Source organism: Myxocyprinus asiaticus, chromosome 5 (genome assembly GCF_019703515.2).
Source record: "Myxocyprinus asiaticus isolate MX2 ecotype Aquarium Trade chromosome 5, UBuf_Myxa_2, whole genome shotgun sequence".
Lineage (NCBI taxonomy): Eukaryota > Metazoa > Chordata > Actinopteri > Cypriniformes > Catostomidae > Myxocyprinus > Myxocyprinus asiaticus.
In genome coordinates, this window is record NC_059348.1 from 6,821,164 (window position 1) to 6,943,059 (window position 121,896).

Below are 121,896 nucleotides of genomic sequence, written 5' to 3' on the forward strand. Positions count from 1 at the left end.
ATGAGGGAACGAGGCGTGGTCTGGAGGGATTCAGCCTCCTGGCACCTCTTAGGAACCTGATGATCAGGTCGTGCTTCCCTAAGGACTTACCGTGGACTGCGTCACGATGTGCTGCTATGGTGGCAACGTACACCTTCAAGGTGGAAGGGGACAGCCTCCCTTCCAACCTCTCCTGCAGGAAGGAAAGCACTGATCCGACTGCGCATCTCTGGGGGTCTTCGCGTCGGGAAGAACGCCACTTAGCGAACAGACGCCACTAAAAGGCATACAGGCGCCTCGTAGAGGGGGCCCTAGCCTGAGTGATCGTGTCTACCACCGCAGGTGGTAGACCGCTAGGGTCTTCCGCGTCCCATCCAGGGGCCAGACATGGAGATTCCAGTGGTCTGGTCGCGGGTGCCAGATGGTGCCCCGTCCCTGAGAAAGAAGGTCCTTCCTCAGGGGAATTCGCCAGGGGGAGCTGTCGCGAGGAGTGTGAGGTCCGAGCACCACATCTGGGTGGGCCAGTAGGGTGCTACCAGGATGACCTGCTCCTCGTCCTCCCTGACCTTGCACAGGGTCTGTGCAAGCAGGCTCACTGGGGGAAACGCATATTTGCGCAGGCCAGGGGGCCAGCTGTGTGCCAATGCGTCTATGCCGAGGGGGCCTCGGTCAGGGCGTACCAGAGCGGGCAGTGGGAGGATTCTTGGGAGGCGAACAGGTGCACCTGTGCCTGTCGAATCGACTCCAAATCAGCTGGACCACCTGAGGGTGGAGTCTCCACTCTCCCCTGAGGGTAACCTGTCGTGACAGCGTGTCCGCTGTAGTGTTGAGGTTGCCCGGGATGTGAGTGGCTTGTTGTGGCTTGAAGTGCTGCTGACTCCAGAGGAGGAGACGGCGGGCGAGTTGTGACCTACAATGAGAGCGCAGACCACCTTGGTGGTTGACATATGCTACCGTTGTCATGTTGTCTGTCTGAACTAACACGTGCCTGCCCTGGATCAATGGCAGAAACCTCCGCAGGGCGAGCAGAATTTCCAACAACTCAAGGCAGTTGGTGTGCCAATGCAGTCGCGGACCCGTCCAGAGGCCGGCGGCTGCGTGCCCATTGCAAACAGCGCCCCAGCCCGTTTTGGAGGCGTCTGTCATGACTACGACGCACCTGGAGACCAGTTCTAGAGGAACGCCTGCCTGTAGAAATGAGAGGTCAGTCCAAGGGCTGAAAAGACGGTGACAGACCGGCTTGATGACCACGCAATGTGTCCCGTGGCGCCATGCCCATCTCGGGACTCAAGTCTGGAGCCAGTGCTGAAGCGGCCTCATATGCATCAACCCGAGCGGAGTGGCCACCGCCGAGGATGCCATATGCCCCAGGAGCCTCTGAAAAAGTTTCAGTGGAACCGCTGTTTTCTGTTTGAACACCTTCAAACAGGCCAGCACCGACTGGGCGCGCTCGTTCGTAAGGCGCGCCGTCAAGGAGACTGAGTCCAACTCCAAACTGAGAAAAGAGATGCTCTGAACCGGGAGGAGCTTGCTCTTTTCCCAGTTGACCCGAGCCCTAGTCGGCTGAGGTGTGAGAGCACCAGGTCCCTGTGTGCACACAACATGTCTGTAGAATAAGCTAGGATTAGCCAGTCGTCGAGATAGTTGAGAATGCGAATGCCCACCTCACTTAACGGGGCAAGGGCAGCCTCTGCGACCTTCTTAAAGACGCGAGGAGACAGGGACAGGCCGAAAGGGAGGACTTTGTACTGATATGCCTGACTCTCGATCGCAAACCACAGGAAGGGTCTGTGTCGAGGAAGGATCGAGACGTGGAAGTACGCATCCTTCAGGTCTACCACCGCGAACCAATCTTGATGCCGGACGCTCGCCAGAATGTGTTTTTGCGTCAGCATCTTGAACGGGAGTCTGTGTAAAGCCTAGTTCACTACTCACAGGTCCAAGATTGGCCGCAACCCACCGCCTTTCTTCGGCACGATGAAGTAGGGGCTGTAAAACCCCTTCTTCATCTCGTCTGTAGGGACAGGTTCTATCGCGCCCTTCCGTAGGAGGGTAGCAATCTCTGCGCAAGGTAGCAGCATTTTCATCCTTCACCAAGGTGAAGTGGACACTGCTGAACCTGGACAACGTCATCGGACGTACCAGCAGGTGGGGCCTCGTGGCGGGGCGGAGCTCGAGTTGCCACTCCACGTCGTGGCCGTGCTGAGTCTAAGGACATTGAAGCACTTACCTGGCCCCTTGTGACCACCCCCAGAACAGCCTGGGACAGGGGAGGAAGAGGCCTGTCCTCGTGACCCGTGGAGACTGTCATATCGGGGGCGGATTTGTGCCACAGCTGGGCCCTCAGGGGCGGGAGACCACCACTGGAGCGCCAAACCTGCCAAATAGAGTGGTGGACGGTGGTCGTGATGACGGCCATGCACACCGGATACGTGACCCAGGGAATAAGGAAACCGCTCTTGCTGAACTCTTGAGTACTGCAGCCACTTGGGCATGCAGCGCAATTAAATGCAAAAGGTAACAAAAAGAAGGAGAGATCTGCTTACCAGCTCCAGAGCAGTGGGTTTTGTCGTCCCTGGGTCGCCCGTCTTATGAGCGCTTTGAAGCCTTTCACGGGTTCTGGGCGGCCGCGAGACAGGTGGCATCTGCTTCCTGCGGTGGGCTCCACACCGGGGCCGGGCCGAAGGGGCAGACTGCGGCGGAGCTGGTGCAGTCCCCGCAGAGGGACGCCCTTGGCGATGAGTAGACAGGGTGCGGGATCTTGAGCTGCGCCAGGGCAGGATATGCCGGCTAGCATCCATCTTCTGCTCCACCTTCGAGAACTGCTGGGCAAAGTCCTTGACGGTGTCGCCGAATAGGCCAGCCTGGGAGATGGGGTCAGCAAGGAATCGTGTCCTGTCGGCCTCACCCATCTCAACCAGGTTGAGCCAAAGGTGGCGCTCTTGGACCACTAATGTGGACATCATCCGCCCGAGAGACCGCGCCGTGACCTCCGTCGCTCGGAGAGCGAGGTCGGTCGCCGAGCGCAGTTCCTGCATCAATCCTGGGATGGAACTACCCTCGTGCAGCTCCTTTAGAGCCTTGGCAGACTTGCAGGAGAGCCATGGCGTGCAGGGTGGAGGCGGCTTGTCCAGCGGCACTGTAGGCCTTGGCCGTCAGAGATGACGTAAACCTAAAGGCCTTGGATGGGGGCTTTTGGCACCCGTGCCAGGTGGCGGCGCTCTATGGGCATTGGTGCACCGCAAGCGCCTTTATCCACTGGAGGATTGCCGAATAGCCCTTGGCCGCCCCACCATTGAGGGTAGTGAAGGCAGGGAAGCTGAAAAGATCGGGACCGGGCAGTAAAAAGTGCTTCCCACAACCTTGTCAGTTCTTCATGCACTTCCGAGACGAAAGGAACGGGGCGGGGCATGGCTTTGGAGAGTACATCACGCGAGATTTCTGGCCAGAGAGTATGGCCGCGAATGTGGGCGGAGAGAAGCCGGTTAATGGAGTCTGTCCGTTTACCGCGTGTCTCCGCTTGTACGATAACTTAGGGACAAAGCTGAGCTTTATCACAAAGTTATCTACTAGCCAAAAGTGTGTGCAAGAATGTTTGTGAGTGGTCGCGTGTGTGTGGTTAGTACGAGAGAGAGAGAGAGAGAGAATAAAGTGGTGGTATCGCAGCATCAGGACCCGCACCAGCCGACTTCATGATAGCTTCTTCCCCCAAGCAATCAGACTTTTGAACTCTTGATCTCCCATAATCAAAATACATCAGCACTGCACTTTATTACTCTTACTCTTATATCTCACACCGGACTGTCATAAATTATATTATTATTATATTAGATTCTCTCTTAACAACTTACTATCAACCGACAGCCTGAATTGTCAATACAGTACAATACAACCTACTGTACATTCTATATACACTATATTGCCAAAAGTATTCGCTCGTCTGCCTTTAGACACATATGAACTTAAGTGACATCCCATTCTTAATCCATAGGGTTTAATATGACATCGGCCCACCCTTTGCAGCTATAACAGCTTCAACTCTTCTGGGAAGGCTTTCCACAAGGTTTAGGAGTGTGTTTATGGGAATTTTTGACCATTCTTCCAGAAGCGCATTTGTGAGGTCAGACACTGATGTTGGACGAGAAGGCCTGGCTCGCAGTCTTCGCTCTAATTCATCCCAAAGGTGCTCTATCGGGTTGAGGGCAGGACTCTGTGCAGGCCAGTCAAGTTCTTCCACACCAAACTCGCTCATCCATGTCTTTATGGACCTTGCTTTGTGCACTGGTGCGCAGTCATGTTGGAACAGGAAGAGGCCATCCCCAAACTGTTCCCACAAAGTTGGGAGCATGGAATTTCTCTTGGTGTACTGAAGCATTCAGAGTTCCTTTCACTGGAACTAAGGGGCCAAGCCCAGCTCCTGAAAAACAACCCCACACCATAATCCCCCCTCCACCAAACTTCACAGTTAGCACAATGCAGTCAGACAAATACCGTTCTCCTGGCAACCGCCAAACCCAGACTCGTCCATCAGATTGCCAGATGGAGAAGCGTGATTCGTCACTCCAGAGAACGCGTCTCCACTGCTCTAGAGTCCAGTGGCGGCGTGCTTTACACCACTGCATCCGACGCTTTGCATTGCACTTGGTGATGTATGGCTTGGATGCAGCTGCTCGGCCATGGAAACCCATTCCATGAAGCTCTCTACACACTGTTCTTGAGCTAATCTGAAGGCCACATGAACTTTGGAGGTCTGTAGCGATTGACTCTGCAGAAAGTTGGTGACCTCTGTGCACTATGCACCTCAGCATCCGCTGACACCGCTCTGTCATTTTATGTGGCCTACCACTTCGTGGCTGAGTTGCTGTCATTCCCAATCACTTCCACTTTGTTATAATACCACTAACAGTTGACTGTGGAATATTTAGTAGCGAGGAAATTTCACGACTGGACTTGTTGCACAGGTGGCATCCTATCACAGTACCACGCTGGAATTCACTGAGCTCCTGAGAGCGGCCCATTCTTTCACAAATGTTTGTAGAAGCAGTCTGCATGCCTAGGTGCTTCATTTTATACACCTGTGGCCATGGAAGTGATTGGAACACCTGAATTCAATTATTTGGATGGGTGAGCGAATACTTTTGGCAATATAGTGTATACTATATATACTTTTTTATTATATTGTGTGTATTGTATACTGTACAGAGTATGTTATTATTTGTATATTGTGTTGTGTGTAATTATGTGTATATTAGACTTTAATTGTGTTGTGTTAATCTGATGTTTATTGTAAATTGGTATATGTCTCATCACTTTGTTGCTCGGAACTGCACCCAAGAATTTCACACACTATTGCACTTGTGTATATGGTTGTGTGACAATAAAAGTGATTTGATTTGATTTGATAACAGGGCCGTAGCTAATGGGGTGAAAGATGGTAACGATTCAAGGGGCCCACAGGTCCAGGGGGGCCCACAACTTTAAACTGTATATTTTCATATGAAAGGGGCCCAGAGCAATATACAGTCAGGGGTCCCAGAATTCCTTGCTATGGCACTGTTACCTAACATTGCTAGACTACCTTGACGTTAAAGCAAATATTAACCATTAATTACAAGGAGTACATCGGAAGTATAATTTACTTCACTTGCAAAAACGTCGCTACAAGATATTCTTACCATACAGAGATAACAGCACGATGGGGAAAATGCCGATTTTAGTGGTACTACATTTGCATGAGCCAGGGCGTTGACATCATTACTTCCTCGAGCCAATGAGAGTAGATTATGGGCGGGGCTACATGTGTAGACCCGCCCCACGTGTTGACCCTCCCCATTCTGCAGGCTGCAGCCAGATCTTTCTCGCTGCTGTTGGTGTGCGTGTAGGTGACTTTGCGCAATGGAGATAACTATGGCAACGGCCGCACCTGAAACCGAGACGCAAGCACCGCCTTGACCACAAAAAATGCTTACACTACGAGAGAAATTACGTGTGTAATTACCAAACCCTCCTGGATAATGGATAGCGGCCATGCTGTGCAGACATTGAAGCATTTTACATTTGGGTCCAGTCGGGCTCGAAAACAAATTGCCGTCGGGTCTGGTTGGACTCGGGTATAATTTTAGCGGGTCTGTCTCGGGTCGGGTTTTTCTTTTTCTTTTTTTTTTTTTTAATTAATGCATATTGGTTTTGGGTAAGAATTGATTCGAGTCTATTTAGGTCAGGTACAGATCTTAGGACCCGAGAATACCTCGGAGAATACCTTGAGTTTGAAAAAAGGTGCTATATAAAATAAACTTATTATTATTTTTATAGTGTATACTATCAGTTTATGATTATCTAATGTTCCCGAGATTGCAGAACCTGTGTATCAGATGTCTAGCAAATAATCTTCGAGTTATTTGTTTCAATAGTGTTGTGGCTTCCGCCGCTTTTCTGAAGAATCACTCTCAAAGTCTTAAGGTTTTGATGCCAGAAGATAGACTTTATTATCAGAGATAGCAAAGCCGAGTCAGTCTGCAGAGTAACTAACTTTCTTTATTCAAACATGCCAATATACACATTCACATAGGGCGTGACCAATACACCCCATACATTTTGTTCTATGTCTTCCAACTGTTAGAGAACATGAAACTATTTGAGAGGCCCCTTTCCATCTCTCTACAAGGCCTTATCCTATATTTCCTCTAGTGTCAAAACATGAGACTCAAGATTACCTTATATGAGTACCATATGTGATCACATTCCATTTTGAGGGGCCTCCCTTACACAAGCTTCTACACACACACACAGAAAAATCCATGCTTAACTTATTAGAAATAATTGTAGATAAAAATGGCTATATTTACATTGATTATACTTGATTAATTTATATTTAACTTGATAAAAAAAAATTCCACAATAGAAATAAAGTCTTTACCTTATTAAATTAATAGAGAAACAGCAATTTATCTTTCATAAGATTATATTCATACTTTGCCATTGCTACATCCAATTCCACCACTTGCATCTTCCCATCTTATGCACTTTTATTTACCAATTCATTAATATTATTCTTTAACATCTTAGTTCCATTTTGTAGTTTTTGTTCGTAATTCTTGTTTATCTTTTTGTAAATAAAATTACAACTGTGTGTTCCTTGTGTTGATGATACAGAAGAGCTCTAAAGGGTTAGGGAATCTCACAAATCCTTCAGATTAATCAGATGACAAACTCCCTTCAATTTACATAATTTTAATTTATTGAATGGTCCATTTGGATCATTCCTTTACTGTTAAGAGGAAACTCCTGAGCTGGTGCCCTGAGGATGGAGGGAGGGGCCGACTGATTCTAATAAACACAAACACATACACACCTTAAGTGACAGGTGATCAAAAGTCATCATGAACTTTGGTGTCTTGTGTGAGGCCCAGTTCATTATAATTGGTACCAGTGTGATTCTCACAACACCCCGTCCTACGGTCCAGCGCTCTGCTGCTTACCCCCACCCAGGATGGGACCTAAACTGGTGGAGATGGGGTTGGGCATGAAAATACGGAAGTATGCGAACTATGAGAGGCAGCTGGCAGGCTGATAAAGCAGAAGCTGTATTGTGATTAAATTAAATGTCTGATAGAATGAATCCTGAGGTCTTCCTGCTAGAACTACGTTTATGCTTACATTTTTATCAGAACAATTAAGATTATTGGTATTAATACAAACGAAAAGATAATTATATAATTTTGCATAAACCCAGACCATGCTTGCTTGAACTGTCAGATCCTGCCAGAGGCATTGACGGCAGGTGAGCGGAGATTACCCCAAAAGGAATTAGAACCTAAATTTAACCTATCCCCCCAAAAGAAAATGCAAAACCAAATAATAGACTCAGAACAACAACCAGATCTTCAGAAGGTGATGGACAAATCTGAAAGAAGAAAAAATATAAATTAATGATGCAAACATAAGCCTGTATGTGGCTGTACGACATGCTATTATTGTGCCATACACTGCAGAAGGGTAGGCTGCTAATGGGAATTGTCTTTGAATTTGTTAATTGTACATGAATTACATAATATCCCTGCCATGGTTTGTGCAGTACCTTTGCAACAGGATAAGCCATGTTTGCGTTTACTGATTTACCCTTACGATAAAAGGGGCATGGATCATGTGATACCCTTGCTGTAGGAAACCATGCTTGCATATGAATGTTAATTGAGCAATATATTTACAAGAGGATGAAAAACGTTGCGTTTGAGCACTACGATAAGGGTGACGTTGTTTTGGAATACCCTTTGCTGAAGATGAATAATGTTAGATATGAGCCCTCCGATGAGGGTGGCCAATGTTTGAGCAATATCTTTGCCAGAGGACGAACAAGGTCACATTTGGACCCTACGATATGGATGACGCTGTTGTGCAATACCATTTGCTGAAAGATAAACAATGTATGCATTTGAGCCCAATGATAAGGGTGAATATTATTTGTGCAATATCCTTGCCAAAGGATAATGTCATGTGTGAGCCCTACAATAAGGGTCACATTATTGTGTAATCACTTTTTCGAAAGATAAACAACATATGCATTTGAGCAATTCGATAAGAGTGAACGTTATTTGTGCAATATCCTTGCCAAAGGATAATAACATATCATGAGGGCCCTACAATAAGGGTGATGTTGTTGTGCAATACCCTTTGCCAAAAGTTCCAGCCTATTGATAGAACCTAGAATATAAAAATCCACAAAATGAGGTATATCCTTTTTGGCTCCTACACTATGGAATAACCTTCCTAGTATTGTTCGAGACTCTCAGTGTAAGTCTAGACTAAAGACTCATCTTTTTAACCAGGCATGCATCTAAGTTATCCTTCAACTTGTAGTGTGTTGTATTAGTCATGTCTATAACTTTAAAATCTACAACTCAACTTTAAAGTAAATGGCATCTTCGGTAATATTGTTCTATTTGTTTCCCTGACTCATCCTTGGGAAACATATCCTGAGATTACCAGAGACTGCCAGATCCAGCCACGGTCCAGCCAAATCTCCCACTCCCACCACTATGTGTCACTGAGTGATGACTCCTAACTGCAACTTGTGCCAACTAGACAGCTGGGGCGCTTCTATGATCAGTGTCTGCATTAAGTCCGTATGCTATGATGGACTTCACAGAGGATGAACTTCTATCAGCTCCAACCGTAAGACATGAGATACTTCACAGGCCACTGCCTGAACCTCAGTTAGGATGGCCTTCACCGAAATAAACTGCCACAAGCTTCCGACCAGACTGTGATGCACCTCACGGACCAAGCATCATCTTAATCATAGAATGGACTACACTCTCTTAAAATGAATACATAACCAATAAATCAATGTCAAAAAAAGCCTTCATCAGCCACATCATACATCCACATCTGCAGTCAATTCGAGACAGACTTCAAAGACACTAAATCATTAATATTTGTTTATAGAAAATCCTTTAATTTTAAACATTGCCCACCAAACTTCTACTTAGCTTACTCAAATTAAACATGACTTGTACTACACATTGATAAATATTGGCATTATATTCATGCTGCTAAGCCAGAAGGGAACTGGTTTCCCCAGCTGAGCCTGGTTTCTCCCAAGGTTTTTTTTTTCCCTCCATAAACAAACATCTTATGGACTTTTGGGTTCCTTGCCACAGTCGCCTTTGTGTAATTCTCACAGCAAAGACTTATGTTGACTTTACTTTAATAAAGTCAAACCTGTGATGATGATCTTGAAAGGTATTATTTGTATTTGAAATAACAGGAATGATGAAATAAAGAGGCTTTTCAGTGGGTGATGTTCACTGTTAATTGTGCTGTTGAAAAAGCCCCTTTATTTCACACTAACTGTTCCCAGCTTTCACCTAATTCATTATGGTGATGTCTTAAGCTCTCATGTGAACTGTGACATATATAAAGCAGAAAGAAAGAAAAAATATGTATTATCAGGGTTTTTTTTTCTGTCAAAATGGTCTATGGTACAGGCTAAATTGAATTTTACTGCCTTATTGTATATTTTTATAGAGATTTTATTGGTCTCAGCAAACTGAGAAAAACAACAGAGTCACTATTCAATAGAGCCATTTAAAATCTAAAATATGTTTTCTTTGTCTTCCAACAAACCCTTATTTTCCATTTATTCACTCAGAGTAAAGTCAGGTATCTCCTCATTGTACTGAAAGGATTCATTATTGTGTAGAGTCTTGAAATGTCAGATGGCATGGCGGACTTTGCAGCTAAAACATAATGAGAAAAGGCAGTAGTAACTACCTGAAAGGGGGATCTCAGGGTAGCATTAGGAGGGGCTTGCAGACACATTGCTAAAAATATATCCATACACATTTTCTAAACAGAGAAGTTGCTATATTCATCCAACTAATAAATTACTGCAAGGACAATAACAGCAAATGTCTATCATGTTTCAGATATAACAAAACATCATGAGCATTTAGGATAGATGGTGCTCTTCAACTCCTATTTTAAAACCACGTATGGTGTGGATTGTTCTTATAGTTTCGGTCATGGGTATTGTAACTATTGGAAACAATAGTGGTGAGCAGAAAACCTGTACCAACTGAAAATGTATTGGATGATAGTCCATAGTGTTGACCTCTGCCATAGGTTTGGAATAAAACAGTTCAATCACATCGTGAAAAGAGTTTCAGTCAGTCAGGAACCCTGAAAGCACATAAAAGAGTGCACACTGGAGAAAAACCTTACAAGTGTTCACAGTGTGAAAAAAGTTTTGCTCACTCAGGAACCCTGAAAGCACATGAAAAAGTGCATACTGCATAAGCCATACATACACTGCTCTTTATGTGAGATGATTTTCAGCGCATTAAGTTCTCTAAAGAAACAAATGATTCATCACAGTAAGAAATTGTGAGAAAATGTATCATCTGGTTCATTTAAACAAATAGTGAGAAATTCAGATAAACCCCAAAATTACAGTTCAGCTATGTCCTCAAATTCACTTCAAGATCAGCTGAATCTCTGTCATGCCATGAAGTTTAACTGTTCAAGAACTGTGCTTTCAAGAATATCATGATAGCATCAGTTGAATTATTTTTAACCAGTTTATGTCATATATTTATATAATATATCACAATTTTCATGAGTTTACAGGATACGCTCATTCATTTGGAGTGTATATGGCGCTGCATGATACTGTAGCAGACGCACTTTTCTGCCTCCTAGTGGTTGGTTAGGGCATTAGTCAAAAGAGCTTGAGCCCACTGTGACTAGAAATGCGTGAAAGCGTCTATGAACTATTTTCGTTACTTTAGTGTTTTCATATATTTGAGATTCAGTGACTTTCAGTGTTTATCTTCCTCCACCATCATTCGGACTCTTTTTATCTGCCTCATTGGTAATTTTCAAAACGTGCTGCTGTTATTGAAAGTATGTTGGCTTGTTTTATTTAAAGCAAATCTTATGCAATCAAATATCTTAAAATTAAATGAAGTTGCTTTTTAACCCTGTATTCTAATAAATATTCAAATAAATAGCTCGGATGAATGAAAAATATTTGTCTTTCATTCTTGATGGAACCTTGATGTAGAGTAGCGAGTTCTCTCCGGACCCTTTTTACTGGTGCACCGATGCGCAAAAATAAATAAATAAAAATAATAATAATCATCATCATTTTCAAATACAAATAATGTATGCCATTAGATGGTTAAAATCACCATATTGCTGATTTAAAGTCAGAAGTCTACATTTGTTTTACCCAATAGTTTTTTCTTCTTTTGTGGAGCTTGAAAGCGATGTCTTAGCTGATTGGCTGCTTGTTCACCAAACTGATCATAGATTTGGAATTTGCTGTGTGGATAACTGTAAATGCTTAAAATAATATATGAATTAATTGTGCTTTTGAAATTAAAATAAAGTACCTGCTGCGGTATAAGTAATATATGTAACCCGACCAATAAGCACAGGCTTTAAACGTTTACTGTTGGGTTATTGTGATGTGTTGTTTTTCTCATCGGTGAATAAGGGCACACACATTTTCGGGTAATTGATTTTAATGTTTTATTTCAAGGGAGAAATTGTGTTTCGCAATTAAAATATATATTTGTCATAGGTCTTTAGAGCTTAAGAAATTATGTAAATACAGTTTTTCTGGTGTTTGTTTTCCTCGTCGTTACTTAGTGTGTATCAAGAGGAAGCAAAAACCGATCACCGTCCGTGAGACTGAGAGTGTCAGAATAGACTCGCACTGGTTTTAAATTAAACAGGTAAGACTATACTTTCAGGGATCATTTCTATAGTTTTTAACTAGGAAGTGTGTTTTGAAATTGAACTGTCTTCCAAGCCACGATGAAGATTTGTGATGTTTTTCTCTGAGCGTGAGTCGAATACAGAGTAATGATTTTATCATACACCCTGTGTTATTGATGAACGTTTTTCAGCACTTTCAGTGGTGGAAAAGAGAAGAGCATGAACAGAGTGGTGTTATTGAGTGGAATAATGGAGAAAGATGTTCTGGGTTTGTTGTGTGAACTCTTAATATGTAGGGATTAATGCTTTTTTAAATGGAGTGTTGTGTTTATTTAGTTATGCATTTGCTGTATATTATTAGTCTTTTTTTTTCTTCTGTGAACTGTGCAGTGTTTTATCATGTCTCCTGATTTTCCTCATCAATAATGTCTGTAATCTATCTTTACTACTGATTTTGATCAATCCATCATAGTATCGTATTCTTAATCCTTGTGCGTCAATTTAAAAAAGTTACTCAGAAGTCCTTAAGAGGACAAAAATGTTAGTGTCAAAAAACTGCCATAATAATATTATATATTAATATTATTTTCTACTTTCATTGAGTTTATTTTTTAACTAACATCAGTCCTGATGATTACCAAATATTCATTAATTTTCAGGATTTTAACCCTTTAAATGCCAGTTTGTTTACATAATGCCACTGTTGTTTTTACACACACACACACACACACACACACATTTCTCAATACACACATACAAAACCCACTCTGACATCCAAACCAACACACCCACACAATTTTAGCTACATCATTTATTCAATTGGCCAGCAGTGCTCTATAATACAGAAAATAGGAAAAAAGCATGTATTTGCTCCATAGGCTAAACATGAGAAAAAGGGCGCCACTATGGTGGAAAAATATAAAACATTTACATTTTGAAGCCAGGGGCTCCGGAATGGAAAGCATTCATACTATTATGAATTCATGATTTATGCTTTAATGGCACTGGGATCAAATATTGCAGTTTTAATGGATTTCAATGGGGACATTTTTGTCCTTAAGGTCCTGAGTGTAACTATTGTGGACACAGTGTATTATAGATGTATTATAAGAACTGAGGTTGAAATTCCAAAATTCCCCCCAAAATACACACCTTAGACAAAAATTATGCCGTTGGCATTAACACTGCCAAAATGATCGAAATGACGAAAATGTCCCGAAGGTCGTACAACGGTTAAGTACACAAACTCAAGGCATTACATTAGAAATAACCCTTTTGCTTTTTTGGGATAATTATTAAAACATTGCACTGTAAATAATTGCACACGTTCCTTGTAATGCTATAGCAAATAATCATTTTATTTAGAGTGAGACAAAATAGAAAAAAGAAAAACAATACAAATGTAATACACTTCAATAAAAAAATTTTAAATAAAAAATGTCCCTCCAGTGTTCCTAATTCAGCAGTCCTTGCTCCTGTATTAAATGTTTTTAAATGGTTTACATTTTGTCCAATTTGTCCAATTCTAAAGGTAGACATAATTTTAATAAAACAAGATAAATATGTGTCTTTCAGAAGTTTACATTGTTTGGTTCAATGTTACTTTGGATAGAAAATGTAAATATTTATATTATGCATTATAATACTGCTGATAATATATGCTAATAATATAGTATTACTATTGTATTAATGCTAATAAAGTAATACAAATAAGTACAATTTATAAAAAATATAAAAAAATAAAAGGGCAAAAACTCTGTATCTTTGTGCCCCTGAGTTGGTTTGTTGCAGAGTGTACAAATGGGTAAGTTGTGTTCACGTGAAAGTTTGGCTCCCACATCAGTAAGATTAACATAAAATAGAAAATATTAACAGTATTGACAATAAATTACATTACAATCATTGCATGGCCACAAATAATTGAACTGCTAAAAGCAGTAATGATCACATTGATATGCAAAATATCATATCATGAGTGAGTGTCATCACAGGTTTAGCATTTATTTTAGCATTTGGAACAGCATGTTTGCATAATTTGTACCTGGAATTATATTAGGCAGAATTTTGTGGATTCACTCCAGGCTGTTGTTTCCACAGACACGCTTGTAAAAAGGAACGTCCACTCCATTGATGGTTGTGGTAAGAGCCACGCAATACATGTCCATGTCTGGAGGATCCTGGAGGCACTCTAGATGACGTTGTTGGCCTTCCCAGACCTCATCTATGGCTTTTGTTAATAAACCACTGTCAACATTAGAAGGACAGTTTATGTGTGCTAACATACTACATAATAAATAGCACATACATATATATAAAAACACTTATGTAAAATTAGTGTATAATATATACTAACAGTATTGTATATAGGGCTGGGCGATATGTAAAAAATATTTCAGGGATAATTGCCTTAAAAAATATTGCGATATCCGATTTAATCGTCAACCCCCCTGCCGAGGGTTGGTGAATTTGTTTGCTTTATTGATTTTGCTTTAAAAATGTCATTCATTTATTGAAACACAAAAAACTTAAACAAAAGACATTTCTAAATTCAAATTGCACTTTAAACTAACTGAAAAAACGTTAATAATGAAGTGATTAAAAAATCTTATTTAACCACCTCCCCAAATCCAAACATTTACCATCTCCAACGGCTCCATTTGCCATCACACAAGCATCCATCAACGACACCAGGTGGAAAATTACTAATAGCCTACAGATTAAGAACTAAAGACAATTATAAATGTAAAGACAATGATAATCAAAATAAATAAACCTAATAAATTACCTTGTGTTCCCTAAATAATGCTACTAAATGTGTGTTCTTATCGAATTTATTATTCATTTACAGCATTCTCATAGATGACAATAATCTTGCAGACAGTTTTCAGATGAATGAAACAGAGAAAAAAGAGTGAAAACTCTTTACATTCGCTTGTTCCATGTGCATTTTGGAGATTTTATTCGCATCTTGGTGTTTCCATCCAGCAGATTATATCCAATATCCTAAAATGTGCATAAAAAAGCATTGATGGAAACATAGCTCTTGACGGCTTTTCTTTTGTCTGTTCTTAAAAATATAATAAAGTGTGTTTCATTAAGCGCATGTCTTTGTGACTAACAGCATTTCTTGTCATGTGTCACTCCGAGATGTCTTGCAGCAGGTCACCTGCCTTTTTCGGGTAGATGAGAAAAACTACCCACACATGAAAGACATTCAGACGAGGAGCTCGCAAACTGGATTCAGCCTCGTCGTATTTGGTGGGTGGTAGGTGCTAGTTACACACCCTGGTCACTGTTTAATATATTTGGCGACTTTCCAGATCCATGGTTTTGCCATTTCCTGATATTGTCGATCATGTCTGTTCAGAATCGGCATCGGAATCTTTGTAAGACATAGCCCAGCCCTAATAGCATATCGACCATACAGTTATTGCCCTCCAGTATTGACGTACTGTCAACTTTTTACATGTCCACCAGGACCTTTGAGCTCACCAATGGCTTTCTGGACGAGCTTGAATGTCTCCTGAGCCCCAAGTGTTACTCTCCGAACATGGTACTTCAGTTGTTCCCTTGACACGCAGAGTTGCACCATGTCTTCACCTGTTAGCGTGTTCAAAGCTGTCGAGTCCTTTGCTCTGACAGCCTTGATGAGCAGCTCCAAGTCTGAGCGGTTGTAGGCTAGCACTGCTCCTGCTAGCGCAGACTTGAACACAGCATACTTGGAGTGGCTGTCAGTGCGAATGGCTGCATCAAATCGATGGATCCAGTGCAATACATCCAGACTCACCACCATACCATTGTCCACCCATATTTGGAACAAGGTCTCAACGGGTCTTGTGCATGACAACATCCATGGTCAATATACAATATCTTGGGCACAGACTGATTAGCCTGCTGAAATCGGTCCATTACTTCGCAGCACATGGGCTCCAGATACTCGATGGACTCTTCACAGGTAAGTACAAATGAGAGTCTGGGAATGCTCATTGCCTATGCTTGTAAACCAATCAGCTGTGCCTTTACCTCCTGACAGCTTCTTCACCACCTGCAAAGTAAAATGTTTAAGTTTTAGAAATGTGTGTGATCCAAATAATATTATAGCAAACATGTAATTGAAAGTAAGTAATCAGATTACACACAACACTGGTTGTACTCACCTTCTTAGTGGAGTCCATTTTTAGCACAGTGCCAAAAGTGGAGAGAATTTGGCTCCTATAGTCCTGCAAATTGTTGTCCTCTGCCAGCAGGAAGGTGTGGTGGAGCAGAGGGCAGCTCTCTAGGAGGAGATGGAGCCTCAGCAGTGTGTCCCAAGGCTGACACGATCCCCCCGGGTTTCACGAGAGTCATAAGGAGTGTGGTGTACAGATCCTTCCTCTGGAGATACTCCTCAAAATTATTCTCTTGAATCTGTCGCCACACCTTCACCATCCCACAGAAGCCGTACCACATTCTGGTCCACACCCTGCCTGTAAAATATGATCATCAATATGCCAACAGTGGGTGGTGCTACTACTTTAAGGCATGTACTGACTTGTCTGTGAGGATAGCAGGGAACATGGCTTGGTGAACTTCACTGAGTTGACCATGGTTAGCAGGATCCTAAGCCAACCACCGACCCATTTTGCTGCCTTCACCACTTCTGGCTGCTTTGGTGCATTGTCCACAGCACAGGACCTCGGTCAGCATAGTATACCAGCTGAATACGTCACAGATGTGATGAACCTGCAACGTAAAATAAAAACTAGTTAAATAGTAGTGATTTAATGAAGATGGCAGCATCGAACAGTTTTGTCTGGACGGATGATGAGGTTGCTTTATTACAAGTCTTGAGCAGCACAAACACAGTCCTGTAGTCCGCCACTGTAGTCTTTAATGTCTCACATGTTGTTTTGAAGTACTCGTGCACATGATGTCATCGTTTTCACTAATTTGCGTTTTTGAATGTTTGCGTGGAGACAATAACGACATAGTTTTCAAAAACGTGCACTTTGAAACCCGTTTTCCCTTATACAAATATGGAAACAAATTAAATCTCACTTCGGTATCAAGTCTATAATTCCTGCTTTACCCATAGCAAGAAACCCCACGTTTATTCCATCTATACTAGACAAAACTTTTGACACTTGGAGTGACATGGGACTTCATAATGTCAAAGACTTATACATTGAAGGCACGTTTGCCACTTTTGCACAATTTCAAGAGAAATTTGGCCTCCCAAACAACAATTTTTTCAGATACTTACAATTAAGAGACTACATTCGAAAACAGCTAGCCGATTTTGAAAATGAAAGACAATCAATGACAGATGACTGTCTTAATATATCCCCATATCAGGACAATTTTGTCTCTTATCTATATAACATGTTACTTTATGTATCCCCCCCCATCTTCTAGAAGCTTTAAAACCAGCTGGGAGAAGGAAATAGGTACCGATATTCCAGACAATATATGGGAAGACAGTCTGGAACAAGTACATCAATGCTCAAACAATGCCAGACATTGTCTCAAACAATTCAAAATCCTTCATAGACTTCACTATTCTAAGGTAAAAATACATAATATATACCCACACATATCACGCATATGTGATAAGTGTCAATCCGCAGAAGCAACCCTCTTTCACAGCTTTGTAGCGTGTCCTAATGTCGCTCCCTTTTGGTCTGATATCTTTGACAGTATCTCAGAAATTATTAACGTTCCACTGAGACCAGAACCATTATCAATTATCCTTGGTATATCTGAAACCTTATCAAAGCTCACCAAAGCCCAACAGCAATTCCTCTCTTACTGCATCATTACCACAAAAAAGTTATTACTCATATCATGGAAGGAAACAACAGTTCCTTCCTACAAGATATGGTTGTGAGATCTAGCCAGCACATTACACTTAGAAAGAATAAGATATGTCTTAACGGACAATACAACATGATCTGGCAACCCTTCATGTCATATCTTACTCTTAAAAGACTCTGAACTGTCCATATATCTCTGTCTATTCTATCCAAACATAACTGAGTGAAGGGGATAGGGATAAGGAACTAGGGAAGGGAGACGGGGAGAGACAGAGAGGCCGGATACCTATTCTATGTTCGATAATTTCTCTTTCCATAAAATAAATCTGCACAGTTAATGAATATATTTTTATGTTTTTCTTTTTTTTATTATTTTTATTATTGTTTTAGATTAAAACTGAGCACTGATGTAAGAATATAATCTGTATGTGATTATCTATGGCTCAATAAAAATATTTGATATGAAACCCGTTTTCAAAAGTTTGCATTTTCAGGCCCCAAAACGCCGTTGTCGTGTAAACGAACAGCTAGAACACATAAGGAGTTTTCCATTTTTAGTTGAAAACGTTGTCGTATAAATGACAAGACATTATAGATATTACAGTTTTATTTTCTTTTAATGCCTGATCTTCTGTAAAGCTGCTTTGAAACGATGTGTGTTGTGAAAGGTGCTATACAAATAAAAATGACTTGTCTTGATCTGTCTGTGAGTGTATTTACATAATAATAACATTGAATTGTTGCATTGGTACATCCAAAATATTATTACCCTGCTGTGGTAGCCTGGCTTGTAGAGGTAAATGTTTTTTCCTTTCCCCACACATTCATCGCCATGAGGACACTTCAGTGAATATCTCCATACCCCAACAGACCGCCACACATGCAACTCCAGAAGAAGAGATTTGGAGTTGGCACAGTACCCCTAATGTAGCCTGGAGGTTCTGGAGGGTAAAACCACATCCTGTCTGATTTCATTACCCGCCGTCTCTTCACTGCACTGGTGTTGTCATGGTACACCTGTGTCATCCTTCACCCAGGAGAGATCCGCTGATGGAATGCCATTGGGATTTTCCCACAGATGCACCCAACCCTCCAACTCAACCTGAAACATGTCAAAACAGTAAAATACATCATCTCACCCCAACAATAATTATTTAAATTTGCTAAGCTTGCATATAATGTGAAGATTACTCACTGGGGAGTCACTCAGAGATGATTCTTCAGAGGTGACATGACTCTTGTGCTTGAGTTTAGACAGATTTATTGGATGGAGACGTCTTCAACGTGAGTTTGGACGCGGATGTGATCGATGATGCGACTGTGGAGTGGGATGTCTAGAGTGCTCTATGGGATCTACAAGCAGGACATCGGAATAACTTGTGGGTGGATAGATATTGTCAAACACACTGAGGAAGACCTAGTAGCTGAAACATCTGTGTTTGCTCCCCCATGTGAATTAAAAAAGAAGCAACAAAAAGCTTGTGTGTGGATCATTATTTTAATGTTTTGAACTTCTGGAAAGAGATTCTTGCACCCGTTGAAGAGCTCACATGTCAATTGTGGAAGACGAGTGAGCGCAGTGCTGTAATTAAAAATTTTTATTGATTCAAAGAGAAAACACAACAGAGAAAAACACAACATATACACACCGAATCAACATTTAACTTTTAACACTCATTAACATCCCTCCCCAAACACAAACCCCAACCTACCTCAAAGAACACCCCTGTGGTCACATAAAATAATACACACACACAGACAATAATATAAAAAAAAAATAAATAAAACTAAATAAAAAAATAAATATATAATAAACATACATAGTTAAACTAAACATCTCCCTCCTCATCCCTTCCCCTAGAGTCCTCCAAAACTGCCAAATACCTACCCCACTTCCTGAAAAATAAGTCCTCCAGCCCCAGCCTTCCATCTATCATCTTCTCATAAGCCTCCACCCTCCCCATCTCTGCACACCACTCCGGAAATGGTGGCGCTCCGTCTGACTTCCATCCCCTTAAAATAATTTGTCTACTGATCATCACGCCAGTCAGAACCCAATTTTTTTATATATTTGTCGCCCGAATTTATAACTTCCCCATCGCCCAAAATGCAGAGTCTGGGGCAAAGTAAAATTTGAGTGCCCAGAATGTCATGCAAATAATTCTGAATCTTTAACCAAAAATCTTGGATCTTAATGCATCCCCAAAAAACATGGGCTGTGTCTCCAACTTCTGATTGGCATTGCCAGCAGGTGGGTGTGTCTTTAAGACCAAGCATATATAATCTAGAGGGGGTCCAATAAAATCTTTGTAAAATATTAAATTGCATGTGGTGAACCCTTGCATCTCTAGATGCAGACTTGACATTTTTCAGAATCTTAGTCCACACTCCATCCTCTAATACCAAATTCAAATCTTTCTCCCATAACTTCTTAATAGAAGTTAAAGCTCCATCCCCCATACTCTGAATTAACAGGGAGTAGTACACTGATGCCTCATGACCTTACGCAATCACCTCTCCCAAAGCATCTGTCTCCTTAGGGGGGTGTGTGCTACTCCCAAAAATAGTACAAAACAGGTGGCACAAATGTAAATACCTATAAAACTGAGGTCTGGGGATCCCAAAATGTTGGACCAAGTTTTCAAACAATCTCAACACTCCACTTTCATATAGGTCACCGAGTGTAGCAACCCCCCTCACAATCCACTCTGGCCAGCAGAAAGGAGACTTGCCAATACATAATCTTGGGTTCTGCCATATGCTCGAGGCAACAATTTAAATAAGTGTCCAATTTAAACTATCTGGACACTTTAGTCCATACTGAGTGTAAATGCGAAATAACGGGGTTTAACTTAACTTTTCCGATTAGTTTGATAGAGATGCTTTGTAATGGCAAAATAGGGGCAAGAACTGCCTGTTCAATAACAAACCAGGGAGGGGCTCTCTCAGGTGGAAGTGACCAATGAGCCAAATGTCTGAGACTGAACGCATAGTAATAAAACAAAATCTTGGGTAGGCCTAACCCACCTTTGTCAAATGCAATCTGGGACGTTTACCATTCCAAATGAAGGACTTCGCTATGCTATCGAATTGCTTGAAATAAGGGAGGGGGACATCTACAGGTAGGGACTGTAGCAGGTAGTTAAATTTTGGAATACAATTCATTTTAATAACATTAACCTTTCCAATCATCGATATATGTAATGAAGCCCACCTGCCCACATCGCTCGAAAATCTTTTTATTAAAGGGTCAAAATTGACTAACTAAATCAGACAAATTTGCTGGGAATAAAATCCCCAAATACTTAATACCCTGTTTGGGCCACTGGAAGGCACCCGGCTGAAAAGCCGTTACTGGACAGTATGCTGTCAGAGCCAAAGCTTCGGATTTAGACCAATTTACTTTGTATCCTGAGAACTTGTAAAAGGAATTAATAATTGTGTGGAGGCAAGGCATAGATCTAGTAGGTTCAGAGACAAATAATAAAATATCAACTGCGTAAAGCAGAAGCTTATACGCCACACCTCCCGCCACCACGCCTGGAAAATAATCTTCCTTTCTTATCGCGGCTGCTAATGGTTCCAGGGCAAGACAGAACAATAAAGGGGAAAGAGGGCAGCCCTGCCGAGTGCCCCTATCCAGAGTAAAATAATCTGAAATTAATCCATTTGTTTGTACCGCTGCTACAGGGTGTTTATAAAGTAACTTAATCCAAACAATAAATGTTCTCCCGAACCCATACATTTCCAAAATCTTAAAAAGATAATCCCATTCTACCATATAAAATGCCTTTTCGGCGTCAAGTGAGATGGCAGCGACCGGAGTCTGATCATTCGCCACTGACCACATAATATTGATGAGATGCCTGATGTTATCAGAAGAGCTGCAGCCCCGAATAAATCCCACCTGATCTATATGTATAAGAGATGTCATAACCTTACTTAATCGGTTAACCAAAATTTTTTACAATATTTTTACATCTAGTTGGATCAGGGAGATTGGATGGTACCTTTAAAATTTGCTTGGATCTTTGTCCTTTTTAAGAATCAGACTGATCTGGGCTTGTGTCATGGTTGGAGGAAGCTTTCCATTCTTTAATGATTCAGTATAAACTTCTAACAAAAGTGGAGCCAGTTCTGTAGCATAGGATCTAAAAAATTCAGTGGCAAAACCATCTGGCCCCAGAGCCTTGCCAGTAGGTAGGGACTTAATTACCTCGTCAAGCTCCTCCAAGGTTATCTCAGAATCAAGAGAGTTTTTTTGCTCAATCGTCAGTTTAGGAAGTTCTAATGGTTCCACAAAGTTTCTAATATCTTCATCAGTAGAAAAAGACGTGGAACTATAAAGATCAATATAGAACTCTTTAAAGGCATTATTAATATCAATGGCTGAGGTAAAAATTTCACCACCAGCAGATTTCACTGAAGGAATGATAGAAAGAGACTCTCTCTGCTTTATATATCTAGCCAAAAGCTTCCCTGCTTTGTCACCCGACTCAAAGTATGACTGTCTTGCCCTGAATAACCAAAACTCCACTTTCCGCGACAAAATAGTATTATATCTATATTTCAGTTGGGTCAATTCTCTGAGGCATCAGCTGACATATGGCGCTTCAGCTCTGCCTCTGCACTTTTAATATTTCCTTCCAACTCCACAAGTTCTCGTGCTTTGGATTTTTTGGTGAATGAGGCATACTGTATGATCCGACCCCTAAGAACCGCCTTAAGTGCCTCCCAAGCCACACCCACAGAGGATACTGAGGACCAGTTTGTCTCCATATAAACATTGATTTCAGTCTTTAACATTTGTTGGAAATCAGGATTTTTCAAAAGGGACACATTAAGGTGCAACTATATGATTTCTTTTTCTCTGTATATGGCAACACCTCTAAACTCACCAGGGCATGATCTGAGACTAAGATATTTCCAATTGAGCAATCAACAACAGATGAAATGACGGATTTGGATATAAAAAAAAATCTATTCTAGAATAAATCTTATGGACTGATGAAAAAAATGTATAGTCCCTACCAGATGGGTTCAAAAGTCTCCAAATATCCATAAGACCAAGATTTTTACACATCATGTGAAGCGTCAATGTTGCTCTAGGGGGTTTACACAGTTTTGCTTCACTGTGATCAAGGACTGAGTCCATCAAAAGATTAAAGTCTCCTCCCAATATTATATCATGAAGGGTGCCAGCAGTTTGTAAAATCCCTTCAAGATCTATAAAAAAGCCCTGATCATCAGTGTTAGGTGCGTAAATATTAGCCAAAATCAACCTTTGCCCTTGAATTTCAGCTAACACAATAATGACTCTTCCTAATTTATCTTTAGTCTGTTTGAGACATTTGAATTGTAGATGTTTATTAATCAATATAATGACTCCCTTGCTCTTACTTGAGCCAGCACTAAAAAAAACATGTCCACCCCATATCTTCCCAAATTTTTCAGCTTCCTGCGGGGAAAGATGCGTTTCTTGAAGAAACACTATATCATATTTCATACGTTTAAGAAAAGTAATAACCTTCCTTGTTTTTATGGGGTGCCCCAACCCATTTACATTCCATGTGGAGAGAGATAGTACACTCATATTAACATTTGACATTTTGATATAATAGAAAAAATAAATTGTGTGTCAAAAACAAAATTATACAGACCACGTTCCCATTAGTGAAACAATCAAACCCCGAACTTCCCCCCGAACAAAACAAACAGAAAAAAGAAAAATGCGCGCATTAACCCCGCGCACGAAAGCGCCAACCTGCGACAATCCCTCTAAACTCAAAAGGTCCGTGAACGCACATGAGCCCCCACAACAACTTTGCCATCGGATTGCTCAATTTTGCATATTACATAACAGAAAATACTTTGTAAAATAAACCCAACCAATAGGAAGAATGAACACAAAGAATGTGTAGATTCATTCACAGAACTGTCTCAATGGTGTGATCTTCCACAAAACAAATTCCAGCTGATATGAAACCGTTCAGATTCCTCGGACAGACAGACGAGTGTTCCGTGAGCCAGCTGTTATGAGTTCAGCGGATGACGTAATCATTCCAATGTCCCGTAAAAAAACTAAAAACAAACTACAGCCAGCAGGAGGAATAGGCACGAAGAACGAACAGATTAATCCACAGCTGTTCCAAAGGAGCGTTATTCAATAGAACAAGCTCCAGCCACTAGGCGGAACCAACACAAAACGAAACAAAACCGGCATCCCGGTTTCCCGGATGATCGAGTCAATTCACTCGGAGGCTGCATAAAAGTATATACCATGACTTACACAATCCGTCAACTTTATAAAAGACATCCTTTGTGTGCGCACGTAGATATTTTGCGGTCATCCGTAGTGTCCACTCTCAAACTGGATGGGAACTTCAATGCAAAAGTAATCTTTCATCAATGCAAAAGTTTCTTTAAGGAAAAGTGTTATTCACAAAACAAGCTCCTGCTGCAACACGGAGCCAACGCAAAAAACCGAAAATGTCGCCCAGCTTCCTCAAGAGTAAGTACAGCGAGTCATGCCCACTCACATGAGAAACATCCAATGGTTTACTCAGCCATTGTTTCAGTAAAAGACATTGCCTGATTGGGACATGTAAATACTTTGCGACCGACCTTCATTTCTATTCTCAGTTTGGCCGGAAACATCAGAGCAAACGAGATGTCTCGCCGATGTAAGAGTTTCATACATTCCTTGAACCGATCGTGTTTCTCTCTTTTCGCAAAGTCCAGGAACAAGAAAATATTATGGTTCTTCCAAGAAAGCTTCCGTTTGCTCCTCGCCTGGCACAATACAAGATCTTTATCGGATGATCTCAGAAATCTGGCCAGAATCAATCGGGGCCTGTCTCCCTCAGCAAATCTGTGAGCCGGGACTCTGTGAGCTCGCTCGATTTCCAGCTTGTAGCCTGTTATGTCGAGCAGACTCGGGAAAAACTCATCTAGGAATTTCACCATATCACTGCCCTCCTCATGCTCAGGAATTCCAACAATTTGAACATTATTCCTGCAGCTTCTATTCTCAAGATCTTCAAGCTTTTCAAGGAGATGTTCCAAATCAACTTTGGTCACGGGTGGATTAGCGGTTAATTCCCTCTCCAAAGATTCCAAAAAACTGATTCGTTTCTCAACATCAATCACTCTTGTAACTAGCTCAGAGAATTTTATTTCCATTGCCGTAATTGATCGACATATTACAGCGATATCCTCCAAGTCAGCAAGAATCTTCGTCAACATCACCGACATGCTGGACAACTGACGCTGGATCACCTCTCCTGCTGCACCATCCAAATCGAGTCCCCGGTCTGTAGGCCTGTCGGGGCTTTCATCCTGAACACGTAAGTGTCTTTTAATGTCTCCAGAGCCCGAGGATTTTGACTTCTTTGCCATGTTTTGCATCAAAGAGCAAATGTGTAACTGGGTGTATTAAAATTCACCAGATTATAACATGAGAATAATTAAAAATTTAGCAAAGTGCGTAGAAGTCGTCGCTCACATGTCTGCTCCTTGCATGACATCACGTGACCTCTCTGCCGAGTGAGCGCAGTGTTAAATTACCTACAATGATATGAATGTGTCACAATATGCTTGCACAAATCACAGCTGTCTTGTGCTGCCTCACCCCCGTACTCCAGAAGTACCCTATCAAACTTTGTGCTGAAGTCACCTATTATTTGCTATGCTATGCTTTCCATTAGGAGCATTATTACTTAACCTCAGCTTCAGTGACATCCCCTCAGATTGGGATTGTTTTAATTTTTAGAGGGGATTTTATACCTTTCCTCCTCCCAATTGGAATGGTTCACTGAGAAAAAGCAATCCGGGAGGAGCCTTCACCAGAGATTACCCTTGTTGAGCATAATGGCACAGTAGTGGGAGAGTACTGGCCCAAAGGATCAGGGTTACAGCTGAAGTTCCTTTTCATTATCTATAAATCTTTCACCTTTTATTAAATATTTCCATGAAGGGAAGCCTTTGTGAGTTTTGTGTAATGTTGGGGGCTCTGCTGAAAGTTAAAATCAGTATGAGTTTAAACATGGGCTTGCAAGGCAGAGTGCTCAATGGGATCTACATGCAGAACAATGGAATAGCATGTGGAATCACCGTCAGATTGATAATACAAATATCAAAGTCACACTTGGCAGTGCAGATGGAAGGTGTTTAATTCCAGAAACTTGTAATAACTAATAACAGACAGGGCAATATTTTCATGATAGGATACAAAGGAACATAAAACAAATTAAAAACACTCATTACATCAGTAGAGAGGAACAGATAATTTTCACACATCTAAGAATGGGGCATTCAAAACTTAATGCAACTCTTCATGTTATGGGGAAGCATAAAACAGGTTTATGTGAGGAATGTCAGGAAATGGATATGTATTAATGACAATCCCCAGATACAATTTAGATGTTATGAATTCACAATTCTCATACATCTTAAATATCAGTCCAGCAGCAGGTAAAATAATAAATTCATTAGGTTCAGTGGTCTTAAACATAGGAATATGACCTTAAATACTTAGACTTCATTCTCTTTACACTCCAGTACAGTAGGTGGCAGCATGCACCTATACAGTTGGTTTGCAACTTGCAAGTAAACCCACTAAAGAATAAGAAGAAGGGGCAATGGCCAATCAATCAAGGGTAAAGCAGCGCTACTGTACATGCTTGGTCATAACTACCTTGTAAAAGTGACTTATGTATTTATTCCCTTGAGGCTTTCAGTAGAACACATATGTCCATATGCAGCTTTCAGTGAGTACATTTCTATAAAAACAGACTGTTGTGACTCTGATATATGATGTCATTTTAGTGTAGGAAAAAAAGGCAGGAAAAACGCTCTCTATGGTTCATCGTTTGTGATAATATGCAGCTGAGTGCGATGAAAACATTCAGGTCAATTCTTCAGTAAAAGAAGAAGCTCATTGGCCACTTCAAAAGAACACAAGACCCCATCCCGGTGATGGAATTATTTTTTTCTAACCATTTTGATGTGGGATTTTTTTCTTTCGTTTTTGAAGCAATTAACTCATCAGGGAGTCCCGACGGTCAAGTGATTAACACCTGCTGCTATGAGATGCTAATGGACGCTTCGTCTACCTCTGCCTGGCCGGCAATAATCAAATCTGAAAGTACATTTACATTTATTCATTTGGCAGATGCTTTTATCCAAAGTGACTTACAAAAGAGGAATAATAGAACATAAGCAATTCATCTAAAGGAGACAGTAGTATGAAAAGTGCTGTATACAGATCAGAGTGCAATAAGATAATAAGATATATATTACATTCATAATATATATATATATATATATATAATGAATGTATGGTCAAGTGCTCATGGAAAAGGTGTGTCTTTAGCTGTTTTTTGAGGGAATCTGCTTCACAGATAGAGTTGGGACGGTCGTTCCACCACTGCGGTACAGTGAAGCCAAAAGTCTGGGGAAGTGATTTGATGCCTCTTTGTTGTTGATACAACAAGATGCCGTTCATTAGCCAACTGCAGGTGGGAATGTAGCTCTGCAGGAATGATTTTAGGTAAGCTGGAGCAGATCAAGGGACTGTTCGGTATGCCAGCATAAGAGCCTTGAACTTGATATGTGCAGCAAACAGCAGCCAGTGTAGAGACAAGGAGTGGTGTAACATGCGCTCTCTTTGGTTCGTTGAAGACCAGATGTACTGCTGCATTCTGGATCATTTGCAAAGGCCTAATTGTACATGCAGGAGCATTACAGTAATCCAGTTTTGATATGACAAGTGACTGAACAAGGAGTTGTGTGGTATATTCAGAAAGGAAGGTTCTTATTTTCCTGATGTTGTAGAATGTAAATCTACATGATTGTGCTTTTTTTGGGATGTGGTCTGTGAAATTTAGTTGGTTGTTGATGGTTACCCCTAGATTTCTGACTGTTTTGAAAGCAGTTATTGTGGATGAACCCAGCTGAACGGTGATGCTGTGCTCAACAGCAGGGTTGGTTGGAACGACGAGGAGCTCAGTTTCCATTAGGTTGATTTGCTGGTGGTGATCCTTCATCCAGGCTGAGATGTCTGCCAAACAGTCTGAGATTCGAGCCGATACTGAGGAGTCATCAGGATGGAAAGACAAGTAGAGCTGTGTGTCATTGGTGTAACAGTGGTAAGCAATTTTGCTTTTAGCACAACAGATTGTGTAGTTCGCCACAGGTCTGCCCGTAGTGGTAAGAGCATTCTTATAAAAGCTTCTCCAAATTAAAGAACAGACAAATTTCTGATTCCAAAAAACTTTACTTGTATGCAAAAATGTGTGTTTTGCTGTTAAGTGGGCCTTGATGGATAACAGTGAAAATGTAAGATAAATTAATGAGTGGAAAGTCCTACAGATACCGCTCTATTGCGTGGCGATAAGAGGTCTGCACGGGTAGGCAGGAGTAGAAAGTCCTATGGATACTGCTCTATTGCATGGTGATAAGAGGTCTGCAGGGGTAGGCAGGAAAAGAAAGTCCTACGGATACTGCTCTATTGTGTGGCGATAAGAGGTCTGCACGGGTAGGCAGGTAAAGAAAGTCCTGTGGATACCACTCTGCTATATTAGCAAGAGGTCTGCATGGGTAGGCAAAAATCCTACTAATACCGCTTTTCGTCATGTCGAGGAAGTGAATTGGTGAGAAGGGCTGCTTGGTAGGTCGCCTAAGAGAGGTGGTAGAATAGTTGTGTTTAGAATTTTATTGTAATTTTAAGAGCTCTGTTTTTATAAAGGCCTTGTGTTTGTAAAACATTTTGAAAAGTTTCTGTGTTTGTGAGAGTGTTTGTATCTGTGTCTGAAAGTCTGTGTGAAGTGAATGCGAAGTGCAGTTGTTTGTAAAAGTGTGAATGAGTTCATGAGCCCAGTAGATGGACTGGAATGTATGATGATTCTTTAAAAATAATAAGGAACACAGAGTGTATGTTTTATGAGCCCTATCAATAAAGGGACAGATGTGAATGGAATGTTTCATGAGCCCTATCAATAAAGGGACAGATGTGAATGGAATGTTTCATGAGTCCTAACATAAAGGGACACAATGAATGGAGTAAATGTTGTCTAATAAAGAAAGTTTGTCTTTTATATGTTGAATGAATGTTGGGAATGACAGCCTGTCTCTTGTGAAAATTTGGGAAGGTATTTTCTTTGTAAAAAGAGAAAACTAAAAATGTTCAGAGGTATGGCACTTAAAAGACATCCTGGTTGTATGATAGTGGAGTTAGTACCATTAATAAAGAATATGGAAGGGTAAATGTAATATAGTATAAATTGACAATAGGAAAAATAATACAAATGATAAGACAACACAGCTGTATCCCATAAAACTAAATGTGCAGGAAAGCAAAAAGATAACTCTTAGCTGGCTGGACATAATTTAGCCTTCGGCTGTTCTTTTCATGCCATGAAGGAAGCGTGATATAAGTAAAAGATTAACCAAACTGAGAAAGAGCAGCTGTTGTTATTGTTGGATGTGTGCCAGATCATAACTCCCAAACCAGACTGTAGCATAGAAATTTATGTGACTTCATACTGGGAATTTATATATTCAAGTGGTATAACTGTGCTTAGTGTTCAAATTCATATCACAGTGAGAAGTAAGAATATTGAAATTATAAAGAACTTTAAAGTGATTGAATTTTATTGGGGAAATCACAATATCTGGACAAACAATAAAGCTTGAGTCCAGTGTATTGCTTTAAACTAAAATCAACTAAGTAATTGGATTTTAAACAAAGGCTGTATTGAAGATAATTATTGTTATATTACGATAAGGTATAATTATGGCAAACACTCCAGTGGAAATACAAAAATCTAGAAATCCACTGTGTAGAGAATTGATTGATAAAATCTCAAAGAAATGGGAAAGAGAAATTAGTAAGTAAAAAGAAAAAGGTGAAATTGACTAATAAGAAAAATGTTTCCAAACCAAATTCTATTTTGTATCTTGAGTATGAAAAGCAAACCTTAAAACTTCACATTCATGTGTTTGTTTTATGTTCTGTCTGATCCAGTTTATGAGATCCAGAGTGTTAACATTATATGTTGCATTGATGTTTATGTTACACTCATTATGATAATTTTTCCCTTTATTATGGAAATGGTGTTTGGTAAAATTCCAGAATAATTTTTAAACTTCAAGTTTTTATGTTTTCATATTCCCATTTTTATGGGGTTTCAGATGAAGCTGGAGAAAATAAAGGAAATAAGAAAAGCTTCAGTTCAGGTACAAGGGTTAAGTCAAAAGAAGTGATTTTTAAGTACCAAAAAATTAGAGTAAAGTATTTTTGTTTTAAGAGGAAATTGATCTTTACTTTGGAAATTTTGAGAATAAAATTTTGAACAATCTTAAATTAAACTGTAAAGTCTTGATATCTAAATGAAAGAACCCATGATTAATTGTTTGGAGAATTATTTGTGTTGTTTTTGATTTTCCTATGTGTTTAAGTATGTCTGGAGAACAAATTTACATGTGAGTTGCAACTTTATTGGTGTAAACTTGATCAACCAACAAAAATAAGGAAGGTAGATTTTATTATTTTGTTATGGACTGTCTGATGGAGAGATTGAGTGAGACGCTGTTAGTACCCTGAATAAAAAGAGGCCTAAGACACCTCGCACTCTGTAAGGAGAGTGAGCGGGAGTGGTTACACCCCGTACTCTGTAAGCATGGCGCGCAAATGATAGTCTGCAGACTTATGGGAAAACTTGTCTCTCTAGGTGTCTCCAATCAGACAGGGGTGCCCCGAATTTAGGAAAGATAGATAGCAGATTCTTTTAGTTTAGATTAGATATTTTAGATTTTTATTGTTTTATATACACAGTGTAGGCATTGGTTGATCATGGGTACACTGAGATCTGCCTTTGAGACTAAAATTAAAGGAAAAGAAATTGAAGAATGATTTGGATCATTTCATGTTCTCTGCAGTTCCAATTTGCTGAAGTCGTGCCCCTAATACCTGGTTTTCTGATTTTTATGTGTGGCAGCCTTGCCAATATTGTGATGCTTTTTCCTTGGGTTTGATCTGTTACCAGTCATGCCAGATAAAATGGAAAATAAAGTCCCAACCTCCAATAAAGAGGAAGAACTAAGCAAACGTTGTAAACAGTTTTGTACAGATGCTCTGATATCTAATAAAATTGAAGTTTTCTTCTTTTAGAAGTGCATAAAATGGAAAATGTTATTTGTGCTAGAAGTTCTGATTTGAAGATTTAAGAAATATCTTGGACGTATTTGATTGTAAAAAATATTGATAATGCTAAGGAAAAATTGGTCATTGGTAGTAAGTGAAACCCATGGAGAAACGTTAAGATTAAATTGAACATCGTAACATACTCAATTATGAATGTTAATAACTTCATATTCATGCATCTATTCTGTGTGTCTTTGATACTATGTTTTATACTTTCTTTTGTCATCATTGTGTGTATGTTGTTTCACTAACTCATTCTGGAACCAGTTTCTCATCATTGCAGATGGCTAGGCCAGATGATTTATTGAAGCTGTTAATACTGCAGTCCAGAGAAAAAGAAGACTGAAAATGAGGTAGGCTTTTATCAGATTGGTCCTCCCGCTCTCATTACTGCTGGTAATCATTATTGCCTTTGCCATTTCTAATGTGGATTCCATGAAATTATCACTTTAGAGGCATACAGTTTCTGCACTATGAAATTTGGTTCTGCTATTTAACTGAATCATTTGTCAGGCAATGCTGATAAGTATAAGAGAATAATAACTGAAACATCTTCTAAAATGAAAAGAAGGAACAACTGTAACAAGATTAGAAATAGCGCGAGAGAGTGGAATATCCCCCTCTGAATTTCTCCCCCGCCCTACTCTCTCTCTCTCTCTCACTCTCTGTATCTAAGTTTGATAAATGTCTGCTTGAAACAGAAACACAAGAGCAGTGTGCTAAAGGCACATCTCTAAATTGTTTTATTTTCTTTTGATTTTCTTTTCTTTTATATGGAAAATGGTGTGACTTGACAATAATGTTAGATACAGTGATATGGAGAGGTTCAAACAGCTTTTGTCATCATGATTAAAGATTTTATGTATTCAGAGGGCAATTTTAATTTTATACTAAAGATAAGAAATACAGTTGAATGTTCATCTGAAAGAATACATGTAGGTTCAAAACAATCTGAAGTATAATTGAATTAAGGTGATGTTTTTAAATTAAGCTTCCTTGAAGCTTAACAGAGGCTACCCTTTATTTTGTTTTGTTCTGATGTTAGTCCCCACCGTGATACAGGGTCTTTTGTGACATTTGCTAAGGTAGCAGAAATACAACCTGAAGGGAAATTAATGATCTGTAAATGAGTTAAATTTTAACATTGTTATTTCACTTTTAATTTGGACAATTTTAATAGATTTGTTGAATTTTTAATAATGCTTTGTGAATTTAAACATGTTTTGAAATGTCCGAATATTTAAGCAGTTGTAGATGGTTCCACTGGCTGTGACAGTTCTCAGGTGATACTCCCTGAAACAAAAGAAAATATCTCTTTACTAACACCAAATTATTTTTGAAATTAACACATTCTATTGATTCCAAATACTAATTTAAACAAACAACCGAAGAATACATGGAATCAACCCCCACCCAACAAAAATCCCAGTGATCAAACAATAAATAACAACAGACACACATCTAAACAACAATCCAAAGAAAATTCTCGATGACATAACAAAAATATATACAATTAACAAACATAAAAGAAAAAGGGTTCCACATATAATTATTAATAAGACTCATCTCTCTCCACTGCTCCTCCCTGGCAACCTTCTAAGAAGGACAGATAATTGCCCCACTTCTTCCCAAATGCACCCAAACTGCCCAGCCATCTATGTGCCATCTCTTCAAATGCTGCCACTCTGCCCAGCTCGGTGCACCACTCTTGAAATAAGGGCACATCAGCCGACTTCCATCCCCTTAGCATTGCCTGCCTGCCAATCATCATGCTGGTAAGGACCCAGCTCTTTACATGTTTATTCGTTATATTGATACCTGCCCCATCACCCAAAATACAAAGTCTGGGGCAAAATTAGATCCGAGTGCCCAAGACCTCACAAACAATATTCTGAACCTTTGACCAAAACTCTTGAATCTTAGTACAGGACCAAAAAATATGGACTATGTCCCCATCCTCCAGCTGGCATTGCCAGCAATTGGGTGTGTCCTTAAGGTCAAGCCTATCCAATATGGAGGGAGTCCAATAAAAACGATGCAGAATCTTAAATTGAATGAGGTGCACCCTTGCATCTCTAGATGCAGACTTGATGTTTTTTTTAATTTTACTCCATTCTCCATCTTCCAGTACTAAATAAAAACCTCATCCCCTAAACTCTGAATTAGCCAGGAATAGTACACTGATGCCTCGTGACCCTTTCCAAAAGCAGCAAGCACCATCTCAAGAGATTCTGCCGCTTTAGGGGGCTGCGTACTACACCCAAAGATGGTGCAAAGTAGATGAAATGAGGGACTTATTATATAAAAAAAATCTATTCTAGAATAAATCTTATGTACTGATGAAAAAAATGAATAGTCCCTACCAGATGGGATCAAAAGATGCCAAATTTTTACATATCCTGTGAAGCATCAATGTTGCTCTAGGGGGCTTGCACACTTTTGCTTCACTATGATCAAGGACTGAGTCCATCAATAGATTAAAGTCTCCTCCCAATATTATATCATGAGGGGTGCCTGCGGCTTGCAACATCCCTTCAAGATCTATACAAATGCCCTGATCATCAGCGTTAGGTGCGTACATATTAGCCAAAATCAACCTTTGCCCCTGAATTTCTGCTAAAACAATAATGACTCTTCCTAATTTATCTTTATTCTGTTTGAGACATTTGAATTGTAGATGCTTACTTATCAATGTAATGACTCCCCTGCTCTTACTTGAGCCAGCACTTAAGAAAACATGTCCACCCCATATCTTCCCAAATTTTTCAGCTTCCTGCGGAGAAAGATGCATTTTTTGAAGAAACACTATATCATATTTCTTACGCTTAAGAAAAGAAATAACCTTCTTTCTTTTTATGGGGTTCCCCAACCCATTCTCATTCCACGTGGAGAGAGATAATCCACTCATATTAACATTTGACATATTGATATATTAGAAAAAATAAATTGTATCAAAAACAAGTTTATAAAGAGCACATACCAACATTAGTGCAACAATCAAACCCCGAACTGCCCCCCAAACAAAACAAACAGAAAAAAGAAAAACTTGCGCATTAACCCAGCGCACAACAGCTCCAACCGGTGTCCATCCCTCTAAACTCAAAAAGTCCAGGTACGCCTATGAGAGACCCCGTCGGAACTTTGCCGTCACAATTTGTCATCTGCTGACAAATTTTGTGAGGCAAAATTACATAACAGGAAATACTTTGTAAAACAAACCCCAGCCAATAGGCAGAATAAACACAAAGAACACGTAGATTAATTCACAGATCTGTATCGAAGGTGTGTTCCTCCACAAAACAAGCTCCAGCCTCTAGCAGAACCAGCACTAATATATATATATATATATATATATATATATATACAGTGCCTTGCAAAAGTATTCAGACCCCTGACCAATTCTCTCATATTACCGAATTACAAATGGTGCACTGAAATTTCATTCTGATTGATATTTTATTTTAAAACACTGAAACTCAAAATCAGTTATTGTAAGGTGACATTGTTTTTTTTTTTTGTTGGGAAATATTTTTATGAAAAATAAAAAACTGAAATATCTATTCAACCCCCACACATTAATATTTGGTGGAACCACCTTTTGCTGCAATAACTGCTTTAAGTCTTTTGGAGTACATATGTACCAGCTTTGCACACAGTGATGAAGTGATTTTGGCCCATTCTTCTCGGCAGATTTTCTCCAGGTTGTTCAGGTTGGTTGGGTGATGCTTGTGGACTGTAATTTTCAAATAGTGCCACAGATTCTCAATGGGATTGAGATCAGGACTTTGACTGGGCCACTGTGGGCCACTTTAATGATGCTTTGGCCTTGTTCTTGGGAACACTGTCCTGCTGAAAAGTGAATTTCCTCCCAAGCTTCAGTTTTTTAGCAGACTGAAGCAGGTTTCTTGCAGTATTTCCCTATATTTTGCTCCATCCATTCTTCCTTCAATTCTAACAAGATGCCCAGTCCCTGCTGATGAGAAGCATCCCCAAAGCATGATAATGCCACCACCATACTTCACTGTAGGGATGGTGTGTCTTGAGGCATAGGAAGTGTTAGGTTTGCACCACACATAGCGCTTTGATTTTTGGCCAGCAAGCTCTATCTTGGTCTCATCTGACCACACCATCTCCCACATTGCAGCTGGGTCACTCACATGCTTTCTGGCAAACTCCAGACATGCTTTCAGATGGTACTTTTAGAGTAACTTCTTTCTTGCCACCCCCCCCATAAAGGCCAGCGTTATGCAGTGCTCTTTATATGGTTGACTGGTGCACCATTACTCCACTCCCAGGCACTGAAATCTGTAGCTCCTTCAAAGTGATTGTTGGCCTCTCTGTGGCTTCTCTCACAAATCTCCTTTTTGTTAGAGCACTGAGTTTTGAGGGACGGCCTTTTCTTGGCAGTGCCTGGGTGGTGTAGTGCAGCTTCCACTTCCTGATTATTGATCCAACTGTGGTCACTGAGATATCCAAACATTTGGATATTATTTTTTACCATTTCCCTAATCTATGCATTTTTATTACTTTATCTCTAACTTCTGTGGAATGCTCTTTGGTCTTCATTTTCCTTCAGATTCACAGCCTGACCAATGATCCTTCAACAATGGGTGTTTTATCCAGAAAACATGATTGCAACTTTAATGATTCACAGGTGGATTCCAATGGTGAAGTAACTGTGTCCTCATGTGGGCAATTTCTTTCATTGGTGTAACCTGGCAGCTTCCACAGCACACGGAATGCTTATGCAAGCAAGATATTTCAGTTTTTTATTTTTCATAAAAATATTTCCCAACAAAAAAAACAATGTCACCTTTCAATAATTGATTTTGAGTTTCAGTGTTTTAAAATAAAATATCAATCAGAATGAAATTTCAGTGTACCATTTGTAATTCGGTAATATGAGAGAATTGGTCAGGGGTCTGAATACTTTTGCAAGGCACTGTATATATATCAAGCCGTTCAGTTTCCTCAGACAGTCAAACAAGTTTCTGTTCATGAGTGCAGCAGATGACTTAATCATTCCAATGTCCTGCAAAAAATACTCCACAAAACAAACTCCAGCCAATAGGAGGAATAAGCACAAAGAATGAACAGATTCATCCACAACTGTCCCGGAGGAGTGTTATTCCACAAAACAAACTCCAGCCGCTAGGCAGAACCAGCACAAAAAGAAACAAAACATGCGTCCCAGTTCCTCGGACGGTCAAGAGTGTATTGAGCGAGTCAAGTTCACTTAGAGGCCACATAAGAAACACACCATGACTTCCTCAGTCCATCAACTTAATAAAAGACATCGCTTGTTGTGGGCATGTAGATATTTTGTGGCCATCCTTAGTATCCATTCTTAATCTGGCCAGGAACTTCAGTGTAAATGCGATCTTCCATCAATGCAAAAGTTTCTTGAAGGAGTGTTATTCCACAAAACAAAACTCCAGCCACTAGGCGGAACAACACAAAAAGAAACAAAAATGGTGCCCAGCTTCCTCAGAACGGCAAGAGTAAATACAGTGAGACAGCTCACTCAGGGGCCACATGAGAAACACCAAATGGCTTACTCACCCCATTGTTTTTATGAAGGACAGTGCTTGCTTGGGACATGTAAATACTTTGCGGCTATCCTTAGTATCTATTCTCAGCTTGGCTGGGAACATCAGTGCAAAAGTGACCTTCCATTGATGTAAGAGTTTCTTGCATTCCTTGAATCGATCATGTTTCTCTCGTTGAATTCGCAAAGTCCGGGAACAAGAAAATGTTGTGATTCTTCCAAGAAAGTTTTCCTTTGCTCCTCGCCTCACGTAACGAGATTTTTATCGGATGATCTCAGAAATTTGGCCAGAATTGTTCGGGGCCTGTCTCCCTCAGCGGATCTGCGAGCCGGGACGCTGTGGGCTCGCTCGATTTCCAGCTTATGGCTTGTTATGTCGAGCAGACTCGGGAAGAGCTCGTCTAGAAATTTCACCATATCTTGGCCTTCCTCATGCTCAGGAATTCCAACAATTCTGACATTATTTTGCTGACTATGATTCTCAAGGTCTTCCAGTTTTCCCAAAATGTGTTCCATGTCTATCTTGGTTGCTAGTGGAATAGCAGCTAATTCCCTCTCCAATGACTCCAAATAATCGACAATCTTGTAACCAACAACCATTGCTGCAATCGATCGACGTGTTACAGCAAGATCCTTTAAGTTGGCAACAACTTTCATCAACATCACAGACATGTTGGACAGATGACATTGGATTTCTCCCACCGCACCGTCCAAACCAAGTCCCTGGTCTGCAGGCATGTCAGAGGTTTCAGCTTGGGCACGTCAGTGTCTTTTAATGTCTCCAGAGCCCAAGGATTTTGAATTCTTTGCCATGTTAACTTCAAAGAACAGATATGTAGCAGGGTGTATCGAATCTAACCGGATTATAACACAAAAATTATTAAAAACTAGCAAAGTGCGCAGAGCTCATCGTTTACACATCTGCTCCTGGCATGGCGTCACGTGACTCCTCAAATACCAAATTATTAAGGATTGGCTAATAGGACTGAGCGGTATCGAGACCAGTGGCAAGAGGTGATGTCCCAGTGATGGGTAAGACTGTCCAAAGGCAAAAAAAAGGGGGGGGGCAACCTAAGGCAGGGCATCACGGCCCTGGAAACCTGCCCAAGAAGTGAGGGTGATATGGGTTAAGGAAGCATCAAAAGGGAGGTCTAGAGGAAACCTGCCTGAAAATTGTGAGTTCCACTCAACCCGACTGCATTTTAAAAACAGCTTTACTAAAACAACTTATCACAGTGTTAAATACCAAGCATTCTGTCACTGTGCCATCAGGAGATCATACATTGTGTAGAAGATTATTATTTATAGATTGGTTTTGGGGGTAAAGTTTTGAGAAACTTTGAAGACAAAGGAGTGCCTGACTTATTAAAGAAGTATTAAATAAACCTTGGAATGTTTGTATGATTAATAATTAAGATTGAAAGATGATTTATTACTTTTACTTATGCTTTTATTGAACTCATGTATGTTTTAATAGTAATGAAGAATGGGGGAAACATGGTGCTGAAAAAAGATTAAAATTGCTTGTCTTGTTTGTTTATAACAATGTAAATAGAATTGTTTAAGAAATGGGGTGCGTTGTTGGCTAAAATTGGCATAATGATTGGAACAACAATTCTTGTGAGAGGAATAATATTCTGTTGTGTATTATCACTGATCATATCATTCTTGATCGAGAAGCAGTGAAGCAGATGACATTGATCAATGTGAATAGTCCAATGCAATACAATGACAACTATCCTGGATGGACAGAAAGACCAAATTGAGAGGAAATTGATTCCTCCAATGAAGATATATATGAGGAGATGAATGATGAGCCATGACCTGGGATGTAAGTGCTAGCTTAACCTCTTCCCAGTGGTGGCCCTCTACATTACGCAAAGTAACTGGGTTGAAGATATTTGTCAACGGGATCTTTGAAAGAAAAATAACTTTTTAGTGTTGGGTTACCTCTACTATTTTTTTTTCTTTGATATATTTACTGATTTTGGTCTTTATGCTGTTATATCCAATGTGCTGTTATGCTACTGATTTTGAATGGTGTTTTCTGTTATATTCTACATAACCGTGAAACGTCCTGGTTACTTGCGTAACCTCCTTCCCTGATGGAGGGAACGAGACGTTGTGTCGATGTAGTGACACTAGGGGTCACTCTTAGGAGCCCGAGACACCTCTGGTCTTTGATAAAAGGCCAATGAATATTGGCTAGTGGTATTTGCATACTACTCCCCCGGACATACAGGTATAAAAGGAGCTGGTATGCAACCACTCATTCAGGATTTGTGCTGAGGAACCGAGACAAGGTCTTTTCCATTTCATCGGGTAGTTCAGCGTTGTGGCAAGAGGGACACAACGTCTCGTTCCCTCCATCAAGGAACAGAGGTTACGCAAGTAACCAGGACATTCCCTATCTGTCACTCACTCGACGTTGTGTCGATGTAGTGACACTAGGGATCCCTATACAAAACGGCGCAACTGGCTGAACTGTGTTACGTGAACTGGCGGTGCATGACAGGCAGACCACTGGTCTTATAGCCAGCACACCAGGCTGACACGTAACCTCCCCCAACACTGTTATGAGTGTCGAATGACCCTTTGGGGACAAGTCGACAACCCAAAAGATAGAGATGGGCTAGCCCAGTCGTGGCCTCTTATCCCCTTTTTTCCTCTTTGCAAAAAAAAGGGAATTAACCGACTGGGCCACCAGGTCTAGTCGGGGGTGTGTCCCTCCCAAGGGGAAGACACCGTGGAGACCACACCCCACCCAAAGAGGGGGAGGGGGGGTATTTAAGTGGAGATACGTCACATGGTCTTGCCGAGCTATGTCGGAAGTATGCCATGTGGGGAAGTCCCATGGTAGGTCCTACCCTACAGGGGAGGAGTTACTACAAGCATGGTGACTGGGGCAGAGGGGCCTCTGCCCAAGGAAGATGCAGTTTGGCAACAGGAAAATGAACTAGTGGAAGATATACGTTGCATGGGGTTACCTACGGGGAACCGCCACATGCGGAGCACCTACAACAGTACAGGGCTTTAGTTAGCACATGTACTGGGCTGGCAGCGAGTCTCTCCGCAAACTCGTCTGCCACAGGACTCTGAGGAAATCAACCAGGGAACACAGTTTGTGAATACTACTGGGAGTCGACGGTGCATGTCTTCAGCTCAGGGGAGGTGAAAGGCGCTATACACAAGCAATACACCCGGCCGGCTATCCCGGACTTACCTGCTTGTGTGTGCCACTACACGGGATGAAACCGGTTCGACCTGGAGATTGTAGAACCTCGCAAAGGTGTTGGGTGTTGCCCAGCCCGCTGCTCTGCAAATGTCTGTTAGAGAGGCGCCCCTGGTCAAGGCCCAGGAGGCCGCTACACCCCTGGTAGAATGGGCCCAAAGCCCTACTGGGGGCGGCACGTCCTGGGCGTGATATGCCATAGTTATGGTGTCAATGAGCCAGTAGGCGTTCCTCTGCTTGGAGACAGCACTTCCTTTCTACTGTCCACCAAAGCAGACAAAGCGCTGCTCAGAAAATCTAAAGCTCTGCGTGCGATCCAAATAGATGCGTAGAGCGTGCACCAGACACAGCAACGTCAGGGCTGGGTCTGCCTCCTCCTGGGGCAGCGCTTGCAAGTTCACCACCTAGTCCCTAAAAGGGGTCGTGGGAACTTTGGGCACATAACCCGGTCGGGGTCTCAGGATCACGTGTGAGTAGCCCGGACCAAACTCCAGGCACATTTCGCTGACAGAGAACGCTTGCTGGTCTCCTACAAGTGAGCGCAGTCAGGAGAGCAGTCTTCAAAGAGAGTGCCTTAAGCTCAGCTGACTGCAAGGGCTCAAAGGGGGCTCTCTGTAGACCCTGAAGAACTACAGAGAGGTCCCATGAGGGAACGAGGCGCGGTCTGAAGGGATTCAGCCTCCTGGTGCCTCTTAGGAACCTGATGATCAGGTCATGCTTCCCTAAGGACTTACCATCCACTATGTCGTGGTGTGCCGCTATAGCGGCTACATACACCTTCAAGATGGAAGGGGACAGCCAACCTTCCAACCTCTCCTGCAGGAAGGAAAGCACCGATCTGACTGCACATCTGTGGGGGTCTTCGCATCGGGAAGAACACCACTTAGCGAACAGATGCCACTTAAAGGCATACAGGCGCCTCGTAGAGGGGGCCCTAGCCTGAGTGATCGTGTCTACCACTGTGGGTGGTAGACCACTTAGGTCTACCGCATCCCGTCCAGGGGCCAAACATGGAGATTCCAGAGGTCTGGTCGCGGGTGCCAGATGGTGCCCCGTCCCTGAGAAAGGTCCTTCCTCAGGGGAATTCGCCGGGGGGGTGGGGGGCTGTCACGAGGAGCGTGAGGTCCGAGAACCACATCTGGGTGGGCCAGTAGGGTGCTACAAGGACGACCTGCTCCTCGTCCTCCCTGACCTTGCACAGGGTCTGTGCAAGTAGGCTCACTGGGGGAAATGCATATTTGCGAAGTCCAGGGGGCCAGCTGTGTGCCAGCGCGTCTATACCGAGAGGGGCCTCGGTCAGGGCGTACCAGGGCGGGCAGTGGGAGGATTCTTGGGAGGCGAACAGGTCTACCTGTGCCTGTCCGAATCGACTCCAGATCAGCTCGACCACCTAAGGGTGGAGTCTCCACTCTCCCCTGAGGGTAACCTGCTGTGACAGTGTGTCCGCTGCAGTGTTGAGGTCACCTGGGATGTGAGTGGCTTGCAGCGACTTGAGGTGCTGCTGACTCCAGAGGAGGAGACGGCGGGCGAGTTGTGACATACAACGGGAGTGCAGACCGCCTTGATGGTTGACATATGCTACCGTGCTGTGTTGTCTGTCTGAACTAACACGTGCTTGCCCTGGATCAACGGCCGGAACCTCTGCAGGGCGAGCAGAACTGCCAGCAACTCAAGGCAGTTGATGTGCCAATGCGGCCGTGGGCCCATCCATAAGCCGACGGCAGCATCCCAGGTGCAAACAGCGCCCCAGCCTGTTTTGGAGGCATCTGTCATGACCACGACATGCCTGGAGACCTGCTCTAGGGAACGCCTGCCCATAGAAACGTGAGGTCAGTCCAAGGGCTGAAGAGGCAGTGACAGATCGGCGTGATGGCCACGTGATGTGTCCCGCGGTACCATGCCCACCTCTGGACTTGAGTCTGAAGCCAGTTCTGAAGCAGTCTCATATGCATCAACCCGAGTGGAGTGGCCAACGCTGAGGATGCCATATGCCCCAGGAGCCTCTGAAAGAGTTTCAGTGGAACCGCTGTTTTCTGTTTGAACGCCTTCAAACAGGTCAGCACCGACTGTGCATGCTCGTTCGTGAGGCGCGCCGTCAACGAGACTGAGTCAACTCCAAACCATGAAAAGAGATGCTCTGAACCAGGAGGAGCTTGCTCTTTTCCCAGTTGACCCGAAGCCCTAGTCGGCTGAGGTGCGAGAGCACCAGGTCCCTGTGTGCACACAACACATCCCGAGAGTGAGCTAGGATTAGCCAGTTGTTGAGATAGTTGAGGATGCGAATGCCCACTTCCCTTAGCGGGGCAAAGGCTGCCTCTGTGATCTTCGTGAAGACGCGAGAGAACAAGGACAGACCGAAAGGGAGGACCTTGTACTGATATGCCCGGCCCTCGAATGCAAACTGCAGGAAGGGTCTGTGTCAAGGTAGAATCGAGACGTGGAAGTAAGCGTCCTTAAGGTCTACCGCCGCAAACCAATCTTGATGCCGGACCCTCGCTAGAGTGCGTCTTTGCGTCAGCATCTTGAACGGAAGTCTGTGTAAAGCCCGGTTCAATACTCACAGGTCCAAGATTGGCCGCAAACCACCGCCTTTTTTCGGTACAACGAAGTAGGGGCTGTAAAATCCCTTCTTCATCTCGGTCGGAGGGACAATCTCATCAGACGTTCCGGCGGGCGGAGCCTCGTAGCGGGCTGGAGCCTGAGGTGCCACACCGTGTCATGGCCGTGCTGAGTTCAGGGACATCGAAGTACTTACCTGGCTCCTTGTGACCACATCCGGAACAGCCTGGGACGGGGGAGGAAGAGGCCTGTCACATCGGGGGCGGATTTGTGCCACAGCTGGGTGCTCATTGGCGGGGAGACCGCCGCTGGAGTACCAAACTTGCCAAAATGGAGTGGTGGACACTGGTTGTGATGACGGCCGTGCACACCGGGTATGTGACCCAGGGAACAAGGAAACCGCGCTTGCTGAACTCTTGGGTACCTCAGCCACTTGGGCATGCAGCACAATTAAATGCAAAGGTAACAAAAGATTCTCTTCCTGGCCCTCCACCAGGGGATGGAGTGGTCTGCTTACCAGCTCCAGAGCAGCGGGTTTCGTCGTCCCTGGGTCGCCTGTCTCAGGGGCACTTCAAAACCTTTCGCGGGTTCTTGGCAGCCGTGAGATGGGTGGCGTCTGCTTCCTGCGGTGGGCTCCACGCCGGGGCCGGGCCGCAGGGGCGGGCTGCGGTGGAGCCGGTGTAGTCACCACAGGGGGACGCCCTTGGCAACGAGCAGACGGGGTGTGGGATCTTGAGCCGCGCCGGGGCAGGATGTGTCGGATAACTTCCGTCTGCTGCTTCACCGCTGAGAACTGCTGGGCAAAGTCCTCGGTGTCGCCAGACTGGCCAACTTGGGAAATGGGGGCAGCAAGGAACCGTGCCTTGTCAGCCTCTCCCATCTCGACCAGGTTGGGCCAAAGGTGGCACTCCTGGACCACCAAGGTGGACATTGCCCACCCGAGAGACCGTGCCGTGACCTTCATCGCCCGGAGAGCGAGGTCGGTTGCCGAGCACAGCTCCTGCATCAATCCCGGGGCGGAACTACCCTCGTGCAGTTCCTTTAGCGCCTTGGCTTGGTGGACTTGCAGGAGAGCCATGGCGTGCAGGGTAGAGGCGGCTTGTCCAGCAATACTGTAGGCCTTGGCCGTCAGAGACAACGTAAACCTACAGGCCTTGGATGGGAGCTTTGGGCACCTGCGCCAGGTGGCGGCGCTCTGCGGGCATAGGTGCACTGCGAGCGCCTTATCCACCGGGGGGATTGCCGAATAGCCCTTGGCTGCCCCACCATCGAGGGTAGTGAGGGCGGGAAAGCTGAAAGATCAGGACCGGGTGCACTGTCAGCTCTTCATGCACTTCCGGGAAGAAAGGAACAGGGGCAGGGCGTGGCTGTGAGCAGCGCCTGTGACTGGGTGACCGCACCCGAAGGGAGGAACCCAGCTGAGGCTTCTGCGTCTGACTGGACGAGCCCGCTCTCCAATGCTGCGCTCGAGAGCTCATCACCTTCGCGGGCTCCGAATAAGAGGTTCAGACACGAAAGACAGTGATCATGACCGTCAGAAGGCGAGAGATAATGAGCGCAACCAGGAATAACTCACAAATGGAAAGGCATCTTTAAAAAGACACGTCTTTAAAAAGACGTTCCGTGTGTGCCGCTCTTTTGGAGATATATACTCTTTTAGAGAAATATACTCCTTTATTTCTGCCGAAGCGCCCAGGGGCATTCTCTGCAGTGCACCAGTGCAGAGGGGGGAGAAGCCGCTGAAATGCACGTCAGATCCAGTAGAGGTGAATGAACAGTCGTGGGAATTCAGCTCAATGAGCATGACCGTTCGGCTCCGAAGAGAAAATCTGAATGAGTGGTTGCGTACCAGCTCCTTTTATACCCGTATGTCCGGGGGAGTGGTATGCAAATACCACTTGCCAATTTTCATTGGCCTTTTATCAAAGACCAGAGATGTCTCGGGCTCCCAAGTGTGACCCCTAGTGTCACTACATCGACACAACATCGAGTGAGTGACAGACAGGGAACCACGGGCAAGTGCTGAACCATTTAAATGCTCATGCTATAACACAATATTCTCTTTCTTGAGTGTAGGGTTGAGGGAGAAAGGATCTTTTACTCCTCTCTTGTTAAGCATAGGGGGAGACATTTGGTCCTGATGGTCCGCAGAAGAGCTGTTCCATGTTCTGGTCATTGATAAGAGAAACTTTGTGACCTAAAATTGGTCAATAGAAAGTGATGGGTGAAGGCTTTGGATTGTGAAGTAGCACTCTTGAATTAGGCTATATTAATGGGACTTTCCAAAATGGGGGATTATATGGAATATTTTTATTTAATCATTAATTTATGATTGAATTATCATTTACTCAGTTTAATAATCAAAGTGCAAATCAATGGAAAAATACAACTTAACTTCTCTATGGAGAATTACAGCCTATCTCAGTATCACTCTGTATGACCCTTTCTGTGAATGACCTAGAAGGTGATGTGTGTGTGTGTTGATATAGGATGATATAATGTTTTAATTAGAGTAGAGTCAGGCACTGTCTGGTGCCCCATGTAAGGCAGATGATATATGTGTGCTAGAAATGAGATGAAACGAATGTGTGTGTGTGTGTACACGTTTCCCTATCTGTCACTCACCCGACGTTGTGTCGATGTAGTGACACTAGGGGTCACTCTTGGGAGCCCAAAACACCTCTGGTCTTTGATAAAAGGCCAATGAAAATTGGCGAGTGGTATCTGCATGCCACTCCCCCGGACATACGGGTATAAAAGGAGCTGGTATGCAACCACTCATTCAGGTTTTATGCTGAGGAGCCGAGACAAGGTCCAGCCATTTCAGCGGGTAGTTCAGCATTGTGGCAGGAGGGACACAACGTCTCGTTCCCTCCATCAGGGAACGGAGGTTACACAAGTAACCAGGACATTCCCTATCTGTCACTCAGTCGACGTTTTGTCGATGTAGTGACACTAGGGGTCCCTATACAAAGCGCCGCAACTGGCTGAACTGTGTTACGTGAACTGGCGGTGTGTGACGGGCAGACGACTGTGTGCCTCATAGCCAGCGCACCAGGCCGACACGTAACCTCCCCCAACATAGTTATGAGTGTCGATCGGCCCTTTGGGGACAAGTCGACTACCCAAAAGATAGAGACAGGCTAACCCAGTCGTGGCCTCTTTTCCCCTTCTTTTTTTCCACTCCATAAAAAACAAGGGGGATTATCCAACTGGGCCGCCAGATCTAGTCAGGGGGTGTCCCTCCCAAGGGGAGGACACCACGGAGACCACACCTCACCCAAAGAGAGGGGGGGATATTTAAGTGGAAAAATATGTCACATGGTCTTGCCGACCATGTGAAGAGTCTCATGGTAGATCCTACCCAACGGGGGAGGAGTTACTACAAGCATGGAGACTGTGGCAGAGGGGGCTCTGCCCAAGGAAGACGCAGTTTGCCAACAGGGAAATGAAATAGCGGAAGATATACATCACATGGGGTTACTTTACAAGGAACCGCCACATGCGGAGCACCTACCCCAGAACAAGGCTCTTAGTTAGCACGTGTACTGGGCCGGCAGCGAGTCTCTCCGAAAACTCGACTGCCACAGGGCTCGGAGGAAGTCAACCAGGGAACATAGTTTGTGTACACTACTGGGAATTAATGGCGCACATCTTCAGCTCAGAGGAGGTGAAAGGCGCTATGTGCAAATGATACACCCAGCCGGCTATCCCGGGCTTATCCGCTTGTATTACGTGCCACTACCTGGGACGAAACCGGTTCCACCCGGAGGTTGTAGAACCTTGCAAAGGTGTTGGGTGTTGCCCAGCCTGCTGCTCTGCAAACGTCTGTTAGAGAGGCACTGCTGGTCAGGGCCCAGGATGCCCCTACAACCCTGGTAGAAAACTGATACGCCTGACCCTCGAATGCAGGGTCTGTGTCGAGGAAGGATCGAGACGTGGAAGTACGCGTCCTTCAGGTCTACCGCCGCAAACCAATCTTGATGCCGGACGCTTGCCAGAATGCATTTTTGCATCAGCATCTTGAACGGGAGTCTGTGTAAAGCCCGGTTCAGTACTCGCAGGTCCAAGATTGGACACAACCCACCGCCTTTTTTCGGTACGATGAAGTAGGTGCTGTAAAACCCCTTCTTCATCTCAGCCGGAGGGACAGGTTCTATCGCACCCTTCCGTAGGAGGGTAGCGATCTCCGCGCGCAAGGTAGCAGCGTTTTTGTCCTTCACCAAGGTGAAGTGGATACCGCTGAACCTGGGCGGACGCCTGTTGAACTGAATCGTGTAGCCGAGTCGGACGGTCCGGACCAGCCATCGCGACGGATTGGAAAGCGCAAGCCACGCATCCAAGTTCCACGCAAGGGGGACCAAAGGGACAACGTCGTCAGATGTACCGGCAGGTGGGGCCTCACGGCGGAGCGGGGCGGAGCTCAAGGTGCCACACCATGTCGTGGCCGTGCTGAGTCTAGGGGCATCAAAGCATTTACCTGGCTCCTTGTGACCACCCCCGGAACAGCCTGGGACGGGGGAGGAAGAGACCTGTCCTCGCAACCCGTGGAGACTGTCACATCGGGGGCGGATGTGTGCCACAGCTGGGCATGCAGGGGCGGGGAGACCGCCGCTGGAGCGCCAATCCTGCAAGGAAAAACCCGTGGACGGTGGTCATGATGACGACCGTGCACACTGGGTATGTGACCCAGGGAAGGAGGAAACCGCTCTTTTGCTGAACTGTTGGGTACCGCAGCCACTTGGGCATGCAGCGAAAATCAAATAAAAAGGCAACAAAAGATTCTCCACCCAGCCATCCACCGGGGGGTGGAGTGGTCTTACTACCAGCTCCAATGCAGCTCCAGACGCAAGGGTTCAGGGGACAGCGGAGGGTTCCACTCTAGCCTGATGCTCGCGGCCGCCCGGGAAAGCATGTCCGTCATCTCTGCATCAGCCTGTGACTGGGCAATCGACCCCAAAGGGGGGAGCCCAGCTGAGGCTTCTGCATCCGACTGGACAAGCCCACTCTCTGATGCTGCGCTTGAGAACTCATCAGCTTCGCGGGCTCCGAACAAGAGGTCGAACTCGCCGTGAGACGAGCCGGCGGACTCATCCGGAAGCCCGATCTGGGCAGACGAGCGTGCTGGGGAATGGGAGGTCCGCGGGGGGATACCCGGCGGAGGCGATCCCTTTTGGAGTCCCCAAATCGCCCCCAGTGCTAGCCGTGCTGGCTTCAAACCTGTAGGTAGAAGGACCGAGGCGGGGAGCCGCTGAGGTGCAACGTTGCCATGGTCATGTTCTCGCAGTGAGAACATGAACCATCCACGAACGCTGCCTCCATGTGGGTCGCGCCCAGACATGAAAGACAGCGATCGTGACCGTCTGAAGTTGAGAGGTAACGACCGCAACCAGGAATAACACACAATCGGAAAGGCATCTTTAAAAAGATGCGTCTTTAATATCATGTGGTCAGTGGCGAATGATCAGACTCCGGTTGCTGCCAACTCACTTAATGCTGAAAGGCGTTTGATATGGTAGAATGGGATTATCTTTTTAAGATTCTGGAAATATACGGGTTTGGGAATATGTTTTTTGGATGGATTAAGTTACTTTATAGACACACGGTAGCAGCGGTACAAACAAATGGATTCATTTCAGATTATTTTACTCTTGACAGGGTTGACCTCTTTCCTCATTATTGTTCTGTCTTGGAACCATTAGCAGTCGTGATAAGAAGGGAAGATGATTTTCCATGGATGGTGGTGGGAGGTATGGTGCATAAGCTTTTGCTTTATGCAGATGATTTTTTATTATTCATTTCCAGCCCTACTAGATCTATGCCTTGCCCCCATAGAATTATTAATTACTTTTCTAAGCTCTCAGGATACAGAGTCAATTGGTCTAAATCCGAAGCTTTGGCTCTGACAGCATATTTCCCAGTAACTGCATTTCAGCCGGGTGCCTTCCAGTGGCCCAAACAGGGCATTAAGTATTTGGACATATTATATATGTGATTTAGAGTTAATTTTGACCCTTTAATAAGAAAGTTTTCGAGCAATGTGGACAGGTGGGCTTCACTACATTTATCTATGACTGGAAAGGTTAATGTTATAAAAATTAATTGTATTCCAAAATTCAACTACCTACTACAGTCTCTCCCCATTGAAGTTCCCCTCTTTTATTTTAAACAATTTGATAGTATTGCTAAATCTTTTATCTGGAATGGTAAACTTCCTCGGATGCATTTTAATAAGTTACACAGGCCAACTGACAAAGGTGGGTTAGGTCTCTCCAAGATTTTGTTTTACTATTATGCTTTTGGTCTCAGACATTTGGTGCATTGGTCACTTCCGCCTGAGAGAGCCCCTCCCCGGCTCTTTATTGAACAGGAGGTCCTTGCCCCTATCTAGCCATTGCAAAGTATTTCTACCAAGCTGCCCGGAGAAGTAAAGACACACCCCATTATCTCGCACATGCATTTAGTGTGGACAAAATTTTCCCACATGTTCAATTCGGACATTTACCTGAACATTGCCACAAGTATTTGGTTAAATCCAAAATTGTGCATTAACAAGTCCCCTTTCTGCTGGACAGAATGGATTGAGAAGGGAGTTGCTACGCTGGGTGACCTGTATGAAAAGTGTTGAGATCTTTTGAAAATATTATACAGCGGTTTGGGGTTCCCAGATCTCAATTCTCAGGTACTTACAGCTGCGCCATCTACTTTGCACCATCTTTGGGTGTAGTACGCAGCCCCCTAAAGCGCAGACACTCTTGAGATGGTGCTTGCTGCTTTTGGAAAGGGTCACGAGGCTTCAGTGTACTATTCCTGGCTAATTCAGAGTTTAGGGGATGGGGTTGTAACATCTCTTAACCCTTTAAAGCCTGAGCCCAAAATTCCGAAAATTCCATTCTGTGCCAGAATATGATATTCATATCCAAATTCATATTATATTCATATTCATATAACATCACACACCTGAACTGCATATACCATATTGAAGAGAAGAACTAGGGCTTTCAAATGATGTAAATATATATATGATTATTTAAGGCTAATCATCCTTTATCAATAAGATTTCACACAGCAATTTTTACAAAAACCTTCTCCGGCCACCATACTTCATCAGACCACTGCATTTTCAATGATTTTAATTACAAGCTAGGGGGAAACTTAGAGTGTATGAAATATACATAATTTTGTGGGCAATTTAGAATAGCAGACAGATTAGAAATATAATCTATTGTTTAAAAATTATGACCATTCTAGTGATTAGTGGGAAAACGGAATAAAACAAACATTTAGAATGTTAAGATACATTTCACATGACCACTCCTCAAATACTCCTTTTGAGCACCTGTAATAATAAATTGAGACTGCATCTGAAATTGAAGGACACAAACACTGAAATATACATTTTATGTGTTCAATAAAACACACACTATTTAATTTGACATTAGAATTACACACGAATTACACAGCAAAACATACAAAATCAAACTTTCGAACTATCTACAGTAAATACATTTTTAATAAAGAGTGCAGGAACAGAATATATATAAATTCATAAATACTCAACAACTGCAATACCTGTGGAGAGAAGAGAGGGAGAAAAGAGGGGAGGGGGAGGACAACAACACCAGTAAACACAGACCAACCTAGGCCTCTTCGCAAAACTGGTCACACTCAACTGAGTGCCAAGACTGAAACCTGTTCCTATAGCGAACCAAGCAAAGTCTTTTGCCATTACATTCCAGTGCGCAATGTATCTGGAATCTGAAATCTATCTGGGTTAAGTTCACCAGTCTATGCTCATCCCCTGGTGCCACATGAATGTGTTGCCATTCCTTAAACAATATGAAACTATTGACGATGGCAATGTCTATGAAGTGGAAAAAAAAGAGTCTTCAACCACTTCTGAGTTTTTTGTAGGACGTCGTAAGATTTTATCATTTGGTCTGACCTATCAACACCGCCCATGTTTTTGTTATAATCGCTGATGTCAGTGGGCTGGAGGGCTACTTCTTTTGTCCAGTCACCATCATTTTTTACAAACCTAGTAATTTCAGTTGAGCCATTCGCATTGTGGAAGTTGGAGAGGCATGTAACTGCACCTGTGTCCTTCCACTGAATTACAAGTATATTCCCCTCAATCCTACACCACCTCATATCCCCACAAGCTGTCTTGCGTTCCCATCTTTTGATGTCTTTAAATTCTGCAGGAAACAGTTTATGAATCACTCTGCATGTCCCACAGGCATTAGTTCCCATTTCTAACAACTTAACCATAAGAGCTGGGGACGTGTAAATGTTGTCAAACCAAACATTGTGGCCCTGGTCTTTGAATGGCTGCAGTAACGATTCAACTACTTTGGTGGCCAAGTCAGTGACACGCCCATCATGACTACCTGTGTAAACATTAAAGTCAAGAGTATACCCCGAGTCTGATGTTGCAATTACCCATAATTTAAAACCCCACCGAGTAGGCTTGCCCTTCATGTATTGTTTAAATCCTGACCAAGCTTTAGACTTGACCATACATTCATCTATTGCAAGATTTTGGTTAGGCTGAAAGAGCTGCTGGCATTTTTGTTTGAGGTGGTCCATAAGATAACGCAATTTCCTAAGGCGATCGTGTAGAGCTGCTAAAAGAGCCTTGTAGTGGTCACGTGACATAAATACCCTCGCCCACGAGCCCTGAAGTGACTTGGTTCCCCAATGACGATGGGAATCAGGGAGAATTAAAAACCTCATGTAAATGAGCAACCCAAGAAATTTGTAAAATTAATCGGGGGTCACCTCGATATATGGAATATATCACCTGGAATATGACGGACAGTTTAGGACGAGCTCCCACCCCTCACGATTTGTAAAGCTGCATATCTCAGCAACTACAGCCTGAGTAAAAAACAGCATGAAAAAGACAATTTCTCCAAAAATCATATTGGAGGTTGACCGCACAGCCTGACGCATGCTACCTAAGTCAATATCAAATGGATGGCTAGGCTTAAATGGGACAGGTTTTGGTGCCTGTGAATCAATGTCAGAGTACGAGGGATAAGAAACAGAGTCAAGGAAGCGTTTATGCTTTCTAGCTGACTTGGGACCTGTGCAAGAATGGCTAGCCAAACCCAAAATAATAAGAGTAACAGTGTTAGTGTTACTGTGAGTATCAGTCATATGAGAAATAGAAACAAACAATACATACACATTCATATATACCCAGTTGATGGTCTTGGCTGGGGATCAGGTTCCATCTCATCCTCCATCTCTTTGTGATCCGGGTCTTCCTGCAGTAGTTCCTAGTCCAGCAGATCTTCCTCCTGTGTGCTCATGCCCTCATGAGCCACATCCTCCACTGCTATGAACCTAAGCTCATCAGCAGTCAGCTGCCTCCTCCTCTTGAGGGTGCTGAGCAGGGAGCCATAGTCTCTATCCATCTCTACAACAGAAAAAAAATACACAGTTGGTAGCCAACAGTGTGTTCTTCACAAATCCGTACACTGAATAGTCACCAAAGGCTTGTAGACTAACCAGAATGTCCAACTGCAGACAGCCCTCTCACACTTTCCTTGTGAACAGGAAGCTACACGCAATCTAAAATCATGTTTGTGTGATGGATGGATAAGGCTATCTGTTAAATTATGGAAAGATATCTACCATCTCTTTTATTAAATGGGAAAATCAACAAGCTAGATAACTTATCTAACTAGCAGGCCAGTTTCCAGGCAGGTCTGAACAGCGTAAAAATAAAAAAGGTCTGAACAGCGTCTTCTCTCTGCCTCACATTACTTCAGGCAGATTTTTCACAAGCGACAAAATTGGCAAAAAAAGTTATTGATATTTAGTTAAAAATGTACATAGTATTGCTAGCTAATGTTTATTTAACAAGTGTAACAGAAACTGCCAAAAAAACATTTATATAAAAAGAAGAGGCTCGCTGATGACGGTCACGTTTTTTCCCAGAAAAAACTAGCTAGCGCAAAAAAATTGCTTCGTAACTAAAAAGGTTTGACTATCTTCCACAAGCGGTAGAATTGGCCAAAACATTTATTCATATTTAGCTCATATTCATATCTAGCTAAAAATGTACATAGTATTGCTAGCTAATGTTTATTTAGCAAGTTTCACAGAAATTTGAAAAATAGAGGCTAGCTGCCTGTCCGATGAATGCTGACGGTCATGTCATGAAATAACTAGCGTTACTCCTACAGATAAATGCTTCGTAACTAAAACGTTTTGACTTTCAATAGACAATATTGACAACACATGTTAAATAACTTGTCTTACCTCGAAAGATCGCCTCAGTTTTCAATTTGAAGCAGTAAATCCAACACTGGAGGTAATCTCCCGGGATATCCTCTCTGGCTCCGCTCAGGCAAATGGAGGATGACGATGATGACGATACATTTATTATTCACGCCCAGTAACCCCTTAACCAATCATATGTGCTTTTAGCTTATATTGTCATGAGTATCTGGCAGTTTTCAGAAATAAAATCAGTGATTGGACGGCGAAGATACTGAGATTTGTTCCCAAATTTGAACGCTCCAGCTGGGAAGGGTTAAATCACAACTGTATATTTGTATCCTGCGGCTGGGCTATATGAATAATCACTGTAACTGTTATTGCATTTCTGGCATTGGCCAGACCCTCAGAAACCTCTTAAGATGTCAAACACACTCATTTGTAAAACTCCTGGTCTCAATCAACGTAATAATTAACTATTCCTACTGATTGCATGATCACATTTAATTAATCAACTCTACTTTGAAATGTTATACTTTATATTTTGACACTTATACAGTACTTGTATTAAAATTTGTCATTCCTTTTATCAAAACTTACTGCCTCTTAGTTATTTATTTTAGTCTGCTGATTCTTCATGCATCACTTTGAAGTACAATTGGGGCCTGGGTAGCTCAGTGGTAAAGACACTGGCTACCACCCCTGGAGTTCACTAGTTCAAATCCCAGGGCATGCTGAGTGACTCCAGCTGGGTCTCCTAAGCAACCAAATTGGCCTGGTTGCTAGGGAGGGTAGAGTCACACAGGGTAACCTCCTCTTGATCACTATAATGTGGTTTGCTCTTGGTGGGGCATGTGGTAAGTTGTGCATGGATGCTGTGGTGGATGGCATGAAGCCTCCACACATGCTATATCTCCACAGTAACATGCTCAACAAGCCACATGATAAGATGCACAGGTGACGGTCTCAGAGGCAGCTGAGATTTGTCCTCTGCCACCCAGTTTCTTGTAAACACATGCTGGACTAAATTGTAAAAAGTTATCATTTTTAAAAAGTGGCAAAAACATCAGTTTAGGTTTCTTTTTGAAGATTAATGTCCCATTGCTAAACACCTGTGTTATGAAATATGAAGTTATCAAATTTCATGACTCTTAAGTATTGTGGATGTATTTGCTTCAAGTCATTTAGTATTGTGAACACTTGTGTGACAACACTTGTGCCTGTGTGAAACTATGCTATGCTTGTGACTGAAATAAACTGATTGTGAAGTATATTGTTATTGGATATATTCTGCATTTTCCCAAAATAATGAATTAACACAAGTCACTACGCCATCACGAGGACTTAGAGCTCTTTGGGAATTGGGCATTCCAAATTGGGAGAAAAAAAAAATGTATTAGGAGTATTAAAATTTACTGTTAGATCACCCTATCTCTCCACTTTCATGTCGTGGTGCATTAATCTGCTATCTACACAAGTCTGAGTTACAATTTGTTTGAGTTTTTTTCTTGTATTCTGCAGATCATTGGCGTGCACAGACACCAGCATGGGGCAGGGGTGGAACGATAACAAACAGGCACTAAAAATATTACATGAATACATTTACTTTTACAGTATTTCAGCATTTTTTTATTATATAAATATTCTAATTTATCCTTCATCCATGGTATCAGACACTATTACCATAGTGCTGAATGATTACCACATTTATATGATATTGTGCATAAAGATGCTATGATGCTCAAAAACAGAAGAAAAAAAAAAAAGGTTAACCTAAAAATGTTTCATGTGGTATGTACACTACAGGCAGAGAAATGCAACCAGATTGTGCAAAGAGACCCTTGAGGCCGCACAATGGGACTTTTAGGTCATAAACTAGAGATTCTGGTGAGATGGTGACAAAATGTCTAACTTAACATTATCTAATCTGCATCTGCATAACTTCAACTGCCACAGAACAAAGCAGGACTTTGTGGCCATCTGCCCCATGACACCACACTTAGGGAACTCATGATTTAAACAAATGGACAATTTAAGGGGAGGAAGTCAAAACTGACTCTGAAGACAGGCTAGCATTGTGAATTGCATCCCATTACTTTTTAACACAATCCTGGGACTCACATTTTCTTTTAGTGTTTTTTCATATTTAAAATTTTTTATATGACATTTGCCAACAAGAATATTTGTTAATTTATAAATGTATAAAAGTATAATTTATTTTGCATTTACAGTGTCATCTTTGGTAAATATAAGCAAAACTGGCTGTGGGGGAAAAAAATCTTCTATTTTTCATCCTCTTGGTCTTTCATTCAAAATGTTCACTAAAGTCTAATCTTGAATAATCGGATGTAAAATAGTTATGCAAAATCACTGAAAGAAAAAATAAAGTCATCATCAAACAGATTTTTTTTTACTGGCACCCCTTCATTTAATACTTTGTGCATCCTCGCTTTGCAAATAAACAGCTCTCATAATGTGTAACGAGGTTGGAGAGCACATAGCTAGAGATCATTCCTTTATACAGAATCTCTCCAGATTCTGAGGTTCTCTCTTCTCTTCAGCTCAACTCACAGGTATTTTGTGGGGTTTATGTCAGAGGACTGGGATGGCCATGGCCAAACCTTGATTCTGTGGTCAGTGAACAATTTCTGTATTGATTTTGAGGTGTGCTTTTGGATCGGTGCCCTGCTGGAAGATCCAACCACATTTAAACTTCTTGGCAGAACATGTAAAAAATGCTGGAAAGTTTCATGTTCATTATGGTACTACAATATTATCAATGCTATTAATCACTGTATGATTAATAAGATACATTTTATCACTTAATTTCGTGAGTATTTCTGGAGCGAGAGCTCCACATCGTGGCCATTTTTATATATTTCACTCTCTGAATACATATCGCAAAGACAACATGAAAGAAATTAGAGCCTTATTTAGTTAAACAAAACTTCTGAATATATTTCCATGAACTTCTGAAACTTTGGCAAATAAGCCGGTGCGGGACATCTGACACAACGCCCGTGTGGACTTTGTTCCGGTCCATGAGTAGTTTCTGTTAAATTTACACTATAAACCCTACTGTTGACATTACTGACAAAAAATTAAGTGGTCTTAATTAAACATTACTTAAAATGTCAAGTTTTGGCTCATAAATCAAATCGCTAAGTTCCTTGAACCTATTTTCTGGAAAAACCAAAGACTTTAAGTGGTAATAACTCAAACGATTGAGTACAAAACTGAGGCTATGGGGAATACCCACAATGCCAAAAAGTTATTAAAAGAGTCACGTGGCGCCATGCGAGGGTTGGACGTGTGAACGGTGATCTCTGTGCACTTTGTTAGTTTTTAATTGTTTTTGTGTCATAAACCAGTGAGATTCGATACACTCTGTTTCATAACTGTTCTATGAAGACAATATGTCAAAGAATTCAAAATCCTCGGGCTCTGGAGATATTAAAAGACACTTATGTGCTCCAGCTGATACCCCTGACAGGGACCAGGGACTCATGCTGCGTTCCATTTGTCTCGGAAGTCAGAGCTCCGAGTTATTTTCCGAGTTCTGAGACCGGAACTGACAAATGGAACGCTCCCCCCCGATGTCGGAATTCCTACTTGGAAAGTCGGAAGAACTCAGAGGACCCCGAGTTCAGAAAGCAAGATGGCTACGAAGAGCATAGACCGTAGTATGCTGTGGGTTTAAAGTTTTTTTTAGCACTTTTGTCTTTTTTGTGTCCAATTTAGTAAGTCGTATACATAATATTGTATTACCATTGCCTATAGGCATGTTGCTACGATCCTGTTATGTGTGAATTATGTGCGTGAGTTGTGTGTAAAAGGAACGCATCCAACTCGGATTTCTTGTTTTTTTTAACGGATATGACATCGATCCGAGTCCCGAGCTCCGACTTCCAAGACAAATGGAACGCAGCATCAGTTTGGACGGTGTGGCTGGAGAAATTCAGCGCCAACTGTCCAGCATGTCGGCGATGCTGACAAAGGTCGTAGCGGACTTGGAGGATCTTGCTGTAATGTGTCAATCGATCACTTCCACAGAGGTGAAATTCTCTGAGTTGGTTACAAGATTGGGTAACGTAAGAAACGGATTGATTATCTGGAGTCATTGGAGAGGGAATGAGCTGCTAACCCACTAGCGACCAAGGCAGATTTGCAGTGCATCTGGGAAAAGTTGGAAGACCTTGAGAATCATAATCGGCGAAACAACGTCCGAGGAAGCTGGGTGCCTTTTTTGTTTCTTTTTGTGATGGTTCCGCCTAGTGGCTGGAGTTTGTTTTGTGGAATTACACTCCTTTAAGAAACTTTTACATTGACAGAGGGTTGCTTTTACATTGAAGTTCCCTGCCAGATTGAGAATAGATGCTAAGGATGGCCGCAAAGTATTTACTTGTCCCCAACAAGCATAGTCCTTCATAAAGTCAAGGGATTGAGTAAGTCATTGTGTGACGCTCGCTTTGCAGCCAAGTGGACCTGACTCACTGAACATTCACTTGACTGTCCAAGGAAACTGGGCGCCTTTTTTGTTTCTTTTTGTGCTGGTTCCACCTAGCGGCTGGAGTTTGTTTTGTGGAATAACACTCCTTCAGCACAGTTGTGAATGAATCTGCTTGTTCTTTGTGCTTATGCCTCCTATTGGATAGAGTTTGTTTTGTGGAATATTTTTTTGCAGGACGTTGGAAGGATTAGGTCATCTGCTGCACTTATGAAACAGCCAGCTCACTGAACATTCGTTTGACTGCCCGAGGAAACTGAAAAGTTTGTATTTTTTATTTTTATTTTGTATTTATTTATTTCTTTTTGTGTGTGTGTGTTGGTTCCGCTAGAGGCTGAGCTTGTTTTGGGGAGGAACACACCTTCGGGACAGTTTGTAAATGAATCTACACGTTCTTTGTGTTTATTCTGCCTATTGACTGGAGTTTTTTCTATTTTATTTTTTTTATAGATTTTCTTCTGTTATGTAATTCTGTCTCTCAAAATTTGTATAGAAGCACTGAAGTTGAGCAATCCAACAGCAAAGTTGTTGCGGCGGCTCTCGTAGGCGTACATGGACTGTTTGAGTTTAGAAGGATGGACGCCATTTGGCACTGGGGTGGACATGTTTTCTTTAGTGCTGGCTCAAGTAAGAGCAGGGGAGTCATTACATTGATAAGTAAGCATCTACAATTCAAATGTCTCAAACAGATTAAAGATAAATTAGGAAGTCATTATTGTTTTAGCAGAAATTCAGGGGCCAAGGTTGATTTTGGCTAATATTTACGCACCTAACGCTGATGATCAGGGTTTTTTTTTATAGATCTTGATGGGATGTTGCAAGCCGCTGGCACCCCTCATGATATAATATTGGGAGGAGACTTTAATCTATTTATGGACTCAGTCCTTGATCATAGTGAAGCAAAAGTGTGTAAGCCCCCTTTCACATGATGTGTAAAAATCTTTGTCTTACAGATATTTGGAGACTTTTGAACCCATCTGGTGGGGACTATATATTTTTTTTATATATCTATATAAGATTTATTCTTGAATAGATTTTTTTTAATATATATCTAAGTCCCTCATTTCATCTGTTGTGGATTGCTCAATTGGAAATATCTTTGTCTCCGATCATGCCATGGAGTTTAGAGGTGTTGCCACATACGGAGAAAAATAAATCATATAGTTGGTGCTTTAATGTATCCCTTTTGTAAAATCCTGAATTCCAACAAATGTTAAAGTCTGAAATCAATGTGTATATGGAGACCAACTGGTCCTCAGTATCCTCTGTGTGCGTGGCTTGGGAGGCACTTAAGGCCGTTCTTAGGGGTCGGATCATACAGTATGCCTCATTCATCAAAAAATCCAAAGCACAAGAACTTGTGGAATTGGAAGGGAATATTAAAATATTAAGAGCTGAAGCGCCGAATGTCATCTGATGGCCTCAGGGAATTGACCCGATTGAAATACAGATATAATACTATTTTGTTGCGAAAGGTGGAGTTTTGGCTATTCAGGGCAAGACAGTAGTACTTTGAGTCGGGGGAAAAAGCAGGGAAGCTTTTGGTTAGATATAAAAAGCAGAGAGAGTCTTTTTCTACCATTCCCTAAGTTAAATCTGCTGGTGGTGAAATTTTTACCTTGGCCATTGATATTTATAATGCTTTTAAAGAATTATATCTTGATCTCTATTATTCCATGTCTTCGTCTACTGATGAAGATGTTAGAAATTTTTTGGAACCATTAGAACAACCTAAACTGACAACTGAGCAAAAAAATTCTCTTGATTCTGAGATAACCTCGGAGGAGCTTGGTGAGGTAATTGGGGCCAGATGGCTTTGCTGCTGAGTTTTTTAGATCTTATTACTTCAGAACTGGCTCCACTTTTGTTGAATGGAAAGCTTCCGCCAACCATGACACAAGCCCGAATCAGTCTGATTCTTAAAAAGGACAAAGATCCAAGCGAGTGTAAGAGTTACCGTCCAATTTCCTTGATCCAGCTAGACATTCAAATATTGTAAAAAAAATGTGGCTAATCGATTAAGTAAAGTTATGACATCTCTTATACATATAGAGCAGGTGGGGTTTATTTGGGGCCGCAACTCTTTTGATAACATTAGGCGTTTCATCAATATCATGTGGTCAGTGGCAAATGATCAGACTCCAGTCGCTGCCAACTCATTTGATGCTGAAAAGGCGTTTGATATGGTAGAATGGGATTATCTTTTTAAGATTTTGGATATGTACGGGTTTGGGAGTACATTTACTGGATGGATTAGGTTACTTTATAGACACCCAGTAGTGGCAGTACAAACAAATGGATTAATTTCAGATTATTTTACTCATAAAATTACTCCTGCAGGGTTGCCCTCTTTCCCCATTATTGTTCTGTCTTGCCCTGGAAAAATTAGCAGCCGCGATAAGAAAGGAAGATTATTTTCCAGGGGTGATGGCGGGAGGGGTGGCGCATAAGCTTTTGCTTTACACAGATGATATTTTATTATTCGTCTCTGACCCTACTAGATCTATGCCTTGCCTCCACAGAATTATTAATTCCTTTTCTAAATTCTCGGGATACAGAGTTAATTGGTCTAAATCCGAAGCTTTGTCTATGACAGCGTACTACCTGGTAACGGCTTTTCAGCTGGGTGCTTTTCAGTGGCCCAAACAGGGCATTAAGTATTTGGGTATTTTATTTCCAGCAAATTTGTGTGATTTAGTCAGAGTTCATTTTTAGGCTTTAATAAGTTTTTCGGGCGATGTGGATAGGTGGGCTTCACTGCATTTATCCATGACTGGGAAGGTTAATGTTATAAAAATGAATTGTATTCCAAAATTCAACTACCTACTACAGTCTCTCCCCATTGAAGTTCTCCTCTTTTATTTTAAACAATTTGATAGCATAGCTAAATCCTTTATCTGGAATGGTAAATGTCCTGGGATGCATTTTAATAAGTTACATAGGCCAATTGACAAAGGTGGGTTAGGTCTCCCCAAGATTTTGTTTTACTATTATGCTTTTGGTCTCAGACATTTGGCGTATTGGTCGCTTCCACCTGAGAGAGCTGGGTGACCTGTATGAAAATGGAGCGTTGAGATCCTTTGAAAATATTATACAGCGGTTTGGGATTCCCAGATCTCAATTCTTCAGGTACTTACAGCTGCACCATCTACATTGTACCACCTTTGGGTGTAGAATGCAGCACCCTAAAGCACCAGACACTCTTGAGATTGTGTTTGCTGCTTTTGGAAAGGGTCATGAGGTTTCAGTGTACTATTCCAGGCTAATTCAGAGTCTAGGGGATGGGGTAGGATGATTTAAAAATGTCAAGTCCATGTCTAGGGATGCAAGGGTGCGCCTCATTAAATTTAAGATACTGCATCGTTTTTATTGAACTCCCTCTAGAATGTATAGGCTTGGCCTGAAAGACACACCTACTTGCTGGTGATGCCAGTTGGAGGATGGTGACATATCCCATGTTTTTTGGTTCTGTACAAAGATTCAACAGTTTTAGTCAAGGGTTCAGAGTTATGTCTGTGAGGTCTTGAGCACTCAAGACCTCACAAGATTTTATTCTGCCCCAGACTTTGTATTTTGGTTGATGGGGCACGTATTAACGTAGGGGACAAACACATAAAAAACTGGGTCCTTACCAGCGTGATGATCGGCAGGAAGGTGATTCTTTGGGGATGGAAGTCGGCTGGTGCGCCCTCATTTCAGCTTTTGAAAAGATGTTGCATAGACGGCTGGGCAGCTTGGATGCTTATGGCAAGAAGTGGGGCACTTATTTGGCCTTCCTAGAGGGTTGCCAGGGAGGAGCAGTGGAGAAGGACTGTTTAGATTAAATACATATATAATTAATTAATTATAATATATTGAGAAAAGTTGATTCCATGTTTCCATGTGTTGTTTGTGTTAATTTGAGTTAAAATAATAATAAAAAAAGATCCACTTACAAACAAAACAACAGTTTTACGTGTGCAAATGCTTATGAACATAAAATTATATAAAACTATTGTTGCATTACAGTAGATTTAGTCACAGAACTCACCTGCAGTTAAGTGATTCTTCCTCTGATCAGTGTATAAACTTGCTGCACGTTCACCTGTCATTTATACACATGTACAGTGTGTGGGCAGAGCGTCAACTATTTATGCAAATGAGCAAGCAGAGCTGATGTCAAATGTGGAAAGAGATTTCCTCTTCTGCTGAATAATTAATCTGCACTTCCTTCTAATGCTTCACAGTGTACTGAAAACACATACTGTAATTATTACAATAAATATAACAATGTCAAAAAAAAATTATTAAGAATTTATAGAAGTTGTAGCTGTTTTGTAGTGTTATTCATGTTGTTTTGTCGCAAATATGTTTTTTTTTTTTTTGGGTGATGTCACCATTGGAGTGATCTGTGTCCCCTTTGGTCATGTTGGATACTGTTGACACTATCTCAGTACTCCATGTGCATCTAAATGCATTTCTGTGGAGAAATAAGTTAAAATTGCATTAGTATATATTGAAATTAACATGAGCTAATAATAATAAATACTGTTAAAATGTTGTTCACTGTTAGTTCGTGGTAACTGATGTCTACAAATGGAATCTAATAGTAAAATGTTTTAGTGAATTTGTGTTCATATAACGGATATTATTATTAAAATACTAAACCTAAATAAAAACACCCTTTCTATGCTTGCATAAGCTGTTTGCAGGTTTGCAATGTTTTTGGCCATATTTAGATGGTAACCCTGATCGCACACATACATCACCTAGAGTCTATCTGATGTGTTTACATCTGGAAGATGTATTTTTTAGGTTGTTTGCTCATCTGCAATACGTTTAAAAGATATTTCCTCGCAGATGTCAGTAAGACATTCAGCCGATGTCTTTGAGATATTTATGATTAAGAATGTTTGTAAATCTGAACTTTTTAAGATGTTTAGCAGATGTTATTTAGAATGTGATGCTTCAGATGAAAAGATCTAAAACAGACATCTCGGAGACGTCCGTGAGCTATCTGGTATACTGTAGGTGTGGTTGAGAAACAGATCAAGTCCCTTGAAACGTTTGCAGCTTTCTTTACAGCAGTGTTTTTTTTCACGTTGGCTGTAGTGTTTTGACAAATTTTAAGATCTAAATTTAAGGCTGGTTCAGCTAATGCGCACGCGCGTTCTCGAGTTGATTGACAGGCGATGTCTTTATCTATAAGGTGATTGGTTGTTTTAACTGTAAGGCGGGACTTCTGTTTCTATATCCGTTGGGCGTTCCAGTTTCTCCCATTCAGAAGAAGAATTAAGCTGCGGTTACACTGCCAGCGACATCGCGCGAGACAGCAACACGATCCTATTCATTTTCAATGAGAGCACAGCGACTTCCGGTGACACGAGCTACCGCGGCCGTTGGCTACAGAGATCGCCGTGGAGAGCGACAAGACAAGTTAAGAAAATGTAAACTTTATGCAAATGACGAGCGACTACCAATGAGAGTGAAGACAGCAGAGCTCACGTCATCTGTCTCCTGGCAGACTTGGGACGAGTGCATGCAAGACAGAGAAGTTTCAGTGTCGTGGGGGATTTTTACTGTTCTATATAATTTGTCTGTAACCACATGCATGGATATAATAAAACAATGATGCGTGGAAAAGCGTGTCAGAAACTGTCCGAGTGAGTTTGATTTATTCATTCATGATAGATTGATTGTCTTATTAATGATTTAATACACTGAACACTGCTGCACATTTTATATAACACTCTACACTGCAGAATGTAAAATTTTAGAGACGAGAACTGATTCCTTGTCAAACTGTAATGATATCTTAATTTAACCAGTATTAGGTCTCATCCGTGATCAAATTTTTAAACGTTATTGCCAGACGTGCAGTCCTCCAATAACGTTACAGCGACAAACAGTAGGAACAAGCGACACAGATCACAGAGTATAGCGACACCAAGTCACAATGTCGCTGGCAGTGTGAACGGAGCTTTAACCTACAAGTGAAGAGAGAGGAATCAATCCAGGCGTATCAACTGAAATCTACACGACACTATTGTTAAGATGGAGTTTGCTGAAGAGAAGAGAACTGAAGACACTGAGGAACTAAGAGGTCAGTATCCATTCCTGATTCTTCATAAATGACTGTTGAACAGGGCTGCACAGTGAATCTGATTAAAATGATAATGTGCAAATAGATATTTTAACCCATTCTCACGTGTGCAATAAGTTTAGATTCTGAAAAATCATCAAATGACACTTATTAACAGCTTTGCAACAAAGAACATGTTAAACGAGTCTGATTTCTACTTTGCTTTCTTTTATATGTTTCAAAACAGTCTGTCCCACTAGGTGGGGATACATTTTCATATACATTTTATACCTTCTGGGCTCTCTGCCACTATTGTCTCCTCAACTTTCTTCACATAGCTACAGGTGCATCTCAATAAATTAGAATGTCGTGGAAAAGTTCATTTATTTCAGTAATTCAACTCAAATTGTGAAACTCGTGTATTAAATAAATTCAATGCACACAGACTGAAGTAGTTTAAGCCTTTGGTTCTTTTAATTGTGATGATTTTGGCTCACATTTAACAAAAACCCACCAATTCACTATCTCAAAAAATTAGAATATGGTGACATGCCAATCAGCTAATCAACTCAAAACACCTGCAAAGGTTTCCTGAGCCTTCAAAATGGTCTCTCAGTTTGGTTCACTAGGCTACACAATCATGGGGAAGACTGCTGATCTGACAGTTGTCCAGAAGACAATCATTGACACCCTTCACAAGGAGGGTAAGCCACAAACATTCATTGCCAAAGAAGCTGGCTGTTCACAGAGTGCTGTATCCAAGCATGTTAACAGAAAGTTGAGTGGAAGGAAAAAGTGTGGAAGAAAAAGATGCACAACCAACCGAGAGAACCGCAGCCTTATGAGGATTGTCAAGCAAAATCGATTCAAGAATTTGGGTGAACTTCACAAGGAATGGACTGAGGCTGGGGTCAAGGCATCAAGAGACACCACACACAGACGTGTCAAGGAATTTGGCTACAGTTGTTGTATTCCTCTTGTTAAGCCACTCCTGAACCACAGACAATGTTAGAGGTGTCTTACCTGGACTAAGGAGAAGAAGAACTGGACTGTTGCCCAGTGTTCCAAAGTCCTCTTTTCAGATGAGAGCAAGTTTTGTATTTCGTTTGGAAACCAAGGTCCTAGAGTCTGGAGGAAGGGTGGAGAAGCTCATAGCCCAAGTTGCTTGAAGTCCAGTGTTAAGTTTCCACAGTCTGTGATGATTTGGGGTGCAATGTCATCTGCTGGTGTTGGTCCATTGTGTTTTTTGAAAACCAAAGTCACTGCACCCGTTTACCAAGAAATTTTGGAGCACTTCATGCTTCCTTCTGCTGACCAGCTTTTTAAAGATGCTGATTTCATTTTCCAGCAGGATTTGGCACCTGCCCACACTGCCAAAAGCACCAAAAGTTGGTTAAATGACCATGGTGTTGGTGTGCTTGACTGGCCTGCAAACTCACCAGACCTGAACCTATGGGGTATTGTCAAGAGGAAAATGAGAAACAAGAGACCAAAAAATGCAGATGAACTGAAGGCCACTGTCAAAGAAACCTGGGCTTCCATACCACCTCAGCAGTGCCACAAACTGATCACCTCCATGCCACGCCGAATTGAGGCAGTAATTAAAGCAAAAGGAGCCCCTACCAAGTATTGAGTACATATACAGTAAATGAACATACTTTCCAGAAGGCCAACAATTCACTAAAAATGTTTTTTTTATTGGTGTTATGATGTATTCTAATTTTTTGAGATAGTGAATTGGTGGGTTTTTGTTAAATGTGAGCCAAAATCATCACAATTAAAAGAACCAAAGACTTAAACTACTTCAGTCTGTGTGCATTGAATTTATTTAATACACGAGTTTCACAATTTGAGTTGAATTACTGAAATAAATGAACTTTTCCACGACATTCTAATTTATTGAGATGCACCTGTATTTCTTTCCACTTTGCCTTTGGCTCCAGACTGTTTTTTTCATGCATATAGCCAGAGGCCCAATTTTATTGCTTCCAGATGTGAGCACAGGCCCCCCTAATATCACACACACACACACACACACACACACACACACAACCCAGGTAGCCAGAAAGGTTTGGCCCGATAATGGCCCAGATCCGGCAGGCCAGAAGAAATAACTCTGCCCACTTGCGGTTGCCGGATTCTTGTGAAACACGGCAATGAATGACGCCCCAGAATCGGCCCAAGTACACTGGCCCGAGTCCGGGTGCTAAAACTGAGCTGACACTGCCGGCATAGGGCCACAATCACGGCAAAAAACAAAAGTTATACACTTAGCCGGTACTGGTCCGAATCTGGGTACCAAAGGGAAATGTATATGAAATACAAAACTACATCTATTTAATAAGAACAACAAAAGACATTTTGCCAAAGCAATATTAGCTTGTTTGCTAAATTAAGTATATACTTGCACTTAATCTACAACAGAATTGAAAACATTTTTGTGTTCAGTATAACTCTTCTTGAAATGAATTGGTTACCAAAAACTATTAAAATGTATGTTGTTTAATAAAGACTCCTTCCAGTTTTTATATAAAAACAGAGCTTTGAATAATTTTTCTCTGTTTTGCACAAAACAACATTCTATTACCTTGTTTAAAATCCTTAAGATGGAATCTACTTCCACTTAAAAAAAACTTAGAAAAAAATAACACTTTATTTTACATTGTCCTTGTTACATATGTTACATGTACTTAATAGAGTAAAAACAGTAAATTATGCATAATTACATGCAACTAACCCTAAACCAAACCATATTCCTAACCCTGTAGTAAGTACATGTTGTTAACTAATATTACTCAGTACTTAAATGTATAATTACACTGTAACAATGACACCTTAAAATAAAGTGTAACCAAACTTAATATGCAAATATTTTTCATTTCAAAAGTTGAACTGCAGAATGGAAGCTTTTTTTCAATGTAAAATCCATTCTCAGTGTTTGTGGCTTTAAATGTGGAGGCTTAAGTTTCACGCTTGTGTACTGTAGGTGTTATGCGCTCAGAGCCTTCTGACAACACTGAACATACGTCGTTACATCAGCTTGGAGTGGAGGGGGACTATAAGCTTAAACAAATTAGTTTATATTGGCCTTAAGAATTTTGAAAATATGTCAAGTTTACAAGGATTGAGGGTTTGGCCCTTTCACCCTCTTTTTTTTCATGGCATCCCCACCTACTACCCCATATATTACCCCATGCCTACCCCATAACATCCATATGTGCTCCTTTTCCCCAAGTAAAAATGACACCATGAAAATATGAGAAATATGAGAATTTATTTGAACCCTTACATTAACATACAGCTTTATATGAACTAGCAAAAAGTGGCATGAACAAATGAAAACAAAAAACTAGAAAACTTCAGGACCCTCCTCAAGTAAGTGTACCTTAAAAGAGAGACAGATTTACAGAAAGAGAGAGATAAGAGTGGGCATAGACAATGACACATATGGTTAGTTAGTCAGATAGATCTCAGAAATCTCAGACTGAAGACATGAATGGTAACTGGTAAATGGTAACAACATTTGGAACATACAGTTGTGCTCAAAAGTTTGCATACCCTGGCAGAAATTGTGAAATTTTGGCATTGATGTTGAAAATATGACTGATCATGCAAAAAAACTCTTTTTTTGGATAGTGATCATATGAAGCCATTTATTATCACATAGTTGTTTGGCTCCTTTTTAAATCATAATGGTGACAGAAATCTCCCAAATGGCCCTGATCAAAAGTTTACATACCCTTGAATGTTTGGCCTTGTTACAGACACACAAGGTGACACACACAGGTTTAAATGGCAATTAAAGGTTAATTTCCCACACCTGTGGCTTTTTAAATTGCAGTTAGTGTCTGTGTATAAATAGTCAATGAGTTTGTTAGCTCTCACGTGGATGCCCTGAGCAGGCTAGATACTGAGCCATGGGGAGCAGAAAAGAACTGTCAAAAGACCTGCGTAACAAGGTAAATGGAACTTTATAAAGATGGAAAAGGATATAAAAATATATCCAAAGCCTTGAAAATGCCAGTCAGTACTGTTCAATCACTTATTAAGAAGTGGAAAATTCGGGGATCTCTTGATACCAAGTCAAGGTCAGGTAGACCAAGAAAGATTTCAGCCACAACTGCCAGAAGAATTGTTCAGGATACAAAGAAAAACCCACAGGTAACCACAGGAGAAATACAGGCCGCTCTGGAAAAAGACAGTGTGGTTGTTTCAAGGAGCACAATACGACGATACTTGAACAAAAATGAGCTGCATGGTCGAGTTGCCAGAAAGAAGCCAATGCCACAAAAAAGCCCGGTTACAATATGCCCAACAACACCTTGACACGCCTCACAGCTTCTGGCACACTGTAATTTGGAGTGACGAGACCAAAATAGGTCACAACCATAAGCGCTATGTTTGGAGAGGGGTCAACAAGTATTGTACTCCTTGAAACAACCACACTGTCTTTTTCCAGAGCAGCCTGTATTTCTCCTGAGGTTACCTGTGGGTTTTTCTTTGTATCCCGAACAATTCTTCTGGCAGTTGTGGCTGAAATCTTTCTTGGTCTACCTGACCGTGGCTTGATATCAAGAGAGCCCTGAATTTTACACTTCTTAATAAGTGACTGAACAGTACTGACTGGCATTTTCAAGGCTTTGGATATATTTTTATATCCTTTTCCATCTTTATAAAGTTCCATTACCTTGTTACGCAGGTCTTTTGACAGTTTTTTTTTCTGCTCCCCATGGCTCAGTTTCTAGCCTGCTCAGTGCATCCATGTGAAAGCTAACAAACTAATTGACTATTTATACATGGACACTAACTGCAATTTTAAAAGCCACAGGTGTGGGAAATTAACCCAATAAAAATCATTATGATTTAAAAAGGAGCCAAAAAATATGTGATAATAAATGGCTTCATATGATCACTATCCTTAAATAAAATCCTTAAATTTTTTACATGATCAGTGATATTTTCAAAATCAATGCCAAAATTTTGCAAGGCATTGCAAAGGGTATGCAAACTTTTGAGCACAACTGTACCTTAGAAAGAATTTGCATGCTTTAGGGCCCGCTCTCTTCTTCCCCCATCTCTGTCAGATGCAAGCTGCAGCCATCTTTTTATGAACTTTTCAATGTCTCCGTCTGACACACTGGCAGTACTTGCATTTCTTCGCACAGATTCTTAAAAAAAAAAAAGAAAGAAAAATAATTTATCAATCAGCTGAATATGGCACAAGTTTACCTGTTCAAACATGAAGCTGGTTATCCTAACTTAGCATAAAGACTGGAAAAGATGGGAAAAAACTAGCACTTTACGGGGTTATATAGTTGTTTGAGAAAGTATTCAGACCCCTTCACTTTTTGTAGACTTTATTGTGTTGTAGATTTTATTTTAAATGAATACAATTGACATATTTTATAGTTTCAAAATGACAAAAAAGAAAAAGGCCCATAACAAAAGTTTGGGCACCCTGCATGGTCAGTACTTTGGGAAGAATCACAGCCTGTAAATGGGTACAGCTTACAGCTATTTTAGTAATCAAGTATTCTACCGATTATTATATCGATTAACCGAGTAATCTGATAAGAAATACTTTATTAAAGAGCTGTGTATATTGTTAGAATTGTATCTTTATTTTATTGATACACCTTATACGGTTCTTTATTGATACTCTTATTGGTTATTTTTCATTACTAAATTGTTTTTATTATTATTATTTAAAAATGTATTATTATTTAACGCTGCACTAAGTTCCATCTGCTGGTTCCAGCTTCATATCTAGCATATAAACATGACAGTGTTATCAATTTTCTCATCTAACTCTCAGCAAGAAAGTGTAAATGTGTTTCCTATAACGATGAAAATGAATTAACACTATGATACACAAATAAAAACTTACTGAGGACAACATCTTTAATGGCAAGTGGTTCGAATTTCAAAGCCATACTTCCCATTCACTCCGCGCCAGTTAATTTGCTTTGCCAGTTGGTTTGTCATTAGTTTTGACATTATTCTCCAGACAGATTCTTTTACAATCAGACCCCCTGCCAGTCCAAAATAGGTGACCTGAAAGACAATATTGTCAGTTACAAATGGTACAGTGCCTATAAATTATAACGTATTCATCTTACTAAGAAGTTTTCATGTCTTACAGCACAGAAGTAGATGAAATGAGTTTATGACAATAATTAACAGAAAAATCCCTTAATATCAAAGTGAAAACAGATGTCTACAAAGTTATCTAAATTAATTACATATATAAAATACTAAATCAGGGCTCCAGACTGACTTGGATCTTTGAATCTCGTTAAGCAAAATGAAGGAATGTTTATTTAAGTCATTTCGTTCATTTGAGCAGAATTAAATTAGAATGTTTTTAATAGCCAAATTCCCCCGATACGTCTAGATAGGAGATACCAACCGGCTCTAACTTTGGAGAAAGCGTAACCGTCAAGCTGGATGACGTCATGTAAACCAATCATATAGTGGCACCAACATATATGGACGGCTTTCAGAGTTTTAATTTGATCAAAAACATCGATTTTTACATTTTCTTCACACAATATACAAAATATATTATTAAATTGTAATGCTACACATTTGTTGATATAGGTTGGTGGTAATTTCAAAAATGAGTCCTACCTGTCGCAACATTCTCTACACCGCCTTGTCTTATTAAACAGCATTTTTATCGTAGCAAACTCTACATATAGGTCACTACAAAAGTATACTGTTTAGTGTAAAAAATTTTGAAGATTAGCAGACAGGCTGTCGATTCATTAAGTGATAAGCTTTTAAATTGGCTACCATAATTCTCAAGAGTATATCTAGCGCTATATCAGCCAACCCACGATTTTAGCTTCCTTATAAATAAACATTACGTCGATAATATATGTGTAGAACGGTTTATTAAAATGATATTATATGTTAGATTATCAAAGATATACTCACGACGGTAGCAAGCTAGAAGTTCTTCTGCTGTTCTGGCGGTTAATCTAGCAGCTCCAAAAGCCCGCCAAGTGTCGTCACTACATGTCGCAGCTAGTGCGCATGTCTTGAAACTCAGAGCAGAGATGGTGTTTTTGTTTTATTCTCAAAACCACAGTTCCCTTAACCACTTTAAGCTTGTTTGATTATATGAATTAAATCATAAATTACCAAATTTAGTTAAATTTAATGGATTCATTAAAGAAACAAACAACCTCCATGATGAAATCACCAAAGTTAAGAAGAAAAAAGAGAATGTGGGGGAAAAAGCTAAAAAAATTAATGAATAGTAGGAATTAAAATAATAATGAAATACAATAAATAACAAAGTTAACAGGGAAAGGGCTTTACAACTGATCTTCAAAGAACATTTTTTAAAAAGATAAATCATTTAGCAATTTAGCCTAGTTAATTGTGTGTGTGTGTGTGTGTGTGTGTGTGTTATGTTAAAAGATATTACGTTTAAGTTTAGGGGTCACTGCTACATAATTTTATGACAAAGTCAGACCAGTTTGCAACATTGTTAAAAGGTGACCCACCTTGAAAAGGCATCTCTACCCTACCCCGTGCCTCAGTCCCAGATCTGTCCACCCCCAGCACTCAACCTAAACTGGTCCAGGTCTGTATGGCCATATCTCACCCAAAATGAGGCCAGCACTTATAGTCCATTGTCGGGCTGAATGTGGCTAAATGTGCCATGTCTCAGACCAAATAGGGCCAAATCCACACATCCAAAGCCTAGCCAAATCTGGCAACCATTACTGGGCAAGATCTGGCTCACTTTTGGTGAGCCACTGCCAGAACACAGCCGAGTGAGCCAACACTCAGCCGCAATTGGCCCGATTGCGCTGGCTACATGGGAATACATTCCTGAACATATGCTTTGAGGAATGATAGTAGAGTAACTTTTTTTCTTTTTTTACATATATGAATACTTTCTTACTGATTATACTTAATTAATTACAGTGCTGATCGATAAAAATACTCAATATATGATATGCTGCTTCACTCATGTGTCGTCTGCAGCTGAAAGCCATTAACACATCTGCCCAAAGTGAGATATGCTTCTCTTATCATCCTTCTTTTGTCTGTATTTTGCCCATTAACACTCTTTTATACACGAATCTTTGAGTAGTGTCATTGTTTTACACGGTTTTAATTACAAATATAGCTGCAAGCTGCAAGCTGCAATCATCAGGGTCCAAGCAGATGTGAAGAAATAATATAATCAGAATTGACAGAAATGATCCAGTGGATGCCAAATAATACAAATTGACAGAATAGATCCTCCCTAACCTAAATTAGCTGAAAATTGTGTACCAAAATTTTAAAGCTGTAAAACACACATAAAGGAATCATAAAATTAATCCATGCGACTCCACTGGTTGTATCCATATCTTTTGTAGCAAAATCATTCAAGAGTTATGGCCCAAAATGTGATTTTTGTTTGTTTCATTTGTTTTGTCTGAGTCAAATGAACGAAACCAGAAATCTCTACTATGTTCTGGTCCAGAGATATATGTTTTTTTACTTGGTTGCTAGGGTAACCCCATCTGGTTGCTAGGCAGTTACCAAGGTGATACTCAAAAGGCTCCTTGTTGGTACTGATCCATGCTTGAGAGTGAAATTTTTTTGAAAATCCTGCTTTATATTGACCCTCATTCACAAAGCAGTCCGGTGTAAAATGATTTGCACAAACATACACGACATTTGGTATGTTTTGGGGCACATTTTCTTCAAAAACAAAACTTGTCCACTGTGTCTTCAGTGGCTCTGATGCCGGGAGTACATGAAGACTCTTATGTTCACTTTTACAGCCAACAACAGAACACTTATGACGCTTACGAAGCTGAGACATTATTCTTCTCACTGTAGCTGCTCCAGCGCGGAAAAAAATGGCGGACTGTGTGTCGATCACTCAGGGGAGGATCTATGATAATAGGGTGGAGTCCGTCACCAGTCGTGGGCGTGGCCTGCTCTAAAGTGACGTCACTTTAGAGCGGATATGAAAACCAGTCATTTTGAGACACTGTTTTTGATTAATAGAAATATAAGAAAGAGGAGTGGGTGGACTTTTAACATTGTAGGGTGGTTGTGTACACACACTGCCGACTCACATTTATGTTCAAACACCATGTAAAAGTTAATTTTGCATAATAGGTCCCCTTTAATGTTCTTCTGGGTTAGCAGTGGTTTTCGCCTCGCCATGGATGGCATTTTTGCCCAGTGTCTTTCTGATAGTGGAGTCATGAACAGTGACCTTTATTGGTGCGAGAGAGGCCTGCAATTCCTTGGATGTTGTCCTTGGATTTTTTGAGACTTGGATGAGTTGTCGCTGTGCTCTTGGAGGAATTTTGGAAGGTAGGAGACTTAAGGGAAGGTTCACTACTGTGTCAGGTTTTCTCCATTTGGAAATAATAGCTCTCACTGTGGTTCTTTGGAGTCCCAGAGCCTTTGAAATAGTTTTGTAACCCTTCCCAGACTGATGTATTTCAATCACCTTTTTCCTCCTCATTTCTGGAATTTCTTTCGACCTTGGCATAGTGTGCTACTGGGTAAGATCTTTTAGCTAACTTCATGGTGCTGAAAAAGTTCTATTTAGGTGTTGATTTGATTGAACAGGGCTGACGGTAATCAGGGCTGTGTGTGTCTAGTCCAGCTGAACCCCATTATGAATGCAGTTTCATAGATTTGGGGATTTAGTAACTAAAGGTGGAAATTGTTTTTCACACAGGCCCATTGGTATTGGATAATTTTATTGCTTCAATAAATAATATTATCATTTAAAAACTGCATTTTGTGTTTAGTCAGCCTTTGTTTTGTTAGATTTTGTTTGAATTTTTGAAACAATTTAGTATGAGAGAGACACAAAAACAGAAGTCAGGATGGGGGCAAATACTTTTTCACAGCACTGTATATATTACTTCAAATTAGTGTTTTTTTTTTTTTTTTTATCTTTTCCTGGAGTACCACTACCACTACATACTTTGCATATCACATTCCAATACTCAAGAACGCAAGTGCCAAGAATGTGTAAAATTACTTGATCAGGCCAAATATTAAGGACTTGTGGGCAAGAACTTGGTACTATGGTGGCAGATAAAGGACATTTATTGTTTTCGTGCTGTAAGCTCGAGAATGTCTTTTGGTTATAATATACAACAGTATATTGTGTATTTTATATATATATATATATATATATATATATATAATACACAATATACTGTTGATAAAACAAGGCCTTTTCAGGTAGACAGCAGGGCTAGACATTGGCGTGTCAGCCTAATTTGAAGTTTTAAAGTGCATAGTGAGAAAGCGTGCGTCTTTCAGACACACTCGAATTGTAATTGAGTCGATCTCCATTACCAGGAAGGAGATTTTCTGAATTGAGAGTATTTTTCACCCAGTTGACTCTCAACCCCAATTGCTACAGAAGTGCAAGCAGTAAATGTTTGTGCTTGTAACTGTGAGTACCTGATTGTGCTAAAAATAGGCAGTCATCTAAGTTCAAGATATATATGCCCTGTATTTTGGACATAAGCGATGGGCAGTTCTTCCAGCTAGGCGCAAAAGCTTGGCACAGGTATAGACCAATATAAGGATACACTTCGCCGGGAACCCAAGGAAACCTGCTGAACCATGTAGGTGAAAATCTCACACTGCTAAGCAGGAGAGAAGATAGCTCTGTCCGCTGAGCTCTGTGCACAACTCATAATGAAGGTCGAAGGCATGATACACAGAGAGAGATCTGTTCTCGACTCGCCTTATATATGCTTGCTGAGCATGGGAGGTGGGTCTTCGAATGACATCTGCCAATGAAATTGGCATGATGGAAAACCATTCAAGGAGATCGGGTCTCTGCAGCGACCCCTAGCATCAGTTCACTGACGTATCGAGTGACTGACTTGAGATGGACTTTTTATTTCCCCCCCACCCCTCTCTGCAATTTGGAATGCCCAATTCCCAATGCGCTCTAGGTCCTCGTGGCGTAGTGACTCGCCTCAATCCAGGTGGCGGAGGACGAATCTCCGTTGCCTCCACGTCTGAGACCATCAATCCGTGCATCTTATCACGTGGCTTGTTGAGTGCGTTACCGCAGAGACATAGGCTTCACGCTATTCTCCGCGGCATCCACGCACAACTCGCCACGTGCCCCACCGAAAGCGAGAACCACATTATAGCGACCACAAGGAGGTTACCCCATGTGAATCTACTCTCCCTAGCAACCAGGCCAATTAGGTTGTTTAGGAGACCTGGCTGGTGTTACTCAGCATTCCCTGGATTCGAACCTCCAGGGGTGGTAGTCAGCGTCTTAAAAACAGCTGATAACTTTTGAACCATATTGCCTACAGACGTACACCATATATCCCCTGATTTGTTTGTTAATTAACTTCTAACTCAACTATCGCTCCTGTCTACGACGTTTTTGTCAGCCATCTTGAAATTTAACAAAAACATACTTTTGCGAACTCGTCCCACAGCCTTCATCTGATCTTTCCCAATTTTTTACCAATTAACCAAATTTTTCTTTATTATGCATCTACAAATTCAGCAGCGAAGACGCCAAACAGGAAGTGAAGCTAAATCTCGGCAATGCTTTGTCCTATTGAATCGAAAGTTGGTATGCTTCATGAGGACAGTGATCTGAGGGTACAAGTTTGGTGACGATGCCACCTATGGGTCAATAAATTTAAAAAATGGCTGTTTTTGGCCATAACTTTTGAAACTTTTGTCATAAATACATGACTCTTTAGATTCCTTATCATACTGAAAACAATGATACCCATCTTTCCAAAGTCTGCTATATTACATTTGGATTTTCATTTTCATCTGCTGTTTTATACTCATCCTACAACTTTGATCTTCACCTGTACTTGTTGTTTGCCATTAAATTGTGGTTGACTTTATCACTCTTTTTTGAAAAATTCTCTGTTCATTTTAGACCTGATGGAAGTGGAAGAAAGCCAAAAACTGAATGAAGTGGAGGAGAAACATCAGGATCAGAAACCAGAAAAAAAGTCTTTAACCTGCCTTCAGTGTGGAAAGAGTTTCACAGGGAAGGAAAGCCTTAACCGTCACATGAGAATTCACACTGGTGAGAAGCCTTTCACATGCCTTCAGTGTGGAAAGAGTTTTTCATATAAAGAGAGCCTACATGTTCACATGAGAATTCACACTGGTGAGAAGCCTTTCACATGCCTTCAGTGTGGAAAGAGTTTTACACGTAATGACCACCTTCAGAGGCACGAAAGAATTCACACTGGAGATAAGCCATTCACATGCTATCTGTGTGGGAAGAGTTTTGCTCGTGAAGAACACCTTAAGAATCACATGAGGATTCACACTGGAGAGAGACCTTTCACATGTCATCAGTGTGGAAAGTGTTTTATACAGGCAGCCAATCTCCAAATTCACCAGCGCTCTCACTCAGGAGTAAAGCCACTTAAATATGAACATGAAAAAGTTTACATGTGCATTGAATGTGGGAAAACCTTTAGTAGACCCAACCGCTTGATAGAGCACCAAAGAATCCATACTGGAGAAAAACCTTACAAGTGTTCACATTGTGAAAAGAGTTTCAGTCAGTCAGGAAACTTGAAATCACATGAAAGATTGCACACTGGAGAGAAGCCATACCACTGCCCTTTATGTGAGATGAGTTTTAGCACATCAAGTTCTCTAAAGAAACACATGATTCATCACAGTAAGAAATTGTGAGAAGCGTTCATCTTCTGGTCCAAAGCATTCAAATAAATTGAGAAATTCAGATAAACCCCAAAAATGGATTTTCATATAAGAGGGTAATGTGCAAAAATTAAAAAAGTTGGCATGAAGTTTGCATTTGTTTGACAAGGGAAATTAAGGGGAGGTGAATTTGTGTATCGCTGTGTGGTGAATGAGAAGGTTTAAGATTGTTTTGGAGAAGAAAGTTATATTTTTAATTTAAGTTCTTATACAGGATAAGCATACAATCTTGTAGTGACAAATATCTGCATACATGCATGAAGTTGTTTTTAGATACTCTTTTCATGATATGTCATGCTCATTTAGTGTTCAGTATGAGCAGTAATTTATCAACCGTAGATCATCAGCGTTCAGTCAGTTAAGATCAGTCAACATGAGCCTACATCTGTACAATCGTTCACAGAGATTGTCCAAGAACATGTCATTTTTTTGTTTGTTTAATTAGTCTACAAAAATAATAAAATATACTCAAACTCTTAAGTGCCCATTCACTCTGTTTGATATGCTATTTCATTCATGTGTCATCTGCAGTCAAAAGCTATTCACACATCTGCCCAAAATAATGCCACTCTTATCATTCTTTTGTCTGTATTCTACCCATTAACACCCTTTTATACTCCCACCTTTTAGGGTAGGAACAGTGTCATCACAAATTACAATAACAGTGTAATCGGTGCAATTTATGGCCACGCATAATGTGTTAGCTCATTAGTGCCATGAATGCAGGATGTAAACATGACAAATTACACATTATCTACTGCATTTATTTTTTTACTATATATCATTGAGTGGTTAAAGCAGCTTCTTTTACTAATATGGTATGAATTCTACTCATGGAATGAGGTCATTGATAACACATTTAATGTCAATTTAGCTGTATAATATGTTATATAATATTTTAAAACTAATAAATTGGTCAACCACAAGGTTTGAAGTAAATCCAGAAGATCACGTCTACATGACTTTAAGCACAGATTGTCTGCAACCTTTTTTTTTTTATTTTTTTATTTTTTATATAGAGTTAAGGCCATGTTCACATGTTTTAGTTTAAAAATGTATTGATTTTGTACCTCAGACTCTGAGGTTCTCTCTTCTCTTCAGCTCATCCCACAGGTATTTTGTGGGGTTTATGTCAGAGGACTGGGATGGCCATGACCAAACCTTGATTCTGTGGTCAGTGAACCATTTTTGTGTTAATTTTGAGGTGGAATTTGGATCAGTGTCCTGCTGGAAGGTCCAGCCAGTCAGGTGTTTGATTTAATATCTGCTGGTACTTAAAATCCATGATATCAAGTATCCCAACAAGTTTTGAAGTGCCTTTGAAAGAAAAACAGCCCCACAACATTAAAGATCCACCACCATATTTCAAAGTGTGGATGAGATACCTTTCTGCATGGCTATCTTTTTGTCTAAACTGAATCCACCTCTGGTTTTTGTTTCCAAACAGCTCTATTTTGGTTTCATCTGACCATAGATTGTCTCAAGACTGACATGTATAAAGGTTAATTTATAACCAAACAAACATGTAAAACATGCTTGAAAGTTCCATGCTCATTATGTTACTACAATATTATCAATGCTATTAATCCCTGTGATAGTTAAAATGATGTCTTCCTGGTGTGTATTCAAACGTTTTGAGCATTGATGCCCATGGTATATCACGTATGTTTAATAAGATCACTTTATCACTTCATTTCTGGAGCATTTTTGGAGCAAGTGTGTCTCGGGTGATCTGATCACATGTTAGTTTAAATGCGTCACCTGTGACCACTTGTTATCGGATTTGGAGGGGAGGGACTCATGACGTCATACATCAATCACTATGTCAGCATGTTACTGCATGACATTAAAGCGCAACAAAGTCTGAAAAGACAAAGAAAGTGCGGCAAAAAACGGCGCGCTGTTTCTACCAGATGCAGCTGAGATTTAACCCAAGCACAAAAGCAACATTTCAAACAGCATTGTCCGTTATTTTAGTGGATTACCTGTATCAGCCTAAGCTGCAGAGGTTGGTGCTTCTCATAAGTGTCCCTGCATGTTGATATCAGATACACTGAAGAAGATCTGTGAAGTTCTCTTGTTTGTGTATGTATCTGCTTTTTTAATTTTTCCGATCGGATGGTTATTTCCTTTTAAACCGCTCATAACCAACAAAGTTTAAACTCTTGTTTTAGCGCAGCGGTTGATTGACAGGTGAGGGGTGGCACTTTGCTGCTGCTGGGATGCATTCAGGACAGATTAGTGTTTACACATTAAATGTGGTGCGATTACAGGCATTTTATCGCATCAAAATAAAGCTGATAGTAATGCAAATTATTGCTGAAATTTCATGTGTTGACAATATTTTTCCGTTTAACTCTTGCGCATAAACTCCATGTCAATACTTCAAATGTTGTGAAAAACTGGTTTGGAAACTCTTTTTGTCAAGAAAATTGGCATTAATGTAGTGTCACGGGACAGAATTTACCCCAGTCGCTAGCCTGTGTTAATCATAACGACAAGGAATACATGGCCTTGAAAGCCAATTTATTGTACGTGATTATGGATTGATCTTAACGGCATATATATCTGATGCTGCAAACATGACACTTCCAGGAGTGCCAACACAAATATCTCGTATCATTCACATCGACAAGTGCATGGAGAACAAATTAATGGCCACTGTTTGTGATTAATTTAATCATGGTAGACATCCATTTATTTATTAAAGTTGCTTTTCCACACCATTCAAAATAATAGACGGCAGTCATGGAATTAGCCCATAATACAAAAAAAAAAAAAAAAGAAATATATATATATATATTTCTGTGCACAAAGATGTTTTAAATTAAAAATAAATACACAATACTAGGAGAAAAGCTTCAGTGTGCTTTTTTGGAACACTAACATAGCCCAATTCTATTAAATTCTATGTATTAAATTAGGCTAAAGAAATTACCAAATGAATAAAGTATTAAATAAAATAATTAATTACCTAACGAAAAAAATTATATTTTTAGACCTGAATATGCCTTTTCTTTACAAACTTAAATTAGCCTTACCCTGTTTTGTAGACGAAAAAACGTCACATGAACTTCAAACAAAATGTAGCAATATTATTGCGTAGCCTACATTTAAAATTACATTCGGGGTACAGTCAAAACATTCGGGGCTGAAGCCCCGGAAAAATTACCTGGCGACACCGATGCTATCAGAAGGGCAACTGCTCCCTTTGATTGCAATTCCTCCTCTTCTGGTTGCATTTGTTTGTGAAATTAAAATGACAGTAAGCTGGCTAATTTCAATGAATTGTCTCAATACTCCAATACTGTTTTTTTTTATTTTTTTTTTTTACCAAAATTAGGAGGAAAAATAATTAGGGACGTCTGGGAGGCGAAAGGTACACAATTAGCGATAAACACACATTTCTGTATGGAAATGGCTTAAGAGCAGATTTATTTTGCGATAAACCAAAACTTATGCAACAAAGTGGTTTTTTTGTAGGCATGACGTCATCACGCACACCATTTTTATTGATAAAAGGTCATTTGAATGGAAACAGGCAGATGAAAGCAAATTTCCCAACTTTTTTTAAAAATTGTTTTACGCTTTTTCACTTTGTCTAACAAAATTGCTCAAAGTGGATAGAAACTAGACTATTGACAGCTTTGCAGATCCTTGGCATTCTAGCTGTCAGTTTGTCCAGATACTCAGGTGACATTTCACCCCACACTTCCTGTAGCACTTGCCATAGATGTGGCTGTCTTGTCGGGCACTTCTCATGCACCTTACAGTCTAGCTGATCCCACAAAAGCTCAATGGGGTTAAGATCCATAACACTCTTTTCCAATTATCTGTTGTCCAATGTCTGTGTTCTTTGCCCACTCTAACATTTTCTTTTTGTTTCTCTGTTTTAAAAGTGGCTTTTTCTTTGCAATTCTTCCCATAAGGCCTGCACCCCTGAGTCTTCACTTTACTGTTGTACATGAAACTGGTGTTGAGTGGGTAGAATTCAATTAAGCTTTCAGCTGAGGACATGTGAGGCATCGATTTCTCAAACTAGAGACTCTGATGTACTTATCCTCTTGTTTAGTTGTACATCTGGCCTTCCACATCTCTTTCTGTCCTTGTTAGAGCCAGTTGTCCTTAGTCTTTAAAGATTGTAGTGTACACCTTTGTATGAAATCTTCAGTTTTTTGGCAAATTCAAGCATTGTATAGCCTTCATTCCTCAAAACAATGATTGACTGATGTGTTTCTAGAGAAAGCTGTTTCTTTTTTTGCCATTTTTGAACTAATACCTTCTTTGTTTTAATTGGCTGCAAGTTGCGACACCTTTATAGTTTGTTTTTTATTATCTACTGACACACAAATCATGGCTAGTATTAACAGTGATTGTATCGGCACGCACTTCACTTCTACCGGTCGATATTGCTAAAAAAAAAAAATAATAATAAAAAAATAATAATATATATATATATATATATATATATATATATATATATATATATATATATATATATATATATATATATACATATATATTAATGTATTCAAACGTGAACAAAATGTAACCAAACATATGTCTAAATTCAAATTACACTTCAAATGAAATGAAAATCTAATCAAAATAACAAAGTGGTGGAAAAAGTGTATGTAACAACCTTACCAAATCCAAACATTTTACCCTCTTCAGTCTCTTTTACCAGCCCCTTTTGCAGTGACTTAAAAATCACTGTTAATACTAGCCATGATTTGTGTGTCAGTAGATGAACATGATTAATAATATTTACGTTCTTTAATTTAACGGAGTGTACATCCCAAAACCTGATGAGAATCACATTTTCCATGTGTATAAAAAGAGTGTCACTGTCATAGAAATATGCCTGACATTCAACAAGGATGCAGTTAATGCACAAAAAACTGTAATTTTCAATTCTTCTAATTCATTGCATACAGTCCATTTACACTACCAACTTCTTATGAATGTGCTGTTTTTGTTTATATCGCTGGCGCTTGAGGGAATGAACTATATAATAGGATGCAGATGGTGCAATAACCGGAGAAGAACCTCAGAATTAAATTGCACTTGATCCACCCCATTTGCACATTGCGTGGGTGAATACACCAAAACCACTTGCGCACAGACTTAACGCATGCTTGCATGAAAATACCAAAACATCATGGCCCACTGATTTTGCACTTATGACTTTGTGCTAGTGCTCTTAAAATAGGGCCCTTACAGTTGTAATACTTTGCATAAGTTTAATTCATGTGTTGTGAATCTGTAACTTCATATTAGCATGAAATAAATTTGATCTGCATTCTTCTGTGAGAAAGCTGAGCCAAAAATTGTGAGCGCAACAAAAGAAGATGGAACAATGTATATCAGATTATACCTGGGAAATATTGTCACCACAGACCACTCCAGTGGTTAAATCCAAATATTACTCGCTCAGCGAGTAAAGACTCTGACTACCACCCCTGGAGTTCACAAGTTCGAATCCCAGGGCTTGCTGAGTGACTCCAGCCAGGTCTCCTAAGCAACCAAATTGGCCTGGTTGCTAGGGAGGGTAGAGTCACATGGGGTAACCTCCTCGTGGTCGCTATAATGTGGTTCACTCTCATTGGGGTACATGGTGAGTTGTGCGTGGATGCCGCGGTGGATGGTTTGAAGCCTCCACACGCGCTATGTATCCGCGGTAACGCGCTCAACAAGCCACGTGATAAGATGCACGGATTGACGGTCTCAGATGTGGAGGCAACGGAGATTCGTCCTCCACCACCCCGATTTAGGCGAATCACTACGCGACCACGAGGACTTAAAAGCACATTGGGAATTGGGTATTCCAAATTGGGTGAAAAAGGGGAAAAAAATACCCCCCCCCCAAAAAAGTGCGCAGAGCTCGCCATTCACACGTCCAAACCTTGCATGGTGCCACGCAACTCCCCGATTCAGCAGTGCTTTTATGTCATCACGTAATGACGGCACTTGTACATAATTCTAACATCCCGGTGTCATGGTTTTCACGCTCATACATTTAAATACAGCCATTTGTGAATGCATATTGCTGATTATTACCTTTTTATTCAATTAAGTTTTTATAATAATGGTGTTAAGTGTTGTCAGTGTTACATTCTGTGATACTGCATGTCAAAAACGACTGATAAATATTGATTACATCTTGGATAAATTTCCTACATTAAATGTTTGCATGTAAAGCACCTAATACAGACAGTGATTCACAAACACGGATATGTTCTATGTGTCTAAAGCGTATAAAGAGAATAAACTAGTCTTAATCAACTCACCAGAAACCATGATTCAGCTCATAACAACTTAGAATATAATCTGGAAACAAAATAAACGATAGTAAAATTAATTTACATCTCTCGACTGAAACGTTTTTTGCATGTTTTAATAAAAAAATTCTTAAATAATACTTGTCATAAGCATATTTCCAGTACATTTTGTTTGACATTAAAGAAACTTACATTTCGCCACAGGATTGTTCAAGTCCTCAGTATATGCATGCTCATAGTATCAGCAGCTCTTTGGAAATCCTCAGCAAACTTTGACAGTTATTCAGTCTGGCTCATTTGGTTCTTTTTGAGTCAGACATGACTGAAAAGCTGACTTTCTATTCTGCCTGTAGGTTTGATTAGTTCATTTCAAATGGGTTCCTTGGTTCAATAACCAGTTTAGTAACTCGTAAGAGTGCCAAGCCAGGATAAGTGCAACTCGTTCATTTCAAACTCTGTCACAGGACTCAGGCTTCTAGTCGCCTGCATTTAGTGTTGTTTTAGTATGTTGTTGCTGATACATAAGTTAATGAAATTCAGATATCTTGAAAATGTCCATCACAGTTAGCAACACATTTTATTAACATTAATTAAAAAACACTAATGCAGCTAGAAAACTAATATATTATTAATATTATTAATACATTTTTATAATATATTATTAATAATTTCTATAATATCATCAAGTAAAAATGCCTACTTAATTCTGGAGATCTTCATTTGCAAATATTTTTTTAAATAATTAAAAAACTAACAAATACAAACATCTGTAGGTTTATAAATGTTTTAGTCAGCTACTGCAATTAAAATCTCAACACATAGCAAGTCTTCGGTACACGCATGCTCATAGTATCAGCAGCTCACTCATCAGACTCCTCTGTGATCCTCTGCAAACTTTGACAGTTTGTGGGAATGACTCATTCGGTTCTTTCTGAGTCGGACTCAACCGAAAAGGCTGACGTCCATGCGGAGCTCACAAAGACCTGGTGTGCACCTTACTCTTCACGCATTCAGGTTGGAGGTGCTGCCGTCCTCACTAAAGTGGACCACACCAATGAAAAAGGCTATTCAAAACTTCCCCCTGTACAACAGCTTTGCCAAAGTACACCTTTGCCAAAATACTGCCATGGAATGGAAATCCCAACCCGCCCACCCTTCCAAGCCATTTCGACTGGCTGGAAGAGCTTATACAGCAGCGAGTCAAGCTGGTTCAGCACACCACAACATGTCTGTGCTCCAGGTTTTTCAAGCTAAGTGCTTTCAACAAATGAATGAGCAAGGCTCCGATCCAGAGCTATTCAAAGAGCTCTGCACAGCTACAGATTTGGCGCTGTGAGCCAAGAAAGCTACCACTCAGGCCATCTGCAAAGCGATGAGCAACCTGGTGGTTTTGGATCAGCATATTTGGCTAACTCTCATGGAGATGTGTGACACAGAAAGCCACCCTCCTCGACACCCCGGTTTGTATTACTCAAACAGAGATTGTTCTCGCAAAAGAGAAAAAGTGCCCGTTGTTCAAACACGGGACGGTCACACTGTTGGGCCTCATGTATTCAGATAGAAGACAAAGGCAGGCCTAACACAGTCGTAAAACCTAACTCAGGCCCCCGCATACCAGGTCATAAATTATACTGATTAAAATCACGCCAAAATCAAACAAAGGGAGTCCAAAACAGACTACAAATCCCATGAAGCCTTGCTCAATAAAGGATCGAACTCTCAACTCCTATTGGATGAGGCACACGACAGAACACACCTCAACCATGACATCATCAGGAGTAGAAATACCTCTAAAATGCTTCCGGGATTTGCTTCCAGCAACTTTGCTTGCAGTGGGTAGATGCAGTTCATCGCTGCTCTCAGGTGCAACCTCGAGGCACAAGGAAGTAACGTCCGACTTGAAACTGTGGCCATAAAATCTCCATCTCGCTGGATGAGTTGAGATTACTCTGTGTTCAACCAAACACTCGGATCCGAAGGAGACCGCCGAGCAATCCGCATCTTCATCCGTTTGCCTCCAGAAGTGAAGAGATTAAAGATTTCTCTTCCATCTTCAATCAAGTCGACATTTCTGATTTCTCCGCCAGCCCGCCGAGAATCAGCAGCCGTACGCCCGCCGACAGAGCGAGGAAAAAGCCTCCCGTCATCACCCAAGCCTCGAGGAACTGAGTCTGAGTTAAAGGACGGATGAACACACATTCTGCATCTTCATGCGATTCAAGTAAGAGGTTTACGTCTGGGCAGAGATAGAATATTATAGTGTGTTATTCTTGTGTTTCAAGGTTTTTGCTTGTATAGTTTACGGACCGTTATGTCCACTCATTATTAATACTCAGGGTATTCATTATCACAAATTTGATTTGCTGTATTGTGGTCCAACCAAATTGGACTGTTGTGCATTTTCGCCATTGCGGGTGAGACCGGCAAACTGAGTTTATCCATTAAAGAATCAAAGAACGCGGGACTGTTTACGAGCCATCCACTGCGTCTCTGAGTGATAAACTAACAGCTGCTTTCTCTCCCACGATTGCGAAATCAGCTTTGGGGCCGTCACTTAATTCTCTCTCTCTCTCTCGTACTAACCACACACACACACGCACGCACGCACGCGACCCCTCACAAACATTCTGGCACACATTTTTGGCTCGTAGATAGCTTCGTGCTAAAGCTCAGCTTTGTCCCTAAGCTACCGTACAAGCGGATACACATGGTAACTGGTAGACGCCATTTACTGGCTTCTCTCCGCCCACATTCATGGTCATATTCCCTGGCCGGAAGTCTTGTGTGACACACTCTCCATGAGAGTCACGTCCGCCATTTTGTGCACGTCCCTCCTTACACACACACCCTCATGTGTTATAGGATTATTTTGATTTCCATATCTAATCATATCACTGTTTAGTTTGTAGTTGTAAGTCGGAAGTTTATTGACTGCATTGTATTAATTATTAATTGATATTACAGCATAAATAAACTTTGTTTATATTACAAAGAGTGTTTTGGTTTGTTTTGCATATCCCTGTGTCATGCTGATGGGATGTCAGTGCTCGGATTCAAGCCTTCATTCATTGTTTTTTCCCCGAAAATCGATATTCTTCGGATGTCGATTTTCCTAAGAAAACAATCTAATATTGAGACTGTTATACTATCTGGTTATTAGTCCCTGATTCCAGGGTGGTGCCCCGTCAATGTTAATCCTTATTAATATTCTATTGATTTTTGATAATTGATAATTATCTTTGATGATTGTTGAATCTGAATGATCAATAAGCTCATGTTAATTTTAATTAATGTTTCATCGATGTTAATGATTGGTGATTATCTTTGATAATTGTTGATTTAAAGGATTAAAAAAATCTAACATTGATTTTCATCAATGTTCTATTGATTTTAATAATTAATAATTATCTTTGATAATTATTAATTATTGCTAATAACCAAACCTGCTCCTAAACTTAGCGCACTACATTTACTGGAGCCCCATATGACACATTCTCAGAAAAAGGGCCATTTTCTCTTCACGTATCATGCATCCCACATGTTATTCTCAACCGCTTCCCTGTGGTGAGCGGCGCTTAATCACCTATAGCAAGCGAATCAATAAGCCCACTATCCCGCTGCGTGGGCATGTGGCGAGCCCTCACAGGCATGTCAGACTGGGTGCTTAAAACAATCTAGCACGATGTAATAGAAATTTTAATACTATATACTAAGTAATGTGTAATCACAATCACACATTAAGTCTTAAGTGAATATATTCATATACTGTGTGTTTTCTGTGTTTTTCTCTCTGTGTGCGTGCATACTCCCTGCACCTGTGGAGATAAGAGTAGCCTTGTACTACACCCACAAGCCTTGCTTAACTCAAACAAGACAGTGCTGAGGAGGTTAGATCTGTCACAAAGGTGGGGGCAGCTAACCCCAGAGAGAAACAAATTACATTGTGTGTGCGTCAGCATGTCAGAGGTGCAGAATGATTGAGCCCAGCTGCATATTGGGGCCCATATACGCTGGGGAGATTGGAGGCTCATTGCTCTCTACCAGTCGGAGTTAGAGTCTCTGTACCTTGCAAGTGTGTTCATTAAATACTTATTATAAAGGCACCCGAGTCTTTGAGTCTTTATTACAGAATTTTCACCACACACAATTATATGATTCAGTTTGTACGCTGGCCACCATGCTTCACTGGAGTTCTGCAATCTGTGGTCCGACCACAAGATGCGCCAGTGCTGTGCACAGAGATTAACAGTCTTCTCGCAAAAAACGTGATAGAGACTGTCCCAGACTGCGACACACACAGTGGGTGTAAAGGATCTCAGTTCGTGGGCAATGGAGGAGTCAGGAGACAGCGAACAATGTGATTGTTTTATTCTGACACTTCAGCTTCACACACAAAGCAAACACAAAGCAAACGGCTCATAGTGGCCAACTCAAAATAGCTTTTTCTCTGGCGATCAGTCTCAGTTATTCTGGGCCACTCTCTCTCTCCTCCTCTGCTGCTCTGATGAGCCTTATCAGGTCTCCCTCCATCATCACTATAATTAGAGACAGGTGTTAGAGTAATTACAGCCCAGGTGACGAGCCTTACCGCTTTCCCTCTCCCGCAGACAGACACATGACCAAGCCCCCTCATGCCACATACCCCCACTGCTGACTCAGGCCGGGGCAACATCTGGCCTGCCTACTCCTCTCCCATTTCTGGAGAGAAAGTCAGCCACAACTATATGCACCCCTGGTCTGTGGATCACCTCAAACTTAAAGGGCTGAAGAGCCAGATACCAACGGGTGATCCACGTGTTAGTATCCTTCATGTTGTGGAGCCACTGCAAACGAGCATGATCAGAACAGAGAGTGAAGGCCTGCCCCAGCAGGCAGTAGCGGAGGTTAACAACAGCCCACTTAATCGCAAGACACACCTTCTCGATGGTACTGTACTTTGTCTCCCTGAAGGAGAGCTTGTGACTAATAAACAGTACTGGCCGTTCCTCCCCTCCCACCTCCTGCGAGAGCACAGCACCCAGCCCCATGTCAGATGCATCAGTCTGTAAATTAAAGGGGAGAGAAGTCAGGTGCATGTAACAGCGGCCCCCCACAAAGTGCGGACTTTACCTTAAGGAAAGTCTGTTGGCACAGCTCTGTCCACTGGACTGGATCGGGAGCCCCCTTTTTAGTAAGGTCAGACAGTGGGCTGTTGACATCAGAATAGCAAGGCATGAACCTTCGGTAGTAGCCAGCCAGCCCCAAAAACTGCCTTACCTCCTTTTTGGTCTTAGGCACCGGGCAGGCTGCGATCGTTGTGGTTTTGTTAACCTGTGGATGCACCTGCCCGTGACCCAAGTGGAACCCCAGATACCTAACTTCCACCTGCCCAATTGCACACTTCTTCGTGTTGGCCGTGAGTCCCGCTTGTCGCAGCGCAGTCAGGACAGCCCTGAGATGTTGCATATGCCACCGCCAATCGTTACTATAAATTATAATATCATCTAGATATGCGGAGGCATATGCCGTGTGTGGTCTGAGGATCTTGTCCATAAGGTGCTGAAATGTGGCCGGGGCTCCGAACAAACCGAACGGAAGCGTCACAAATTTGCGTGATCCGAACGGTGTCGAAAAAGCCATATTTTCTCGGGATATTGGAGTTAAAGGGATCTGCCAATAACCCTTTGTTAAGTCCAGCGTGGAGTAAAATTGAGCCGATCGAGTAACTCATCAATTCGCAGCATTGGATTAGCATCAAATTTGGACACCGCGTTCACTTTCCGGTAGTCAACACAGAACTGGACCGAGCCGTCGCTCTTCGGTACCAGAACTACCGGAAGGGCCCAATCGCTGTGCGACTCCTGTATTACACCCATTTCAAGCATTGCCTTTAATTCTTCCTGAACAATCTTTTTCTTGTGTTCAGGAAGCCGATGGGGCGGCTACAAACCACCACCCTGGGGTGGTCTCGATATGATGCTCTATGAGGTTTGTGCAACCGGGCAGGGGTGAAAACACGTCCACGAATTCCGCTTGCAACCTGCCAAAGTCTGTAAGCTGTGACAGTGAGAGGTGGTCTCTGCAAGGGACCAGGGAAAATTAACTTGATTTGGAAGATACCTCCGGCCTGAGCTCCACCCTCTCCGGAACTACCGTTGCCAAGGCTACAGGCACCACCTCCATTCATGGTTTGAGGAGGTTGAGGTGGTAGATTTGACGTGCCCCTACCCTATCCGTTCACCTAACCTCATAATTGAGATCTCCGACTCGTCGTGTGACCTCAAAGGGTCCTTGCCACTTGGCAAGTAATTTGGAGCTCGAGATGGGCAGTAATACAAGCACTTTATCTCCCTGTGCGAATATCCGTAGTCAAGTGCCCCTGTCGTACAGTCGGTGATGACATTCCTGCGCTTGGAGCAAATTCTCCTGTGTTACCTGCCCCAAAGTTTGGAGTTTTGCTTTAAGGTCAAGGACGTATTGAATTTGGTTTTTACTATTCGAAGGTCCTTCCTCCCAAGGTTCTCGTATGATGTCAAGCATGCCACGTGGCCAGCGCCCATACAGTAGCTCAAATGGGGAAAACCCTGTGGAGGCTTGCCTCTCATACTGCAAACAGCAGGGGTTCGAGCCACTTATCCCAATTCTTAGCGTCTTCATGTGCGAACTTAAGAATCATGTTTTTTAAGGTTTTATTAAATCGTTTGACCAACCCGTCGGTTTGCGGGTGATAAACGCTGGTGCGAATCGATTGAATGCCTAATAATTTGTATAGTTCGCGAAGTGTACGTGACATGAATGTTGTGCCTTGATCAGTGAGGATTTCCTTTGGGATATAATTCTGAAGAGTGGCTCTGCAACACTACGTGCTGAGATGTTGCGCAGGGGCACTGCTTCCGGATATCACGTTGCATAGTCCACCAGAACTAATACAAAGCAATGGCCGCGTGCAATCTGCTCTAATGCCTGACGAGGTCCATGCCAATTCTCTCGCAGGGGACCACGATCAATGGCAGGGGGCGCAATGGTGCTTTTGGGGTGGCCGGTGGATTCACCAACTGACATTCACGGCACAGTGCACACCATTTGCGTATGTCGCCGTGAATGCTGGGCCATTATACGGTTCAAAGTCTTTTGTGACCTAAGTGGCCAGCCATTGGGTTATAGTGAACTGCCTGGAAGAGTGTTTCCTGATGGCTCTTTGGTACTAACAGCTGAGTTGTATTCTCTTTGGTCTGAGTGTCCTGCGTCACTCGATACAACTGCTCTTTGATAATAGAAAAGTACGGGTATGTGAGCGCAACATTAGGCTGGAGCTGTTGACCATCAATTACTTTCACTTGGTCAAAGGTGTGCTTGAGGGACTCATCACGCGACTGCTCCAGAGGAATCCTGACGCGGATCCGATGTTGATGGCCCTGGCACCGCCTCTCCAGCCATAGCGTCGCACGTCACATATGACACTACTTTGCAGGACCCATCAACAAACATTATCCTCAATAGATTTTTAAAGCCAGGCCAATTGGTTCCCAGAATTAGTGGATGGGTGAGGCGGGAATTAACTGCCGCCTCGACTCTATGCCTTTTTCCCCTGAATTGTATCTCAGTGGTAACCACTGGATACTTGTGAATGTCACCATGCACATACCTCACCCTCACCCATTTATTCTTATCCAATGCCCCACCTTGCACCAAGCATTGGAGGATTGAGGTTTGAGAACAACCTGTATCCACCAAAGCTTGATGTGTATCCCCTTTTACTCTTACCAGTATCCAATACGGTGGTGTGGTGGTGGCGTGTGGCGTGTGGTGTGGTGGTGACTAAAGCACTGAACTGGTAAGCAAAAAGTTGTTGGTTCAATCCCCACAGCCACCAGCATTGCATCCTTGAGCAAGGCACTTAACTCCAGGTTGCTCCAGGGGGATTGTCCCTGTAATTAGGGCACTGTAAGTCGCTTTGGATAAAAGCGTCTGCTAAATGCATAAATGTAAATGCAATACGCCCCTGCATCGGGGATCTGGACCAGTGTCCCCACCTCCATCACCGGACACTGATCCTGACTGTGTCCGGCTTCCCCACAGCTCCAGCAGACCGGCCTAGGTCTTCCTTCCGCACTCGTGGGGGCGGTCTCGCCAACCTGGGGGGGAAAGCGGAGGGAGACAGGGGGAGTAGAAGGGACAGACAAGGGAAAGGGTCCACTGGGGGTGGGGTTTGGGTGGGGCTCCTCCCCATCTCCGAGGAGCCGGAACTGGTCGGGACTGAGGGGGATGGGAGGGGGGGAAACATGAGACACGGGGTGGAGAGAGAGAAGAGAGAGGAGAGAGAGAAGAGAACACTGCTGCCGCTGCCTCCTGGAAACGCCGCCATGTAGTCCTCTGCCAACTGGATGGCCTCCTCCAATGACCCACTCCACCCAATCGAAGACTTCCATAGCACCGTGGGTTCCCCCACCAGCAACCATTTCTGGCAGGCATCACGGAGCTGCTGTGCAAAAGTGAACGGGTGGCCGTGCTTCCCGAAGCTCAAGGACCGGAATAGCTGCCGACTCTGCCCCGGGGTCTGACCAACCCGTTGCTGGATGGCCTTTTTCAGGTGGCTGTAATCAAGGAGGCTGGTGGCAGGAAGTTGCTGTGCTGCTAGTTGCACTGTTTCACCCACTGTTGCCACCACTTGGCAAATCGGACCACTCTTCCGTTCTCCTTCTGCCTGCTAACAGGCAGAAACTGAAACAGGAAGCACCCGCCCTCAGAACGATCCAGTGCTGGTCAGACCAATCAGATTCTATTGTAGGGCTTTACTGGTTGTTTAGATCAGGGTTACTATCAGAAATAATTAATAATTATTTCTGTAGTTATTAATCAATATTTAAATTAATTAATTGGATCTAACTCATTAAAACCTCATATGGGACTCCAGTAAATGTAGTGTGCTATGTTTAGGAGCAAGTTTGGTTATTAGCAATAATTAATAATTATCAAAGATAATTATTAATTATTCAAATCAATAGAACATTGATGAGAATCAATGTTAGCTTTTTTTAATCCTTTAAATCAACAGTTATCAAAGATAACCGTTAATTGTTAACATCGATGAAACATTAAAATTAACACTAGCTCAAATTCAATCAAAGATAATTATCAATTATCAAAAATCAATAGAATATTAATAAGGATTAACATTGACGGGGCACCACCCTGGAATCAGGGACTAATAACCGAATATTAAAACAGTCTCAATATTAGATTGTTTTCTTAGGAAAATCGACATCCGAAGAATATCGATTTTCGAATAAAAAAACAATGAATGAAGGTTTGAATCCGAGCACTGACATCCCGTCAGCACGACACAGGCGTATGCAAAACAAACCAAAACACTTCTCTTTGTAATATAAACAAAGTTTATTTATGCAGTAATATCAATTAATAATTAATACAATGCAGTCAATAAACTTCCGACTTACAACTACAAACTAAACAGTGATATGATTAGATATGGAAATAAAAATAATCCTATAACACATAAGGTGTGTGTGTGTGTGTGTGTGTGTGTGTGTGTGTGTGGTCAGTGTGGTTAGTGAGAGAGAGAGAGAGAGAGATGATTAAGTGACAGCCCGAAAGCTGATTTCGCGATAGCTGGAGATAAAGCAGCCGTGTTCATCACTCAGAGACGCGGTTTTACGAGCGGGGCTCGTAAAAGTCCCTTGTTATTTGACTCTTTAATGGATGAACTCAGTTGCTGTCTCACCCGCGATGGCGAAAATGCACAACAGTCCAATTTGGTTGGACTACAATACAGCAAAACAAATTCGTGATAATTAATACCCTGAGTATTAATAATTAGCGGACATGGCGGTCCGTAAACTGTACAAGCAAAAACCTTGAAACACAAGAATAGCACACTATAATATTCTATCTCTGCCCAGACGTAAACCTCTTACTTGAATCGCATGAGGACACAGGTAGAATGTGTTTTCCTCCGTCCTTTAACTTTGACCCGGTTTCTTGAGGCTCGTGTGATGACGAGAGCCGTTTCCTCGCGCTGTCGGCGGCCGGTACGGCTGTTTATTCTCAGAGGGCAGTACGGCTGTTGATTCTCGGCGGGCTGGCGGAGAACTCAGAAATGTCGACTTGATTGAAGATGGAAGAGAAATCTTTAATCTCTTCACTTCTGTAGGCCAACGGATGAAGATGCGAATTGCTCGGCGGTCTCCTTCGGATCCGTTAGAGTGTTTGGTTGAACACAGAGTAATCTCAACTCGTCCAGCGAGATGGAGATTGTATGGCTACAGTTTCAAGTCGGACATTACTTCCTTATGCCACGAGGTTACACCGGAGAGCAGCAAAAAGCTACGTCCGTATTCGGTGAACGAAGTCGCCGGAAGCCACTTTGGAAGCATTTCAGAATTATTTGAAGTCCTGATGATGTCATGTTTGAGGGACGTTCTGTTGTGTGCCTCATCCAATAGGAGTTGAGAGCTCGATCCTTTAGAGGGCAAGGCTTCATGGATCTGTAGTCTGTTTTGGACTCCCTTTGTTTGATTTTGGCGCGATTTTTATCAGTACAACATCTGACTTAAAAGGAGGGGGCTTGAGGAATGTTTTTTATGACTGTTAGGCCTGCCTTTGTCTTCTATCTGAATACATGAGGCCCAACACTATGCTACAAGACTGCTTTGATCACGCGGACTGGGAGATGTTCCGGTCCGCCTCTGATGATGACATCGAGGTCTACGCTGATAGCGTAATATGTTTCATCAGAAAGTGCGTAGAGGATGTTGTTCTGACCAAAACAATACGGATCTACCCCAACCAGAAACCATGGATTAATAGCGATGTTTGCGTGGCACTTAATGCGCGGACCTCCGCTTTTAATTCAGGGAATGCGGAGGAGCATAAACAAGCCAGTTATGCCCTCCGCAAAACCATCAGAGCAGCCAAACGCTAGTGCAGGGACAAGATTGAAGGACAGTTTAACACCACCAACTCTAGAAGCATGTGGCAGGGAATTAATATCATCACAGACTTTAAAGGGAATAAAAACTCTGCCGTGAATGCCGCTGCCTCTCTCCCGGATGAGCTTAATACTTTTTATGCTCGTTTCGAGGGAAATAACACCACCCTCGGGGAGAGAGCTTTCGCAGCTGAAGCTACAGAGGTTAGTTCACTCTCCATCTCTGTAGCGGATGTAACCCAATTCTTCTGACGGGTGAATATCCGTAAAGCTGGCTGGTGTTTTTACGGACATTTTCAACCTTTCCCTCTCCTTGTCTGTGGTTCCCACATGCTTCAAAATGTCCACCATTGTGCCTGTACAAAAGCAATCCAAAATCACTTGCTTAAATGACTGGCGTCCTGTTGCTCTGACCCTCATCATCAGCAAATCCTTTGAGAGACTAATCAGAGATTACATCTGCTCTGTGCTGACGCCCTCACTGGATCCCTTATCGCAACATCCGCTCCACTGATGATGCCATTGCATCTACACTACACACTGCTCTCTCCCACCTGGAAAAAAGGAACACTTATGTGAGAATGTTGTTTGTAGACTACAGCTCAGCATTCAACACCATAGTGCCCTCCAAGCTTGATGTGAAACTCCGGGCTCTGGGCTTAAACAGCTCACTGTGCAGCTGGATCCTGGACTTCCTGTCAAGCAGACCCCAGGTGGTTAGAATGGGCAGCAACATCTCCTCATCACTGACCCTCAACACTGGAGCCCCGCAGGGCTGTGTTCTCAGCCCACTCCTGTATTTCCAGTACACACATGACTGTGTGGCAACACATAACTCCAATGCCATCATTAAGTTTGCTGATGACACGACGGTGGTAGGTCTGATCACTGACAATGATGAAACAGCCTACAGAGAGGAGGTGCACATTCCGACACGCTGGTGTCAGGAGCACAACCTCTCCCTCAACATCAGTAAGACCAATGAGCTTGTGGTGGACTTCAGGAGAAAAGACAGAGAACACAGCCCCATCACCATCAATGGAGCACCGGTGGAGAGAGTCAGCAGCTTCATGTTCCTGGGTGTCCACATTACTGAGGAACTCACATGGTCCGTCCACACTGAGGCCGTTGTGAAGAAGGCTCATCAGCGCCTCTTCTTCCTGTGATGGCTGAGAAAGTTTGGAATGAACCACCACATCCTCACACAGTTCTACACCAGCACTGTAGATAGCATCCTGACTGGCTGCATCACTGCCTGGTACGGCAATAACACCGCCAACAACCGCAAAGCCCTGCAAAGTGTGGTGCGAACAGCCAGATACATCATAGCAGGTGAGCTTCCCTCCCTCCAGGACATACCAGGCGGTGTGTGAAAAAAGCTCAGAGGATCATCAGAGACTCCAGCTACCCGTGCCATGGGCTGCTCTCACTGCTACCATCAGGCAAGCGGTATCGCAGCATCAGGACCCGCACCAGCCGACTTCATGACAGCTTCTTCCCCCAAGCAATCAGACTTTTGAACTCTTGATCTCTCATGATCAATATACATCAGCACTGCACTTTATTAATCTTACACTGGACTGTCATAATTATATTCTCTAGTAACAACACACTGGCAACTGACTATCAACCGACAGCCTGAATGTCAATACAGTACAGTACAACCTACTGTATATTTTATATATACTATATATACTATTTTTATTGTATAATGTGTATTCTATATTGTGTGTATGTGTATTCTATATTGTGTGTATTGTATACTGTACATTGTATATTATTATTTGTATATTGTGTTGTGTGTAAGTGTATATTAGATATGTAAATTGTGTTGTGTAAATCTGATGTTTATTGTAAATTGGTGTGTCTCATCACTGTCATGACTGCTATGTTGCTCGGAACTGCACCCAAGACTTTCACCCACTGTTGTATTTGTGTACTTGGTTGTGTGACAATAAAAGTGATTTGATTTGATTTGATCATATACACTTTAATATGACTTATAAGTCATCAGCCTGTGGCCTGAGACTCCTTATGAATATCTCTATTTAGTGTTATAACTCTGGGAGTGTAATGTTACGTAGTGCGACGTGATGGGATACCGTTCTCCATAGTGCTTACGGCAATGTCGAGTGAACTGAATCGATAGGGAACATCTCCGGTTACACATGTAACCTCGGTTCCCTGAGACGAAGGGGATGAGACATTGCCAAAGCTGGCCGCACTACTACTTCAGTGTTTCATAATCGAGTGACTCACTCTTGTCCCTCAGTCAGGAAATTCTGAAGAAATGGTGCGCCCACTTATATACGCCTAATGCATGCCTAAAGGGGCTGGGCTCAGACACCATTGCCAATCAGAGGATTGGTGTGATTGTATAAGGGTTTCAACAAGGTAGTGTAAGAAGGACACTTCCCATAGTGCTTACGGCAAATGTCTCGTGCCCTTCATCTCAGGGAACCAAGGTTACATATGTAACTGGAGACGTTTTAATATGTTGTTGCAGATACATATGTTAATGAAATTCATATTTCTTTAAAACATCCAGCACAGTTAGCTACACAATTCATTAAGTCTAATTAAAAATCTTATTAGCCATGATATGGAATTTTGCATGATTTTTATTAAAATTTATTTTTGTCCCTATGACAGTGGGATTATTTAGCTGTTTTTTCCTTGTATATCAGAGACAAACAACACAGATTATTAATTGTGTCAATAAATGGAAACGGCACCTCTCTGGAAAAAACAATCATGCTTGTGTTTCTCTCATATTCTTTTGCGACATTTTATTTCTACATATAGCATGTTATTACTATCTAATGTTTTCATGAAAATATCATGGAATATTAATATTGCCTTTCTGTGGGCCCCCCTCCAATCAGGGCCCCTGTTATTCAAGTCCAACATTACCCCCTAGTCCGATGCTCCTGTGCTCCTCCACTCCTATTTTTACATCACATATATTTTTGTTTGTTCTTACAGTTTTGGTCATGGGTTTTGTAACTATAACTGTGTAACTATAGAGCAGACAGCCTGTACCAACTGAAAATGTACTGGACAACAGTCCATTATATTGCCAAAGGTTTGGTTTAACAGTTCAACATGATCAATAAAATTAGTGCCCAGTCCAACCTTCAGTACAAAAAGAAAAACTCTGTACCCTGTCAAATGTATTCTTTGCATCTAGGGATAATATAATGGTGGAGTCTCTTTCCCTTTTCAAGAGAGAATTGTTTTAACCCTTGTGCGTCAATTTAAAAAAGTTACTCAGAGGTCCTTAGAGGACAAAATATCTGCGTCAAAAAAACTGCCATAATAATATTATATATTAATATTATTTTCCACTTTCAATTAGTTAATTTTTTTAACCAGCATCAGTCCTGATCACAACTACCAAATAATCATTCATTTTCAGGATTTTAGCTCTTTAAATGCCAATTTGTTTACATAATGCCACTGTTGTTTTTTACACACACACACGCACACACACACAAATTTCTCAATACACACATACAAAACACATTCTGACATCCATATCAACACACCCACACAATTTTAGCTGCATCATATATTTAATTGGCCTGCAGTGCTCTATAATACAGCAAACAGAAAATAGGAAAAAAGCATGTATTTGCTCCATAGGCTAAACATAAGAAAAATGGCACCATCTGGTGGAAAATATCAAAAATTTAAATTTTGAAGCCAGGGCTTTTATTTTATGCTTTAATGGCACTGGGATCAAATATTGCAGTTTTAATGGGTTTCAATGGGGACATTTTTGTCCTTAAGGTCCTGAGTGTAACTATACACAGTGTATTATAGATGTATTATAGGAACTGAGTCTGAAGTATCAAAATTCCCCAAAAAATACACACCTTTGGCACAATGTATGCCGTTGGCATTAACACAGCCAAAATGATCGAAAAACAAAAATGAAAAAGACAAAAATGTCCCGAATGTCGCACAAGGGTTAAGCAAATACATCTCCAATTCACACTTTGTGCACAGCGGCAAACAGAATTTACACCTTCCACAAAGCCACCCCCACAGCAATTCTCCAGTTACAATTCAGTTTAAAAGCTGGGAATGTTCCCATCAACCTATAAATTCAACACTCCACACTCCCGTCCAGTTGGTGGCGGTAATGTATCAAAAGCTGGTTTGCCAACTGCCATAAAACCTAAGAACAAAAATAAACCTACAAGTGAAGATGAAAACAACAGTACATGAATGAGGAATAAAAGTGTACCAGTTAATGTCTACACAGCATACAGATGGAGTATGTTAAGATGGAGATGGGGTTTGTTAAAGAGGAGAGTAAAGACATGAGTAATCCTGAAACATGTAGGATGGCAAATGAAGATACTGAGGAACTAAAAGGTCAGTATCCATTCTTGTTATTCATTGTGACTATTGAGGAACATTAAAGTACTTCATCCAGTTTTGGCTTTTCAGAATCTTTTAGATTTTATAGCATTTATTTGAGAACGATAACAATAAAAATTAGCACACACAAAATCACAGAGATAGCTACTTAACCTTGACCTTTTTTTGCTCTTCGCTATTAAATGTGGGATCACTTTCATTTCTTGATTAAAATTTGTTGCTCTTTTTGACAAATTACTGTGTTTATTTTAAAGAAAAAAATGGTAGAAAAGGAAAAGTGGCTAATTATGTCATCTGTTATAGTCTGGGGTGAATGTAATGTACAGCATATTGAACCTTAGTTGTTTCAGACTGAAAAAAAAAAAAAAAAGAATTAAAAGAATTCCTTGGTATTGCATGATCCCGGGTTACTATATTTTGAAAAACATACATTACAGTAAGTTTAGCCTTACACATGGGTGTAGAATACATGGGGGATGCAGGGGACGTATCCCCCTCACTTTTTCCTGGGGCATATGTGTTTACGCTGTGTCTTTCATACAGCAAATGTTACATTTAGCAAATGTCTAAATGTGTAAATGCGAAAGTTAAAATTCACAGGTCAATCACGTGATACATTAGATTACAATTTTTTATTGATTGACAGCCCTAAAAATATATATCTTATATATTTATTTTTGTCTTGCGCTAAACATTATGTCCCCCTCACTCTTGAAATGATTGCTACGCCCCTGACCTTACTCGCCAGACTTTTGACAACATGTAAGCGTTATGCAACTGAAAAACTAAAAAAGATATTAAAGGGGCATTCAGTAGTTCTCTAGCTAGCGTTAGCATTGCTCTTTTTCGTGTTCTTTAAGTACCGATGTGACAGTGGTGTTAGACGCTATACTGCCATCTTTCGACGTGGATCATCATGATCATCTCTGCTGCCCCCGTCAGCTCTGGAATATCATTTGCATCTGGAAAATGTCAGAGTTTGAGGTAATTTCTAAAGTTATTTATCACTCTTATAATATAATTGCTTTGCCTAAAAACAAACGTCAGAATTAAAGCGAACAGACTTCTACAGTTAAGGATAGATTATTATTGTCCCTCATATCAATAATATTTGGAGACTGTCTATGTTTCACGTTATTTCTAAAGACAGTTATTACCTTTATTAGAGAACTGTTTAGCGTAAAATAAACCTCAGTTATATAGCTATACAGAATGTCATGGTAAAGGAAAGATTAGAATTGTTTTTGATGATCAAATTTAGCAAGTCCATGAATACTGTATTTGAAGAACTTGTTTTGTTTGCAAGCAAACCAACGTCATGGTGTACTCAAAATCCACAGCAATTTCTGTGCCAAGCTACTAAAAGAAAGAAGACGTGTGCCATTTCATAGAGGTGGAAGTAGATGGCCCCCCTTACTATAGCTGTGATAACAAAGAAAAGAAAACTACATGTTGCTTTCCGGTTGTGTTTGTAAACACAGCTGAAAACTGTCCATTACTAACATACAGTTAAAGTCAGAAGTATACATACACTTAGGTTGAAGTCATTAAAACTCATTTTTTAACCGCTCTGCAGATTTAATATTAGCAAACTATAGTTTTGGCAAGTCGTTTAGGACATATACTTTGTGCATGACATGAGTAATTTTTCCAACAATTGTTTACAGACAGATTGTTTCACTTTTAACTGACTATATCACAATTCCAGTGGGTCAGAAGTTTACATACATTAAGTTAACTGTGCCTTTAAGCAGCTTGGAAAATTCCAGAAAATGATGTCAAGCCTTAGACAATTAGCCAATTAGCTTCTGATAGGAGGTGTACTGAATTGGTGGTGTTCCTGTTTATGTATTTTAAGGCCTCCCTTCAAACTCAGTGCCTCTTTTCTTGATATCATGGGAAAATCAAAAGAAATCAGCCAAGACCTCAGAAATAAAACCGTGGACCTCCACATGTCTGGTTCATCCTTGGGAGCAATTTCCAAACGCCTGAAGGTACTACGTTCATCTGTACAAACAATAGTACGCAAGTATAAACACCATGGGACCACGCAGCCATCATACCGCTCAGGAAGGAGACGCATTCTGTCTCCTAGAGAAGAACGTAGTTTTGTGCGAAAAGTGCAAATCAATCCCAGAACAACAGCAAAGGACCTTGTGAAGATGCTGGAGGAAACATGTAGACAAGTATCTATATCCACAGTAAAACAAGTCCTATATCGACATAACCTGAAAGGCTGCTCAGCAAAGAAGAAGCCACTGCTCCAAAACCACCATAAAAAAGCCAGACAACAGTTTGCAAGTGCACATGGGGACAAAGATCTTACTTTTTGGATCTAATGAAACAAAAATTGAATTGTTTGGCCATAATGACCATTATGTTTGGAGGAAAAAGGGTGAGGCTTGCAAGTCGAAGATCACCATCCCAACCGTGAAGCATCGGGGGGGGGGGGGGGTGCTTTGCTGCAGGAGGGATTGGTGCACTTCACAAAATAGATGGCATCTTGAGGAAGGAAAATTATGTGGATATATTGAAGCAACATCTCAATATATCAGTCAGGAAGTTAAAGCTTGGTCGCAAATGGGTCTTCCAAATGGACAATGACCTCAAGCAAACCTCTAAAGCTGTGGCAAAATGGCTTAAGAACAACAAAGTCAAGGTATTGGAGTGGACATCACAAAGCCCTGACCTTAGTCCGATAGAAAATTTGTGGGCAGAACTGAAAATGTGTGCGACCAAGGAGGCCTATAAACCTGACTCAGTTACACCAGTTCAGTCTGGAGGAATGGGCCAAATTCCAGCAACTTATTGTTAGAAGCTTGTGGAAGGCTACCCAAAACATTTGACCCAAGTTAAACAATTTAAAGGCAATGCTACCAAATACTAACAAAGTGTATGTAAACTTCTGACCCACTGGAAATGTGATGAAAGAAATAAAAGCTGAAATAAATAATTATCTCTACTATTAATATGACATTTCATGTTCTTTTTTTGGGGGGGGAATTTTCTCCCATTTTTTTCCCCAATTTGGAATGCCCAGTTCCCAGTGCACTCTGATTCCTCGTGGTGGCATAGTGACTTGCCTCAATCTGGGTGGCAGAGGACAAATCTCCGTTGCCTCCGTGTCTGAGACGTCAATCTGCACATTTTATCCCGTGGCTTGTTGAGCGCGTTACCGCAGAGACCTAGCGTGTGTGGAGGCCGGGGTTGCTGTGGTGTACCGGTTTCACGGTATACCACGGTATGGAAATTGACAGTTTTCATACCATGTACATTTGCTTATCTACAGTATTGAGAAAAAAATGCAACCGGATGGAGAATCTCACCTGCGTGTGCGCATCTCCTTTCCTCCTCGACTGCTGCATGCGCCACACACATATGCAGTGGAGAAAATGTCAGAAAGAAGCGAGGCGAGGGGGTCTGACATTAGTGAGTGTGTGTGTGAGTTAAAGCAGTGTTTCTCAACTGGTGGGTCATGACCCAAAGGTGGGTCGCAGGTCTATTCAGACTGAGTCGCGGACAGCAGGGAAAGAACAATGCCATGGTTCTCCCATTTAAGTTATTTCAGTGGCCACCCAAGTGATAGCCTATTTAGGACTGCTTAGGTAGATTTAATGATAATCCCGCAATCAGCTGAAGGCTTCTCATCTGCGCTTTTGCACGAGTGTAACGGAACCAGCTCGTGATCATGATCTGCTCTTCTGTCTGGCATGCATGTGCAACAACTGGGCTTCCCTCGATATTGCGGAGCGCAGACCTCAAAACTGATGTGACCAATTTCAATTCTAGTGAGACTTTTCTAGTTTAAAGCATTACGGAGGAAGGCAAGTGGAACCTCTCAAACGGTAGGCAGCCCTGACATGCCAAACAGCATTGAGGAGGAAAAGAGCAACACTGTGCTATGCGCAAATATATATTTTTTTCATTATACATCATCACCTTTACAAAATTGTTTCACGATTTTACATGAGTACAATTAACTTTTATATTTTGACAAAATGTTATAGTTTCATATGAAATAATCTAAAGGTAGAATCTATTAGACCTCATTTTATATCAACAGTGGCAGTTGTAGTTAAAGTTTCAAGATGTGTTTCAGCAAGTATTTATTTTTTCATAAATACTATAATTTGTTATTATTATTACTATTATTTAAGACTAGCTACACTGACCTAACCATGGTAATGAGGAGCCTTTCCTCCTGTGTAATATGTATGTTCTGTTTGAATTATGTTTGAAATTAGGAAACAAACGGGAAAATAATGGGCTCATATGAGTAAATATGCTCTTCAATTTTTAAAAGGGGGGAGAGAAAACGTCCTGTCGCTTTTGTTGTCGACGTCAACAACAAAAATAATGTCACTTGATGCATGTCCTTGTTCTTGAAAACCATGAAGAAGACTATGCAACATAAAAGGAAATGCGACCCAGGATACATTAAATACAGATTATGTTTTTACTATGGTGGGTCGCCACTTGATTTCAAATGTAAAATCTGGGTCCTGAAGCAAAACCAGTTGAGAACCACTGTGCTATTTTTTTTTAGAATCATGTTTATAATTCAGTTTATTTTTATAATTATGTTAGCTTTCTTATTTATTCTATTTATTTTATTTATTTTCAAAAGGGAGACTTTTTTTACACATACTTCCATTAAAAAAAATGGTTTCAAGTTTCATATATAAGTTTCATATACAATAAAGCATTTTTTCAACCCCCCCCCCAAAAAAACCTTCTGTTTTCACTCCTTTAAGGGTCATTGTAACTGCTAATAATAATTGTGTAATACCGTATACTGTGATACCGTGAAACCGTGATATTTTCTGAGACGGTTATCATACCGTGAAAATCTTATACCGTTGTAACCCTAGTGGAGGCTCATGCTATTCTCCGCGGCATCCACGCATAACTCAACATACGTGCCACCAAGAGCGAGAACCACATTATAGTGACCACGAAGAGGTTAACCCAACGTGACTCTACCCACTAGTGCCTGACCGATTTATCTGCTGATTTTAGACTTTCACAGATATATCGTATTTGGTAATGTTTTTTTCAGAACATATAATGCAGAAAACAATGCTTGGGGTGATTTAGAATTGGTGTCATAACATAGTTTGTCCAACAGAGCATGCTCCGACTCCATTGTTTACAGAGCTGAGCTGACGATGGTTCTGGAGACAGTGCGTAGTTAAGCGGTGTCTTTACAGTAAGTTGTTAACTAGTTTGTGAAATACATACTAGAAAGTTAATAAAAAAATGGCTCCATCATTTTCACTTTTCAATATAACTAGTATAACGTTAACCCTGTCCCTGACAACCATGTCACTCATGTTTATCACATGTGTTTGCTGTTAGCCAGCTATAGTTTGTCAGTAATATAGCAAATTGAAAGGTAAACATCAGAGCATCTTTTTGCAGCTCAGCAGACAATGGTGCGGTGGTGAATTGTGTTTGTTGAGTATTGATTTCATGCTACGTTGTTACCTATTTGGTCAGACAGCAATGCTGGAAAGTAAATAAAGTCCATCTTTTACTCTCCGTGACAACGAGCTTATAGCTAACTAGCTAACCACGTAGCTACTTCATTGCTTGTCAGCTGAGTGGAAGCTAATGTGTAAATGTGTATTCATCAAACTGTTTTGTTCAGGATTCACAGTTTGGTACCCCCTTCAGCTGAACAATTCCAGTCTTTGCATTTACAAAATTTAATATTTAAAAGTCTGGGTTTCCACCGTTGAAAGTTTCCCCTGAACTTGAAAGACGGTGTAACACCGCTGCCGCTGTTTATCTCTTCACTCGGCAGCAGCAAACCACGAGTTATTGTTTGTGACTGTTTTGGCAGTATTAAAATAGTCAGCATCTGACTGATACTAAACAGTACTGATGTTTATTTAGCTATTTATTTTATTTTTATTAATTCTTTATTTAAATGGTCAGCAATTGACTGATACTGAACAAACAGTACTGATGTTTATTTAGCTATTTATTTTATTTTATTTATTCTTTATTTAAATGGTCAGTATTTGACTGATACTGAACATACAGTACTGATGTTTATTTAGCTATTTATTTTATTTTATTTATTCTTTATTTAAATGGTCAGTATTTGACTGATACTGAACATACAGTACTGATGTTTATTTAGCTATTTATTTTTATTTATTCTTTATTTAAATGGTCAGCAATTGACTGATACTAAACACACAGTACTGATTTTTATTTAGCTATAATTTTTATTTATTTCTTTATTTAAATGGTCAGCCATTGACTGTTACTGAACATACAGTACTGATGTTTATTTAGCTATTTATTGTATTTTTATTTATTCTTTATTTTCTCAGTGTTCATTTATAGAATTGGTTGGCAAAGTATTATAATAATAATGTCAAATATTCTTTGATAAAAATATTTAAGAAAACAGACTTCTGAGTACCTTTGCATAGTCATATCGGTGCAAAATCGGTGCACAATCCACATAGAAAAGGTCTGTTTAAAAGAATTGTAAAAAATTAACTATATCGGCAATTGGTGTATTTTCCCCCTCTAAAATCGGTCTCAAAAATCCCATATCGGTCTGGCTCTACTACCCACCCTAGCAACTGGGCCAATTGGTTGCTTAGGAAGTCTGACTGGAGTCACTCAGCACGCCCTGGATTCGAACTTGTGACTCCAGGTGTGATAGTCAGCATCTTTACTTGCTGAGCTACCCAGGCCCCCAACATTTCACATTCTTAAAATAAAGTAGTGATCCTAACTGACCTAAGGGAATGTTTTCTATTATTAATTATCAGGAATTGTGAAAAACTGAGTTTAAATGTATTTGGCTAAGGTGTATGTAAACTTCTGACTTCAACTATATGTTGACTACACACATAATTTTAAAAAGTTTGAGGGAACTTGTATGAGTTTTCTGTAAATTCCACCTGATACTATTTTAGAGAGTGGTCTAAACAATGAATAATTTCTTACCTGTCCAACAAAAAAGAAGCAACATCAGCATCACTTCACAGGTTTTTCTCCATCATCAAATCTTTCCACTTTTGTGTATGTCGTACCAATGTTTACTCTAGTTTTTTGCCTTTGCCGGACTTTCTGTCTTCTTGCTTCTTACATTTATTGCTTCTTCGGCAGTACAGCTACTGAATATCCTGTTGTCTCTGCTTCTAAAGCACGATAATAAGTATGTTCCATTGTATTCTTTTTGCTCTTCGCATCACCAAACAACACTGCGCTAAGCATAGCCAAGCGTATCTACATAGGTGTCAGCCAATGAGCATGAGGATTTTCTTCTTCAACGTTTAGTGAAACACGGCGGACCATGTCATTTCAATATGGCGAAAACATTGAAGGGGTGACCCGCACCATGTATAATAAAAAACCTTTTTATAGAAAACTATTATGAGTACAGTCTTCATCTCAAGTGTGTGTACACCATTCAGATCACTCTTCACAAAAACACAATTCATTCATTAATGTGTACAATTTTTAAATTAGCCCCAAATTACTGAATGCACCTTTAATAAAACTGAGAAGGGTGCATCATATGCAGCTGTGCTCAAAAGTTTGCATACCCTGGCAGAAATTGTGAAATTTTGGCATTGATTTTGAAAATATGACTGATCATGCAAAAATAAAAAACTGTCTTTTATTTAAGGATAGTGATCATATGAAGCCATTTATTATCACATAGTTGTTTGGCTCCTTTTTAAATCATAATGATAACAGAAATCACCCAAATGGCCCTGATCAAAAGTTTACATACCCTTGAATGTTTGGCCTTCTTACAGACACACAAGGTGACACACACAGGTTTAAATGGCAATTAAAGGTTAATTTCCCACACCTGTGGCTTTTAAAATTGCTATTAGTGTCTGTGTATAAATAGTCAATGAGTTTGTTAGCTCTCACGTGGATGCACTGAGCAGGCTTGATACTGAGCCAAGGGGAGCAGAAAAGAACTGTCAAAAGACCTGCGTAACAAGTTAATGGAACTTTATAAAGATGGAAAAGGATATAAAAAGATACCCAAAGCCTTGAAAATGCCAGTCAGTACTGTTCAATCACTTATTAAAAGTGGAAAATTCGGGGATCTCTTTATACCAAGCCAAGGTCAGGTTGACCAAGAAAGATTTCAGTCACAACTGCCAGAAGAATTGTTCGGGATACAAAGGTAACAGGTAACCTCAGGAGAAATACAGGCTGCTCTGGAAAAAAGCCTGCTCGATGCATCCATGTGAGAGCTAACAAACTCATTGACTATTTATACACAGACACTAATAGCAATTTAAAACGCCACAGGTGTGGGAAATTAACCTTTAATTGCCATTTAAACCTGTGTGTGTCACCTTGTGTGTCTGTAACAAGGCCAAACATTCAAGGGTATGTAAACTTTTGATCAGGGCCATTTGGGTGATTTCTGTTACCATAATGATTTAAAAAGGAGCCAAACAACTATGTGATAATAAATGGCTTCATATGATCATGATCAGATTGCATGATCAGTACTATTTTCAAAATCATTGCCAAAATTTCACAATTTCTGCCAGGGTATGCAAACTTTTGAGCACAACTGTATATATATTAGTTTTGCGTGAATGATGCAGGATTGTAAATTTTATTTTCATATTTTGCTTTTGATCCTTTTAATCACATTTTAGCTTGTGTACAAATGTACAAATTTCACATTCTATCAATTTATGAGTCATGAATTTGCATTTTTAATAATGATACAAGCTGTTGTCACTGTTTGAAATTTCATGCAAATTGAAAGGTTGGCAAAAAGGTTGGAACCTAATAAAAATAAAATTACTAATTATATTATAAAATAATAATTTAAGTGCTACTATACTGTATCAAAACTACTATGCTTAAAAAAAAAATACAAAACCCTTGCATAGATTTGTTAAAGATTTGTATTTGTTCTTTTTATTTTTTTTTCATATTTACAGTGTTTTCTGAAGTTGAAATATTTCTCAGTGTATGATTGTGCCTTTTAAATATTTATGTATTTACACACTTATTACACTTACTACATTACTACATTTTGTAACATGTTTATATGCACTTGTGCGATTTATATTGAGTCTACATTGATATGTATTATAAGTGTTAAATCTGTACTGTCTCTTTAAGAGAATTGTTTACGATTGAGTGAGCGCAGAGCACAATAATGGCAGAGAAGTTGCACAGTTGTTTTTCCCTCATACATGCAATGTATGATAAGAAATAATGTTTCTTTTTTATCTTTTTGATCACCAACTGATAGTAAATAACAATGGATATTAAAAGAGACATGAAATGAAAATGGGGAGCCTGGGTCTCTTCTTTGGACACAAAATACACGGAATGAAGCAAAAGGAAACTTTTACTTGTATTATGTGTATTGACTAGCTTGTGTAAATATTTATTGAACAAGATCTCAAAATCAAATCTACACGCTCTCGAGTTTTGCAACACTTTTAGCTTGTAACAGAAGTCCAACAGGCGTGTTATTGGTAGACTTGCTTTAAAATGGAGAATGTTGTGAAAAAGAATGTGGAAAAGTTTAACCAAAGTCAAAGAGTTGACATTGTTAAATGCAGTGCCATTTCACAGCTGATTTAAAGCGATGGTGAAAGCGTGATCACGACGGATCCGGACCCACTGCAGCCAAATAAGGTCAGTTTCCTTCAGGGAGCGCACTCCCGAGACATAACCCACTGTAAAAAATTAGACTGAATCCAGCTTCTTAATCGACAGATTCTTATTCAGTAAAAGCAACCTGAACTTCATCAGAAAGCACCACAGTGCAACATATGAAACAACGCAGTGTTTCATGATACTTTTATTTAAAAAATAAAGTTCTTTTTAACTTAGTGTCTAAAAAAGTGGCGATCTTGCACGAGACACTGAAAGAGAAAACATTGAGATTCAGCGCTACAGTCAAAGATGCTGTCCAGCTCGTGTTAACAGTAGAAAAACAGTGCAGATGCACAGAAAAGCATGTTTGAACAGCCCTCAACTCTCCCTATACTTGAAAACTGACCCAAATCCAACGGTTTGTCAGAACTCGTCTAGTTTGGGTCAGGTTGAAGACTTTATTGCACATGTAGAATAACCAAATATTGATTTTGGTATTCGAATAGTGGAGCGTCTAGCGGTTAACCGAATGTCAACAATCCATGCACATCCCTAGTGAAAAAGCAAGCGAGCAATTGTGGGAGGTTGACTAATTAAAAGAACTAGTTCCCACATAGGTTACATATTTATTGCAATGGGCATTAAATATCTTAATCTCTCATCCTCCACAATGTTAATCGACCAGTAGACGCTGGCTATCAGCTTTGTTACAGCAATCGTGTTGCCACGTTCATGATTCGCGTCAAGGCATCAACACCAGCTTCAAACACCACTTTGAACTCTACATGAAAGTAATTATATTAACCAGTTAGAAAAACATATTTTTCTGCATTTTGGTGATAGTTAAGACTTAACGTGCTTCTGTGGTAATTAAAATGTGCCTTAGTTTAGAAAATACTTGTTTTTTGTCACAAGTTTCATCTAGCTTGTTTTGTTCAACAAAGAGCATTAAATCCTTTCTCCATCACCTGATCATTAACACAGAATCATTGTTGTGTGGGAGTTTGTGGTGTGTGCGTCAGTATAATGACTCCAGACGGGCACATCGCAAAGGTTCCATCCTTCCAACCAGTGTTTATGCTAGTTTATGCTGTATTAACGGTAACTGGTTGATTGATCATAAATAGGGCTTGCTGTCCTCAAGTGTGATTGTGAGGCGGACATAAAAACTTATGAAATGTTCTAAACGAAGGTTCGGAAGGAGCTTGTCAAGTTAGTCCTGTCAATCTCAATGCAAACACATATGAGTAGCTGCTTACCTCACTCCTGTGATGATTCTGCCGGCATCCCTCCACCACCCCAATTCCTTTATTATTAATCTTAACTAACTTTAGTTAGACTTAGAGCTCAAGCCGAGCCACATGCTCAAACTTCCTCATGCTCGAGCCCCTCCTTTTCAGACAGCAAGCCAAATTTGTTTACCCTTAAAAATCTGTTTAACATTTCCACTTCAAGGGCTAGGTGGACATGCAAAAAGAAAATGTTTAAGTCGTTGTTAAAATGATGGATTTTGAATGAAGGTAATGTTTCCCTTACCTCCCAAAATGTAAAGTAACTATTGTTAGCCTTACTATCAGCAGTCATGTATTTACATTTAGGCCTACCTTAAATGAGCGATAGCTTATGTGTTTAGTACATTTTCTCATTTTTTGGGCCATCAAATTCACTCATCATCAACAAGTGTGAACTAAACGAGCTGGGTTTAAATAATGGTAATAGCAATAAACTGTTTCATAAACTCTCCATGTTTCATTTTTCCTTTTTGGTCTATAGTATCATTATAAATTGGGTTACATACATTATTAAAGGGATATTTCACTCAAAAATGAAAATTCCCTCGTCATTTACTTACCTTCATGCTATCCCAGATGTGTGTGACTTTCTAGGCCATGAGTGTGTGTAAGAAATAGATCAATATTTAAAACTTTTTTTTTACTAAAAATTTTCGTTTCTGGCCAGCTTGAGGTTTGTATGTTGAGGAGGGTGGAGTTCAAACTGCCTCTAGCCTGACGTAAGCTTGTAAGCCTCCTCTGCATAGAGATTCATACGTAAATACCTTATTAGCAGCTGTTTCTATGGACTGCGATACTGTTTTGACACAACAGCATTCTATTCAGCAGTCTGTGCAAGGAGCTCGGTCTGAGGCATCTCCTCCACTCACTCACTTGTATTCAGACTGATTCAATCAGCTCTTCTTGTTGACCGTTCCAAAATGGCGCTGCAGTTGATGTATCCAAACCAGCCGAATGAGGCATCTATGTATGATTCTCTATGCTCCTCTGTGTTAAACAACACCTCGCTTCTGTTTTTTTTTTTTTTGTATTTCACACATCAGTTCGACCCTCGAATGTAAAGTAAAAAAAGTTTTAAATATTGATCTCTTTCTTTCTTTCTTACACACACCTAACATTTCGCTTTGGAAGACATTATTTAGACCACTGGAATAGTATGGATTATTTTTATGATGGCTATATGTGCTTTTTGGAGCTTAAAAAATTTGGCACCCATTCACATTTTATGAATCTACAGAGCTGAAATATTCTTCCAAAAATCTCTGTTTGTGTTCTGCTGAATAAAGAAAGTCATACACTTCTGGGATGGAATGAGGGTGAGTAAATGATGACAGAATTTTCATTTTTGGGTGAACTATCCCTTTAATGACAGTCAGTGCTCATACATGGATATTTAACTCCATTTCAAAAGTGATAAATGTAAATAATTAGCTTTCATTTTAACTATATCTGTCATTCAGTAATTCTCTCTGTGTTTTAGTGAAATAAAAATTGAAAACAAAAACTGTAATGTTTGTTACAATGGAATGTCCTCAAACACTCAAAATATCAGCAAATAAAGTGCACAGTAAGCTATGAGTCTAAATAGCACAATACATAGATCTTCGGCTGATAAAATCTCACATTAAAGTCAAACAAAAATAATCAAACCGTTACTGCCAGTATATGCGCTCTGCATGGGCAGCTTCACACATCCATGATGCAGCGAATGCAAGTATTGTCATGCATGGAGTCACACTGCTGTGGTTTAATAGCCTCTTTGGGGTGCTTTGATTTTTAAATGCTTTAAAATCAAATTATAATAATAATTTTTTTTATTTATCACACATTATACATTTGCACATATACAGTGAAATTTTTTTTTTTTTTTCCACATATCCCAGCTAAGCTGGGGTCAGAGTGCAGGGTCAGCCATGATACGGCACCCCTGGAGCAGATAGGGTCAAGGGCCCAACAGTGGCATCTTGGCAGTGCTGGGGCTTGAACCCCTGACCTTCTGATTAGTAACCCAGAGCCTTAACTGCTGAGCCACCACTGCCCCTTTAATTACTACCACTGCCAACTGTTCAATTACACTGAACTTGTCTAATTATAGTACTAAATATGCACACCAGATCAAAAGGGGAAAACACTGTCTTACCATTTATCAACACTGCTCGGTGAAAAATAAACTGGAATCATGTTTAATGGTGTAACAGTCACTTAAAGTAGGCTACTCTTCTTCAGAATGCAGCAGGAGGAATGAAACACAATGCAGGTGTTTCAAGATGCATTTATAAAAATGTAAGACTTTTTAACTTTACTCTGTGTCTAAAAATGTGGCAATTCTGAGCAACTATTAATTTTCCTTAATTGTATTTTTTTTTTTGGTGATAACCTCTATGTATTGGTATTGGAAAACCACCCATTTTTAATTTTAATTTTACTTTGTTTAACTACGGCGGCCATCTTTGTGTCATGGTGCACAACAAATTCTGGTTATACAGATGTTTATGGAAACCTCAATATCTCAGCTCAGGATGGTCACAGCTCCTTGGAACACAAACTGATTTTTAGAGCACATTTGTAACATTGGGTTCTAGGAGTGGAAAAGGAAGAGAGGAGACGCAGGAGCAGATTCTTTAAATCCTTTAATAATAATTGCTGGAGTGGAAACACACTATAAATCTTAACACTAGTAATCACTGGAGTGGAACAAACGCTGGATTGGAACTAACAATAAATCGTAACATAACACTTCACTAACTTAATGTAACACTCCAAGGACTGACAAAGGAGTGGGTAAAACTAGAGGATATTTATACAAAGGAACTAATGAGGGAATGGAATACAGGTGAGGATAATAAGAAACAGATGGAAGTGATGAGGGCAGTGCACTATGGGAAATGAAGTCCAGGGGAAATCTTCAAAATAAAAGTCCTTGAAGAGAATGAGGAAGACAGACTGTGGGTGAAGGCCAGCCCCAGCAGGTAGTACCGGAGAGTGAGGACCACCCACTTGATGGCGAGACACTCCTTTTCCACGGTGCTGTACTTAGTCTCCCTCAGCAAGAGCTTGCGGCTAATGTACAGCACCGGGCGCTCCTCCCCCTCCACCACCTGCAAGAGTACGGCCCCCAGCCCTCTGTCTGAAGCATCTGTCTGCAACACAAAAGGGAGAGAGAAATTAGGTGCATGTAAAAGCGCCCCCCCGCAAAGTGCGGCTTTAACCTGCGTAAACGCCTGTTGACACTGCTCTGTCCACTGAACCGGGTCTGGAGCTCCCTTTTTCATGAGATCAGTCAGTGGGCTGGTGACGTCCAAATAATTAGGCACGAACATCCTATAATAGCCAGCCAGCCCCAGGAACTGTTTCACCCCCTTTTTGGTCTTGGGTCTGAGGCAGGTCGCAATCGTCACAGTCTTGTCAATTTGGGGATGCACCTGCCCGTGGCCCAAGTGGAACCCCAGATACTGTACCTCCACCCGCCCAATTGTGCACTTCTTGGGGTTTGCTGTGAGCCCCGCCCATTGCAGCAACCTCAGAACCGCCCTCAGGTGCTGCATATGCCGCTGCCAATCATTGCTATAAATGATGATGTCATCCAAATAGGCAGCGGCGTAAGCTGAATGTGGTCTGAGGATTTGGTCCATGAGGTGCTGAAACATGGCCGGAGCCCCAAACAAACTGAATGGAAGCATCACAAATTGGTGTAATCCAAATGGTATGGAGAAGTCTGTTTTTTCACGGGAAATTGGTGCCAAGGGGATCTGCCAATAACCCTTTGTCAAATCAAATGTCGAATAAAATCGAGCAGTGCCCAACCGATCGAGCAACTCATCAACGTGAGGCATTGGGTAGGCATCAAATTTAGACACTGCATTGACTTTTCTATAATCCACACAGAACCGTACAGACCCGTTGCTCTTAGGAACTAGAACAACAGGGCTGGACCAATCGCTGTGGGATTCCTCTATTACCCCCATATCGAGCATTGCATCCAATTCTTCCCAAACTATTTTGTTGTTGTGCTTGGGCAATCGGTAGGGATGGCTACGTACCACCACCCCCGGCTCAGTCTCGATGTGGTGCTGGATGAGGTTTGTACGACCCGGTAGAGGGGAAAAAGCATCTGCAAACTCCTGTTGTAACTTGGCTACCTCTGCGACTTGATACGGTGAGCGGTGGTCTCCGCAAGTGACCGGGATGATATGATTGGGTTTTGTATTCACCTCCGGCCCGAGCTCCACCCTCTCCGGAACTACCATAGCCAACGTCACAGGGACTGCCTCCCTCCATAATTTCAGGAGGTTGAGGTGATATATTTGACGTGCACCCCCTCTATCATTTCGCTTTACCTCATAATTGAGATCCCCCACTTGTCGCGTGACCTCAAAGGGTCCTTGCCACTTGGCGAGCAATTTGGAGCCCGATGTGGGGAGTAATACGAGTACCTTATCTCCCGGTGCAAATTCCCGCAGCTGAGTTCCCCTTATACAGTCGGCTATGTCGTTCTTGAGCTTGGAGCATGTTCTCCTGTGTTAGTTGCCCCAAGGTGTGGAGTTTTGCTCTAAGATCAAGAATGTATTGAATTTCATTCATACTGGTTGAAGGTTCCTCCTCCCAAGCTTCGCGTGTGACATAAAGCATGTTGCGTGGGCGCTGCCCATACAGCAGCTTGAATGGGGAAAACCCAGTGGAGGCTTGCGGGACCTCTCATACTGCAAATAACAGGGGATGGAGCCATTTGTCCCACTTTCTAGCATCCTTGTGCACAAACTTAAGAATATTTTTAAGGGTTTTATTAAATCACTCCACTAGGCCATCTGTCTGTGGATGGTAAACGCTAGTGCGAATTGACTTAATGCCCAATAATTCGTAAAGCTCGCGAAGTGTCCGTGACATAAAGGTTGTGCCCTTATCGGTGATGATTTATTTCGGAATCCCCACCCGGGAGATTATTTTGAAGATTGCCTCCGCAAAACTACGTGCTGAGATGCTGCATAAAGGCACTGCTTCCGGATATCGCATTGCATAGTCCACTAGGACGAATACAAAGTGATGTCCGCATGCTGACCACTCTAATGTCCCAACGAGGTCCATGGCAATTCTCTCGAAGGGGACTTCGATCAGTGGAAGGGGGCGCAATGGCTCTTTTGTGGTGGCCGGTGGATTCACCAGCTGACATTCGCAGCATGCCGCACACCACCTGCGAACATCGCCACCAATGCCCGGCCAATAAAAACAGGCTATTAGTCGGTTCAGTGGTTTTTTTTTTCCACCATCACCCGCCATCGGATTATAGTGAGCTGCCTGGAACATCATTTCCCGGCGGCTCCGTGGTATTAAGAGCTGGGTTGTATCTTCCTTTGTTTGAGCGTCTTGCGTCACTCTGCTTGTTTATAATTGTGAAATAGGGATATGAAATTGTGACATTCGGCCGGAGTTGTTGACCATCGATCACTCTCACTTGGTCGAAGGCATGCTTGAGGGTTTCATCTCGTGACTGCTCCAAAGGGAAATCCCCTGAGGATGGGCTGCAGCCTCTCACCCCCTCACGTCATCCTGACGTGGAGCTGATGAAGAAGGCCCCAGCTCCGCCTCCACTGCCAGAGCATCGCACATTTCACATCTCGTCGCTTTTGTGCAGGACCCATCTGCGCATATTCCCTTTAATACACTTCTGAATTCAGGCCAATTAGTCCCCAAAATCAGCGGATAGGTGAGGCGGGAACTAACCATGGCCTCCACTCTATGTTTTGTTCCCCGAAATTTGATCACAAGGGTCACCATTGAGTAATTGTGAATATCCCCATGCACACAATTCACTCTCACCCTTTTGGTTGTGCCCAAAGCCTCATGTTGAACCAAGCGTTGGTGGATAGTGGTTTGATTACAACTCGTGTCCACCAAGGCTTGGTGAGTACCCCCCTTGGCTCTTACCGGTATCCGGTACGCTCCGGCCCGATCGGGGGCAGCCTGCGGAGTGTCGGGGATCCGGACCACTGTCTCCAGCTCCATCACAGGGTATTGATCCCGGAAAAGTCCCGGATCCCCGCAACTCCAGCAGACTGGCCCAGGCACCACGCCTGCACCTGCGTTGGCGGTCACCTCCACCTGAGGGGGAGAGCGGCGGGGCACTGTAGATGCTGAGGGGAGTGCAAACCCCTGCACACAGGGTACTGGCTTCGGTGGTGGGACTCCTCGCCTCCGTGTGGCAGGAATGTGCTCTGGGGAGAGAGCAGAGTGAGAGAGAAGAGGGGAAGGGGAAGAGAATGGGGAAAATATAGGGGGAGGGGAGAAAGAGTGGGAGGGCTCTTCCACCCCCGGGTACGCCGCCATATGGTCCTCCACCAATCAGACAGCCTCCTCCAGCGACGCCGGGCGGTGACACTGGACCCACTCCGCCATTACTCGTGGTAGTCGATGGACGAGCTGCTCCAGTACCACCTGGTCGATCACTCCCTCAACGTCGCGATCCCCCGCTAGCAGCCAACTCCGACAGGTGTCTCTGAGCCGTTGGGTGAAGGCAAACGGGCGGCTGGCCCTCTCCAACTTCATAGAACGAAAGAGCTGGCGATGTTGCTCTGGACTGCGGCCAACCCACTGCAGGATGGTCTTCTTCAGGTCTTAGTAGGCCAGGAGGTTAGCAGTCGGCAGTTGTTGCGTTGCAAGCTGGGCTTCCCCGGACAACAACAGGAGGATCCTGGCCACCCATTGGTCACGTGGCCAGCCCCAGATCTCAGCGATGCGTTCGAAGAGCTCGAGGAAAGCTTCTGGGTGATCCCCCCCCCCCCATCTTCAAGAACGGGGGCATGGGGCTGTGGTTGTCCAGGGTCGCGGCCGGGGCTTTCTCCTGGCTGAGGAGGCTCCAGATCGCATGCTGGTCCTCTGCTTGAACCCGAAGGATCTCAAAGAACCGGCGATCTTGATCTTGCTGGAGCTCAAGCAGGGATTGTTGGTGGGACTGGTGTAGGCCGGCGAGGAACTTGAGGAATGGGGAGGACTCCATGGGGCGTACTTCCTCCAACTTGTTTTTTTCCCGGGTTTCAGCACCAGTGTAAAGGACTTCACAGCAGGAGGGAAGGAGGACACAGGGAACCGGTTTTCTCCACACACAGGTAAGGCTTTTAATTGGCAGCTTTCCGGGCTTACAGCTTCACAATAAATCAGCTTCACAATTACTCATCAGCTACACGCTTAGACTTCAGTTTCACAACTATACTTCAGCTTCACAGCAGGACTCTTGTTCCCAGAACTCACTCTTTCTCTGCTGGTGGCGTGGCTGCTTATATGTCGCTCTCCCTATGCTCACTGGAATTAGAGACAGGTGTTAGACATAATCTAGTTTAGGTGTAAGCGCCCTTAACACTTTCTCTCTCTCTCCAGACGGACCACTCCCCCGCTGCCACAAGTATAATTAGTAACATTTACATTTTCATAATGTACCTAGTTAAAAGGTCCCCTGTATAATTAACAGCATTAGCTGGGAGATAATTTATTTTATATGTAAGCAAAAGGGACATTATAAATTAAATAAACCCATATGAATCGATATTGAATCGGAATTGAATTGAATCGGGAAATCTGTATCAATACCCAGCTCTACTCAAAATGCATGAATACAGTAGGCTTTCCCCCAGATTTTTACTAGCCCTAGATCTGTAACCTCACTCTCAAATTTTTATAGCAGAATGCTATCTTAGAGGACTTATATCTGTGAAAATTTCAGGTTCCTATCTGGTCCTCCACCAGAGATAACCCGAAAGTGAGGGGAAATGAAAAAAAAAGCACTTTCTCGACCCATAAAAAATTAAATAAGAGAAGTCTCAAACCTAAAATGTTCTGCATGTACACAATACACATGTAGATACCCCCTAAAATAAATTTAGGACTAAGACTCGAACCCTTCCCATTATAAATTGACCCTAAAAGTGGAACTTACAGCGATCTTGATCATTATATTAGGACTTAAGTTCTAAGTCTAAGGAACAAGAATGTGCAAAATGTTTATATGTGTACATGTACCTTGTAATGTGCTCTAGAGATCACAAGGAGCTAGGACCATCTTGAGCTGAGATATTGAGGTTTCCATCTATATAACCAAAATTTGTTGTGCGCTATGACATAAAGATGGCTGTTGTGGTTAAACCAAGTAAAATAAAAAACTGGTGGCTTAGCAATACCAATACATAGAGGTTCTTTTTTTTTATTATTGGAAAATTAAAAATGGTCAAGCTACCAACTTTACAATTATTGGACCACTTCAGATGAACTGACCACCTATACTTGAAAAACTTGTGTCATTCTCACTGATACATAATAGAAAAACAGCGCAGATGCACACAAATGCATGTTTGAACAGCCCCTAACTCACCCTGAAAATTGACCCAAACCTGGCCGGAAAAACTGACGGTTTGTCAGAACTCATCGAGCTCGGTCAGGTTGAAAACCTCTATTGCACGTGTAGAATAACCAAATAGTGATTTTTGCTATTCGCACAGTGGCGCATCGAACAGTTAACCGAATGTCGACCATCCCTGCACATCCCTGGCATAAATCTAGCCCCACACTCATGGGTGACTTTATTAGTTTCTCCTGCTTGAAAATGTAAATATCTAATTAGCTAAAGCTGGATGCTTAGTTAAAAAATAACTCTGAAATGTATGATAAGCATTGAGCGTGTCACATTACTGCCGTTATCTGCCAATTAAATGGAAGTAACTCAATGAACAAAAGTCTTAATCTCTGTTGCTTTCTGCCATTTAAACTGTGGTTCATTTTAACTTGCTTTCCATTTAACTCTTTTGCCCTTTAAATTGATTTGGACAATTTATGTTTATTTTAGACCTGATGGAGGTGAAAGTGGAAAGTCAAGAACTAAATGAAGTGGAAGAAAAACATCAGTATCAGAAGCCTCATACGTACAAAACTGAAGAACAGCCTTGCTCGCAGACTGAAAATAATCTCTCACGAAAACGACCAGGAGCCAAAAGTTGTTTTACCTGCCTCGAGTGTAGAATGAGTTTCTCATCTAACTCACAACTTAAGATGCACATGAGAATTCACTCTGGAGAGAAGCCTTTCACTTGCACTCAGTGTGGAAAGAGTTTCACACAACAAGGAAACCTTAAGCGTCACATAAGAGTTCACACTGGAGAGAAGCCTTTCACATGCACTCACTGTGGAAAGAGATTCAAAGATCAATCACAACATAAGAGTCACATGAGAATTCACACTGGAGAGAAGCCTTTCACATGCACTCAGTGTGGAAAGAGTTTCACAGAAAAAAAAGACCTTAACCGTCATGTGAGAATTCACACTGGTGAGAAACCCTTCACATGCACTCTGTGTGGAAAGAGTTTAGCAGATAAATCACAGCTTAAGATTCACCTGAGAATTCACACTGGAGAGAAGCCTTTCACCTGTCATCAGTGTGGAAAGAGTTTCACAGAGAGAGGAAACCTTAAGCGCCACATAAGAATCCACACTGGAGAGAAGCCTTATATATGTCTTCAGTGTGGAAAGAGTTTTACACAAGCAAGCCATCTCACGGTTCATCGACAATCTCACTCTGGATTGAAGCCATTTAACTGTGATCAGTGTGGCAAAAATTTTAAGTCGGAATCCCATTTAAAGAAGAAACACCTGAAAACTCATGCAAATGAAAAGCCTTACCTGTGTTCTTTTTGTGGAAAGTGTTTTTCACAGCTGAACTATTTTAAAAATCACCAGATAATACATACTGGTGTGAAAGCTCATGTATGCTCAGAGTGTGGTAAAGCCTTTAGGAGAGTCGACGAATTAAAAATTCATCAAAGAATTTATACAGGGGAAAAACCTTACAAGTGTTCACATTGTGGAAAGAGTTTTGCTCACTCAGGAAACATGAAAAAACACGAGAGAGTGCATACTGAAGAGAAGCCATACCACTGCACTTCATGTGGGAAGGTTCACCCATTCCAGTACTCTACAGACTCATGTAAAAAGCACTGTAAAAAGTTGACTCGTCAAAAAAACACACTCTTAAAATGATATGTACCTATAGTAACTTTTTACCTGCACCACCAAAGCATCCTCTGATCCTGTACTCAACTAATTTTGGAGGACTTCAATACCCAAAGCTACATTTTAAAATGAAATTAATTGAAAATTCAGTCATCATTTACTCATTGCTTTATAATTTAATTATTTTTTTGAAAGTCTGAGCTGTGGCTCAAAAAAGGCAAAACATAAAAATGATCAGAAAAAGTAATCCAGGCTATTCTTGCACTGTATTCCAGATCTTCTGATGCCGTGTGATGGTTTTGTTTAAGGAACAATCCCAAATTTCAGTTTTTATGCAACAATCATCGTACCCATCCATCATAACACTCAAATCCTGCACTCATTTAATCATTGAACTACTGCCACTACTACAAGTGTTACGGCGGCTTTGACGTCAGTGATGCCAAATGTCATTGGCTCTTGCTTGGTTTGTGATGAATTGCGAAAGTCTAATGCTTGGAATTCTCTTTTTGAATTGTGATGATGTGTGATTTTGAAGATGTGACTGCCTTTAGGGAGAGGAAGATTTTCAGTGATTTAAAACCTTCATTCTCACACTGTTCCTTACACAAAGCTAGTGTATAGCTTTAGAAGATTTATAATGCAGCATGAGGCATTTGGAATACTTGTATAGAACTTTTGGCATTTGTTGAATAGGTTCATTTCAGTGTTTTAGGTTTTATTGGTTTAGTGTTTTGTCTGACAGAGCTGATTTCTTACTATGTCAAATCTTAAAGTTAATTGTTTTTTTACTGGTTCTTTTGTATCTAATATCCCATCAATGTGCAATTTTAATGTGATAATCCACTCGCAAAAAGAGCTGGTAGAACGCTACAGGATTTAATGTCTTAGAATGTCCGAGGCTTAAATGGAAATGTCAAACGGGCCAAGTGTTTAAATTACCTTAAAGGGTTAGTTCACCCAATAAATGAAAATTCTATCATAATTTACTCACCCTCATGCCATCCCAGATATGTATGACTTTATTTCTTCTGCAGAACACACACACACAAAATATATTTACAAGAATATTTCAGCTCTGTAGGTGTGTACATTGCAAGTGAATGGGTGCCAAAAATTTGAAGCTCCAAAATCCACATAAAGGCAACAAAAAAGTACTCCAGAGATGACTTCTGGTTAAATCCACATCTTCTGAAGCGATTTGATAGGTGTGAAAGAGAAACAGATCAATATTTAAGTCCTCTTTCCTTCATTTTCACTTTCTCCTCCTCCTGTTTTTAGTGATTCACATTCTTTGTGCGTATCACCCCCTACTGGGCAAGAAGGAGAATTTATAATAAAAATAACTTTAAATATTGATCTGTTTCTCACCCACACCTATCATATTGCTTTAGAGGTTATGGATTTAAACAATGGGGTCTTATAGATTACTTTTATGCTCCCTTAATGTGTATTTTGGAGCTTCAAAATTTTGGCACTTGTATTGTAAGGACCTACAGAGCTGAACTATTCTACTAAAAAATCTTAATTTGTGTTCAGCAGAAGAAAGAATGTCATACACACCTGGGATGCCAGGAGGGTGAGTAAATAATGAGAGAATTTTCAGTTTTGGGTGAACTATCCCTTTAAACAGAATAAGGTTACAATAGCAAAATTTAAGTAGTTCACTTGAGACAGAATGACATTCACCGCTTTCAGAACAGACATTATAGATGTGTCGCATTTTTCTCTATCATTAATTAAACTAAAATGCTAATTAATTTGGCCAGTAGGAAGCTATTCCTACACTTCTTTCTTTCAACATCTATCTTACATCATCAAGTTAAATTTGACTTCAGCTAGTCAGAGAGCCAGTGCACGCTAATGTTAATGTTAGCATGGTAAACCCATGTGTTTGGGTTACCTGGAGACTAAATCCATCATGTAAGATTTCAGTTTGTTTCACCATTACACCGCTGCTCACGAGACGCGAGAGATACGTACAATGTTGCTGCCAGAACTGCTCTCCTCACAGATGTAAAAGGTCAAATACAACGGCAGCCAAGCTTTTGACCAAATCTGTGACATGCGAGAATCACCAAAGGCATCTTATGCAATTTCGCTCATTCTTGCGAAAAATTTAAAATTGTTTTCAGAGGAAGGAACTGTAAAGAAATGCACGATTAAGATGGCATGTCAGATTCTTGAAAAGTCTTGCAAATTCTGCTAATGTTTCGCATGGAACTGGTCGGTGGGTGGGTGTTGCAGGGCTGGTGTGGTACAGAAAGATTTAATGAAGAATTAATGCACTGTAATGTTCTTGTATCCAGTATTATTATTGATGATATTTGGATCTCGGCGATAATATTTGGATTTTAACTAATACCTAAACTAATACCTGTTTTCTAGGGTAGTGTTGAAAATGTTGAAAATAGGATCCTTGTTTGTACATTTGTGTGTGTGTGTGTGTGTGTGTGTTGTGAATGTACAGACAATGCAAATTAGATACATTTTTTTGGAAATGTAATATTGAAGTAAGATTGCTTGTCAGTTGAACATGAATTTGTCCATTTGAACTGCCTATGTAAGTTTTAGTAAAAATGCAAGTGATGCAATCATAAATGTTATTTTTTTATAAATATTAATAAATAAATATTTTAATACACTATATAATAAAGTCTTTAAATGCACATTGCATTAGTCATGCATAGATTACCCACAATAATGAGGAAATTGAGTAAAAGGGTGAACAATGTGATAGTGCATATTGATAATCTGTCCCCTTGATAGAAAGGAGAAAAAGTGTTGGCCCTGGCCACCTTCAAATTTGCCCATCCCTGATTTATGTTGAAATGTTTGGTATGTTCGTTAGAATGCAGTGACATCTGCAGGTTAAGAGGTGCTCTACAGATACATAGTTACACAGGCACTGAAAATGTGTAAAAAGAAAAAAAGAATGGATCATGAGATTTTTAGAATCAATATCGAAATTGTTCAAATGAAAATTGAGATTAATTGGAAAATGAATACTGTGACCCAGTCCTACTTCAAGTCATCCTGACCGTAAGTTTACACCTGGTATTAAAGTCAAAGTAATGTGCTTTGACGAGTGCAGTTTTCTTTGCTGTTCTTAATGTATTTCCTACTGAAACAGGAAATGGCAGTGGGACAAGTCTAACGGCTTGTCCCTTTTTTTAAATTAGCCAGTAGGCTTTACTTTAAAGCCACACACACACACACACACATATACAGTTGAAGTCAGAAGTTTATATACACCTTAGCCAAATACATTTAAACTCATTTTTTCACAATTCCTGACATTTAATCATAGAAAACATTCCCTGTCTTAGGTCAGTTAGGATCACT

The 121,896-nt window shown here is 41.2% G+C and overlaps 1 protein-coding gene and 1 non-coding gene across 2 annotated transcripts; both read left to right on the top strand.

The window, feature by feature from the left end:
- Positions 1 to 12,220: 12,220 nt before the first annotated feature.
- On the top strand, positions 12,221 to 12,434 carry LOC127441695 (small nucleolar RNA U3). The gene has a single exon (XR_007897361.1). It is a non-coding gene; the product is annotated as a small nucleolar RNA U3 (small nucleolar RNA).
- A 50,093-nt stretch (positions 12,435 to 62,527) lies between these two features.
- LOC127440553 (zinc finger protein 585A-like) lies at positions 62,528 to 121,554 on the top strand. Its single transcript, XM_051697226.1, has 9 exons — positions 62,528 to 63,355; positions 75,252 to 76,023; positions 77,156 to 77,297; positions 83,239 to 83,437; positions 88,241 to 88,302; positions 88,684 to 88,759; positions 90,082 to 90,148; positions 97,533 to 97,645; positions 117,392 to 121,554. Exons 1-9 carry the CDS (start codon positions 63,307 to 63,309, stop codon positions 118,576 to 118,578), a joined length of 2,667 nt encoding a protein of 888 aa, XP_051553186.1. The 5' UTR covers positions 62,528 to 63,306; the 3' UTR covers positions 118,579 to 121,554.
- The last annotated feature ends 342 nt before the right edge of the window (positions 121,555 to 121,896 follow it).

Excerpts from the sequence above, each read along its gene's own strand:
- LOC127440553 (XM_051697226.1), top strand. The coding sequence starts at position 63,307 with ATGGAGTTTGCTGAAGAGAAGAGAACTGAAGACACTGAGGAACTAAGA. Across the intron at positions 77,298-83,238 it reads CCTGCTGGAAGGTCCAGCCA|TTTGTGGGAATGACTCATTC; the intron begins GTCAGGTGTTTG and ends AAACTTTGACAG. Across the intron at positions 83,438-88,240 it reads TGTACAACAGCTTTGCCAAA|GAAGCCGATGGGGCGGCTAC; the intron begins GTACACCTTTGC and ends TCTTGTGTTCAG.